Source organism: Alosa alosa, chromosome 6 (genome assembly GCF_017589495.1).
Source record: "Alosa alosa isolate M-15738 ecotype Scorff River chromosome 6, AALO_Geno_1.1, whole genome shotgun sequence".
NCBI lineage: Eukaryota > Metazoa > Chordata > Actinopteri > Clupeiformes > Clupeidae > Alosa > Alosa alosa.
In genome coordinates, this window is record NC_063194.1 from 20,875,868 (window position 1) to 20,989,983 (window position 114,116).

At 42.6% G+C, this 114,116-nt stretch overlaps 14 protein-coding genes across 24 annotated transcripts in view; 9 read left to right on the forward strand and 5 right to left on the reverse strand.

Moving 5' to 3' along the window:
- The window catches only part of LOC125295519 (prostatic spermine-binding protein), a 5,035-nt gene extending 2,912 nt beyond the window's left edge, over nt 1-2,123 (forward strand). Inside the window, 5 exon segments of the mRNA XM_048244809.1 lie at nt 491-573; nt 735-803; nt 1,377-1,428; nt 1,620-1,656; nt 1,758-2,123. Coding sequence (XP_048100766.1) covers nt 491-573; nt 735-803; nt 1,377-1,428; nt 1,620-1,656; nt 1,758-1,791 — 275 coding nt within the window. The 3' untranslated portion in view covers nt 1,792-2,123.
- A 4,710-nt stretch (nt 2,124-6,833) lies between these two features.
- Nucleotides 6,834-13,159, forward strand: LOC125296138 (nitric oxide synthase interacting protein). The gene is given in 10 exon segments (XM_048245843.1): nt 6,834-7,216; nt 7,610-7,715; nt 9,417-9,498; nt 9,941-10,076; nt 11,463-11,635; nt 12,177-12,258; nt 12,261-12,292; nt 12,405-12,475; nt 12,677-12,785; nt 12,911-13,159. Coding segments are annotated over 10 exon segments (933 nt in total). The 5' UTR covers nt 6,834-7,146; the 3' UTR covers nt 12,983-13,159.
- A 17-nt stretch (nt 13,160-13,176) lies between these two features.
- On the reverse strand, nt 13,177-18,009 carry rcn3 (reticulocalbin 3, EF-hand calcium binding domain). Of its 2 annotated transcripts, none has more exons than XM_048245840.1 (8): nt 17,892-18,009; nt 17,268-17,490; nt 16,648-16,841; nt 16,212-16,384; nt 15,953-16,013; nt 15,517-15,608; nt 15,293-15,400; nt 13,177-13,384 (listed from the first exon to the last, which is right to left on the reverse strand). In XM_048245840.1, the coding sequence occupies exons 2-8, from the start codon at nt 17,483-17,485 to the stop codon at nt 13,277-13,279; spliced, it is 954 nt and encodes a 317-aa protein (XP_048101797.1). In that variant the 5' UTR covers nt 17,486-17,490; nt 17,892-18,009; the 3' UTR covers nt 13,177-13,276. The 2 variants fall into 2 exon arrangements, with proteins under 2 accessions (XP_048101797.1, XP_048101799.1); XM_048245842.1 differs by lacking the exon at nt 13,177-13,384 and adding an exon at nt 13,903-15,028.
- Nucleotides 18,010-24,099: 6,090 nt separating this feature from the next.
- On the forward strand, nt 24,100-31,351 carry pax10 (paired box 10). Its single transcript, XM_048245844.1, is given in 8 exon segments — nt 24,100-24,317; nt 25,865-26,063; nt 27,097-27,263; nt 27,570-27,650; nt 28,073-28,229; nt 28,411-28,481; nt 29,855-29,996; nt 30,115-31,351. Coding segments are annotated over 7 exon segments (801 nt in total). The 5' UTR covers nt 24,100-24,317; nt 25,865-25,957; the 3' UTR covers nt 30,192-31,351.
- Nucleotides 31,352-33,297: 1,946 nt separating this feature from the next.
- Nucleotides 33,298-43,241, forward strand: bcl2l12 (BCL2 like 12). Its single transcript, XM_048245482.1, is given in 10 exon segments — nt 33,298-34,208; nt 38,956-39,130; nt 39,432-39,675; nt 40,932-41,117; nt 41,281-41,308; nt 41,362-41,484; nt 41,633-41,712; nt 42,499-42,620; nt 42,623-42,764; nt 42,989-43,241. Coding segments are annotated over 9 exon segments (1,134 nt in total). The 5' UTR covers nt 33,298-34,208; nt 38,956-38,957; the 3' UTR covers nt 43,025-43,241.
- A 2-nt stretch (nt 43,242-43,243) lies between these two features.
- Nucleotides 43,244-48,072, reverse strand: tspan4b (tetraspanin 4b). The gene is made up of 8 exons (XM_048245295.1): nt 47,592-48,072; nt 46,344-46,413; nt 45,924-46,115; nt 45,259-45,333; nt 45,008-45,103; nt 44,806-44,925; nt 44,364-44,447; nt 43,244-44,017 (listed from the first exon to the last, which is right to left on the reverse strand). Exons 2-8 carry the CDS (start codon nt 46,410-46,412, stop codon nt 43,949-43,951), a joined length of 705 nt encoding a protein of 234 aa, XP_048101252.1. The 5' UTR covers nt 46,413; nt 47,592-48,072; the 3' UTR covers nt 43,244-43,948.
- Nucleotides 48,073-49,911: 1,839 nt separating this feature from the next.
- On the reverse strand, nt 49,912-53,174 carry si:ch73-248e21.7 (mucin-2). 2 transcript variants are annotated; one of them, XM_048245293.1, is made up of 3 exons: nt 52,995-53,174; nt 52,724-52,774; nt 49,912-51,914 (listed from the first exon to the last, which is right to left on the reverse strand). In XM_048245293.1, the coding sequence occupies exon 3, from the start codon at nt 51,457-51,459 to the stop codon at nt 50,113-50,115; it is 1,347 nt and encodes a 448-aa protein (XP_048101250.1). In that variant the 5' UTR covers nt 51,460-51,914; nt 52,724-52,774; nt 52,995-53,174; the 3' UTR covers nt 49,912-50,112. The 2 variants fall into 2 exon arrangements, with proteins under 2 accessions (XP_048101250.1, XP_048101249.1); XM_048245292.1 differs by having other exon boundaries at nt 52,724-53,174.
- A 550-nt stretch (nt 53,175-53,724) lies between these two features.
- Nucleotides 53,725-56,141, reverse strand: si:ch73-248e21.5 (mucin-5AC). Of its 2 annotated transcripts, XR_007193690.1 has the most exons (3): nt 56,043-56,141; nt 54,032-55,808; nt 53,725-53,756 (listed from the first exon to the last, which is right to left on the reverse strand). XR_007193690.1 is itself a non-coding variant. In XM_048245290.1 (2 exons), the coding sequence occupies exons 1-2, from the start codon at nt 56,043-56,045 to the stop codon at nt 54,114-54,116; spliced, it is 1,698 nt and encodes a 565-aa protein (XP_048101247.1). In that variant the 5' UTR covers nt 56,046-56,141; the 3' UTR covers nt 53,926-54,113. The 2 variants fall into 2 exon arrangements, 1 of the variants encoding a protein (XP_048101247.1); XM_048245290.1 differs by lacking the exon at nt 53,725-53,756 and having other exon boundaries at nt 53,926-55,808.
- Nucleotides 56,142-56,577: 436 nt separating this feature from the next.
- On the forward strand, nt 56,578-60,293 carry unc119.2 (unc-119 lipid binding chaperone B homolog 2). Its single transcript, XM_048245294.1, has 5 exons — nt 56,578-57,073; nt 58,369-58,482; nt 59,191-59,284; nt 59,597-59,769; nt 59,930-60,293. The coding sequence occupies exons 1-5, from the start codon at nt 56,818-56,820 to the stop codon at nt 60,064-60,066; spliced, it is 774 nt and encodes a 257-aa protein (XP_048101251.1). The 5' UTR covers nt 56,578-56,817; the 3' UTR covers nt 60,067-60,293.
- Nucleotides 60,294-61,990: 1,697 nt separating this feature from the next.
- Nucleotides 61,991-67,424, forward strand: mmp25a (matrix metallopeptidase 25a). The gene is made up of 10 exons (XM_048245656.1): nt 61,991-62,413; nt 63,596-63,728; nt 64,279-64,429; nt 64,813-65,117; nt 65,238-65,417; nt 65,564-65,639; nt 65,823-65,905; nt 66,090-66,239; nt 66,414-66,695; nt 66,926-67,424. Exons 1-10 carry the CDS (start codon nt 62,276-62,278, stop codon nt 67,174-67,176), a joined length of 1,749 nt encoding a protein of 582 aa, XP_048101613.1. The 5' UTR covers nt 61,991-62,275; the 3' UTR covers nt 67,177-67,424.
- Nucleotides 67,425-69,900: 2,476 nt separating this feature from the next.
- On the forward strand, nt 69,901-81,387 carry srrm2 (serine/arginine repetitive matrix 2). Of its 3 annotated transcripts, XM_048245655.1 has the most exons (15): nt 69,901-70,106; nt 71,681-71,929; nt 72,200-72,295; nt 72,436-72,621; nt 73,122-73,217; nt 73,334-73,399; nt 73,643-73,669; nt 73,762-73,881; nt 74,043-74,181; nt 76,459-77,924; nt 77,973-78,572; nt 78,699-79,364; nt 79,458-79,529; nt 80,752-80,862; nt 80,961-81,387. In XM_048245655.1, exons 2-15 carry the CDS (start codon nt 71,688-71,690, stop codon nt 81,013-81,015), a joined length of 3,942 nt encoding a protein of 1,313 aa, XP_048101612.1. In that variant the 5' UTR covers nt 69,901-70,106; nt 71,681-71,687; the 3' UTR covers nt 81,016-81,387. The 3 variants fall into 3 exon arrangements, with proteins under 3 accessions (XP_048101612.1, XP_048101609.1, XP_048101611.1); XM_048245652.1 differs by having other exon boundaries at nt 76,459-78,572; XM_048245654.1 differs by lacking the exon at nt 69,901-70,106 and adding an exon at nt 71,463-71,542 and having other exon boundaries at nt 76,459-78,572.
- Nucleotides 81,388-82,242: 855 nt separating this feature from the next.
- On the forward strand, nt 82,243-88,026 carry thoc6 (THO complex 6). Its single transcript, XM_048245374.1, has 13 exons — nt 82,243-82,413; nt 82,774-82,865; nt 82,993-83,057; nt 83,183-83,286; nt 84,875-84,912; nt 85,489-85,537; nt 86,129-86,200; nt 86,406-86,508; nt 86,615-86,664; nt 86,877-86,939; nt 87,306-87,416; nt 87,585-87,713; nt 87,822-88,026. Exons 1-13 carry the CDS (start codon nt 82,399-82,401, stop codon nt 87,900-87,902), a joined length of 972 nt encoding a protein of 323 aa, XP_048101331.1. The 5' UTR covers nt 82,243-82,398; the 3' UTR covers nt 87,903-88,026.
- A 444-nt stretch (nt 88,027-88,470) lies between these two features.
- On the forward strand, nt 88,471-94,976 carry si:dkey-16l2.16 (ras-related protein Rab-35). Of its 5 annotated transcripts, none has more exons than XM_048245378.1 (8): nt 88,471-88,830; nt 89,892-90,408; nt 90,595-90,762; nt 91,598-91,648; nt 92,789-92,912; nt 93,242-93,366; nt 93,976-94,100; nt 94,466-94,976. In XM_048245378.1, exons 3-8 carry the CDS (start codon nt 90,708-90,710, stop codon nt 94,613-94,615), a joined length of 630 nt encoding a protein of 209 aa, XP_048101335.1. In that variant the 5' UTR covers nt 88,471-88,830; nt 89,892-90,408; nt 90,595-90,707; the 3' UTR covers nt 94,616-94,976. The 5 variants fall into 5 exon arrangements, with proteins under 5 accessions (XP_048101335.1, XP_048101336.1, XP_048101332.1 ...); XM_048245379.1 differs by having other exon boundaries at nt 89,892-90,058; XM_048245375.1 differs by having other exon boundaries at nt 88,471-88,826; nt 89,892-90,762.
- A 964-nt stretch (nt 94,977-95,940) lies between these two features.
- rnf25 (ring finger protein 25) lies at nt 95,941-102,743 on the reverse strand. 2 transcript variants are annotated; one of them, XM_048245373.1, is made up of 10 exons: nt 102,529-102,743; nt 101,494-101,565; nt 100,792-100,888; nt 100,427-100,494; nt 100,230-100,299; nt 100,009-100,080; nt 99,702-99,848; nt 97,443-97,532; nt 96,925-97,062; nt 95,941-96,832 (listed from the first exon to the last, which is right to left on the reverse strand). In XM_048245373.1, exons 1-10 carry the CDS (start codon nt 102,543-102,545, stop codon nt 95,957-95,959), a joined length of 1,647 nt encoding a protein of 548 aa, XP_048101330.1. In that variant the 5' UTR covers nt 102,546-102,743; the 3' UTR covers nt 95,941-95,956. The 2 variants fall into 2 exon arrangements, with proteins under 2 accessions (XP_048101330.1, XP_048101329.1); XM_048245372.1 differs by lacking the exon at nt 102,529-102,743 and adding an exon at nt 101,817-101,980.
- Between the last annotated feature and the right edge of the window lie 11,373 nt (nt 102,744-114,116).

The window sequence follows — 114,116 nt, forward strand, 5'->3', positions numbered from 1 at the left end:
GTGCGTGTGTATTTGTGAATGACATGCTGCATGCATGACTGAATGTGTATACACATACTATAAATATGAATGCTAGTTTTCTGTTTGTGAATAAGATTTGTGAGAGAGAGTTGTGTTCATTGTGTGAACACATATGGGTGTGTTGTTTTATCTGTAAGTGGATGACCTAAATCAATCGATACTAATATGGAAATTCTCATCTCATCTTCTCCCATATTTGTAACACATTTAGGGGCTGCATCATTTGTGCAATAGTTTGTGTTTGGGATACAGTTAAACTGTAAGCCATACTTTATCATGTGAACACACAAACACAAAAATACCCCCCCTCCCCCACAGACATGCACACAAAAAACGCACACATACATGCATGCATACACACATACAAACACATACATACACAAACACACACAGTCATAAACAAATAAACATCATGTGTAATATTTGCACATGCATGTTATACTGTGAATGTTAACATCATCTTTTTCAGATGATGACGACGATGATGATGATGATGATGATGATGAAGAATATATCGAAGGCTCTATCTGCTCAGTGTGTGAACATTGCGAGGTAATGTTATGTCCACGTTAGAAATTAGAATCCTCAAAACTCTCACCTTCTCCATAGTCCCCACACCCACACTCACTCCATTTCCTTTTTCTTTATTCATCCCCCTCTTATTCCCCCTCAGTGAGCGCTCTCATGTTCATGTTTGCTTTCTGTTCCCTTAGCACTGTGATGAGTGTGATAAGTGTCCTTGCAAGGAAGGAGACGATGCGGATTACTGCGAACACTGTGATGTGAGTCCACTGCAGCACAAATACACCATAAAAACAAAACAGCAGCACTGCTCATAAATAAACAATGCAGGCAAATAAAGGTAATTGGCAAACACCAAATCAAAACACATTCGGTAGTGAGTGACCGTGATACTGTGATCAGACACACATGCAACCAATAAGGAGTAGAAAAAAACTGGGGTAGAACAACCATGTGATGCCAAGTGTGTGTCCCTAGCTGCCCTAACAATTCTCAGCTCTTGGACATCTGAGAAACAGTTGAAGGACCACCAGAGCTCAGCTGTGGCCTGCTGACAGATGCCATAACTAGCTGTACTCTAATGTGCCCAGTGCAGACAGATGTACTGATCACAGTTAGTTGAGTGAGACCTGCCATCACATGGAAGATGATGTGGAGAAGTGATTCATTTAGCCCAAGCACTTTGTAATAGGCCCATTCTGGTAATAGGACTAAGGTCCATACCAAACATTAAGAAGCTTGGTCACACTTAGAAAACTTTGTGAGGATGAATATCATGTTGGATGTGAGGATGAGTATCAAATGTTTAGTCTGTCTTTCCTCTTCCTCTACAGGACTGCAGCCTGTGTGCCATTTGCCCTGTGTGTGAGGCAGTCTGTCAGCCAGGTATAATGAAATGATGAAACTATGGGCCTGTATGCTGAAAGAAATATATTTCATATACCATGTCAGTTCATTTTAAACCTACAAGTTTAGGATTTGACTGACTAGTAAGTGCCTTGTGAGCTGCTCTAGTGTATGGGGAGTCTGCCATAAAATATTCTGCTGTTACAGTGTTTTACAATTAATCTCTATAGGTGGCTTCCTTGACACAATGACTGGATCAATCTACAAGTAAGACATGTTTGCAAATTATTTCATCTTTCTGTTATGACATAACCTATGAAGAAGAAGGAAAAGGACTGATTATGATTCCACCTGTTTCCATCTTTTAGGACTGTGGCTGATGTGTTTGACGGTGAAAACTAAGCCCCTGTCGCCACCATGTGGCCAAATGAAGACACTGCAACCAGGGGATTGTTAGTATTTCAGTCATAGATTTTAAATATAATATTTTGATGATTAATAACTTATTTTCTGTCTTTTTTCTTCACTTTTTTGATGCAAAGGCATTGGACAAGACAGTTGGGTCAACACATCGACTGTAAAATGTCATTGAGCAATACCTTAAATTGAATTTATGTTTTATTAAATGACACATGTAAGATGTTATTAACATGAAGAAGAAATAATCTAGGTCTTGTCTGTGTTGCTTGGACACATCGTGGGTCTATATTAAATACAATTTTGGGTATATTTTATATCTGTGTAAGTGTCTTTTCTCACAAGTTCACTTGGGAAAAAATAACATCCTTCTGTTGGTTGCACAGCTGCACCTCATCAGGAAAACATTATAAGCCTAAGAAATGCTAGCTTGCATAATAAACGAAGGATATTCAATACAACTGTTCAATTAATTATATCCCATACAAAGTATTAATACATGGAATTTTAAAGTCTGAGCATAAATTCCACTAGGCAGCAATCGAAAAGGAGTGTAATGAATATGCCATATGCATAAACCCCATTTGATCCCATTTGTTAAGGGGATGGGGAGGCCATAATAATAAATCAGCTTATTTCATATTTGTTTGATAGTTGTGTGTGTTGCAAATGAGAGGTAGCCTATCATATGTTCAAGTCAAGGCCTAAGTTTAGGGCATGTTAGTTGCAGCCTGAGGAGTCTGGGAAAGATCCTAAAAAATGCAGGGAACTAGGCTGTATAGGCTGTCGACAAAAAAGCAAAAGGGCAAGAAGATGGGAAACAGGGCAACAGTTTAAGATGTGCTTTTTTTGCCGTTTACCTGTTAGCCCAAAAAAAGGCTGGAGGTGGAAAAAGTATGAAAATATTGTACTCAAGTAAAAGTACTAGTACCTTGATGAAATATTACTCAAGTACAAGTTAAAATACCGATCTGAAAATTTACTCAAGTAAAAGTAAAAAGTAGTTCATTTAAAATGTACTTTAAGTAAAAGTTACTTGGTTACTTTTTTTTTTTTAAAGGGTACCAGAACAACCAGTTTTACCAAAGACTTTCTAATGAGGAGATACAGCACTCAAAAAATCCTCCATAGTAATGCATGGGGTTAGTTTGTAACGCCAATATGGCAGTTGTCTACACATCATATGTCTACACATATCACAACCCTTCCGCGGCAAAACGTCGACATGTGAATACATTGAGCCAATCATGTGGTGTGTTGTAAAGTACATTGAGCCAATCATGTGGTGTGCTGTGAAGACATCGTGCCAATCATCTGTTGTGATCTCGCTGCTGGAGCAAGATTGGTGTCGTGTGAAGCCTTACGCACACGCATTTCTGCTGAAATAGATGCGCGATAAGTGCCCAAAAAGTGTTGCAAAATGGCGCACCGAGTGGAGGTACTTGCCTGAAAAGGACGTTGAGAAATGGAGATCTATGTGAAAAATCACGGGAGTTCTCCTTTAAGTTTGAGCAGTAGTTGATTTTCAAAGTTAGTTGCACTCATCCTTGGGTAAGCTTTGCAGCGAACAGTAATCCAGCACAACTGAAAAGCCCCTCACAGGCAGCTGAGGCAGGCAGGCCAATATTGAGTTGCAGAGAGTTTTTTTTATATTTGGAAACGAGCAGAAGGTTCAGCAGATTAAAGGGCGTCGTACTGGGGGGGAGAGTGGGAAGTATGGGGCCCCAATGGAGAAGAGGGTCCGTAAAAAGTGGAATACAGGGGCCACAACATTTTCACCAGGCATTAGTAATAACTCAGGTAATCCACACATTAAAAATCCAAACAACTCCATAAGTAGAGTCATGTAATGAAGTGGAATAACACAGGGGAAAAGTATTAAACACGCTTAAGAAAAAGCTTTAAGGCAAGGAAAGGGAAGGAACGAGCTGGAATCTGTATAGTTATCCTTTCTATCTGTGCAAATTAATATAAGCTTGGTTAGTAGCCTATATTGATGGGCTATAAAAAGTTTTTCATTACCAAGGTGTCACACAAGAAACATTTCATGATGGACAAAAAGCAAAAGCTCTCCCAAGACTTTTGCAACCTTATTGTTGCAAAACATATCAATGAAACTGGTTACAGATGCATTTCAAAACATCAGAATCTTCCAGTAAGCAGCATGGGAGCCATCTGCAAGTGGAAGAAACATCACTGCATCATCAACCCGCCATGCACAGGATCTCCTTGTAATATTTCTGACCAGGGAGTCAGAAGGCTAGGGTCAATTCCAAGAGCCAAGGACCACTTTCGGAGAAAGCTCCAGAAAGACTTGAAAGCAGCCAATTCAATTAAATAGTTCTGGAAGTAACTAAAGATCAGGATTCACAAGAGGGACCCTGGAATCTGTTTAGAACAATGGGCCAAAATAAGACCTGATACTGCTACCAATAAGTTTTGTCATACAGGAAATGTCTTGAAGCTGTCTTTACAAACAAAGGCTTTTCCACAAAGTATTGAATACATTTCAGTAGGCACGCCTAATACTTTTTTCCTGTGTCATTCCACTTTAATACACAAAACTCTTATGTTTGGATTTTTTATATGTGTGTTAATATAATGTGTGGTGAAAATTTTTATTTCCACCATATATTTATTTTACCTGAATATTTTAACTTCCAAATTAAATGTCAAAATGAATGTCAGACGAAATGTAAAGTTTGACTGACTGGATTTCGTATACAAAACATAGTGAAAACCAGTGTTGGGAGTAATGCGTTACAAAGTAACGCGTTACTGTAATTCCACTACTTTTAGTGATAATGAGCATGTAACGAAGTATTTTTGTAAATCAAGTAACGCAATTACAGTTACTGAAATTTCAAAGAGTTCGTTATTTGCGTTACTCTGTTGATCTTGAATGAACGACTGCAGACAAGATGACAGATGCACATTTGCTGCTTCTGATCTAACGTCTCCCGACATTAGCTGTGTTTCCAGCGATTGTGTACATGTTTAGATTGCAGATGCATTCTTTACATTTAATAGGAGCCTCCTCACATTCCTCCTTATTTCGTATTTATGCTAAAACACACACGGGTGCATTATGGCTACAATTTAAATGGGGATCTTAAAAGCCTTTTCCCTTTCGTTTCCATCTCCTAAGCTCCACTACAGTAAAAGCGCATTGTTGTTTATTTTATCTCTGCTCTTTTTCGCCTATTGCGCAAAAGCTTCGTTAGGCCTATATCAATTTCTCATTAACATAGCCACGCCATTAACACCAATAGGCCTACATACAGTAGCCTATATATAGACTTGGCACGCAAGCAACACGTTTAACTCCGAGGAAATTGCAGATTTCCTTACCAGATAAAGAAACCTCCAAATAGCCTACCGTACATACTACAGCGACTTGAGTTATTTGCACAGTATGTTTACATCGGAATTGACGTCCGTGGTGTTATGGATTCATTTGTCTGCGACAGAACATGCAACTTCTCTCTGGAACACCTTATCAGCCGAAGAGTAACCTTCTGCATAGTGCGCGACAACCCCAAACCCTCGGATGCACGTTAGAACTTATTTCGGTAGGTCAGCACTTGTGAAGCGCAGGCTTTTCCCAAACTGGTGGTGTTTAAAATGCTATATAATACAACTGTGTTCAAAGCAGGATGAGGATAACCTAAGGTTGTATGTGTGTGTGAGCAGACAATGACTGCTTTGAAAATAAGCCATTTAACATTGTTTCACATTACATCCCATTGAACTCATTCCATGTAGCCTACAGAAGGATTGCAATAATAATGATAAGAATAACTTACTATATTGCAGAATTCAGTGTCAGTGCACCACCATGCATACCATGCAGTAGTAGAAGGCAAGCAGTAGGCAGTGTGCTGTACATATCTATCAAACCACCTAGATGGTGAGGGTGGCACAAAACAAGGTCAGGGAAGCCTTCATGCATTGTAGAATGTTTTGTGGTCGGAAAAAGTTTGAGAACTCATGCACAAGGCTATTGATTTGAAGGCCCGTTGAAACTACAATAAATAGGTCTAAAAATTAGGTTTATTGTGTGACAGTAGGCCTACTGTTCATATTGACATTTTAAGCAGACTTAAAAGTAACTCAAAAGTTACTTTCTCTAGTAACTAATTACTTTTGATATACAGTAATTGGTAAGGTAATTCAATTACTTTTGAAACTAGTAACTGTAACTAATTACTAATTTTCAGTAACTTTCCCAACACTGGTGAAAACTGTGTAAGGTCACTCTCACTCTCCCTTGCTAAAGAGCTAAATGGTTTAGTCCGCCTGCACGATTCATAAGGTAGTCTATCTTTTGTTTATTTAGTTGAGCATCGCTAGTAGTGGACCGCTAATTGTTTTGTTGTTGGTGCAATGTCTTTTCCAAGAAAGCCAAGTCAGGTTACTAAACACAAAGGCCAAAACAGGAAAAAGAGAGACATCAAAAGGAGGGGAAACAACTGCTAATAAACTTCTTTCCAAAGAAAGGTGAGCACAAACGTCAAAACACGAAATCCCATGGTGTTTGCTTAAATATCTCCGCAATCATTAGTGCTAAAACGAACTGAGACAACCGATTGGAATAGCGGAAAATACACTTTCATAGGTTAGGCTAATCTGATGCATTTCGTGATCCAGTCTCCATCACTTTCAGAAAGACTGCATGTCTTGATTCATGTCATGTCATTTTCTCTCCCTTTCCGTTAGTCTTGTTTTTTACTCAAGTAACGGATGGGATTTTTGATGTAGCGAAGTACAATACTTCACTCAAAATGTAATCAAGTAAAATTTAAAATACAGATTTTATAAACTACTTAAAAAATACAAAATACACAGAAAAAATACTCAATACAGTAACGTGAGTATAAATGTATTTCGTAACTTTCGTTACTCTGGCCAATGGTTACTGCAACTGTATATTTCATATCACTGTATCACTGAGCACTGATCAATTTGAGGCACTAATGTCATCCGGAACCATATACAAGAGACTTGTGCATAGGGGAGGCGATATTAGGAGTGCACCGTTTATATCTAAGCAGAGTTGCCTCTGTCTGTAGCACAGCGCTAACCAACATGTTATGTTATATTCTTATATGTTAACCATGCTATAGAAGGTTTAATCGGTGTTATAACACTTTTTTTGCCTAAGTAAGAATCTGAGAGGAAATTTCAGGCGAATTTTGTATGATTTTGCTACTTTAACTAGCTAGCGTATCTGTTAACTAGCATAGCAAGAAACTGTTTGCTAACAATAATTCCCTTCATCAGATAGATAGGCTTTAAAGTTTCTGTTTATTTCAAAGTTGTTTCCTAAATTGTGCTGCAATGACACGCCACGGGAAGAACTGCACAGCTGGTGCCGTTTACACCTACCACGAAAAGAAGAAAGACACAGGTAAGAGAGTATAAAATGTCATGTCGTCAACGTCAAAGTCAGTTTGCTAGCAGGTCGAGTTAACTCACGGGTTTTAATTGCCCAGCCACATTATTTCCAATAATAATTCATTTTTGACTGTCTCAGTGATTCATCAAATGCAGGCTGTAATTGCGTGTTAGTAAGCGTATGATGTCAACGTTACCTCCGTTAGACACATTTACACAAGTTTACTGTAAGTTAGGTAGTAGGTAGGCCTACACCTGGTCTCCGCGTAGATTAACATTCATAGTCAGGTTAACCAACTGAAAAGCAAAGGGGAAAGAATTGATAGGGCGTTTTGTAACTAGTATCCAGTCTCCATTTAGTCCGCGTGTTGACGTGTTTTGTTTATTTTTGCTATTTAATCTCCAGCTGCATCAGGTTATGGGACTCAAAGCGTTCGTCTGGGAAAAGACGCCATCAAAGATTTCGATTGTTGCTGCCTCTCGCTGCAGCCATGCAGAGACCCCGTTGTTACGTAAGTCTGTTCAAACGTATCCAACCCTTATGACTTCACAAGCAGACTGTACAAATTAACCCAGAGCTCTCTCCAACCTCCTGTCATAAATATTTTTTACAGTCTATGGCCATAACCACTGCCACAACCCAAACGTTCTGAATGACATCACAACCACCTGTTCAGCATTCTCTCAGAATCTTGTCATTGTTCCTATGCTATGCTCAGTAGCTACCATAGACTGTTCTGTAGCTACAACACATGATTTATTACTTCACAATCTCCAGGGACTCCTCATAAAGAGTCAGGGACTCCTCATAAAGAACAGTTCTACATAACTTATCAATATCAAATTGTTTTGTCATAGTATGTGATCTCTATGTCGGAAGACGAGGTTTGGAAAGGTTTGAAACGGCTTAACATTAGGAAGGCAGCTTAACTGACAGAATACCAGCCCTGACGACATCTCTAGTTGCGTGTTGAGATCCTGTGCTGATCAGCTGTCTAGAGTGTTTACATCTATCTCCAATGACACTTTAACTCAGTCAGTGGTCCCGACTTGTTTTAAACAATCAGTTATAGTCCCGGTGCCAAAAAATAACAAGCCCTCATGCCTGAACGACCAACGACCTATAGCCCTCACATCAATAGTGATGGTGTTTGAGAGACTTATTAAAAACATCATCTGCTCCTCCATCCCCAACACTATTGACCCACTGCAATTTGCTTACTGATCTAATAGATCTACTGAGGATGCCATCTCATGTCCTTCATACCACCCTTAGGCATATTGACAGTGGAAAAGGAAAGTGGTTTTACATATCTGGGAGTGCACAGCTCTGAGGACCTGACCTGGGCTACTCGCATCCAAACTCAGGTTAAAAAAGCCAGAAAAACGAATGTACCATCTAAGACCATTGTGGAAATTCAGGTTCCCCCAAGCGTTTTACACGAGACCGCAAAGCCTTGCAGAGAGCGGTGCGCTAAAATCATAAAGGACTCCACCCATCCCAGTAACTGTCTGTTCAGTTTCTTGAAGTCAGGCAAGCGTTTCTGCAGTTTGATGGCCAAAACTGAGAGAAAAGCTATTTCCCTCAGGCCATTAGACTCCTCAACATGGACATGCCCACTCTTATGAATACCATGGACTCTATTTTAATAACATTATTTATTTATTTATTTATTATTATTATTATTATTATTATTATTCATGTCACTTTATTATTTTATTGAATTATTTATTAACTTCTGTTTTTAATCCTATCTGTTTTACTTAGATTCTTTCTACTTAACACAGTCATAAAGCTAACCAGGCTTACATTTCACTGCTTGTTGATATAACTATGTAGCCTGGGTGTTCCCATGCTGCCTTGCGCACGATTTGATTCACGCTGCTAAGGCAGCCTGGAGACCATAGAGCAAATTTTCGCCTGAGATAGGGAACCAATCACAGAACAGGGGGAAAGCAAGACGATGATGAGCTATGCACAGACACATTTGATAGACATCCGCGGGCACCCAATAAACGGATCTGGGCATTTTTTTCAAATACGAGAAAATGAACGTTTGGTTCCCAGACCACGTCTCATTGAGAAGTGGTGGCGCTAGCCAGGCTAATAACTATGTATGTGATGATTAAATCTCTGAACTCTGAACTGAACTCTTATAATGAAAGCTTACCTTTGTGTTTGTAACCAAATACATATTGTTGTCACCGTCTAGTCCTGATGGATATTTGTATGAAAAAGAAGCCATCCTGGAGTACATCCTGCACAGAAAGACAGAGATTGCCAAAAAAATGAAGGTTTGAACTGCATTGCTCCCATAAGTAGTTAGTTTACAATTTTTCTCAATCACTTTGGTGCATTTTTCAAAACTACTAGTTCAACCTCCACATCATTTTGTAACGTGTGGCAATCATAAAACAATTTCTTATTACTTCGGACAAACAGCAAATTCTTTAGCACATTCATGCTTGCACATTTGCTTCTGTGTGTTTGCTTCTGTGCTTTTGTGTGTGTGTGTTTGCAGCTAATCCACTGTATGGTGCGGTTTGCACAAATTATCTTGAGAAATGCACTTGTTGTGCAAACATTTATGTTAAAGGCACCAAAGCGACTGAGGAAAACTGTAAAAACAGGTTGCAAAACATCATTAACATTATATCAATATGCTTGGATGAGATATGAAATGGTCCCTTTTCATACCCTGGTGCTAAGCTATCCTTCTGGTTGTCTCTCGTGCAGGCATATGAGAAGCAGAAGAAGGCTCAGCGGAGTGAGAACCACCTGGAAGCCACATCTGAGCAGCGCGAGCGAGTGAAGAACTTCAAGAAGAACGAGGGCAGCATTGTGTCCAAGCCCATCAACCCCTTCACCTCAGGTGTGCACTGAAGGCAGCCTGAAGAGCAGCTTTACTGTCTGGCCATTAGGGAGCTTAGTTAGCATGAGTGCCCTGTGAGAGGAGTTGAGGCACAACGATACATGATTCTTCCCAAGAAATCTTTTCCTGAGAATGTCTTTGTTTATTTAATCTTCACCCTTATTTTTAACATTCTAACACATAAAAGTGTGACATTATTTGGTATGATCTTCTAATATTAGCAGAGAAGACTTGACACTGAAGAAGAAATTCTGATGATCCTAAATGGAATTTATAGCTATGGATCTTGTGTTGATGTTTGGTCTGGTCATTGAAACAAAATGGTAATGTGACTCAGCACTGGTTGAGAGCAGCTAGAGCTGGCCCTGTACTGGTTGAGAGCAGCTAGAGCTGGCCCTGTACTGGCTGAGAGCAGCCAGAGCTGGCCCTGTACTGGTTGAGAGCAGCTAGAGCTGGCCCTGTACTGGTTGAGAGCAGCTAGAGCTGGCCCTGTACTGGTTGAGAGCAGCTAGAGCTGGCCCTGTACTGGTTGAGAGCAGCTAGAGCTGGCCCTGTACTGGTTGAGAGCAGCTAGAGCTGGCCCTGTACTGGTTGAGAGCAGCTAGAGCTGGCCCTGTACTGGTTGAGAGCAGCTAGAGCTGGCCCTGTACTGGTTGAGAGCAGCTAGAGCTGGCCCTGTACTGGTTGAGAGCAGCTAGAGCTGGCCCTGTACTGGTTGAGAGCAGCTAGAGCTGGCCCTGTACTGGTTGAGAGCAGCTAGAGCTGGCCCTGTACTGGTTGAGAGCAGCTAGAGCTGGCCCTGTACTGGTTGAGAGCAGCTAGAGCTGGCCCTGTACTGGTTGAGAGCAGCTAGAGCTGGCCCTGTACTGGTTGAGAGCAGCTAGAGCTGGCCCTGTACTGGTTGAGAGCAGCTAGAGCTGGCCCTGTACTGGCTGAGAGCAGCCAGAGCTGGCCCTGTACTGGCTGAGAGCAGCCAGAGCTGGCCCTGTACTGGTTGAGAGCAGCTAGAGCTGGCCCTGTACTGGTTGAGAGCAGCTAGAGCTGGCCCTGTACTGGTTGAGAGCAGCTAGAGCTGGCCCTGTACTGGTTGAGAGCAGCTAGAGCTGGCCCTGTACTGGCTGAGAGCAGCCAGAGCTGGCCCTGTACTGGTTGAGAGCAGCTAGAGCTGGCCCTGTACTGGTTGAGAGCAGCTAGAGCTGGCCCTGTACTGGCTGAGAGCAGCCAGAGCTGGCCCTGTACTGGTTGAGAGCAGCTAGAGCTGGCCCTGTACTGGTTGAGAGCAGCTAGAGCTGGCCCTGTACTGGTTGAGAGCAGCTAGAGCTGGCCCTGTACTGGTTGAGCTGTGTGCTTACAGTGGCTCTCTGTCCATCCCCATGTCCTCTCCAGGTAAAGATGGAGCCGCTCAGAATGGGTCAAAAGCCATGGGCAGTACCGCTGGATCAGATTCAGCAGTTGCGGGCTCTAGCTCTGGCTCCAGCATTAGTTCCACCTCAGCGTTGCCAAGTTTCTGGATCCCCAGTCTCACTCCAGAAGCTAAGCCTACAGCAGTGAAGAAACCAGTGAGTAGATGATTCACAAGTGATGATGAATTGATGATTGATCATGCTTCTGTTTTTACAGCTTCCCTGTGAGGCAAATCATTCTTGAAAACAGCTAGAACTGGCCACGTTGTGGCAAATTCCTTTCCCTTTCTGGGCATAGCAGTTTTGTTGTTGTTGATGTTTTGTTTTGCATCTTGTTCCAAATTGCACCTGCTGTGTGAACTGTATGAATGTCTAGTCTTGTAGATGTAGGCTAATTTAAAAATCCACTTGGGGTTAATACAGTCATAGTTTAGTAAAAGCTTAGAGATCCCTGCCACCTAGTGAAAAGGTTATCTGAGGACAGTGCTTTGACCTTGGGATAGATTCTGTTGTGTACACATCCTCTTGGCAGGTTTTCTTCTCCACAGTTGAAAAGTGCCATGTCCTCTTTGTGTGCACTGTATGGTGCTCTGTGGACTTAAAACAAATTTTCACGGTCACTGTGCCCCCGAAGATGATGAGAGAGCCCCAATGTAGATATTTAGTGACTGGTCATCTCTCTTTTCTTTTTCTTTAGGATAAGACAGTGCTGTGTCCGATGTCCGGGCGCCCTCTGAAGATGAATGAGCTGGTCACTGTGCGCTTCACTCCTCTGGACCCCTCCTGGACAGGGTGAAGTTACTCACACGCCAGGTGAGTGTCCTCTGCCCTTACACATTTCCCTCTAATAGATCCACCACAGCACCCCTATCCTTGTTTGTTGTCACAGACTGTTCCAAACGTGTGTTTGTCTTGTTATCCATAGGATCGCTATGTGTGTGCTGTTACCAAAGACACGCTGGGTAATTCGCTCCCATGTGCTGTACTCCGCCCCTCGTGAGTGATGCTGCCTTTTGAGTTTGTTAGCACATTTGTTTGAATCCATTTTCAGACCTTTGTTGCAGCCTACTATTTGATATACTTGTTTCTTTTTACTTTTTTCATGATTTTCCTTTTTTTTTTTCCAATGGCTACCACAATACATTAAACTTGTATGTGCTCTCTCTTACATACGCCCGCCCCTTCTCTCTCACTCAGAGGAGCTGTGGTTACATTGGAGTGCGTGGAGAAGCTGATTCGAAAAGACATGATTGATCCAGTAAATGGAGAAAAACTAAAGGAAAAAGACATCATTGTTCTTCAGAGGGTAAGAGAATGTTGTATGTGTGCACTGCACATACAACGCACATTTTAGCACTGCACATTTTAGCTTGACAAAAACAGAGTACTCTACAACTGATTGTTGTGTTTCTTCTTCCGTTCCTCTCTCAGGGAGGAACGGGCTTTGCAGGATCAGGAGTGGACCTCAGGGCTAAAGAGGCCCGTCCTGTCATGCAGGCGTGAGAGGCGGAGGTAGAGTGGTGTCCGTGTAAACATTCTTTTGTGTACCGTTTTCCTGTTTGAATTATGAAATTTGAAACTGTACATGAATTTGTTGTTAAGTTTGTGTTTGTTTATTTCATTTTTTTTTCAATACAAATATCAAACACACATAAATTTAAACACATTCACGATGTAGATTTTTTTTTTTTTTTTTTTTAAATAAATGGAAAGTTCAGTCCTACTTTAAATAAGAATGTGTGTCCCCTCTTATCTTTTTTAATAATGGCTATATGTGTGTAACACTGTGTCAACATCTCAGAGCTCGTCATGTTCTCCCAATATGAGCAGGCCATAGTCAGTGATAGTACTGATCTTCAGTTCATCCACCCTCTCCATGATCTCATCATGGGAGAGCTGGCCATCCTTTAGAGACAAGAAAGGAATGAGAGGTGGAGGAGGAGTGGGGGTTGAGACACAAATTGTGTAGAAAGACAGACATCAAAGCTGTAGGATGGCAAAAAAGGCAAGCATTATATGGTTTCCTACTCTCAGAACTCTTCCACCTCCATTCAGGCCAAGGGCTCATAGTATCTTGCAACAAATGTGCAATTAACTTGGCAAGAGTACATTTTACATTTAACCGCACCTCAATGCTGCATGTCTAACAATTAATGTTTTGGTAAGAGCACAGATAAAGTTATAATATGTACATTTGGATTCAGAAAAATGGGAGACTACATCCTTTCAGATACAAAAAAAAAATAGTAAAAGAAAATAGAGCCATTTTTATTTTGAGCTTCTATGGCTATTTTGCTAGCAAGTTAATTTGTGACAAATCTTTGGAGGAAAATAAAAAGATTCAAAACAGATTCTGATTAGAAAAGTAAATACTTTCAGTAAAATAATTAAAAGGAATAAAATCAAGAGGAATTATGAAGCAATTTTGATTTAAACCAACATGGCTTTATTGAGAATTCACAGAGAGAAAAATGTTCCACTAGAAAACAGTGATAGTCACTTTCTTCTCCTACTAATGTCTCCAACTGCCTCCTTGTTTTTCATTCTCCTCCACAATGCATTCTAACTGCCTTTGGGCGGATTCTGCTTTGCAGATGTGCGTGAGTGTGTAGCATGGAAAGCAGAACACGGAGTGTGTGTGCACCTGTGTGAGAGGGTTCAGCTGTTCAACAAGCTGACCTGTGAGTGAATTAATGGAGTGTATCTCTTTGTGTTCTGTGTACGTGTGTAAAAAATGATCTGTTATCTAAACACATTTTGTGACTTATCCCCCAATGGAATATTCCTTTTTCAACACCTTGGACCTCCCTTCCCATAAAAAAAACCCCCATACCTCTCCTACCCCCTCACACATGGTTGACCCAGAAACATAAACCAGTCCTTCAAACACTAATATGTAAATAGTGTATCTGTACAACACAATCATCTGCACACGAATGGAGTGTGTGGAATCATAGGCTGCCTAGGCTCTCCGTGGACACATTCCTGACAGAAATCTCAAAATCATGCTAAAGGCACAGTTTAGTTAACGAGTATCTGTAGCCTATGGTTATCCACAATCTAACAGTGTATGGTCTTTCAGGATTAAGGGACTGAAACTGAAATTGCAGTTAGTGAGCAGTAAACTCTGGATTGGATATGGATATTCAACCTGTTGAATCTGGATATGGCTTAAATAAAAAGATGTTTAAGGCCACCACACTTCACATTTGAGCAATCCTCAACTTAAAAGTTCAGTGCTCAATGGCCCTTCAATTAAGGCCACAATAGGTCATAAAACACCCCTCCCCTCCCCACCCATGTAGACGTAACAGATCCCATAAGTAATAGTAACAGTCAACTCCATGAATATTGTACCTTTCCTAATCCCTACAACTTTTTAAACAACCTAACCCCCACCCGCTATCCCAATTCACTCTGTCCCGAAACTGGGTGATGGGATCAGAGCTCGTCGTGTTTCCTGGTGAGGTCTTCACCATAATTGGTTGCTTGGCTCCCCACAAACATGTTCCAATTGGCTAAAATTTCTTTCTTGGAGATTTTCTCATCCTGCGCAGGGTGTCATGAAGAAACAGGTGCCGCCCATCCATTTGAAAGTGATTCAGAATGAATTGGATGGAAAAGGGGAAAGAATTAAGTAGAGGAAATGAAGAAAGAGTGTTGATGGGACAGAGGGAGAAGAGGGACATTTTCAATTAATAAAAATTGGCAAAATTGGCAAATTATTCATAGCAGAGTCCCTTACCATTTAACAAAAAAAAAAAAAAATTGCATGTCCGTGTTCAGTGAAATAAGTAATTTTCTGTTCCGTACCTTATTTGTGTCCGTCTCGTGGATTAGATGTCTTGCTTCATTATCTGCATGGTCTACTTCTCCAGGCAGGATCCAGTTAGCCACCTCACCAGCATCCAGCAAGCCATCCTTCAGTTGGACAAGGACACAATGTGGGCTTTACATTCAATTTCCGTGTCAGGGAAGGATCTAACATACAGTTTCAATAAGCTTCTACAACTAAGGTGTAGATGTCCACACCATACCTTATTTGTGTCCCTGAACTCTAAGAAGTGTTTCTTCTCCGTCTGGACCCAGTCGGGTTCACTCTCCCCATCCCCCGGGGTGTACATATCACCTAAAGGATATGATGGACACGCACACAAGCACCTAGACTAAATTCCCATGGTGGAAAGATCTAGTATTTCAGATAATGAAGTTATCATTTCAAGCTATGGGGTTGGTGGGTATAAACGCATTTACAATTCATCTGTGCTGATTATGCTTCTGTCAGAAAGGGTCCAAGTAGACACAGTATGAAGACAAAATCACTAAGAAATAGAATACAGCAGATATAAAACAGCATACGGTTGTTTTGAACCTGATGGGAGACAAAAATATTGTGACATGACTAACTCTGATGTTCTTATCAACAGCTGTGTCATTTTGATCTGTGCTACCAGACATGAATGGCAACCATACCAATGTACTCGTGCAGGTTGATCTTGCCATCACCATTCGTGTCAATGTCTTCAAGAGTTTCCTGCAATGAATCAGGTAAAGACGATTAGAGATATCCTATGCCTTCCACAGTAACAATAATGTGCAAGACAACACCTCTGATCATCTCCTTTCAGTAACGTCCCCTCTAAACCCTTCATTTCCCACTGTCTCCTCCAAAAATGTGGAGGGCTATCTAGTCACTTCATGGGGAATAAGGAAGCAGAGTTTGGTGTCTCACCTGGACGATGATGTCCTTCATGTGGTCGTAGTCCTCAGGGTGGAGGAAGGCAGTGAATTCCTCTCTAGTGGCAATGAGGTCCCCATCGCGGTCAGCGGCTTTGAATCGCCTCTCATCGCGCTTCAGCATGGTCTTGTAGCTGGCTTTGTCATCAACATCATCAAACTCATCATCTGTGGTTCAAAAGAGTGAACAATTAAGTCTGTACTTCACATTAAACACCAGGAGATCTTTATGTACTGAGGAAACTGCATCTGCACTGTGCTGTGATACACTTTGGAAATTATGTGCTTTGTGAATATATGAACATTTGGAAATGTGAAGATTTATTTTAATCTGTCTGGAGATAACTGGTCCCCCTTACCACCCTGTTTGGGTGTGCTTTAATCGTTTCTGGGATTATTAGATTAACTCAGAACAACAAATTAACCCTTACTGAGATAATATCCATAGGTGGTGTTCTTGTACTCCTCCCATGCAATCTTCCCATCCTTATTCTGGTCATACTCTTTCCAATGTTTGTCCACATTCTCCTGGATGTACCTCCTCTGTCTGTGTTTGATCCAGTAGTGCAGCTCTGAATGGCTGACCAGCCCATCCTTGTCTGTGTCAATGCGGTCCACAATTTTTCTGTAGAAGAATTACAAGTGCAGACCACGGTGGTGACCAGACTGACCAGCTGAACAGCACAACAACAACAACAAAACAAAAGCTTCAAATAGTGTTAACATTAAATGGTTGGAATTTCCTAAATTCTGACAGTTTGGTGGAGCAATGTGTGTCTTCCTACCACACCACTGTGGATAAGACTTGGTGCTCAGCTCATACATCTAAGAAAGTACAGCTAATGCCATTCCATAGGCTGGAGCTCCACCCATCTCTTCTTTAAGTGACACCCCTGGCTGCTGCAACAGTCAGACACATTACCACCCACCACTCCCAGGCCCAGAGGATTTCATTACTCTGCATTGCATGTCTATTTCCCCTCCACCATAGAATATAGACTACAGATAATTCGGAGCATAATCATGGATGTGGAGTACAGAGTTGTCTTACCCCAACCGGGTTTTGCTTTCCTCTGGGGTCAGCTGGTCAAAGGTTTTGGATTCCTCTTTGCCCAGGAAGGCCTCGTGATCATACTGGTATCCATGGGAATCGTCGTGGGCATGGTCACTAAGGTCACGTTGATGATGCACTCGTTTTTCCTGCGCAGGTACGGTCAGTGTGACCCCGACCAACACAGTCAGGGTTGCCAGCAATAGCAGTGACTGCATCTTCCCTGAGGAATGGAGAGAATGTTAATAGAGACCGGTATAAATGGTTCAACAAATGGATTCAATTCACCAAAAACAGCCAACTTTAAAATGTGAAGCCTGTTCTAGATTGTTTGCAGACGTGTGGAGCATATTCCATTAAATAACGAAACAATTCATTAATTCTTCCACCACCAAATACCGTTAGACCTGTTTGTCATGGTAGGCTACTTTAACTATTGTCGCCGAAGTAGTATAATGGCACGGCTTGTAGCCAGACTATCTAACTTATTTCAAATCGTGTGTGTTTTGCATCATTTTTTGTCTTGGCCAAGTTACAAATCAAGTAACGGTGCAACAGATTAGCAAAAACCTTTACACAACACACATAACTATGACGATAGGTGAGATAATGAAGGAATCTTACCAATTTATCAGTGGAACAGGCAACTGTTGCGTTTCCTCAGATTTGTGGAAGTATACGCGTTGGCACTTTACTGTCTCTTAAAAGCAGACATCGATGGGGCGGTGTTATGGTTAAAACCACGACTGCTACCTGAAGAATTGGCATAGGGATTAGCCAATAGACTGATCAAATTGGGAGGGACAAAGAAAGTGTCTTATTTTGACTGGCTAAAGAGCGCCACGTTGACACGCGAACGAGCGTGTCCTACGCGGGCGCGCGTACGAAGTTGTTGAGGATGAGGAAAATTGGACACTTTTACAGCAACGATGAAGATGTTGATGGTGCAATGACAGCTGACCTAACGCATCAAAACCATCAGCTGTAAGTGCTTGTTGTGAATAATAAAATATGGAAGTTACTGTTTTAACACAAATCTTGCCCATAACATGACCCTTCTCTTGAGTAGGCTGATGGAACTGTTGATCTGATGTAACCTAAATAATAACCGTTAAAATAAAAAAAATTGAAAAGCTCAAGTGTTAAGTGATGTTAAATTTTACTGCTCAATAGTGATGTTTTTCCACACAATCGACACACGAGGGCACAGTGGACCATTTCGAAGGATGCCGATGTAGGCTAAATGCACGCTTCGTATGGCAAGTCCTTTTAACATTTAATCGAACCACAATCCTTTAGGCCTAATCAGACATCCACATTATACCATATTATAGTAGACTTACTCTTATGGATAATAGTATAAAGCCAATAGAAATAGAATGTCAAAATATGTCTACTACTTTGATTGTACAAGTCAAAAGTAATTTAAATATTTCCAAGGCTTGTAGTATCACATAACCATAATTAAATTCTTTCTAGTCAAAATAAACATGTCAGATATACACAAGTTCATTCTTCCTATCCACAAGTGTCATCTCAGACATCAAATTCATCATTGTTCATATGACAAATGACACTACTTTTACCATTCAGGTGTCATGGGCTTTCAGTTTCAGACAGTCATTCTTCCAATCCACAATCTTCAATTCCTATTGGATTCTCATTTCAGATGCAATCCAATGGTCACTAGTCATTGTTACTAGTGACCATTTTGTGTGTGTGTGTGTGTATGTGTGTGTGTATGTGTGGTAGCACATAAAAAATAAATAAATAAATGTTCCAGATATCCAAAATGTGATTCGGAAAAACCAAAATGACATTGTGACTAGTGAAAATGGCATTAAAGATATCATTGGTAATAAATAAAAAAAAAATCAGGTATACTCAATTAGAATATGGCTAAACAATGCAATTGCATCAGGTGACGAGCAGATAGAATGTTTTAACATAAAGGGTGCTGTGCGTGCCACTGACACTGTGCAACATCTCAACATCTCTTTTTTTATGTAAATGTGAAAAATGTGAAATTTGGTAGTTCCAATTCTCAAAATGCCCACCAAAAGCCAGTCAAATTTTAGCAGTCAATATAAGTCTGTATGGCCAGTCATTATTTATATTATTTAAAATGGCATATATAATTAACACCATTTCAAGTAAATCAACCATAAGATATCACTACAACAAGCTACAAAGCATTTTTCTCTGACATGATTTGGTCTATCTTCAAAATTCACTTCGCCATTAAATCTTACAATACATTTCTACTGTTCAAACAGTGTTCTTTCACCTGTTGAAATGTTTAAATCTTACAACCTTTTTTAGATTTGACTGTCTTGAACATAGATTGGACCCCAAAAGTTGCTGCTCATGGCTATTTATTTCAGACTAGATTTATTTCTCTCGTATTTCGTATTTTTCCCCTCATTTGCTAAAGCTTTTATAAAAAAGCTAGGACTACATTACTTCAAGCTGTTCAGTAATCATACGTACACTGTTATTTTGTAACTCTACATTGTTAATGGGAATATTTTAGTCTCACTTGTCACTGTTTCACCATAGCCCACCTAGAGTAACTGACTAGGTCAGAGAGGGCAAGTCAGTGAAAAAAGAATATCTTCTGAAAACCATGCAGCATAGTCAGTTGTAACCCAGTTTCTCTCTCTCTCTCTCTCTCCATCTCTACACACACACACACACACACACACACACACACACACACACACACAGCTGTGCACATGCATAATGTTTACCTGCCGATTCCCCTTACCTCCTTTGTCCCTCCCCATCCCTTGCCCCCCCCGTGAGTCTGTCTTTCCCTCCCTCTCTCCCTCCCTCATTTTTCTAGTCCTCTCCCTCCATTTCTTTCTCTCTCCTCTTCCTTTGCCTGAGGCTCTGTGTCTAGTTCCATGGAGCAATTGAAGGTGACAGGGCCAGAGAGGGGGGGGAGGAGGGAGGATGTGCCATAGTGTAGCCCGAGGGCACAGAGAGAGAGAGAGAGAGAGAGAGAGATGGATGGAGGGAGGGAGAGAGAGGAAAGAAGGGAAAGACAAAACAAAGCAGAAAGTGCTTTAGCTTTAGATAGAGAGATGACTGCAAGAGGCAAAGATGGATGATAAATCATTTATAACCAGTGTATAAGCATTCATCTGCCTCCTCTTGCTCAAGTAGTGACAGAGTTAACATTAGGAAGATTTCTACTGAATGTTGTGCGTTAGCTATAGCTATATGCACACACATAGACATATGCATGTATAAGGACAAGCTTTTCCCCCTCCCCTTCGTACACATATATTCACTTGTTCTTTGTTTTAAAGGGTTGATGTTAATTTGTCCTGGCATTGTTGCTATGGTGACCTCTCTTCCCCCTCCCCCCTAGCAGTAAGAGAGAGGGAGAGAGGGTGACAGGGATGAACTAACAAGACACTGAAAAAAATGTGCCCTAAAGCTGCACAAATTTAAGTTACACACACATACACACATACACACACAAACACAAACACACGCACACATACACACACATACTCACACATGCATGCACACATACGCGTGTGCGCGCACGCACACACACACACACACACACACACACACACACACACACAGACATACACACAGACATAGACACACACACACACACACACACACACACACACACATACACAGTCAAAGGAGACACATAAATAGAACAGCAAACGGAGAAATACATGACTACATGCAAACATTAAAACATACAAACTTACATTGAAAAAACCTAGAAGACCCAAAGTCATGTTTTTTTTCTCTCCCTGAAGCCAATATACATGAATACATGCACATTTCAATGTGTTTTTACATCCTATGCATTCTCTACCGGATTTATGAGTTCAGTCACAGAGATGCTGGGGTGGAAAGGCAGCGGTGTGTGTGTGTGTGTGTGTGTGTGTGTGTGTGTGTGTGTGTGTGTGTTGGGGGTGTATTGCAAGAGGGGAGGGATGGGGGTGTCCTATCAACCGGAAATAAAGTAAGCTGGCATCAGTGCCCCCCTCCCGCACGCCATCCTTCTCCACCCCCTTCCTTCTTGTGCCCTCCTTGTCAGTCTCTGCTCTCATCTCGGCCGTGTTTGTGGCCTGCTCTGGTGACGCTAGCTCGCTGCAACTTTCTGCTCCGTCCCCCTCAGTGTTCCACGTTATGTCTCCTCTTCTCCTTGCATGGCTCTCAGCCTTCTGTGTGCATGGTCTCACAGACGCTGCGCCAATATTATGTGTGCTCAATCCAGTGTTGGTACACTTTTGGGCAGTTACAATCACAGACTTGTGCAACTCATATGTTTGGCCAGGTTATTGAAGGCACAAACTAAACTACAAAACTTAACTACAATAAGAGGGTTGTATTTGCCACCATTCACGGCAAAGCATTTAAAAATTGAAGGTATCCTAATGTGTTCGGTAGAGAAGGCAGTCTCTGAGCTAACTTTGAGAAGGGTGTAGTAATGAATCCAGTATGAAGTGGATTAGTCCAGTGCTTGGTAGAAATTGCTCATCAAGCCACCATGGATTGCACAAAGTTATAATCCATCAAGCCACCAGGGATTGCACAAAGTTATAATCCATCAAGCCACCAGGGATTGCACAAAGTTATAATCCAATGGACCCTTTAAACTTTCTTTCAATTTCTTTTTATTTGTGACGAGATCAAACATTGGCTTTCTACCTTTTTCTGTTTTCCCTTTTTTTTGCTTCACAATCTTCTCAACTCCGTGATTTATAATCATAATGGCAAAAGTTTTACCAAACAGGACTAAATTGAAATGTTACAGTCTATGTCATCACTAGGGATGTAACGATTACCGGTATAATGGTAAACCGCTATAAAAATGTTGACGATAATAATTACCGTTTTCATTTCAAACATCATGATTATCACTGTTGATCACCGCGGTGTGGAAACCGTGTGTTTAATCCTTCCCAGCTTCATCCGAGCCTGCTTTTGACATACAGTAGGCCTGGTACAATGGAACAAAACTGGTACCCTACTGATTCTGTTGTCTAATTGATGGTTTTAACTATGATTTGGATTAGGCTACACCTGATTTTAAAAGGTGGAACTTTTTCACCGCAAAATGTGCACTGTATCATGTAGCCACTCTGCTTCTTTTTATGTTCACGTCCACATTAAATCCATTCCACTCACGTTATCAGGAGAATACAGTACCCTAAAGTTTTATTTTGAATGCTTACTTTGGTCTCACTCATTGCATCCAAATAACAGAAACAGCAAACTCCAAGTTATGGTAGGGTAAGTTAAGCTATAAGTACATATCCAATTAAACATGAAGAAAAAAGTGAACGGGACACTTTTTGAAACTATTTCAGCTTGTGTAGGCCTATTAGTGCTTTCTGAACATATTGAACACACTTTTAGAAATACCGTGATAATACCGAAAACCGTGATAATTTTGGTCACTATAACCGTGAGGTTACATTTTCATACCGTTACATCCCTAGTCATCACCCAGGTCTTACATTACCAGTCTGCACAAACAAAGCAAAGAGGTCATATACCCATTTAAATCTAGTTCTCCAAGAAGGGCTGTGCAATTAATCTAATGAATCAATACATCCTCAATTATAACTTCCACCAATTATGAAAACAACATCTATAGAAATAAAACTCTTTTGATGCATTCCAATTTGCAACAATTCTCTTGTTTTGTCTTGAGTTATAACTCCAGCACACTCCTTTATTTCATAGTGGTAACTATTGTATACATTATGTTTTATTGCATGTACTTTATTTTACAGTGGTAACTATTGTATACATTATGTTTTATTGCATGTACTTTATTTTACAGTGGTAACTATTGTATGCATTATGTTTTATTGCATGTACTTTCAATTTGTTTTTCAAGTGAATTAGGTTTAAACATTTTCTTTAATTCACTGATTTTTGCCATAATCGAGCAGCCCTATCTCCAAGGTGTCCCTATTTGGCCCCCCTTTGCTTGACTACAACCCCCCACCCCCACACACACACACACACACACACACACACACACACACACACACACACACACACACAAACACACACAGCATCCTTTAGCTCTTGCGTGCTCAAAACCTCCCGCGTTACATGGCTAATCCAATAGAATATGCAAATGTACTGTTGTGATCATGACAAAGTGCGGTGGAGGGAAAACTCAGACAACATGCCCTGACAGGCGTGTGTCATGCGTGTGAACACGCCACGCACACCGAGGTCCACATGAGAGTTGACCCCCACCCCCCACCCCACCCCTAGCCCCCTCCTCCGCATCTGAACCCTTAGTGTTTCTGTCCTCTTAACATCTCATTTGGGTTCGCTCTCTTAACACTAGTGAGTAATACCTACTAAGACCTAATTTCTTCTGGGAGTTTTCATGTATTGTTTTGAAAGATGTTCTGAGATCACCTTGGCCTGGTGCACCTGTAACAGCAAAGGTCACTGCCGTGGCTGCCATGATGTTATATATGTTAGCACAGCACTGACAGGAAAGGGAAAAAAGTGAAATGTATACCTTAATGGGAACTATTTAGTACCTATAGGTGGTCTGGAACCACATTCTTAGTGGTTTTATTTGCTTTGCTCTCTCTCTCTCTCTCTCTCTCTCACTTTATCACCCCTTTTCCTGGCATTACGTTAGGACCTGACACTGACATTGACTCTGTATGTCATTTCTCTCTCTCACTTTCTCTCTCTCTCTGTCTCTCTCTCACCTCTCTGTCCCTCTCTCTCTCTCTCTCTCTCTGTCTCTGTCTCTCTCTCTCTCTATTTCACCCCCCTTCCACTCTATCTCTCCATTGCTCCGAGGACCAGAGTGCCTGCAGATGCATTTCTCTGTAGCCCACTGCCCCTCCCTGCTCTCCTCTCTTTCGCCCTGTCTAACCCTCTCTGTCTCTCCCTCCACTCTGTGTGTCTCTCTCACCCCCCTCAGCACACGCGCTCCACTATCAACAAAGCAAGAGACCGAGGAGGAAGCAGAGGAAGGGGGTGAGAGGAGAGCAAAGAAGTTTGAGGTGCTACCGTCCTACCGATAAGGTGAGTAGCCAATAAAGGAACTAAGGAGAAGCAAATATGTGGAAATAGCAAAGTCCGGCCAAGTTTAAGTTCAGCTTGACACAGACAGAAAGGCAAAATAAAAAATCAGATTGAAAGAGCGGGACATTCGTTGAAAATAGAAGAACATGACCTTATCTGTCTTCTTCCATCTTGTGTGATGGAGTGAGAGAGGATGGTGGAGATGCCACCATGCTGTAGTCTGGGAGAAGGTAGACACGTTATGTAGAGATTGCGTAAATAGAATGCATTTGTCCATCTGGCTACCATGTTGCTCAGTGACGTTCAGTAGCATTCTCCACTCCGGTAGCGCTACTCTTGATTTTTTGTCTTGAATACATAGTCTGTAAAATATTGCAGAATGTTGCTCAAATCAAGATTTGCCAGTAAATTTGGTCTGAATTTGGTCTCAGTTGTATAATGGGATGTGTTTTGAATGGAAGAAAGAATCAGGTGTACATTCATTCTTCTATCTATGAGACTCCCAATTTAAAAACTGAAATGTCACAATGATGAAGGTTGTATAACTTGAAGTACAACACCATGATGAAGAAGTACAACACCGCCATACCACCTCTTGGCAAAGTCTTTCGTACTCATTTTTGTCACTCTAGGGTGATGAGTCTATTTAGACTAGTATTGTGGTGTGGGTTCTATGATGTATGTTTGTATTTGGTCTGTTCATGTTTCAAGTTTTTCTTAACATTCTGTATGGTCTTTTCCAAATCTTTAATCCAATACAATATTGATTCATACCTGTCTTTACTAGTTTATGCAGGTGGCTTTATCGTAGCCACATTTTCAGTAGTGGTAATGTCGGCCTCATGGTCTGTTAACATGAGAGGGATCCCTGCTTGGAGTTATTACTTTTAGCAGCTCCAATAACAAGTTGAGCAAAATCACAAAAGTCTGATTTTGAAGTCAGCCTTACTGAAAATTTTAATTTGTTGTGTATTTGCTTAATCGTCTATCTGAAGTCCATTCATGATGACTTCATTGTATTTATGTTTTAAAAACCGTGGCTGTCCCACTGTGTGTTGGATTCAACCCTGGAGTGTGTCAGTGTAATGATTATACTACCCTACCTTGTGTTTACATTGGTGCATTAGTGTTTTCTTGTCAATGTTCTTGTAGTGCGAACATTTTTTTGTTCCCTCCAGTGCATATATTAGCGCAGATATATTGTGCAGCGTGCACTGCCGTTAATGCTGGCTGACAGTGTGATTCTCTCCACTCATGCATGTGTGCTGAGCAGTGTCAGGGTAGATGTTCTGTAGCTCTTAATTACTCAGTGTGTGTAATGAACTCTCTTTGTGTCACTGTGGGAGATTAATGCATGACTGTGAGTGTGTGTTTGTGTGCGTTTGTTTGTGTGTGTATGTGAATGTGTGCATGTGTTTCAATGCATGTACACAAAACAAGCTCCATTCTCGGAGACCTTTGGGTCTTTAATCTAATTAATTATCTCTCTCTCTATCTCTCCATCTCTCTCTCTCGTTTTCTCTCCTTCTTTCTCTCTCTCTCTTAAGTCAGTGCACACTGCCTGTGACGTGACCTGAGCAAGAGGACAGCAGAGGTCAAAGGGTAAAGGGCTCTATCTTTTGGCTCAGCTCAGGTGTTCTATGTACGACAATCTGACCATGCTCAATCTCCAGAGTGGCTCCAACTGGACAGGGCCCACTAACTGGTACCATCAGCCCAATGCAATAACATCACAACACGGCACAGGTAAGGCAGGAGGCATTTATGGACATACTCACACATGCACACTCTCATACAAATATTTGCATGTGTCGTGGTATGTGAATGCAGTGTGTGTGTGTGTGCTTTGCGTGTGTGTGCTTTGTGTGTGTGTGTATGTGTGAATGTCGGTACATGGAGGCAGTTTGTTGCTCTATGTCAGTATGTGTTGCTCACGCCTTGTGTCTGTGTTGCTTGTGAAGTCAGCTTGGGGTGAGCTGGAGACTCTTCCACATGACTGAGTTTAAACCGAGGGTGCCAATAGCTACAACATCTCCCTCTCCTGTTCTCTCTCTCTCACACTAGCACATGGATACATACACACACACACGCACACACACAAACAGTTTAAAAGCTATACGACGCCAGTAAAGTGGTTATGCTATACATCTAATCATAAATAAGGACCAAGATACATTTTTAGTTATTTGCTTATCTCTACTCATCCTTGTAATAGTAACCTTAAGAACACAATATAACAACAGCTCTCCCTGTTTTCATCGTCTGCTAGCTCAGTATCATGTCCTGTATAAAGCCAGTTTATGTTTGAATCACGTACCTGTGTTACATGTTTAATTGGCTGATCCGTGTATGAACTTACTCATCTCTCTGGCCTGCTGGCCCCAAGCAGACAGGTACAATGTGGATTTGCTCAAGTTTCTCTCTGTTAAAAAGGAGTTCTTCTTTGCCCCTGTCGTCTTAATGCCTGCCTTACAGGGTTTAAGTTCAAGGGCCTTGAGGCATATTCATATAGTGTGGCACTAAATGAATAAAATTGAATTGAATTGAGTTGAATATGCACTAAATGTCCCACATATACCAGTATTTAGATAGTCACCAAGAGTAAACAGAGTGACACTAAGAGTAAACATTCTATACATGAGCAAGTGGCTCTAAGAAACATATCAGTGCAGCCAAGGCAGTTTACCGGTATTGACCAGATTAGGCTTTGTTTCTTCATTTTTTCTCCTTTTTTATGTACTTCTCTCTTTTTTTCTTCTACCTCTGTCTGATCTGTCAGATGGCTGCGTTGATGACCTGAACCTGCAGATGGGTGGCGCAGGTGAGGGAGGGGTGCAAGGAGAGAGGGAGGAGTCGGATGAGTCCCAGCTCCACCTGCAGCTGAAGAGGAAGCTGCAGAGGAACCGCACCAGCTTCACCCAAGAGCAGATCGACGGCTAGAGAAAGGTCTGAGCACCACAGCTCAAACAGCACCACCTTAGATCTCACCAATTCATAACTCAATGTGGAGGTTAAAAGGTTAAGGAATGCGGTCAATCTGTCAGAGTTAGGACACAATTTAGTGCACAAAGTACAAAATGCCGCACCAAAGCATTCTTTATTCTACAATGCCTTGCAACAATCCGAAGAAAAAAAACATTTATGTATCATGTTAACATCACAGTGCTAGTGCGTAAGCGTGTTCATTTGTGAGTGTTTGAGTGCATATGTGTGCAAGTAGATGAAACTGTACTCCCTCCATGTGTTGCAGAGTTTGAGAGGACGCATTACCCAGATGTCTTTGCACGGGAGAGATTAGCAGCAAAAATAGACCTCCCAGAGGCCCGTATTCAGGTAACTCTACTGCCCCCTTCTGGCTGATATGGGTACCAACAGCACAGGATGTTCTAAGTAATTACAATCGATCACTGTGTATAAGGGTAATATGTGAGCATAAATTAGATAAATTGATATTGCATAATTATGTAAACTATGTTAGTTCGATAAAGAGTTAAATGTATAGTGCTCAAAATATATAGTCTTGAGAAGTACAGGCCTATAGAGTGTGACATATTCAAAGCTGCCAGGGAAAATTAAGAATGAGAGAAATTGTCTTTCAGTCACCACCTTATTCAGCATGTTTCTCCTTTGTAGGGACCAATATTTTTGACCTGTTTTAGACCTGAAGTTTAATTTAGGGGTTGTCAATGTCAGTGTTATGTGACTATGTGACCCTAAAATAACTTGCCCAATGAAAGTTGTGTTTGTGTTGGCAGGTCTGGTTCTCCAACCGCAGGGCAAAATGGAGAAGGGAGGAGAAGCTTCGTAACCAAAAGCGATCGGGGGCCGGGACTTCCTGTTCTCAGGCGCATACACCTCTGAGCACTTCCTTTAATTCTTCTGTCTATCACTCTCACCATGGTAACAACTCAGGTGTGCAGCATTCTTCTGTCATTATGCTTGCCAATGTAAAGTTGCATGACACAGCATCTCATGATATGTGCATGGGAAATGTATGTTGGAAAGTGTACGTTACGTACTTACTTATTCTTCCTCTTTCCTCCACTGCCCACCACCCCACTTCCCCATGTTTCTGTTCTCCTCTCACCTTCAGGCTCAGTTCACAGTCGGAGTGAATCCACCCTCTCAGGATACGGATCCCTCTCTGTGTTCTCCAGTGTGCAGGTAAGTCTTACTTCAAGTTCACGTGGAACATCCCCTCACTCTGTTGAACCTTTTTCACACCTCAGGACCATTATGGCCAGCCTCATGCACTTATACAAAGATACATTAAATCTATGCTCAGACAAAAAATGGATGAGCAGCTATTGAGCTGTAAGATAAAGGAGGTGACATAAGTTGTTAAGTGGAATCCACATTTTTAGGTTATATTGCCCCCTGCTGGCCACCATTGGACATGCTCCAGGCAATATGTTTGTTGAGGGTGTTGCCTAATTCATTTCAAGTGGATCACCAGCCTTTATTCTTATGGAAAAAGGTTTAGAAATACTCTGTTGTTACACCATACGATGTTGAAATATGGCATGTATGGTCTAGTTTCTCTCTGTGTCACATGGTCATTATTGCATTATTGGATTACCCTGCCACGCAAATAGTAGCTCAGAACAACACACACACTACTTGTAACAAATACACCAATGCATTCTTAACCTTTACCGTATCTGGAACAGGACAACCTGAATGAGATTCTCTAAAACACTCATTCCATCATAAACTCTAATTTCAATTTTTTCTTCATTCTCTCTCTCCTTTCCACTCTACTCCTTTCCTCACCTTTCCTGTCCTCTCCCTCCCTTTCCTGTTGTCTTGTCCTATCTGCCCCTCCTCTCCCTCCCTTCCTCCTGTTCCTCTCCCTTTCCCTCCTCTTCCTCCTCCCTCCTCCTCTCCTCTCCTCTCCTCTCCTCTCCCCTCCTCTCCTCTCCTCTCCTCTCCCCTCCTCTTCTCTCCTCTCCGCTCCTCCCTCTCTCCTCTCTTCTCCCCTCCTCTCCTCTCCCCTCCTCTCCTCTCCCTCCTCCCCTCTTCTCTCCTCTCTCCTTCCTCTCACCTCTCCCTCTCCTCTCCCTCCCCTCTCTCCTCTCCTCTTCTCTCCTCTCCCTCCTCCTCTCCCTCTCCCCTCTTCCTCTCCCTCCTCTCCTCTCCCTCCTCTTCTCCTCTCCCTCCTCTCCTCTCCTCTCCTCTCCTCCTCTCCCCTCCTCTCCTCTCTCCCCTCTCTCTCCTCTCCTCCCCTCCTCTCCACTCCGCTCCTCTTCTCTCCGCTCCTCTTCTCTCCTCTCCTCTCCTCTCCCCTCCTCTCCTCTCCTCCTCTCCCCTCCTCTCCCCTCCTCTCCTCTTCTCTCTCCCTCCTCTTCTCTCCTCTCCTCTCCTTTCCTCTCCTCTCCTCTCCTCCCTCCTCTCCCCTCCTCTCCTCCTCTCCTCTCCCCTCCTCTCCTTTCCTCTCCTCTCCTCTCCTTTCCCTCCCTCCCCTGTGGTCTTGTCCTATCTGCCCTCCTCCTCCTTCTCTCCTCTCACCTCGCCGATTCTCCTCCTTCCCCACTTAGTCGTTAACCCCTCAGCAGTCTTACTCCTGCATGCTCCCACCTTCCCCCTCCGGCCCTCCTCCCTCTCTTCCGCGCAAGTTTGACCCGTCCCCCTACCCCTCCCCTCACATGCCCCATACCCCCTCAGCCAGCAGCGGCACAGGTGAGTCATACAGGGCTTAAGGGCTATGCCTATAATATGGGTTATTGGGCCTAGAATCAGCACAATTACAAACGTCTGTGACGTCTGTTTTCCCCTGTCCACTCTTTTCCCCCATCAGGTTTTCTGACCTCAGGTCCTGTAACAGTTCCAGGTGGTGAGCAGGACCTGGGACAGTACTGGACCAGACTGCAGTGAGATAGGGTGTGACCTACGCATAATACCCCAAAACATCAAACTTAGGTGCAGTTCAACCTACATACACAACACGCGCATGCACACAATTACACACACACACACACACACACACACACACACACGCACGCACTCACACACACACACACACAACCAGTTTCATACAAATCAATATTCCCCTTACCAACACAATTTGTATAACCGCCTGACATAAGCAGAAAAGAAGTACAGTATATGACCAACTCCAGATTTAGCTAGATATCTCTAAACCCAACACTGTGAAGCCATGCCCTTACACTGAGAGCACAGACACACAGAGGTGGCCTAACCTAGACCACTGACCTGATACGGAGGAGAGGCCAGTAGCAGCAGCCCCCCATCTCCCCTCTACTGATCTGAGGAGGACTGACTAGTCAGCAGAGATCAGCAAGACTGTGGTTTGTGGAATGGACTACCTGCAAATACTCACTGCAAGCGATGACAATCAACATGCAACAACAGTCAGGACAGATGGAGTGGAGCAGAGACAATCCAGAAGCAGACGTGCTGCTTGTGACCACACGCATGAACACCTATCTGGCAATCACGGACAAACAGGGACATACCAATGACAATCAGTTTTTGTAAATGAAAAGACCCAATTGAACACAAATGCTGTACAGCCTATGACAGTCCTAGTTAGGATTGAAGTGAATATGAGTGCATATAAAAGGTGGGCATGGAATCATGCAGATCAGAGATGGACACGGGTGAGAGATGTCTGATATTATTATCAAGTGTAAAAGTTAGTCGTTCTATTTTTATTTTGATGTCATTTAAGTCTAGCTTTCCATGCATTCTTATAACTTTTCTCTTACACACATACCTACGCCCCCCCCCTCTCTCTCTATGTTGTCCATCAAAGAAAGAGTGAATTTTCATCTTTCATCTTTACATAAATGTGTATGCGGGTATGTACATCCACAAGAGAGAAACATGTGAGTGTAAATTTGTTTGTGCGTGTCATAATACACTAACACACAGTCAAAACAGCATATTCATCTCAGAGAGAGAGAAAGTGAAAGCAGAAAATGTTGCTGTGTGTATGATTAGTTTTGTGAGCATTTTTGTGTCTACCCTTACATGAAAAGTCTTCATAAATAAATTTTGAAATGTGAAATAAATCTGTAGATTTGAGTGTTAATCATTAATCATAAAATCAGAATTTCTCTCTCATTAATACAGTTATTTAATAGTTAACTCTTCCATATCCTTTCACATTTTTCTTTTAGACTCTTAAACTCAGAATCTTTCTCCCTTCTCTATTTCTTTTTTTTCCCTCAGAGGGTAATGTAGCTTAGCCCTATGTTTATTTCTCCCTGTCACTGAACAGTAGCATTTCCTGCCTATGTGACTGTGAATTTCCTGTTTTTGCTACACACATTACCACACCCTCCAAAAATAATGCTCCGACTGACAAAGCTCTCAAATTCTCTCGGGGGGCTGAAACATTCATACACCCACAGATAGTTATGCTATGTGCAGTTATAATATGACGGATGAGGGTAGAAAAGTTAAACAGAATATATTCACATCTTATCTTCATAAATTCTTATATGTTCTTCAATGTGTTTGCTGCACAGCCCAATCTATAGATTATGCCTCACTTAATAGCATTGAACTTTACCAAACAAAAAACTGATTTCCAAACTCCTTTGAAGCACTTCTAGTACATGAATCTAAATGTTTTGGAAGCACGCCAATTTAGTTGTGTACAGCTTTCATGACTAAAATCAAATTCTTTACGGAATGTTATTAACCTCAAGACCATGTCTATGGGCTCATCAACATTGTTCTGCTCTCCCTGTGTATTCCCATGGCGATTAGCTTGATGAGTTCTGACTGGAGGCAGAGGGTAATGAGCTGTGCAGACAGGAAGTTGGGCTGTGCATGCAAAGAGTTCCATCACGTACCTCCTATCCCCAACAGACCCCCGGAATCATGCCCATCAGGGCCCGAGGGTCTTTATGTGGTCTTCTGAGGTGGGCACCACACCCTGACGTGTTTATTCCAACCCCTCCCTGTATCTCTTTATCAGTCTGATTGCTGTGAAACCTTACCCTATACGGTGGTGCCCAAGGGGCCAGAGTATCTCATGTGGGTTCAACCCAGAGGTCGTTGTCATGTCACACTCACTGTGAGTGCACAGCTTTGAACACTGGGATGATATGCATAAATGGAAAAAAGTTTGAATAACAGTAGGACATGCCTGAAGCATGGTTATTGGCCGCCATTGATGTAGCTGCTGCTATTTAAACAAGACATTACAAATATGTACACAAGAGTCATTTGTGAATGTATCTGTTCAAGTGGTTGACCTCTGTGCCATCTCCCATCCCCCCCATCAGACCTCATTCTCTCTCTCTCTCTCACTCACTCACTCACTCACTCACACACACACACACACACACACACACACACACACACACACACACACACACACACACACACACACACACACACACTCACTCTCAAGCTCTCACACTCTGTTTTCTCTCGTTTCCTGTCACAGAGGAAGTGCCTCACCCTGCATATTTGCTCCCTATTGGCTCGCAGTCAGGGGAAGTGATTTGGGAGAGATAGGGCGACCGAGGGAGGCATAGATAGAGGGAGCGAGGGACACAGAGAGGGAGACAGAGTTGGGACAGGGCAGAGGGCACACAGGATGCAGAGAATGCATGGCAAAGGAGAGAAAGAGAGAGATAACAGATGAAGAGGACTGAAGTGCATTGAAGAGGAAATGGTTCTTTAGACACTGAGGTAAGACTTGAGGCTGCGACCAGCACACCGTTGAAAGAGAGCGGCAGACATATAGGCATAGGCATATAATAAACTGGGGAAAGTTGCAGTCATTTTCAGATGATCTAATACTACTTTTTAATTATGTTATTATAATTATAGCTATGTTAGGCTACTTCACTACAGGTAGCCTTAACTGTGTTGTACTGAATTCTCTCTCTCCCTCTCTCTCTGTCTCGCCTATTATCGCCTTATTAACTACTTAATAAGTTATCTTTCTCTCTCCATCTCTCCCAATCCTTGTACCAGTGTGTGAGTCTGCTGTAACGCTGGACAGGGTTTGGGGGGGGTGGAGTGGGAGAGTTGCTGCTGTGAATGGAAGTCAAGACATCGGTTCACATTTCACAATCAGTTGATGTGTTTTAGTTATGTTCAAACTGTTCTCATAATGGCCAATAGACTATTTGACCGTCTTTGGTAGGCCTATGTCATTTACTATATAGGCCCACTATATACCATTTCAATAAAGATTTGTGAGTAGGCCTACAGTAATCAATATTTTGTGCATTTTGTTGCTTTTATTTTGTTGAATGTGGGCTTAATAAACTGCACCTGTTCTAATTCATCAAGGTGTCATATTCTGTTCACATAGGTTCTGCAAATGCATTGAATGGGGGAGGGGAAATACTGCAAATATATGTAGGCTAGCCTACGTCTTAATTTGACTTTTTAAATATTTTAAATTTCAACAGATTTGAAAGTGACATAGCCTATTTACCCTGCCCACCTTAGGAAGGCACCCATAATTGGACATGCGCAGATTTGCTGTCATTCCAACAGGTCTCAGCGTCGGGAGAGGCATGTCCATTCCAGCCAGTGGCCACCGAAACTCAATTGAGACGCCGTCGGCTGTCAGGCAGAGAAAGAGAGCAAACCTTTAGGTTGGACAAGATGACTTTGGAACTCAGACATAGCCCAGGTCAATAAAAGAGGTCGTGTTTGAAATCAGCTTTAGCCTATATTAGGTCATGTTAGAGAGAAAAAGTTTACACTAGTCGACTTTTGTTTTCAGCCGATATACGCTAACCAGATAGCTAACGTTAACAGTAACGTTAGCTTTCCATCTAACCGTTTTAGTTTTAAACTAATTTATGTTTTATTTATAAAATATGTATGTGAAGTAGCCATACAGTCTCTCTAAGCTTGTGGAACCCCATGAAACACTACGAGGTAGACCCAAAGGTAAGTAACGTTAAAGTTAACGGATGGCTTTCTGTAAAATTTAATCTGACAGCCAAGGTTTTGTCACTGAAGGTAGGCTATATTCGGCGTTTCTGTCGATTCGAAACCATGAAAATATAGCCTAACGTTATACGAAAATAGACATAACGTTATGCCATACTTGAAGTTACAATGTAGCTTATTGTATTTGATATTCATGAAGCTAAGACATTTCGTGTGCTATGTGGCTTAACTTACCTGTCAGACTGACTGAATGGGTCTCACCTAGGCTACAGCAGGAAATCCGAAAAAGTGACCCGTCAAAGTTAGTTTCGTGGGTGTGTGAGTTGTTATCAGCTTTGATTGAAAGAGTCTGGTGTATAGGACTTAATTTTTAAACAGTCTGATGCTGTAGCCTATGTCAGCAGAGAAACGCAAAATTGCTCAGGAGGACATATGCAGAAGCAACTTAACCTAGGCTACCTTTACATGTTCTAATCATCACTAGACTAAACTTTCTTATATTCATAATTTGCTAAATTAATTTCATGTTGATTAATAATAATGATTTCATTGTATAATTTATGCTAATAAGGTTACTATGAATGAAATGCATCTCTCTCTAACAAGACAGCCAAATGTCCTCCCAGTGATATGTTTACATGCCCATAAAATGTGGATTTGGGTTCCAATTTAAATTAATCATTCATTTGCCCTGCATGGGCTTGTTCCTGCTGTCGTTTAAAAAAAACTCCCGTAGATGAAGGGGAACTGTCATACTGAAACTGTGTATGTGTGATTGTGCTTTTGACTTCTTGCCATCACAACATCAAGAAGCCTGTGCTGATTCTTTTTTAATGTGGTTTACAACCATTTTGAACTGCAGTCCTGTAGAACAGTATTGGCATAGGCCTATTATTAGTTTTCTGTGAAAAGATGGGGAAATCGAGAAAGAGGCAGTTAAACAAAGACGTTTGAAATCCATTTATCGAAACGTAAATAGCCTACTGCTCTGAGTGGTAGTGGGTAGCAGTTTTGGTAGTACCTTTCTGTTGTGGTTTGAACAGGTATGATGTCAGGACAAATGTGAAGCTTAGGCTGAATAAGCCAATAGGTATGTGTGGGCATAGTAAGTGGGTAAGATCCTCGTACCGCATGACTTGCGGTGAATATTGGTGAGGTCATTGTCTCTTCTGTATCAGTGTCATATTGCAGGTTCAGTAACGTCACGTGTGTGTGTCTGCTTCAAAAAAACAGAGTGTATTTTTATTTGAAGGATAAAATAAAAGCAACATGATGAACGATGCTGCCTCTGTGACGCACAGCTTACAGAATGCAGACAAACAGGAATGTCTACGCTGTGTGCGTGCTTTTCTTTGCCTGTAGTTAACCCTTAAAGGTGTACCATCACACCTGTGTGACGGGAATGTTGGAAAATGAACATTCTAAAGAATGTCTGGGTTCATTGAATTCAACATAGAATTTCAGAACCTTCAATTGTTGCGGAACGGAATCTTGCATTAGAATGTTCAAAACACCACACCTTATAGATAGGGCTATGCCCCACACCTTTAAGGGTTAAGGTAGGCCTAGAGCCTGTACTTCTGATTCCATACAGTTGTTGTCAAATTGTTCCTCACTGTCCCTAGTTGTGTCTGTTCAGTTTTGCCCTACAAAACTCCTGTGTGCATATTGGCTTCAGGACCACGACAGGGAGGAGTGTAATTTGATTGGCTGTTAAGCTCAAACTCTCCTTGTCAGAGGCTAGTAGGCCTTGGAGTGTTGGTTGGTTTATTCAAGTCTTTTGGTAGCACACCATTAGTTAGTTTCTTTATCACATCTCATTATTCTTATATTTTATCACAATGCATTATACTTATACTATACATGCTATACATATCCATTATACTAGAAGAGAGTACAAATCTTGGGTTTCAATTCTGCAACACTGCAGAGAAAGAGAGAGAGAAAGAGAGAGAGATTCTTTGTACTTCCCTAATGTCTTTACAATGTGCACATCATGGTGCGCCACCATGCTGCCTCATAGACATATTTTGCATAGCCTATGGTCTACTGTTTTTAGAGATAACAGTTAGATTTAACACAAGTTAACAAAGCTGATCATAGTATTTGGTGGTTGTGTCATAACAGCAACCATGGAGTCCTGATCAAGACCATAATATCCATCATATTCAATAGGCTAGATTATATACACCAGGACTTAAAATTAATTTTTCAAAATGGGATTTCAATGAGAGAACAACACTTCACATAGTCTTTTAACACATCTTTCACGTAATGAATGCACACTCTACAAAGTGAAAGTAGGCTTAATATGCGCTCTGTGTCTGTAGCTGTCTGTGCATGTCCGCAATTTAGAGAGAGAGAGAGAGAGAAAGCAAATAAAACCACTAAGGATGTGGTTCCAGACCACCTATAGGTATTAAATAGTTCCCAATAAGGCATACATTTCACTCACTCAGAGACCGAAAGAGAGAGAGAGAGCAACACCTGCAAAGTGGTTCTGTGTGTGTATGCATGGGGTTACGTTTGATTCTAGTCAGAAGGAGGTCCGTCCAGTCAATACTCCCGTATCCGCTCCATTATTAGATCAACGTTATCAGACAGCGCTGTAAAATGTGTGCAGGAGTTTCTTGCATTATGATGGCTAGAGTTGCGGGACTTAAATAATTTATGCGCAATATCCCCAATCCCACGCTGAAATGTAGGCCCTGTTCACAATTAACTTTGAGGTCAGAGGATCAGGCTATTTTATTGATTAATTTGGGCTAATGTATGCCAATCTGTTGCAATCAAATACAGCATAAAGCATTGGAACACACAGTATAAATGGGCAGAAGAAACCATAGGCCATGTGGCCAAATTGTACACAAACTTTGCGCACATTAAAGGCTGTGACATTTAATGCTCCCGCGTCTGTGTTCTGCGCATGCGGCACGTGACAAGAATTGTGATTAATTGTGAATTAATCAATTCAAATGCAATTTGTTTAGCCTATTGTAAACTGTTCATTTTCCAGTCTATGCAAGTCAATTAATTCAATTATACTGCATATTTTGCATTACTTGTTGTCCTGATTCTTCCTGTGGATCTTAGTGGGCACCGAGGATGCAATATTTTCATTGCTAGTTTTTAACAATTACTATTTCAGTTGTTTCATATGCATTACAAAATTAAACATAGTTTCAAAAACACACTTTTAGTTTTCATTCAAGTCTGCCAATTTCCTTAAAATGCAAATGATTATGTGAAATCTGAGGATTTGTCAGTATTCAGAAAATGGAAGTTACATTAAAAGTTAGGCAAATTAAGTAACAGATACTAATACTAGTCCATGCTCTGAAGCATTTTGTTTACCAATGAGTCCAACTGTCACATCCATAGTGCTGGAACTGCTCTGCTACCTAAACAGCCACAAATCAAAACACTTAGTGGGTGATTGTAGCCTGTGATGGGAATATCAAAGACATTGGTTAGTTCTAAAAATATGATCGGCAAATATATACAAATATAGGAAACTTTAAAGCCCACTTTGACTATCTTTGTAATTGCTGGTAAACAACAAACCAACTGCCCTCATGCATATGTGGGGTGGGGTAACTATGAAACATTTGATGCCCCATTTGAGGCCCTATTTCTTACAGAAAAGGCCAAAGAGGCCACTATTAAAACAATGACATACAAATAAATTTGAATGCATGAAAGCACACTGACTGGCCTGATACTGACCTCACCACAAGCCATTGTTGCACACACCCAGACTTTATTTGATGAATTGTAGCTAACTGCCCTGTAGCTTTGATTACAAATTCAAGTAGATTTCAGTGGGTTGAAAACCAGTTCTACACACCACAAATGCCTTAGATAACATCTTTCACCTGCAGCAATGTATCATGTTACACATGAATGGAGAATAATCAAGAGGTGAATAGAGGTTCAATCCTCAACATCCGCATCTGAATTGACCTGGTTCATGTTGTGTGCTCTGCAGAACTAGTTATCTGAGCAAATGGCATGCATTCAGGGAGTATTCAGAAAGTAGTTTGTGGTCTAAATATCTGCGTTGCAGTTCATTTTCACAGGAAGTAATACTGTCTTTTAGGGGAAAGAAAACATGAGGTTAAAGTGCACTTCCTGTGCCCCAACGGCTCATCAACGGGTTCTACCTGACTGTGGTTTCCCAGTGAAGCAGTCATTGGGTTTAGGAGACATTTGGCTAGAGGGCATTGTGCACTTTAATGTCAGACAAGACTTTCATGTACATCACATAATGCGCATCAATCATCAAACATCAATCTCATTTCAATCAGTCTTACAATTGTAAAACATTAAGATTTGTTAGAATATGTTTTATTGCTGAGGTTGACTTTAGCCCCTGGTCGAACCGCATAAAGATAGGCCTACACACTGCTCATCTGTTGAAGATGGATTATGATGTGAACATGCCACAACTCTGACATAAACACTACCCCTGAGGGCAAAGATTAGCTTCAGTGTCAAGGCCTGTTCAGTTTTGACATGTGACAGAAAGGAGTCATCATTGTAAGCATCACAGAAGGGCCCTAAAGTGTGAACATCGACCACCTTAGTGTATAGGCCTTCATTGGCCTTATATTATATTACTGTATATATTAGTCTGTTAGACTGTATTAGTCTGTTTCCCTTTCACCAATACACTCACAATGCATTCTCTTCCTCTTTGTTTTTTCCTATTATTTCTCTTTTACCCCTTCATGTGTCACTACAGTGATGTCTGAGGGGGCAGCCAGACCCTCGTCCCCATCCCCTTCAGTCTCACTGCTGGAAGTCAAAGCTGACACTCAACTGGTACTCAAGTCCTTCCTGCGTAATGCGCTGTCTGTTCCCGCGGCTGAGCGGCCTGGCAGGGTGGGCGGGACCTACCGCGACTCCAATAAGTACTCGTAAGTCAGCCTTGTGTGGACATTTAGTGACTATCTAGCAAACTGGAAAAGAACAAACTTGTCCATCCGCTGTAGTGATTTTTTTTTCCTGTTAACTATTCAAAATTCACTTTAGAGGCATCTCTAAAGAATGAAATTGACCACCGAAATGTACAGTGAAGAAAAGAAATGGAGAACTATATATATATTAATATATTGTGGTTGTGCCCTGATAATAATTACCTAATTTAAGATTAGGGGAGGGTTTGGGTTATGATTCAAGAATAGAAAAAGAGATCAAAAGACATTTCCCTTCTTCCAGTGCCAGCAGCAAGTCGCAGAAGAAGGCAGATAATGGCTGGGACTCGTGGGATGAGGCCATCAGCTCTGCTGAGGAGAAGAAGCACAGCATCAAAACCCTCATCAAGAGACGACTGCGTCCCCGCACACTCCAACGGCCTGAGGCACCGCGCAAAAGCGAGACGTTGGAGAAGGACAGAAAACCTGTCCAGTCAAAGAATGACCAGCCTGCCACTCACTCAGAGACCCTGCATAAGAAGCCTGAGGTAGTCCTCATCCAAGGCCTTTCTTACATTTACGTTTTGAAAGATAGATAGATAGATAGATAGATAGATAGATAGATAGATAGATACTTTATTGATCCTCAAGGGGAAATTCAAGGGTCTCAGTAGCATACAGACATAACACACAACATGCACTTACAACAGAAATGGTAAACATTAGTATAGTATAAACATATAACTAAACTCCACTGTACAATAAAGACAGTAGAAGATAAGATAAGAAACTAACAAAACTAAATGCTAAATACACTATATAAGTTAAATTAAGAAAGTCCAATGTGCTTGAGGGTGATCAAGCATAAGACGCTTGTAGTGACAGGGCCAGGACTGGTGAGGTGCTAAAGGGAGTGAGTGTCATGGTGAAGGTGCAAACAGTAGTCCAACCATAGTCCTTAGTTGTGTGTGCCTGGCAAGGTGCTCAAGAGAGTGGGTGTCATGGTGAAGGTGCAAAAAGTAGTCCAACATTAGTGCAACAGTAAGGTCTAGAGACCAGCATAAATAATATAGACAAATAGGAGAGTAAAGTGTAATGTAGACAAGGTAAAATAAAAAAACTATTTCAGTGCAAGAACAGGTTGAGGTAACAGTGTAGCAGTAAAACAGTAGTGAAAACATTAGGCTGTGTACAATAGTAAAACAGTAGTAAAACAGTAGTAAGCAGTAGTGGGCAGTCAGTACTCAAAAAACATGGACATGGAGAGGGTGGAGAGGCAGACAGACTAAGCAGAGAAGTCTATCTCTCCTCTTCCCTTTAGTGAGGCATTGAACAGTTCAATGGCCCTAGGAACAAATTGCTTCCTCAGCCTTTCAGTTGTGCATGGCAGTGAGCGAAGTCTCCAGCTGATCAAGCTCTTTTGGTTTTTGATAGTGCTGTAGAGCGGATGACATTCATTGTCCAAGATGTTGATCAGTTTGTTTAGGGTCCTCTTGTCAGATATATATTGAAGTGATGCACTCCAGTTCAGCTCCCACTACAGAGCCAGCCTTCCTTACCAGCCTGTCAAGTCGCCCAGCATCCTTCTTCTTTTTGTCAACTTATCAGTTATGCATATTCAATGATCAATTTCAAGGCTGTGGGCACACATGGGCTTATTCTAACTTTAAATTGAGCCTTTCTGATAACTTGTTTTGATTGGTATACAGATACATTATTTATTGAATTCCTAAAGCCTTTGTGGCTGCTGTGTGCAGTAAAGAGGAATGTCATGATCTTTAAATTCAGCTATCGTTGCTTTCAGCAGGAAGATGTGGGCTCCTCGCCTTCCTCTCCCGAGGATGAAGAAGAGAAGAAGCAGGGCGAGGACGGGAATAAGAAAAAGACGAAGAGCAAACGCAAAATGCAGTTCTCTTCAATCTTCTCTATAAAAGCTTTAAATCCAAGCCCAAGAGTGACGATCCGAAAGGCCCAGCACACTGGTGGTCTCGCCTGACCCCCCGACCTCGCAGGAACCACTCTCACCCTGTGAGTCATCGGCGAACACACCGACCGTCTCACACGGCCACTCCATTAGGACTTTATGAAATATGTAAATTTGGGTATCATGAAAACACTGTAGTCTGTCTTCACTGTATTTACTCATTCACCAGATTCTTTTGAGCATGTCTGTGCCCAAAGGCATTTCAGCCGTAACGCTTCCATTTGACCTCTGCTGGCCTTCTGTGCCCCAGCCCACCCTCCCGAGTTCTATGAGGACGTGGCCGATACTCTGGAGCGGATCGCCAGGCAAAGCGTGAAGAAGAAGTCCAAACCTGTGCCGCTCTCCCTCAGTCCCCCGCCCAGCCAACCTGCAGGTACTGGAGTTTCAGTATGGCATGCTTCACTTAGTCATTTAACCAAGCAGGAACACACACACACACACACACACACACACACACACACACACACACACACACACACGGGACAAATGTCTTGAAGTGAGTTTTTTTTTTTCCTTTTAAGTTTCAGCCAATGCCAAGAACGATGTGGTTCAACAGCTGGTCCAGATGCTCTGTACAGAAGGTGACATCATGAATGACAAGGTAGACCTACTAGACTATTTACACACACACACGCACACACACTCTCACACACACACAGCATTGTGATTCACATGACATGTAGGTCATGATCAGTTCTGCTTTGAGTTCTGCTGTGGTGGTGAAGGAGAAAGAGTTACTGTTAAATGCTGATAGCTGAAGCTGATGCTCTCTCTCTCTTTCTTTCTTTCTTTCTTTCTTTCTTTCTCTTTCTTTCTCTCTCTCTCTATCCTATTCTGTCTCTATTGAAATGCGCAAGAGTCTAAAGCCACCAGCAGCATCTGGGTAATTACAGGCCTCAGATCAGGACTGTGGGGGCTGTCATTAGTTGGGGGTCAGATTTCATGCTGCATGGTAAAACAAATAACTGCAGGACATTCTGCATTGTTCAGCCCAAGTTCATCTTCATCATGTTACAGCCTTGTGTGTGTGTGGGAGCGTGTGTCTGTGTACCGTGTTAGAAAATGTTGTAGTCATAGTGACTGCATGCCTTGCTTTGCTGTGTGTGTGTGTGTGTGTGTGTGTGTGTGTGTGTGTGTGTGTGTGTGTGTGTGTGTGTGGCAGAGGAGGTTGTTATCCTCAGGCTACTTACTTGCTTTGTCTTTGTGTTGCGTGGAGTTGTAGTGAGGCCTGCTTGGCTAGCATGTGTGCTGTCAGATGTAGTTGTCCCAGTTGGCGGCATGTTGGCCGTGTGTGTGTGTGTGTGTGTGTGTGTGTTTGGGTGAGGTGTGTGTATGTGTGTTTTGGGTACTGGGATAGGTTATACTTACAATGTCTGTCTGGTTCCAGATCAACGCTAACCCGTTTTTACGCACATCACTGGACCGCCTTTCGTACCCCTCTTTCGCTAAGCTGCTGGACGCTTACGCTAGTCAAACACTGCCCCCGGCCACACCCCACCGGTCCCCGCCAGCCCCACACTACGCAAAGTGGCCCTCACCATGGAGGCATCGCGCCGCGTTCTCACGGCAACAGGTGCGCGTCAGCACCTGAAGGAGCATGCTGAGCGTTACATGGAGAACTTTGCTCCGTGGATCAAGAACCAAGGAGGCTGGGTAATCTCATCTTAGCTGTGTGTGTGTGTGTGTGTGTGTGTGTGTGTTCATCAACCTTACACTCAGTAAGTCTTTTAATCAAGGTGTTGTATTGTCAAAGATTTTCAGTACTCTGTAATGATCTGAATCTTTAAGATATGTAGTCAGGTAAATGGAAAGATAATGTGTGAGTGCGGAGTGATCACTCCACTTTCGTCCTTGTAACAGTCCCCTCTCCTCTGCAGGAAAACATTGTGGAGGAGATCCATGAGTATGACTGACAGCTGGGATCCTGAAGTGCTTTTTACAATGGACTTATCATGAACTGTGGATATTGGAGTCAGCCATGGATGTGACAAAAAACAAACAAAAAAAATTGTTGTAATGATCGTGACTGTTATTTTTGTAAAACAGGTTTTCAGCCGAAAAGGCCAAATTGTTTCTATACCGTGCTTTTTATACTAATTTTTAAATGTTTTTAAAGAAATCATGAAAACACAAATTGTTGCTGTCTTTATTCTACTATGGTAAATGCATACAGATATTTACAATGAGAAACAGGTTGCTGTACATGCCCAGGATGTGCCTATGCGAGAAGGGACATATGGTTGGTTATAAACAACTTAAAGCGTCTAAATTGCCATTTAAAGAACAACCAAAATATTTACCATAAATCACACTACAATATAAAATCAATATTACGGTACGCATTTTTCTTTTTTTGAAATGAAATGTTTACATTAATGCCCAATTACAAAGATGCCATCCCTTAGATCACAACAGAAGTCCTTGCCTCTATGAAAAGGCAGAATCTTAAATGTGAGATAAATTAGTCAGTTCTAACATACAGGGTCTGACCCAGGAGAGATGGCAGATATCAGAACTGGATTACAGTATTCGAAAAAGATAATACTGTCATAATTACATCAGAATTGCTGTATATCCACATTTATGCCACTCTGCTTTAAATTCACCACACAACTTTGGAGACACACATAGCAGTCCATTGCAGATTTGTTTTTTTTTTTTATCAATTGTGAAGTTTTTTCAAAAGTTCCTGAAATATTGTGTGGGTAAAAGACAGGAGGAGTATGTACATTCATGTTAGGTTGATGTTGCACAACCGAGGTGTAACACCAAATATGGGGAGTGTGTGAGTGGAATCATCTCCGTCCAGATTGCACCTCTGCGCAGTAGACCTCTGGTCAGTCCAGGTACTTCTCTGCCCGCCTGATTTGGCAGTACATCATCATGGAGAAGACCAAAGCCAAGAGCTGAAACCACACATGGACACCATTTGTAGCAGGATGGGGATGGGGATATGAAAGTAGACAATTAAGGAAGTGTTCTGGACTCTGGACATTTGTTGTAGTAATCAGTATTCACTTTTGAACAGAAGCTCCCTGTACAGAATTTTTAATTTTTTGTTTTATGGAAGGGATGCTGAGCCAAGTGTCAAGTGAAGGCCAACCAGGGAAGTTGGTTGCCAGATGTATGGGCTATTTACAAATCTGTTGAGGCTATGTTTTATGAACAAAGAACTAGAAATTGTACATGCAGAACAGTTGATGTGTTATTGGACTCAAACTATGACACAGAAATTGTTAAGAGATTCGATACCTGAACAATAACGATGCAGATTCCAAATACCAGCACTGAGGTGATGTTATCGAGGAGCCACGTTCTGGCCTTCTGATAGCAAGGCTGTTTTAGAGAAAGACAGAAATCCTTACCACAGAACTTGTGCATGATCTTATGGAAGAGGAGTAGGGAAACTTTTAGAGTTTTAGAGACTTTTTTTTCTTTCTCTCTCCTGGTTAGTGGGTGTGGAGTGAGGTGGGGGTTAAAGTCAGAATTTGTTAGAAAGCCAGATACCTTCTCAGCTAAAAGTCAGGATTTCTGAAGTTATACATTTCCTTCTCAGAAATTCTGACTTTCCACTCACACGAGAGAGACAAAAACATTTTTAGGCCCTTATACAAATTACCAGTTAAACACTGAAACTTTAAAAACAATCAAACAAAACAGTTCCTCATCCTCCAAGTCTGTGACTGATCCTGACCTCTTGCCATTCCTTGCCATCCTCACACGAATCACCGCTTAGACAGCAGGACGCTGGCAAAATGAGCTCGCCCATCACATTGTACCAGTCCTCCTTTTTGGTCACACCGCAGCACTTGAACTAGGAGGCAAACACACCATATGCCTGTGAGGACTAATTCCACCATCTTATCATGTCAAATATCATGAGGATGGAATATCACCATTTTCTGCACAGTGTCCCATGAAAGCTTTAGGCGTTCGTCGGTCTGGTAGTTTTCCATTCCCTCTAACAAATCAGCCTGTGCTTTTTTATCCAGCTAAAGGTGGAGTCGGGAGTGAAGAAACAAACCAAGAGTAGGTGAAATGAGAGATAATAAACAAGGTAAGTGAGTCACTGAAACGTCTGATCGTCACTGAAACATTTCATGACTAATACAAACATGTCAGGTCTGGAAGATGGAGGGCCACTGACCTCCTCCTGGTAGACGTGGACAGTCACAGCTAGAACCACTTCAGTGAGGACCAGGATCAGGAGGATGACGAAAAACTGGAGGACATACAGTATGATCAAGTGTTTTTGTGTGTTTTTCTCTCGTCTGTTAACATTGCCATGCCATTAAACATAGTGCTCACCAGGGGGAGTCCATAGACTGTGAACAAGCACCCAGAGAGCTGGCACACAAATTACACTTCAGACAGAATTTTTTCACTCTCTCTCTCTGATATCTGTTGAACTGCTATCCTGAATATCAGTTTGAAGTCACTGCTTTTAATACAGTATATCACTCAATAAGGCTTAGAAGGATCAGATTGTCACCACACAATATATATTGTCATGATAGGCATATGCTACAGGCATTGAAAAGGCGACACATTGTAATTGAAGAAAAGCCAGTTTGCCCTCAGATATGTTATCTATGCTGATATATTAGGTATGCTGAGGTGCATAGTGCATTTCCGTTTTAGAAGAACAGGTCAGTCAAATAGCAGAGGAGCAAAATATGTTTAGTGTACTCAGGGTCATTTCTTCGGTGTGGCAATAGCAGATGGGAACAGCCATCCAGCTGTTCGGTCTGGCCCCGGTCTGACCCCGTATTTGCTGTTGTGATGTCACCCAGCTATGCCCAGATGCCTTACCGTCATCAGCAAGCACCGCTGCTCCTTCAGGGCGCCTAGGCAACCCAGGAAGCCTGTCACCATGGTGATACCCCCGGCGACCAGCAGCAGATTGGCAGCAGAGAGGGAGGGAAAGGATAGAGGGAGAGCGGAGATCTCTGCCTGTTTGAAGGACAACCAGACCCCCACACCGAACAGGCCACATCCTCCCAGCTGCACGAGAGACAGGCAAGTTCACACAAATGAAAAGTGAAATACCCAAGGCTGTTCTCGCAGGTGCAGATAACCCTACAAAACTGAATGAAGCGTAATAAGAGTATATCAGTAGTGCAAATGAACAAAAACATGATGTGATGCATGAACTGATCAGAGGTGGCCAGAGAAAAGCAAACACAACAGAGACACAAGGGACAGCCTAGGCCAGGCTGATGTGAAACTGACCCAGAAGATTAAGTTGAAGATGAACATGAGGTACTTGACGCAGCACAGGCATCTCCGTGTCACGGTCATCCTGAAAGGGTGAGGGAAGAGAAGAAGAACATGAGGGTTATTCCAGCAGATATCATATTTGGCACAAGGCCTGTGGGTCATCAAGAAGTTATTTAGGAATTTTGTAATTAACGTGTTTATTCAAAGTTTGTCGAGTACACACAGTCCAGGGGAATCTAATGTCCTGTCCTACTGACAGGAAATGGCGTTTCCAGACAGGAAGTGACAACCCTTAACCCACTGCTGTGCTAATTGTGTCGTTGCAGGGCCTTTCACAGTCAGAGACAATAGACCACCCCCAAGCTCTTACTCACTTAAAAATGTGGCCTACACTTGGCAAGACAGGGCCTGGGGATACTACTATTGACATGACTCAGAGACTCCTGTTTTTGCCAGGATATGTCTGTCAGGAACCATCTCCCCAGCTGAACACAATAGTGTGGATTTGACCTAACATGGAGCTCTTTCAGTCACAGTCTGAACTGTAGTTGTTTTTAAGTTGTAGCAAAAGATTTAAGGACAAAATAACTTTGAGAGTCTCAGGCCATACAATCTCAGATTATGACTATGGCACCACACAAAATTACAGTGCTTTTGTTGATCGCCACATCAGAGTTCTTCACTTGAAACAAAAACATATGGAATCTTTACTGTATGGCAATATGGGCAATATGACTCTATTCTACCCATCGTTTCAAATGGGACTTATGAATACTTTCCACCATGTTGATTTGTGACATTTTTGAGAGAGAGAGAGAGAGAGAGACTGATGAACATCCATGCACACACACACACACACACACACACACACAAGCATACATACTGTAGCCACATATACACTCCTCCCAATCCTTTCATGCAGTTTCATTAAAAACACCTCTTCATCTAATCCAATAGCCAATAAAGTAAATGAGAAGGACGAAGACATAGCTCTCTTGTTATTCTTATTGCCAGTCTTACTTTAGTTTAAAGTGTTTTAGATAAGGATTCTATTTGCTCAATGACTCAAGAGTACCATCATAATTCGATTATGGTCAGGCCAAAAAACAGATGAAAAGTACTCCAAAGTAATACTTAAACACACTGCAGGCCATGATGGAAATGTCCAGTAGATATCAATCATATGTTTAGCTTTACTAAAAAGTAGCCCCTGACAGCTAGTCTAGGCCTAGTGCCTTATGAGCGTGCCCTTTACTGTACCTGTGGTCGGTGGTAAGATTCCTGTGAGGTGACGAAAGGGTAACTGTTCCAGCTGACAGACGAGGTCCTCCTCTGGGCACGAGTGCTTCTCTTGTGATTTGGCCAGATGCCTTTGCTGAGACTGAGGATTTTTGTCGTCAGCTAATGCAAACCCTTTGTAGTCAGATTCCTTGTTTTAAATTCCATAGACGTCCGTGTGGCTCCCCGTTGTTGTTAAGAACTCCTTCACACAAGAAAGCAGCACAGATGAAAACCAGTGCACCTCTTTTTTTTGCTCCGATCGTAGGACTTGGAATATTTGTCTCCCTCTTTCTGTCTTGGAAGTTTCTCTTTTCCCTTTCTTTGTTACAGCCTTAGATGTGCATGTTTGTCTTCCTCTGCTGTTTTGTCTTTCCTTTGTTCTTCTTTCCACTTTTCTATTAGCGCAAAGTTTTGCCTCTTCTTTCCCTTGTTGTCAATGGTTTCCAGATGTAGAGGTTTGCCCTCCCCTCTCTCTCATACTCCCTCCCTCCCTCTCTCTCATACTCCCTCCCTCCCCTCTCTCTCATACTCCCTCCCTCCCTGTCTCTCTCTCCCTCTCTCTCTCTCCCTCTCTCTCTCACTCTCTCAGTCCTCTGTCTCTTGAGAATTCATTCTTTTCCACTGGCCTTCTTCACTTCCCCCTCCCCCTCTGTCCACCAACTCTGGTAACCCCCCCCCTCCTCCGCCTCTGTAGTGAACTGCTGGAAGGACCCAAAAATGATGGGCATCTCTTCTGCTGCGTTCACAAATTTTTTTGTCAATTTTCTCTCTCTCGCTCTTTCTCTCACACACACACACACACACACACACACACACACACACACACACACACACACACACCCTTTCCTTCCTTCCTTCCCTCCACTTAACTCTTCCCTGACCTGGTTGTGTGTGCACATACAGTATATGTGTGTATGTGTATGGCCAGTACAGGTTGAAAAACAGACTTACATAACAGATTGATAGTCAAGGAAAAAGACAGAAATCCTATATCTCCAATGGCTATGACGGCACTGATTGTGTGGAGACTTGGCTGATGGCACTATTTGTGTGGGGACTTGGCCATGACACCACTGATTATGGCTAAACTGTCGCCAGCACCCTAATATTGTGTTATTTGACAGAAAAGGCCATACCGGGTCTGCATGTGTGTATGTACTCGTGCATACATGTACCTCATCTTCTATGTGTGGACTGCATGGCATATTCTGTGATGGGCCAAAGCTGTAGGTGAGATACGTGTGTGTGTGTGTGTGTGTGTGTGTGTGTGTGTGTGTGTGTGTGTGTGTACGTGTTTGGATGTGGGGGGTTGGGTTGGTCAGAGATGACTATTTTCCTAATACTACTAACAGACTGTGGCAGAATTTGCCTCCCCTGGACTGACCAAAACAACTGGCAGTGTTGTCCACTCATCGCCACACCCACAGCATCAGTGAAGCTAAATCAGAGCCCTGCATATGTCTCTGAGCTAAATAGGACAGAGGCTCCCTCTAGTGGCCAAACTTGAAACAACTAGTCAAACCTATACTCTATTAGATTGTTTTGGCTTCAAGCGTTCAAACTTAAAATGTGTGCATATCACATGAAAAATCCTCAGAAAAATAAAGTTAATATTTATTTTATTCAGACATTTTTAAATGCAACACAAAAGAAACCTCTTAGTATCTACACATACCATTACACCACAACCTCCTCACACACACACACACTCACACACCATTACACACACACCATACCCCCACCCCATATACACACACCATTTCAGAAATGCAAAGGCACAGACAGTGGCTTGGCGGCTCAGATAAGGATATTATTCTAAACGCAGTAACGTTAGTTTTTATAGAGGTTTTGGAATCACAGTGTGGAATGTGTTGTTGTTCTGCTGAATGTTTTACATGAGATATTCAGTACCAGTGAATTCAAAGGCTTGATTCCCAGTTCACACAAAGTCCTAGCCTAGAAATCTAGATGCACCCTAGGGACCCGGGCTAGTCTACCAACTCTCCGTTGGCTTGCGAGCTGGAAAAATTAAACTTCGATAGGGCCAATCACATTGTGTATAGAGACGTTAGGCGGGCTTAACATAATGATTGACGGCTTGAACTCCCTGCTACTTGAAAACAAAGAAGATGGATGTTGCTGTTGGTGAACAGCGTGGCACGAGTTAAGCTTTTTTTAAGTTGCCAAAAGTTTAAACTAGCCAACTAGCTGCGCTGGTGGGAAAACGTATGTGACTCATGAGTTGTAGCGCTATCCTATTGCGTGCAGAGGGAATTTGAAAGACAACCAATTATCCCGCCTCTCGGACTGAGCACTGCCAACGGTAAATCCCCAAACCCTACATTTTAATGTGGGTCTGGCTCATCAGGCTAACAAAGTCCTGTAGTATATCCAGAGTCCAAAGTATATTTCTTAATCCATTTCCCCAATAAATGGACAGCAGTTAATTTACTGCACATGGGGTTGTAAGTCAGGGGAGCGGTCATGAGTAAGAGAGGTTTCACACCGCTGTGGTTTGGCAGAAAGCCACAGCTCCATCCAGCACCCCACCCGTTTCTGCCCTTACTTCCCCTTTCTTCTGTGCCACTGCCCCCTCCGCATCAGTCTTCTCTGCGCTCTGTCCGTCATGAGAGGAGTCCTGCTGATTGGCTGGGATCCCCTCCACCTCCACCTCCTCGGCGTCCTCGTCGATGTAGAGCAGCGGCGACTGCTCCTCCCATTTCTTGGCCTCCTTAGTGCCCTTGGCTCCCACGGCCTTCTCCTCATCCTCGCTGGGCGCGAACGTGCTGAGCATCGGGTCAGTCCCGTCCGCCGGGCCGCCGTTGTTGTTGTCCTCCACGTCCCCGTTGCCGTCGCACTCGTCCCTCTCCACGCCGCCCATCAACACTGGCCCGGCCCACACGTCCTCCTCGCCCTTCTTCTTGCCCTTCCTCCGGGACCTCTGGCCTCGACCGCTGACACCGGTGTCGCCGAACCCTTGCTTCTGTCTCCTGCGCCTGACCACCAGGGCGATGCAGGCGATGCTGGCCAGTGCGGCCACCAGAGCGGCCACGATGACCGTCAGCCACAGGGACTTGTTGGACTGGCTCCCTGGGTCAACTGCAGAGGAGGAGTCTCCGAGAACAATGGGCACTCCTGGGATACCAGAACTATTTGAGGTACCAGAGCGATCTGTGGCTCCTGTGGTGGTGAAGCTTGTTTCAAGGTACGGTTTTGAGGAGATGGGGATGACTGGGAAGTGTGGATGGAGTGTCATTGGTGGGGGTGATGTTGTGCTGGTGGTCTCAGCAGTGGTCTTGGGAGTGACAGCAGAGGTAGACTCAGGGGGTGCTGAAGCTGAAGTGGAAGTGGACTGAACCATTGTGGGTGTGGTTGGAGGTGGTGTGGAGATGGGGTCGGACCTAGTGGTTTGAGTGGTTTCGGGAATAATTTGGCTGGTTACTGAAGGGGTAGTAGGGCCCGGTCTGGTGGTTTGGATTGCAATAGGAATGATCTGTGTGGTTTCCTCAGGGATCCATGTGGTCTCAGGTGTGGTTTGAAGTAGAGTAACGGTGGTTGGCTCTTCTGTGGTGGTTGTTGTCACTGGTTCATAAATGACTGTGGTGAGGAGTTCAGGAGTTGCCGGATGGTCTAAAATGGCGTACTCTGATGTACTCTCAGGACCAGGCTCTGTGTCTGTGGGCATTAAAGTGCTGGCGGCCTCTGTTGTGGGTTCAGTGTTGAACACAGTAGTGGCATCGTCATCTGCTACTATTGCTGCATCAGCATCTGTTGTCTGTGCATGGAGTTGCCAAGGACAGGAGGACAGGAGAAGTAAAGTAACAAAAAGTAACGCAGGCTTTTCCATGCTGAAGAGCAATCAGGCCACCGGCTAGATGTATTTACACCCCTTTTATTTCTGTAGACCCGGGCTGTTGTGTGGTGTGGTGGTCTGGTCTGTCCTAGGGCTCAGGCAGAGGGGTGAAGATTGACGCTTGTGAACGAGTATCTGTGCCCTGCCCTGGCCGAAGGTGGCAGAAGAGAGCAGGTGGCACCGTTTTCTTCCTCTGCCGCCCACCGCAGGCTTCTGTTTGTCCTCGGCGCTGCTCTCATGTGCCCTCTGCCTCGCTGGCACTGGTGCTGTGGTGCTTCTGCAGACTTGGCCTTGCAGGTGGATGTCGGCCGGAAAACGCACAGCCACACTTTCTTCTTTTCTCAGCTCTGTTGATCTTTACTTTCTTCCTCTTTCCACCTCAAGTGAGGTTTTTGTGCTGGTGGCTCGGCCTTGGTTCCAGGGCAGACGGGAATTTAAGCTGCAGAGATCTTGAGCATGAAGAGAGAAAAACAGAGAAAATATTCACAATTAGTGAAAAAATAAATGTGGAAAAAATTGAATTATGCCAACGTTTCTTCCAGGATTAATCCCCTAACCTTACTAGATTGAGAAAGGAATGCCTTCATCACTTTGATAAAAAAAAAAAAAAAAAAAAACTGTCTGAACTGCCCTGCTTGTGTAATGTGATTGCTGTGGCAATGGAAGTTGGATCACCATTTGCACAACACAAACTCAACACAACTTTATTGCAATGTTATATACAATCCAGTCAATGAGAAACTCTTACCTCCAAATATGCATTAGGTTTTCATACCTTAAGTCTAGTGTTGCCTAATATACATTCTGTTATTTACCATGTGCTTTAGGTATGAGCATATCTCAGTTGTAAACGAACATGTCTCTAAGGTAGTATCCAGTTGGACTCTAAATAGCACATGTATAGTACTGGACACTATACTACATTACTACATTTACAAAGCCTTTTAGAAATGTGTTATAGAAATGTATAAACTCATACACAATACACAAACAATACTGGATATCAAGTACTCATACCTAAACAAAGAGCTCTTTGTTATAATTCATGGGAGAAGTCATTAGTAACTAATGGGTTTATGGCTACAAATGAAGAGCGTGACTATCTTCCTCTTCCACCTTTGGAAGATATCTACTATATGTCTGTTGGTAGCTGACTATATCATTCATTCTTCTGGATATTTTGAAATCCTTTGTGAATGTGTGTGTCAGGTTTGGAGCCGTTAGCTTAGCTTTCTTTGTAAGTAAGAGCAAGGCTTACCTGACACATGGGCATCACCGGTGGAAGTTACTTGTAATGTGGGTGCTCATTCTTGAAAGATGGAAAAAAAAACACTTTATGTAATTGCCCTTGTTGACCTGCTCTTTCTTTGGAAGGAGTCAGTGTCTTCTAGTCACTCTGCGCCATCCTCTCTGGATTTCTCTTTCTTTCTCTCTCTATCTCTGCTCATCCGAGAGAGACAGTTTGCTGGCCGTGGCTCCTGTTGAAGTGAGATAGTAGGAACTGGAGAAAGGCCAAAGGTTCACTATACCTCAGCGCTCTGTCGTAATGTTCCTCTCCCTCAAACGAGAAGTCGAAAGCCATCAGAGGAAGCCGCACGCTGGGTGTGTTGAGACATGTGGGCATTGCTTTGTGGTGTTTGCATGCATGTGTTCTTGCTTTTGAGCATGTGTATATGTGGACTGTTTGTGTGTGTGTGTGTGTGTGTGTGTTTGTGTGTGTGTGTGTGCGTGCGTATGTGTGTGTGTGTGTGTGCGTGCGTGTGTGTGTGTGTGTATGCGTGCGTGTGTTGTGTGTGTACATGCGTGCACGTGCACGCGCGCATGTGTGTGTGTGTGTGTGTGTGTGTGTGTGTGTGTGTGTGTGTGTGTGTGGGAAAGATATCATTGGGTGGAGGGATGCTAGAGTTCATGAGAAACGTTAAAGGCAGGAAGCTGACTGTGTGGTAGCAGTTTCACACATATGGTACATCAGATTACCATCAGATTTTACTTGAAAATGCGTCAGTGAAATTTGGTGAAATCTTAGTTTAGCATGAGCATATTGAGTTAAGAATTTCTGTAAATATAATGCACAGTAGCCTACATGTAGTCAACCAATACAGGACCCAAATTTGGTCCTGTATTATTCATTATTTGTATTTTGTATTTTTGTTTGTATGTAATTTGTGTGTGTGTGTGTGTGTGTGTGTGTGTGTGTGTTTGTGTGCGTGTGCGTGTGTGTGTGTGTGTGTGTGTGTGTGTGTGCGGTAGGGTGTAGACTCGACTCTCTGTGTGGTTAGGCTCCCTGTCCCCTAAAAAAGATCAACAGTCGGTATCATTTCCTCTTTCTATCCAAAGCGTCCTCCCTTTGCTACCAGCTCTGACCATCTATTGCACATGAACAATCATGCAATTATAAACCCCCTACTACATCCTCATTCACAGATACTGTACATGTTACCTGACACAAACACTTTGACATACCTCTCTCTCACACAAGTGGAATAAAACATTTACTCTGCAAGACAAAACTTACAGCAAATGAATAACTAATAAATACATTAATCTACAAATATGTTTGCCTTACAGATGGAACAGTGAGGGAATTGTAAGGCTCAGCCTTAATGGTCCAGTCTCTCTCGCCCTGATCAATCAGATCTTCATTTTGCTCACTGTGCCTCCTCTTCCTCCAGTATTGTCTGGTGATTCTTCCCTGTCGGCCTCTCCCTCCCATACCAGAACTCCGTGATGTCGGACATAGTCACTTTAGGCTGAGGCCACAGGCTTCCGTTCATCCGCCCCCCCTTTCTCTCGCTCCATTTGTCCCTTCTTCTCTCCTTCTCTGGCCCTCTGTGTCTGTCGCTGCTGTTTGTCATGGTGCCGTTAGCGTACCAGAACTCCACCCTCTCCTCCACGGTGGCCCGCGGGTTTGCCCACAGGCTCCCGTTGTCCCCCGTGGCCGCTCCTCTTTGCGCGCCGCCTGCCCGTGTCCGTGCGTCCGTCTCCCAGCGCCCGCTCTTCCTCACGGCGGACAGACGGACCCACAGGAAGATGTTGAGGCCCAGGAAGAAGGATGCGGCCAGGGCAAGGCCCCAGATTGTGAGGAAGCAGGCCAGCCTGGTGCAGCAGGGAGAGGGCCTTCCTTCAGTGCATCCTGAGATGTTTGTTTTGGTTTCGGTTTGCAAATCCTCTGGCCTCAGGCCCCCTGTGGTCATCTTCATGGTGGTGGTGGTCAAGGTGCGCAGCTGAATGGAGATGTCCGGTGCTGAAGTGCTGTTGACGGGCAAGCTGATGTTGGATGTGTCAGTCTCGATGTCCGTGGGAGTGTGCAGTGCAGCAGAAGGACCTGCCGTCACGGCTACTGTTCTGAGGGTGGTGAATATCGTGCTGTTGGGAGTGGTGGTACGTGGGACTCTATCGGTGGTTAGTTTGAGATGGACTCTTAAGGTCATGTTTGCATTTGCATCATACCTCCTTGTGTTCTGTGTTGTCATACTGTCTGTGCGTACCTCACTCTCCATGCTGTCTGGCCCGGCCTGCGTTGAGTTCTTCGAATGAGACAAAGAGAAGTGGGTGTGTCCCAAGCCCTGAGTTAGAGCTGCTTCACTGGCCGTAGTGTAGTTTACACTCCTATCGATTATCGTTGTCTGCTCGAATGGAGCCGAATCCGTCTGTCCCTCTGTGATGCCCCACTCTGGCCCAGGGGAGGCTGGTTGTGAGCTGCCTGCAGCCTCCAGATGGCCCTGGGTCACCTCTATCCCCAGTGGAGAGGGGCTTGGTGTGGGCTGGGGGCCTGCGTGCCACTGTGCTGTGGTTGGGCCTGATCCTGTGCTCTGAGTGGCGTTGTGCTCCTCAGGGGAGGTGAAAGAGGCTGTCACCTGCTGTTGGATTGGTGGTCTGGGGGTTGTAATGGCAGCCAAAACAAAAGGCTTGGTCTGTGGTGTGTTGAGCTCACTGTTTGTGGTCAGTCCATGAGTTGTTTTTGAAATGTTTGTATTTTCAACCAATGGCTCTGCTGCTGTTCCCTCAATGAGAACCACTTTGTCTGCTGGAAGGGTCTTGTTGGTTTCTGCTGTTATTGTCTTTGTTGTTATTGTTGTTGTTGTTGTTGTTGTTGTTGTTGTATTTGTTGTTGTTGTATTTGTTTGTGCTGTTGTTGCGTCACTGACCATTGATGTAGCGGAAGATTCTGTCACTGTACTGATCCGACTGTACCGATCGTTTGTTTTGTTTACTCCTGGGGTTGCCATGGTGTTATTCACATTGAGTAAGGAAGATAGTGTTGATTCAGCAAGGACGTGAAAGACACAAAAACCTACAGAAAGCAGCGTCCAAACCATCTTGCGTCTCTGAGCGTATAGTACCTGTTGAGGTATGGATATAAGATCAAATGAGAAAGAAACGTAAGCTCACAAGAAGCAGACTCAGTTTTTGTTTTGGTTTCTGAGTTGCTCAACACATAGCCTTCTTCAAATACTTAGTTTTCTTAAATAAGAAAGTTCTCTTTAACCTCACAATTCTCTTAATGAATAAACCTCTATATATGTTCACTGTGAATTAGATGGTCTTGAATAAAAAACTACTGTAATGTAACTTACCATGCCTGATCTCCGCTCATCTCACATTGTCTTCCACTTCCTACCAAACTTCTGCTTGTGCTGTTGGGGCAGCAGCTAGCAGCTACTCCTCTTGACTTCTGGGAAACCTCAGGGGACCAATCATAACTGACAAAAAGAGATGATGAAAAAAAAGTTCCATTCCATTGCCATGGTGACAGTGGGATCACAGGGTTGGAGGCTAAAACAGGATGTGGTTCTCATGCCACGCCTCCAATGTCATTGCATCTAATGTGTTGCAAAAATGTCACACTAAAGCATCCGGCTGACTCAATTCACAGCACTAGATTTACAAATGTGTTACGGGAACAGAGATCCCGTTTCAGTTTTTTGCAGGACACCATGTACGGTGTGTTGCAACATGGAAGATATACGATATGCACCTTATAAAATGCTTGCACAATGTTTACAATGGTATGTTTATGACTATTCATAAACAAAATTGAAAAGTGAATGAATTCAATTAAGTTAATTCAAAGTCTGGTCATTCATAAATATGTCAGTCTTCTGTTGTCTGTCTCCCTCTCTCTCACTCACGCCGCGAGTAATCTCTTTTTTGTGTTTTGTCCCTGACGGGTTGCCATAGGCTGGGTCTGTATTTAATTGAGGATTGTCTGGGATTAGAGGCCTCAGATTGAGTTAATCTGTTTTAGTCACTGACACCGAGGGTGTGAAGTCTGCGCCAGTAGTAAGGCAGAGTTGAGACAAAGGGAGAGAGTAAAGCGACAATTACCAACAGAATCACTGAGGCACAGAAATGGAGAACCCAGACGACAAAGAGCTAGAGAGTGATGAGGAAGAATATCAGTATCCCGTGCTGGAAACAGAGGAAGAGGGACGAGGGGCAGGGCAGTGGACGGAGGCCGTGGGGGAAGGGGAGGGTGAGTTGTTGGACTGGAACGACTTCATCACAGGGGAGATGGATGAGGTCCAGGGGGACCTGTGGCCTGACTGGAAGCCCACTGGCCCAGTGACACCGGAGCAGGTCCTGAGACTAGCAGGATACACACGGGGTGAGTCCACGGTTGCCATAACAACTGGGATGACAAGAGGGCCATAAACTGCCGTCGGTTCTACATAGGTTCAATCTGTGATGAAATCAAGAATTTCATGAATTTACTCTTTCTTTGGATTCTCACTGCTATGCTGTTAGGCCTTTTTATTCATAGAATTGTCATGTTTCACCAATATGAGTTAAGTAAACGTGTGACCGCGCACATCCCTTTTCACCGTTTTGGATGGGTGCTGGATTCGAGGAAATAGTTCAAAAGTAAAAGAGAGTGATCCGCACACCATATAGCTCCCATGGAATGTTTTTTTATTTTGCGTGCAACGTTTCGAGCCCCTGGCTCTTCCTCAGGCAACCCAATGCCAATATGAGTTAACATGAATGTGCATTGTGCACACAAAAACAGGTGTTAGGAGAGTAGTTTCTGTAGTTGTACATTCAGTACAAGCAATTTGATATGCAAACATTGAATAGGTTTACAAAATACCACAGAGTTCATAGTTCATTGTTCAACCTAGGCTAAATAGCAGGACTGCAGAATATTAAGAGGAAGAGAGAGAGTTATACATTCACCCCAGTACAGTATGTCCCATTGATCATTCCCCATGTGTCTTATGTATAACATTCTTCAAACAACAATATTGTTTTACAATAATATCGCAGTTATAAATGCTATGTTCTTAGGCTTGCTGATTCTGCAATGTCTCAGCTAGGGGCCTGTAAGGATCTCTGTACATGATCACATAACACACATCACATCATTTTCATATCATGGACTGAAATGAACCACACAATGTCATATAAAAGTGCATTCACCCAGCTCAGGGCATATTCATGTGACATAAATATAAAGGCTGGTTTTGATTAGGATATGAGATTGTTTTCTTACATATTACACAACATAATCAGTGCTGAACAACAAACATTTATAGGGGGAAAAGGATCAATTATCACATGTTTTAACAATGGCTTAACAACAGAGTTTTCTGCTTCTTGCAGACACAATTCAGTAGTAGACCAAGATGGTGATTGATGATTCAGCAGACAAGCTACTCAAAGTCTCAAATCGTGCCCTCTAGTGATTGAGACTTGAACTGCATGCAGACATGTACTACATACCAAATGCAGGTTTAGGACGTCATGAATGACCATTGTCTGTCATGTGGTTGTGGTATGTAGTGTGCTTCCAGGCTGCAGTGCCCTCATGTGATCAGCCATGATGCCATGAATGCAGCTGTGAACCAGTGAAGTGCATGTGCTCAAGTGTTGTTTTCATTTTGTGTTCATCTTCATGAACAGCTTACTTGTGCTCTCCTGAGGATAATATTTACAACATCAGCTTCTCGCGCTTCAAAATCCGGGACATGGACAGTGGTGCCATCATTCTGGATATCAAAAAACACTGTCCAACAGGTATTTGTGTACATAAACCTTTGACACAAACACATGCACAGTTCAGGTATGTGTTTGTGGTTTTTGTGTTGTCACATGGTGTGCTTTCCGTTGTGAAATCACCCAAATATTTAGAAAAACAGCCCAGTGTCTGTATATGTTTTCTACTACTTTCCACTACTTACAAATAGCCTTGCTAATACTGCCACTTAACACTTGACTGGAACTGACTGTATAAAAACAGCACTCACTGATGCACCTTTTCTTATTGTGCTTCACCTTCTAAATTGTTTAAAAGTTTTCTAGAATTGTTGAGATAATTGTTTTAAAAAGCTTAAACTGTTTACCATGTTGTAAGTCGCTTTGGCTAAAAAGGCATCAGCCAAATGTAATGTAATGTATTCAAGTATTTTAAGATTCTCCTTTCGTCCAAATGGGGAAAATCTAAAAACACTGCAAAAGTCAAAAAAACTTTATAAGTCTACATAATGTCTATAAAACTATAAAAGTCCGTACAATAGAAATTATATATACTTGTAAAGAGATGCCTGTACACATATTGCTAAAAAAAAGCTATGTATTGAAATTCCAAAACAGATGATGATGATGATGATAATGATGAGATGAAGATTGGAGATGGATTGAAATGGCAGACTGTAGTCATTGTAATCATTAGCAGTTGTAGTGTTGTTAATGTAGTTCTAACGAGCACTCTGCCCTCCCTGTAAGAGATCACTGGCGGGCAGCAGGAGCAGGAGCCGGGGAGATTTATTCGATATCACTTTTCACCTGCTTTCCTCGCCATCAGGGAGATCGGAGCCACGTAAGTCGATATGGTATATTAATAACGTAGGCTAATCTGTGTGTGTGTGTGTGTGTGTCTCCCTATTGTCTCTCTCATCTCACAAATACACATACATTTTTACACAAGTACTAACGTAGTCCATCAGCCCTTCAATCAACATCTACCTATCAGTCCATCTGTCAATTTTTCTGAAAATCAAATTATTTCTAAGATTCTCTTCTTGAGAGAGCCTAAACCACATTTAGCTCGACTTTATCTTCTGAAACATCTCTCTCCCTCTCTCTCTCTCTCTCTCTCTCTCTCTCCCTCCCTCTCGCTCTTCTTATGCAGGTTGGAGTTTATAGTGGGAACCAAAGCAGTGAACAAATTCCGGCTCATTGAGAGGCATTACTTCCGAGACCGGCTCCTTAAAAGCTTCGACTTTGAGATTGGCTTCTGCATCCCAGACAGCAGAAACACTTGCGAGCACATCTACACTGTGCCTCAGCTGGAGCCAGAGATAGGTATGTCTGGAGCCACAAAAATGGCTAATCAAAGTGTCAGTTTGAATACTTTGTTCAGCTATTGCTATTAGTTGAAATGGCTATGGCAAGATGGCAAGAAGACTCAGATGTGTGTGTGTGTGTGTGTGTGTGTGTGTGTGTGTGTTTTCTCTGTTCCTAGTTGAAGAGATGATAGCGAGCCCGTATGAGACACGATCGGACAGCTTCTACTTTGCAAATAACAAACTGATCATGCACCACAAAGCTGAATACTCCTTCTGCCCGAAGCGAGATGCGTTCGTAAGAGAGTCCTCCTGATGATGCTTCATGGGGTTCAAGAGAAAGGGGACTCAGGGAGACACTCACTGAGAGAGAATTGAGAATGCTGAACAAACTCCTTTATGTTGTAGATTCTCCAACATCCCTAAGCAGTTGAGCTTTCCTGGTATGTATGAAATGAGCATGTGTAGAATTTCATTCATGGAGTATCTCAATAAGACCACCTGTATAACTAAAGGAATAATAATAAAGTTTGATTGATGAAGTGTTCAGTTGCTTTTATTATAAAAGGTGTTGTGGCTTTGTTTATAATCATAGTCTTTTTTGTTTTTGCATTTGTTTTGTTAGAGGGTTAAACGTTTGAAGTTGGTCCACATTGTGTTTCCCCGGGAGCGAATTTTTATTTTATATTTTATTTATTTATTTTTGTTTAGTGTGTAAATTCTAAACTCGCATGCCTGTTTTAAGATGGGGAGTGTTTTGAACATCATCTAAAAAGTGTTTTACTAAAAAAACATTTGTACACTACACTTGTGTATTTAACATGACCGCTTAATGCCTCATTATCATGACAGGATGCACAACTTTCATTTATACATTGTCCGTATGTGCACCCAAACCCCTTTCATGTAAACATTGTCATTATCAAGCAGTCAGATGAAACATACCAGATCTAACAAACACCTATGGCGTACTGTACTGTACAATATGGTGAGGGGATTGTATAGTTTCCAATAGTGTTAAGATCAGAAGGAAACAGTGGGCCTAACTCCAGAGAGAGAGAGGTGGTCAATATGCTGTAACCTCGTCTACAGGGTGAGCATCTGTGTTTTGATTTACTCATAGAGGAAACTCTTTGTGGCCCACTGTGCAGTGTTTAAAAAGAGCATCAGCCAAAAAGTAGGGTAATATGGCTTCTTTTTTAATCCTCTCTGCTTCCTTCTCCCATCCTCTCATACAAAAAATGCATAAACATCCTCCCTTGGATCAAACATGCACATTCATTCACTTCAGGGGGTCGCATCCTGGGAATAACACAGATACATATGCACTCATAAACACCGGCATTCAGCCACCACCCCATCTCTTCATGGACCGACTCAATTAAATATGGAGAAGGAAGAAGGTCTCCCTCTCCTCCTCCCCTCTCTCTCTCCTCTCTTCCTCTTTCCCATCCCCCAGTTTTCTGCTAGACACACATGCCACTCTTCTCTTCACTCTCGTCGTATAACTCCCTTCATCTCTTTTTGGCGTATTATTAGTCAAGTGAAGATAGCTATCTCTTCCCCCCTCAGCCCACCCCCACCCCCATCCTCTCTGGCCATAATGGTGGAGTTGTAAGCAGACACTCTGTTATGTTTATGACTCATGGAGTCCTCCAGCTCCCTGTGGTAGAGTGCGGGTTATGCCAGCTATATAGTGTCTTTTCATTATTCACACAACAGTGTGTCCATTCAACAGTTGTTTGGGGGCCTGTCTGTGTGGCTGTGTCTTTCTGTGTGTCTAAGTGTTTATATGTGTCTGAGTGTCAATATGTGTATGTAGGCTACTTTATAGTACAGTATGTCTGCCTACACTCTGATGTGAGTGTCTGTGTGTGTGTGTGTGTGTGTGTGTGTGTGTGTGTGTGTGTGTGTGTGTGTGTGTGTGTGTGTGTGTGTGTGTGTGTGTGTGAGTGAGGGAGTGTTTCATGTGGTCCTTCACTTGCAGGATATGCATTTGTAATGGGTTAACAGTGTTTATCAAGCAGTCAGCATCAGCAAGCACTGCTCATAAACAGTCTAGTAATAACAGAATCCATCCAAAACATTTTTTTCAGCTGCAACTTGTCTCACATGTGTGTTTTTGAGTGTGTGTGTGTGTGTGTGTGTGTGTGTTTGAGTGAGAGAGAGAGAGATAGAGCTAAAGAGAGGGAGGGAGATGGAGAGATCACTTTGCTGACAAGAATCCATACAGTCTGAGTTGAAAGCCGGCGCAGTCCCGTTACAGGAGGTCCTATATAGATATTGATCCGGGCGCTGCCTAGTCTCCCGAGACAAAAAGCAAATGGAAAACATCAATCTGTAGCGTCTGCTGAGAATGTGTTGCTGAGAACTGTCGCCTATCTTTGTGCAAAACCGGAAAGCTACAAATATAAGTTATGCTGTGACTGGGAAATGTTCCTTTATGGTGCCGACATATTATTGGAAATGTGTGCGTTGTGTAACGCAACTATTTGTCTTCCGAAGGAGTTTACTTGGCACATTTGATGTGCCACCCTACAATTACTTGGACTACCTCGTCCCATAAAATGAACCTTTACGCGCTGCTTGTGGTCGGATTAATACTTCCCAGCATATCCTCAGCGCTCCCTGTTCTGACTGTGGACCACTATTCCCGTGGAGTGGTGAGTAGGCTACTGCGGGGGTTACCCCATGAAAACAGCACATATGCTACACGAACGCGCACCATACTTTGGGAAATTAATTATGTTGGCCTGTAATATGCTGGTATTTTATTTATTTTACTGTAAAACTAGTCGAATCCCTCAAACATGTCTTGTTCCGCCAATAGACATTTTTGATTAAGCTATTCGCAAAGAGGTAATTTTAAGGCCTGTTTTCACCCTAATGTAACCTACATTTTCTTGGAAACTAAACGATGTTTTGACAATCTGCAGAGGATATATTCACAGAATACACAATTCTATAGGCTATTCAACGAAAAAGAATGTGTCTAATAGCTGTAAGTGTCCTTAAACCGCTATTTAGGCAATATTTACAACTATTTTAACAGCAAAAGTTGGAGCATATAGGGCGGTATGAATATGTAATGAATTCGGATGCTTTTCTTATTTCATGCTTAGGGGTGTGTGTGTGATTTCATTATAACCAGCTAGCCCACTAGAAAACAAGAATGTACTGCAGTCAGACACTATAGGTTGGAAAAACAGGTCCTGTAATTTAGCAAAGTGCAAAGTGAAAAAGTTCTTCGTGGTACTGCATTTGCATATACACTTAGAGATTCGTCATTAATTAGACTTTAGACTTAGCCCAGCATTTACATTAGGGCCCATTGTTATCCGCGCGCGTTTTAGTAACGTAGACTTATATATGTGTTTTCACAGTTGTTTTACAAGTAATTTTACACGATTTCCTTGTAACTTTGTTAAGGAATGTCTGAAAGTTCAACAATGTCATCAAAGCATTTCCCCCCCAAGTCTCCCACAAAAGAGTAACATAAACATCAACAATCAGTTTTCTTTAATATATTGAACATGACACATGCATATCAGTGTTACCAGATCATGGTTACTGTATGCATTCATCCCTGACAGTGAACTGCAGCAAAGTATGATGTAAAGGAGATAATTTCATTGATTGGTCTGGCTCTTGCTTTGGATAGGAAGCAACAGCACCAATAAAATCAAATAGGTCGAGGCTAAATGCCCTAACTGAGACTGAGACTGTCTGAAGTAGCAACCATTCCATATTCCTGCTGTATGTGCAAGTTATCTGGTCTACACCATGCCACATGTGTCACACCGGCGGCCTCCTGTCATTCTGTCACCTTTGTTTTCTGTTTTAAGGACTGGTTGAGCCGCTATGGCTACTTGCCTCCTGCAGATGTACGGACGGGGAGACTTCACACCAAGGAGACCATTGAAAGAGCTCTGCGAGAGATGCAGCGCTTTGCTGGGCTGGAGGAAACAGGAACTCTTGGTAACTCAGATGACCTGCCAGCCTGAGAGAGAGACAAACTTTGATTTGCATTGAAGACCCTTATCATGAACTGAATATCATTTTAAATTCTCTTTTTATTGTGTTGTACGCAAAGGAGAGACAAAGCCAATGTGAGGCATCATATAATTCACAGGCAATTCAGTGATTGTGTCTCTCCTCAGCAGTGACCAGCATGGTCCTGTCACCGATTTCACAGACTGGTGCAAGTCATCTTTCTTGAACATCAATGTGCCAAAAACTAAAGACATGACAATTCTAGGGAAAATCCCATGGTCATCTCTCCTAGAGTGACCAGTGACCAGGCTGTTGAGCTTGTGCAGCATTATAAATACAAGGGTCACTTGATCTCAGAATAATACAAATATAATTTATCCTTGAAACTATTTGGTTCAAAGCAGGAAGACTACAGAGTCTACTTCCATTCTTTATTTTCTGTTTTTGGTCCCATGTGATTGTATTCCATCTTTGTGTGTTCTTATTTAACTAGTTTTGATGATGATGATGATGATGATCTGTTCACATCTCTAAGACAGGGCCACATCAGCTCTCATGGACAAACCTCGCTGTTCTTTACCAGACATCATTGGCACTGAAGACCTGCTACGAAGGAGGAAAAGAAAGAGGAAGAAGAGATATAGTCTGACAGGTCTTAGATGGTATAAAACAGACATCACATGGAGGTTTGTGAAAATATGCAGAGTACATAAACAACATATCCTCAAGATACTGGATGTAACTGTCATCTCTGTAAGGAGCTGTCTAAAAATGATTTAGGAATAGTCCTACACACTCATATGGAAACATGATGTGTAGTGATGATCATGTATTAGTAAAGCATTTTCTGCCTTTGCTGAGTTTATTGTATCTATCAAAACGGTGAGCATTTCCACCACAAAATTAATAATGTTGCTTGCCATGCATTTGCTTGATACTGTATATGGAACAGTGAGAAAAGCCATGAGGACACTCCAATTCCACACAAGCAACCATTTGTAACTGTGATGTTCAGATACAGGGCATTGTTTTCACTAGCATAGCCACTCTTCCTGTTCTCTGGTTGCAGCGTGTTGAGCTTCCCGTCGCCCTCTCGCTCACCCTGGCTGCGCCCAGAGCTGGTGGAGATGCTCCTGACCTATGCCCTGCGCGCCTGGGGTGAGCACACCCCCCTGCGCTTCCACCTGGTGCACCCTAAACCAGGAGAACTACGGCAGAACGTGGACATAGAGGTGTCCTTCCCACGTGGCTACCATGACGACGGATATCCCTTCGATGGCCGAGGGGGGACGCTGGCCCATGCATTCTTTCCTGGGACAGGGGACATGGCGGGGAACACCCACTTTGATGATGGGGAACACTGGAGCTATGGAGGTCTCGATGAGCCTCATAGATTTACATGTGCCCATTTTGGATAATATTATTGACAGTTGTGGAGTATGTTATGTATTGACACTGCATATATATTTAATCTCCCTCTCCTTCCTCTGTCAGACGTGAATGGAACCACAGACCTGTTTGCAGTGGCCGTCCATGAGTTTGGCCACGCTTTGGGTCTCTCCCACTCCTCCTCTGTCCCATCCATCATGAGGCCCTACTATCAGGGCTCAGTAGGAGACTTCCGTAGCTACACACTGCCCAGTGATGACAAGCTGGGGATACAGACACTCTATGGTACACACCACACACGCACATCTGCTCTCTTGTATTTAAACAAACGCAGTGCACACACACACGTGTACAGTTATTGAGAATGGCATTCGTATTGTCATAAGTTTTGAAAGGAATAGCATATAAGAGAAGTTTAACTGTCTTTGAAGGGAAAGGTGTTCGGACACAGCCACCTGTGATGCCAGAGATGCCATCCATTCCCATACCTGCGAGACCAACTGATCAGTAAGAATAACACTTGCCATCTTATGACAGACAAAGGAAGATATTGTGATATAACAATATTGCCACTTATGATGATTATAATTAAACTGAAATGTGAAAAACAATAGTGGACATGGTTAAGGGGATGACAGTGGTGGGAATGTTGTTGAGAGATAATAATGTTTTTGATGATCATTTTTCCAGTCCAATGCCTGCCCTTCCTGATCGTTGTGAAGGAGGTTATGATGCCATAGCCAATATCAGAGGAGAGGTCTTCTTTTTCAGGGGTAAACCCAAGTTTATTTAACAGCATCAATCAATGCAAACATACATAAAAACATGTGTACACCCACACACATATACATAAGCTACACACAGTTACTAAAACGAATACATCACAACATTCCTCCATGTTTTCTCTTCTTTTCTCTCCATTCCTCCCTATATCTATCTCTCTCTTTTCACTCTCAGGTAAATACTTCTGGCGGGTCCAGCACTCAGGCTCCCTGTTGTCCTTCATCCCTGCTTTGATTAAGAACTTCTGGATTGGTCTTCCTCCCACCTTGGAGAGAATAGATGCCGTCTATGAGAGGGCCAATGGAAACATTGTTTTTTTCAGCGGTGAGGAAAAAATATAAGGATGTTCCTCTATCGTACAGTTTGTACTTCGTGACTGAGTACAAACATGTCTGTTTAAACTTCCCCAACACGTGTTGTATAGCACATGTAGGTGCTTATGGGCATGTGGGGGTGTATGTAAACTACAGCTGATCTTGTGCTCCATGACTCTCTCAGGCGATCAGTACTGGGTGTTTAAGGACAGGACAGCGCTCCCTGACTACCCCCGTCCACTGGCGGACTGGGGCATGCGGACACTGGCAGGACACGTGCCGACCAAACTGGAGGCGTCATTTGTGTGGGCTCATAATGGGAAAACGTACCTATTCAGCGGTGGAGAGTTCTGGAGGTTTGACGAGAGAGGTGCAGGCATGAGACAGGAGGTGGGCTATCCGAAATCAGCCACGCTTTGGAATGGGGTGCCTGCACATCCAGATGACATCATAAGCTGGGGAGACGGTAAGACTGCATCCATGGGCAGTGAGGTTACAGAGGCTGGGGGGTCAGAGAAAATGTCCACCACAAAAAGTGACAAATTCCGGAGCTGGTGTAGAAATTGTGCTTTATATTCTTCCATTTTTTGGAGGTATTCCCACACCTACTACACCTATGCGATCCTTCTTTATATAACCTGTTGCACCTCTGCCTTTTGTGTGTCCCACACCTTATGATGTTTTTCACTCTGTTAGGAGACACGTATTTCTTCAAGGGCTCTTCCTACTGGGTGCTTGGACGAGGAGGACTGAATGAAGGACCCATCAAGGCAAAATCCACTACAGTTGACTGGATGAAATGTGACCCTCCAGGTGTAGAGCCCACGCCCACAACCAAGGTGCCTACATCCTGCTGCTGCTCTAGAGGCCTGGCTCTCACCTCCACGGCCCTGCCCTGGATCACCACACTGGCCCTGGCTGTAATCTGCCAAATTTTACTATTTTGATTTTCAGTGTTTAAAGATGTATTTTGTATGATTTTATACTGAGTTGTACATCTAAATGTTTAGTTTTTTGGAGACATTGTTTTAAAAGTGCTGCAGCTTGGGAATGCATTGCCATTTTATTGTTGTAAATATGGAATTACCCTGACTACTCTGATGTTTTAACAAAGACAGTATCTTAACACAACACTAATTCCAATGGCACTTCTGTGTCCTATGCAAATAAAGTGCTTCTTTTTTCTGAATGGAAATGGAAATTGTTTGGTATGTGTGTATGTTTAATACTGACCACATGTATAGCCAACATTGCTTATCCAAGTCACAAATGTCTGCCTTGCTGCATTATAGGGAAACTGGGGCTATTTACACTCGTATGTCTATCACCCAACAAAGATAGATTGGAATTTTGTACATGTCCCTCCATGAGATAGGCTACTGGATTCTTTCAACAGATTCTAAATGTGGGCAGCCGTGCCCTACTGGTTAGCGCTTCGGACTTATAACCGGAGGGTTGCCAGTACGAACCCCGACCAGTAGGCACAGCTGAAGTGCCCTTGAGCAAGGCATCTAACCCCTCACTACTCCCCGAGCGCCGCTGTTGTTGCAGGCAGCTCACTGCGCTGGGATTAGTGTGTGCTTCACCTCACTGTGTGTTCACTGTGTGCTGAGTGTGTTTCACTAATTCACGGATTGGGATTGCTCACGGGATCAAAAGAGTATATATACTTACTTATACTTATACTGAACAAGACAAACAGGCCATATCCTCCTGGGACCCAGAAAAAAGTTTTGATATTAAGATTTAGCCTAAGTGTTATGGTTGAAGGACACATATAGGGAAAAAAAGTCAAAAATGTTCTTTCTTTCTTTCTTTTATCATATGTCCCTTGCGGTGGACATCGGGTCATCATTCTTCAGAAAATTAGCCTGGAAAATTACCAAGCATGCATTTGAAAATATCACTGCACGCAATTGGATATCACTACGACCAATGTTTACTGACTGATTTCGGACTTCGATATTGCAACGCTGTCATCATTTGTTTAGCTCGCCTCTTGCACGCCTATATTAGATACACCAAAGTGATTGGTGCAGCTCGGCTCCATGGGCATAGGTAATGAGCATCATTACTCATCGCCAGAGTCACTCGCTGAGCTTATTCAAATTGTGCTCTCGTGAGAACTCTGGATTTCCAGGGTATCAGAAAATATCAATTTAACATAATGTTATTGCATTGAGTTACAATGGGATCTTATGGTATTTGCGACATTAAATGAAAATAGATGTGTCAAAGAAGGAGTGGTGCCCCTGGAATGATTTTAAGGCTGCCTCCAGAGATGAGCACTGTAAAGGAGTGCTGTTACTACGGTTGAGCATGCACTCTGATGGCCATACCAATGAGCCTATAGGGTCAATGCAATGCAGTCAGGGTGCAGGTATGGTACCCTGTAGGCCAGGGTTTTAGCCCTGGAAGGGTGACTGCACTCTCTTATTCACTACATATGAGGTGAGGAAGTGGGATGGCTGGCTGAGAGGCCATCAGAGGCTTGCCCAGAGTAGGAGCTGTATTATGTGACAGACCTTAGTGATGAGTGTGTGGGGCACCCTAAAGGATGCCAGAGGTATAGTGGAGAGATGCTTGGATGGATAATTCAATTCAGTGGCAGCCCGCGGAAACATTTCTGGCGGCCCATGATAACATCTGTAAAACTGTTAAAACTGTACAACTGTACTGTGTGCTTTGAAAAGAATGAATCTCCGTTTAGTGTGTTTAGTGGCCGTCAGGTTTTCCTGTGGTGTTTTGCTAGCTGTAATTGGCCCTGAATAAGGCCTATGCTAATAAGAGGCAAGGCACACTGAGACTGTTTGTTCTAAATAAGTTTGTACTTGAAATGGACTGCAACCAGAACTGTTATATCTCAAATTTGTCTGTTGAGGGTAGAGAACCCCAGGGATTGTGTGTGCATTGCAATTTATTAAAGATTTTCACAGGTTTTGCCAGGTTTAGCCTCAGTTATCAATTAAAATGTGTTTAAAGCAATAAATATAAACTGTAAAGATGCAACCTGGTAATTAAAATGATACAAATGGGATTTTTTCCCCAGTTTTTTTTTCCTTCTTTTTCTCCCCCCGCCCCTTTGGCAGTCCTCAGTTCAATGTTGGGTTCCTGAATTGGCCCTCACCAATCAAAACTTTGAGAACCCCTGTCCTAGAGAGTGTAGTAGGACTCAAACTGGTATGCATTGTAATTCAAATATACTCAAGGGCTTGTTCAGTACATACTTTATGGGAGAAGATTAAAGCAAGGGCAAGCAGTTACATTCATCCATATTTTACACTCAAAACTTTTAACATTTTTGAGTTGAATACCATCGTGGGATGACTCACAACAAAGTCCTAACATCCTTAAATATGTCGCTGCACACAAACATCCAAAAACACTTTGAAATTAGACTAGGCCTACCTGTTACAAAGTTTCAGTGCCAATCTTTGGTGATCTTTGGTGCCAATGTTCCAATGTCAGTTTGGTTTAAAGCTAGAGGATAGACGAGCAGACAAGCGTGCAAGGTGTACTAAGCTGAAAAACAATACAATTAAATATCTTTAAACAATCTGGGAATATAAAGACTTAGTAGCAGACAAATAAACAGGGTCCAGTTCCAAAAGTTATGCGCTACGTGAGTGCCGCTATAACATTACGAACACCCCCAGCATTTGTAGTCCAATCGCAGTGCCTTGTGGGTCATGTCATGCTTTGCTTTCCCATGACGTCTAAGTTAGCCGTGCTCCGGTACAGTAGCTAGCAACGTGTATGAGAATTACATTTTTTTTCTTGTTATTAGTTGTAGCCCTTCTTTATTATCGGGCAAGGCATCGTGTAGTCACTGAGTGAAGAGCCACCCTTCATTCTCTCTCTTTTGAAAACAAAAGAGGTAAGTTCGCTAAGGTGCGCGTTTGTATTTTAGCTGTTAGGGCTTACTAGCATTATCGCTAGCTAACGTTATCTAGTTGGCCACCATGCTAGTGGATGGTTTACGTTATTTCAACGTTAGCTACCTAGTAAGTAGCTTTGTGAGCTAGCCAGACAACAGGCATTCCTAATTTTCCATCTATGTTGTAGTTTGAATAAAACACCTAATTAAATTATCTATGGGTGTTTGGTGTTATTTTAAACACCTGAGATGTTATGACAATGACTAGCATGATACATGAGGTGCCCGCTGTAGCTACGTTAACGTTAGTAGATAGAACTAGCCAAAATCGGCCATGTTATTTCAGTTTCCTGAAATAGCTTTTGTTTCGCACGTAATTGTTGTTTGTACAGCTTAGTTTAGTATTAATTTATCGTTCAGTTGATTGTTGCAGTGAGCCTGTTAAGTCGGAAAGTTAATTAGTTGCTACTTGTGAGTTACCAACTAGCTAATGTTAGCTAACTTGTCTTCTTATTAAGTTGCGACAGTCTTCTTTGCTAGCGAACAACACCATAAATCTCACAAGTAGAGGAGATGGATAGCTAACTGAACCTGCTAGCTTTGCGTCCCATATGACGGAGTTCTCCGAGATTACGAGGCCCATTTTCACTGTAAACCATTACCGTGCCGTACGTTGACGAAATATGCATGAAGATTAGCGAGTTAACCAGTTATTGCCAGCCCTCGTTTTACCGTGTCGAACTAATTTTTAGTGAGTTAGCAGATCGACAGTTTTGCGTTGTCTACAGTTGTCAGACTTTGGTCATATGCTATTGTTAAAGCATTAATTTATCGTTACCGGGAAACTTCATATTCATGTTAGATGATGTGCGTCACCGAAAATTATAGTCAGCCAGTAGCAGTGAAACATTGTCGATCTGCTTGTGCCATTGGATTTGTTTTACCACCAGCCAATTGTTCATAATCTTACTCAATCACTACTTAGTAGTTTTCGTGAATAATTGCAGTGACTGCTTGAGTAGACGGTAGTAATCGAGGCCTGTGGTGCTTATCTTGCTGCTTTAAATTCAGTGTGTTAATTTACGGTCCTGTAGTAGTAGCTTAATATAATCTTAGTTATGAAATTAGAGATCAAATGGCAGGGTAGTTTTGTTTTTCATGTCAATGTAATTTGGGAGCGAGGTGACTTAAAATTTACGCCTTGAGTCTGCTGAGATTGTTACTGTGACATTCAAAAGTGTTTCAGCTCAGGATAGATTAGGGGAATTATTTTTTTATTATTAAAAAAACAAACAAAACTTGTATTTGTTTGAACCTTGACTGAGCTGCTTTCGAGGGAGAACTGTCATATTGGCAAAACATCAAAAATATGTGTGTGTGTATCTATCTGTCTATCTCAGGAGTCTCTGAAGGCCTGTTTTAGGTGTTATCAAAATGTTAGATGCCTAATGGTGTTTTCACTTAGTTTGTCCCTTACTTGATGTTGACCTACCTTTTCCTTGCTTCTTCTTTCTCTGCCTTGTTACTGGTTGCACCCCTAAACCTCTCCTTCATTTTCCCTCCTGATCTCATAGAGCAGAGATGTATAACGGGATTGGCCTTACCACGCCGCGTGGTAGTGGCACCAATGGTTACGTGCAGCGGAACCTGTCGAGTGTGCGTGCCAAGCGCCCGCGCGAGGACCGTGGTACGGATGAGAAGGACCGCGAGCGCTTGGAAAGCCAACTGAATCGCCAGCCCAATGCTGAGATTCTCGAGCACCAGCGGAAGAGGCAGCTGGAGGTCAAATGTGCCGAGCTGCAGGACATGATGGAGGAGCAAGGGTAAGGTGTAGTTCCAGTTGTGCCAGATGAAATTATGATGGGGCACTTGTTGCATTGATCCGCAGTTTCCCTCATCACAATTGTATTGGGGTCTTACCTGGTCCAGTCTGATGCTTCTGTAGGCCCTCTTTGAACGTCCAGGTTGTTTAATTATAGATGGTTGCATGTTCAAATAGTGATTGAACATCATATACAGATTGTGTGTCTTACAGCACTCATCCATGTGGGACGTAGCGTAGCTTCGACACTGACCTGTATTACTTCTCTCAGGTACTCCGCTGAAGAGATCGACGAGAAAGTGAACAGTTTCCGTCTGATGTTGCAGGAGCAACTGGAGCCTGCTCCCACTCCCGCAGAACGTCCAAAGTAAGTCCACGGCTATCTTCAGACAACACATTCCAAAGGTTATCAAAGATATCACACAGACAGTCAGGCAGCTGTCTCCAGTCTTTACTGTCTAGTCTCTGTCCCTACATTGACTTTTGCATCTTCTCTCCGGTCTTTAGTGTGACTGAGACACATGCGTTGGCCGCAGCCAACCAGCAGAAGAATGACCGGCTGAGGCAGGCCTTCGGCATCGGCTCCGACTACGTGGACGGCTCCTCCTTCCACCCCGACCGCAAGGAGCGTGAAAAGGAGAAGAGGGAGCAGGAGAGACTGGAGAGGGAACGTCAGCAGCAGCAGAAGTACCAGTGAGTTGAAGGAGCTGGTTGAGACTGGGATGGAAGGCAATGAGTTGAAGGAGCTGGTTGAGACTGGGATGGAAGGCAATGAGTTGAAGGAGCTGGTTGAGACTGGGATGGAAGGCAATAACTGAAAGAGCATATGAAGAGTTCAGATGCAAAACCCTCTAAAGCCGTCTGACCACTTTTCTTTTAAATGAGCATTTCAATTCAGGCTCCTATAGGTTTTTGCCTATAAATCGATATTTCAGACCAGGAAGAGTGGTATTTAGTGGGTTTAGAAGTTAAATTATTTGATTAGCGTATACTATGTGTGGAGAGCATCCCCTCACCATCTTTATCTCATTTTTGACATAGGTGGCATTTAGAGGCTTTTGCATCTGAACCCTTCATATAGAAAATCCTTTTATGGTGTAGGCAGCTCACTCAACCTTTTACATTCTGATTATTGCTTTGAATGGCTTAGAATTGTGATTTGAATTTGAATCCCTTTATCCTGTGTGTTCTAGACTTATAGAACCAGAGGAGTCAGAGGAGTCTGACTCTTCCCCTGAACGCAAACAAAGTCATAAGAAGAAGAAGAAGAGAAACAAGCGTAGAGAAAGGTGAGTGTGGACGGAGGAGAATAAATGGGTGGCAGGCAACTTGTGATTGTTTTGGCGGTTTAGGACTGGATATGAGTTTCTTGTGGTCATATCTTTTATACTGTTATCTGTTTTAGCTCAGAGAGTCCCTCCCCTTCTCCCAAACGTGATAAGAAGAAGGCTCAGAAGAAGAAGAAGAAAAGGTATCTTTTTGCAATTGTACTGTTTTTGTGTTGTTGGGGGCAAAGCCTGTCTGAAAGAGAAACTGTTAATTCACAAACAGAAACTGACAGGCCAACAGTGACCCACTTTAAATTACACCAGCTTCTGTGTTTCTGTTACAACTTCATATTGAGGAGTTCACATTTAGTAACCATACCATTGTTAGGTTGGCACTGATGAAATACATTATTGTTCACTTATCCAACCTTTTCATTATTTCTTAGGGCCGAATCTGAAGAAGACAGTGATGGGTAAGCTACTTGAGCAGAACTCCTACTTGTGTGGTAATATTTCTTGTGTCTTGCGGAGTTAGTCATGTTCCATTGTCATTATTTCTCATCAGTTCCTCCTCCGAGAAGGAAACATCAAAGAAAAAGAGAAAGAGGAAGAAGAGTGAAAATGAGACTCCTCCTCTTCCCAAGACCCGCAAACACCGCAGCGCATCATCCAGCCCTGCTCACAGGTAGTGCTCTCTTGTCTAGTACATTGACCTTTTGATACACCTTTTCCATGTGAACATTAACATGAAACCTGATCTGTCACTGCTGTACTAGTAGTTTGCAATGCATAGTTCCTTTCTTCCTGTTGACTGATGCCATGTCTGTTTGTGATTTTGGTAACCAGCCCATCTCCTGCTCCACTGAGGGAGCGACAGCAGAACCAGCCGGGTCGAAGAGGCGAGGAGGGGCGCAAGGAGCGGTCTCCTGAAAGAATGGGGAGAGGTCGCAGCGAGAGGACTCCCCCAAGAAGAGCAGGACGTGAGGTAGGGTCATTGATGCTCTGTCTGTGTTTGTGTTGTCCTCTATGGCAGCCATTAATCCTTGATTGATGTTGTGTAACAATACTCATATCAAGATATATAGTGCTTTGTGAGCCCTGCGCCCAAATTTCTACTATTAGTTTAGTTCAGTAGGATGTTGTTCATTTCATCAGACGAGAGGAAATATGTTAGTCAACAACATTTTTTTTTCATGACTAAGACGAGACGATGACGAAACTGCACTAATGTCCTGAAACATTGACTAAGACTATCTTAAGATGCATTATTGTTGACAAAAAAAGACGAGACTAAAATGTTTTGCATGAAATAAAAACTAAGATCTCTCTTCAAGACAGAATATCTAGCTGTTACGTTTTCAAAATATCCCCAACGAGTTTATGCGCAGCAGGTTTTCTGTAGGCTAGTCTACCTGCTGTTGCTGCAACCCTGTTTTTGGCCAGAAAGGAACATGTCTTCCCTCTGAAAGTTGACACAAAATCAAACAATATTTGATCATTTAACTTCAACTGAACAGCGACAGGTTTTGGTAGGCAGTAGACTCAGCAGACGTTAAAACGGTAGCCTACAGTTATATAGCCAGCGTCAGTCACTCAGCATGTAACATAATAGCGTTAAAGTCATGAATCCTGTAACATATTATAACATTTAACAGCAATGGCTTATTTGAAGACGATCTGCATGGATATATAACCACCCAGAAAAACTTAGAATGTGAGTGATAAAGTTCATTAATTATATGAAACTTTTTAATAGTTATCCATTGCAGCATTGGCTATATTAGACTGTTGTGCTAGCTCAGCCTTTAAATATGCTGTTATTTTGGTCATGTGGACTTGATTAAATGGGTAAAGATAATTCATAAACTGCTTATTTCTTACATGACTGAAGCAGTAGCCTATAGGTTCAACAGTGGTGTTTGAGGTTGCTGTGTTAAGTTGTTGTCAGTTTATTTTGACATACGGGAGTTAGCCTAACTGACCTGTAGGCTATAGCACATAAGCCTATTCTGTTCATTTATTAGCATATTTTGTGATTATATAATCAAATGACACTCATGATAACTTGAAATAGAACAGAATATAGGTGATTACGAATGACAAATTTCACAAATTAGAACAAACTGTTCCGGTAAAAATATTCTTGCCATGTTTAAAATGCTGCACTTTTCCCCTTCATAGCCTATCTCTGGCAATTCATTTTTGGATGACTGTAGATAGTTGTATTTTAGCCTATGTCTTTGTAGACAGTAGGCCTAGCCTAGGCTACACCATTAGGCCATTTTTAGAATAAAAGACTTCACAGCTGCTAACGATCATCCTCCACAACCATGAGGATAGATAGGCTAAACGGTCGTTCGTCGCCAAATCCAACTGTTAGGGCCTACACAAGTGGTTGGCGTCCCGGTCAATATTTGATATTAAAGTTTCAATTTTGAAGCTATTTGTAACTATGTGTAGCCTATGCAACCCGACTGTTGTAGGCTTGCCTACCACCCTGCAGTGCCTTGCCTACCATTCTTGCCTACCACTCTAGTTGTAAACAAACGGTGACGTAACATTAGAACGGAGGTGCAAAACCTTAATATTATATTTTACCACGTGTGCTTGCGGACCACTTGGGATAGCTTACAGACCACCAGTGGTCCCCGGACCACACTTTGAGAAACACTGGTCTGCAAAGATCATGACAGTGGTCTAGTCAAATCTTTTACTTTCTATGGTCAAATCCCAGCCGAGGGAACTGTAGCTTGACTTGCCTGTGCATGTAAACATGCTGACTGACAAAAAAATCAGAATGAGTAATTATAACAGACGAGTAGCCCTGTGGGGACACACTATTGTTGGAAAATTGAGATGTGTGAAACACTATTTGACTGAAATGGTAATCAGAAATAATTTGTTAGAAAAAAAAAGACTAAAATTCTTTGACTAAAACTGACTAAGACTAAGATACCTTTAGTTTTCTTTTGACTAAAACTAGACTAAAATTACGAGACTTTTAGTCGACTAAAAATTGACTAACAAAAATGATATTTGAATGACAGTGACAGAAAAATAACAGACTAAAAAGGACATTTCGTCACAAGACTAAGACTAAATTAAAAATAGGTGACAAAATTAACACTAGAATATACTGCATATTCTTAGGAGAAATCGGGAAATACTCCTAAGAATATGCAGTATATTCTTTATCACTCTCCATGTCCTTTTTTTCACTCTTTAATGACGTTTATGTTTTCTCTTTGCTTCCTTCCCCCAGAATCCACCCAGACATGTCAGTTCCTCTGATGGAGAGAGGACGGAGAAAGACAGAGGAGGGGACAAGGACCGAGGCAGGGAGAAAAAGACGAGGCACGACGACTCCTCCCCTTCTCGGGATCGAGCTCGTCGGTCCAGGAGTGGGGAGAGGTCGAGAGGACGGGAGAAGGAGCAGGAGAAGCAGGACAGAAACAGACACGACTCCTCCTCCCCATCTCCGTCCCCAAAGCGACAGAAGGGCAAGAGTCGTGAAGAGGAGCGTAGGAGACAAGAGGAGGAGGAAAAAAGGAAAGACAAGCCCCAGAGGCGGCGCGACGACTCTTCCGCTTCCCCGGACCGGGAGCCTCCCAGGAGAGGACGGAGCAAAGAGAGGGAGCGAGGGAGCGGAAGAGAGAGGGACGTCACACCTAAGGCCCCGTCTGACCGAGAGAGGGACAGGGAGCGGGGCAGGCCGAGAGAACCACCGAGGGGGAGGGAGAAGGAGAGCCCTCCGCCGCCTAGAGCACGAGAGGGCGACCGCGAGCGGGAGAGACAGAGGGACCGCCGCAGCGGCTCTGCGACCCCTCCTAGGCGCTCGCCCATTGCCAACGGCAGACAGAGAGAGAGGGATCGGGAGGAGGAGAGGAAGAACGAGAGGGGCAGGGAGAGGGAGGCTCCCAAAGACCGGGAGCGAGAGAGCGACCGGGAGAAGGAGAGGGGAAGGGAGAAAGAGAAGGAAGACACTCACTTCGGCAGGCAGCGTCCACAGGATCGCACTCCAGAGAGGGACAGCGTGGCAGAGGCCAGGAAGGAGAGAGTTGTAGAGGACAAGAGCAGAAAAGAAAAAGACGTGGAGGAGAAGAAACGAGAAAAAGTAAAAGGGAAGAGTCCTGCGAAGGAAGAGAAGGCAAAGGCCAAGCAGAAGCCGGCGAAGAAGAGCAAAGCCAAAGAGAGCAGCAGTAGTAGCAGCAGCAGCAGTAGTAGCAGCAGCAGCAGCAGCAGCAGTGATAGTAGCAGCAGCAGCAGCGACGATGATAGTGACAGCTCGTCTTCTTCCTCATCCTCCTCCTCTTCGTCATCGGCCTCCTCTGACGACGGTGAAAAGAAGAAGAAGCAAAAGGCAGCCGAGAAGAAAGGGAAGGAAGCCCCAGCTCCGCCTCAGCCACCCGCTCAAAAGGAGAACGGGACCAGAGAGAGAGTGGACAGAGGGAGGGAGAAGGAACAGCCCCACGTGCCCGCTTGGAAAGGCAGCCCAACTCCTCCTGCACGTGCGCGTGACCAGAGAGAGGAAAACGTGGACAGGAGAGGCCGCGAGCGCTACAGCCCCACACCGGCAGCCAGGGGCAGGTCTCCACCCTCTCCACCCCGCATGGCCGCGGACAGGGCAGGAGCCAGGCGGCCAGGCCGGGAGGGAGCCCTAGAGCGATACACTCCCACCGAAATGGACAACCACAATAGGGACCGGGAGAGGGGGAGAGACCGGGAGAGGGACCGGGGGAAGGAGAGGTCCTCGCCTGCAGAGATGGAGAGGCAGAGGGACAGGGGGAAGGAGAGGTCCTCGCCTGCAGAGATGGAGAGGCAGAGGGACAGGGGGAAGGATAGATACTCGCCCGCAAACGTGGACAACCGCAGCCCTCCACCTGCCCCCCAGAGAGGTCGAGACCGGCCTGATCGCTACTCTCCCACCGAGCCCACTAGAGACCAGAAGGGAGGGCGAGGGGAGGGCGCCGACGCCTACCGGCCCTCCGCTGGGGAGAGTCAAGGGGAGGGGGACAGAGACAGGAGGAGGAGAGGGGTGTCGCCGGACTCCCCCAGAGCAAGGGGCCGGGAGGACGCACGCACCCCGCCTCGGCAGTACCAGGATGGCCCACGTGGCCACTCCCCCAGGAGGGTTTCTCCCGCCCGCTCACCACGCAGAGAACGCAGCAGAGACCGGGAGAGGGACAGAGAGCGGGAGCGAGACAGGGAGAGGCAGAGACAGAGGGAACGTGACCGGGAGAGGGAACGAGAAAGGGAGAGAGACAGGGATAGAGATAGGGACAGAGAGCGAGATGCTGACCGTAGCAGAGACAGGCCACCGGTCAGGAGGAGCAGTAGGTCTCGAAGCCCAAGGAGGAACAGCAGCCCCCCCATCAGGTATGTTTGGTGTATGTGTTGTGTACCCCACCAAATAAGCCACTAGGGTCCAAATGCACCATTTTTCTTGGACCTCAGTGATCACTGCTACTGGGCAATGTTTTTAAACTGATTTCCTTTTTTCAGGTCTCGACGTTCTCCATCTCCCCGATACCGACGTAGGAGCAGTCGGTCACTATCAAGAGAACGGGAGCAAGAACGAAATCGAGAGAGACAGCGAGAACAAGAGCAGGAGAGAGAAAAGAGAGGACGTCCCCCTGCCAAAGCCCCTTCCCCACCTAATCATTCGGGATCATCTTCGTCTTCGTCGTCCTCCTCATCCTCCTCCGACTCTGACTCATCTGCCTCCGAGAATGAGGCAGGGAAGGCCGGAACAAAAGAACAAAGCTGGAAACCCGGCTCCGAAAGGGAGACAGGGATGAGGCAGGAGGAGAGGACAGAACAGGACAGGGAGACTGCTGAGAGGAGAAGGTCCCGGTCTCTGGAGAGACGAGCTCCTTCCAGCCAATCAGATCGCAGGGCACCAGGCAAAGACCCGCCCTCTCCATTCCGGACCCCGGCAGAGAGCAGGGATTCGTCGAGAAGAGGTTGCAGGGGCCAACCTACAGCTCTGGCCCCCCATCAACCAGAGCAGCCAAACACGGCAAAGAATCCAGTAAATGGGCAGCCAGGGATAGAGGAGAAGTTGAAAAAAAGCTGGCAGGGTAGCTCAAGCTCGTCATCATCTTCATCATCTTCGTCCTCCTCATCGTCGTCAGATAGCTCAGACTCAGAGCCTGAGCAAGACAAAGGGTAAGGAGCTTTGGCATAAGTTCACAAACGGTCTTTAACACACTGATAATGCGCGTCTCAATATTTGTTTTTTTTTTCTTTTTTCACTTTCAGTGGCGATGCTGCTCCACCTCGTAGGAAGTCATCCTCATCTTCACCAGGCGGTGAGAAGGAGGGTAAAAGGAGGTAACTAGTTTGTTGTTTTTATAGAATAACATGGAGAATAATTGCCAGCCATCCCCAGTAGATACAGTTGCCCCCAGAATTATTGGCACCTCTGCTAAAGTTGACTAAAAAGAGGAATATTAGCTGGTTTGATTTGCATTGAGCTCAGTGAGCATCAAACCAGCTAATAGGCTAACTGAAATGTAAGGTTTTGATTAACAACAAAATCTAAAATATATTTTTATAACTAAAAAACATCGCCATAAGTTATGGGCCAAATTGTTATTTTATATATTGCTATCAGTATAGGCCCAGATTTTATCAATTTAAATAAACTAGTACAAATAATTGACTTTACTGATCCTAATGGTGTTTTTAAGGGAGGCAGAAGACATACAGTTGCCTAAAAAGAGGAATATAAAATCATCTTTTGGAAATTGATCTTAATGCCTTAAGTAAAAAAAAATGAGGAAATATCCAACCTTTAAGGACACCAATTTTCTTTGTGAATGAATAATGTATCACAAAAAAATAAATGTTCTTCCTTAAAATACAGAGGTCATAAGTATTGGCACCCCTATGTTAAATTCCCATAGAGGCAGGCAGATTTTTATTTTTAAAGGCCAGTTATTTCATGGATCCAGGATGCTATGCATCCTGATAAAGTTCCCTTGGCCTTTGGAATTGAAATAGCCCCACATCACACACCCTTCACCATACCTAGAGATTGGCCTCATAACCATAACCTCATAACTAAAGTAAAACTAAAATATTAATGAAATAAAATAACCATGTTCAGGTCTTTCAGGCACAACATTTACCTTGTGCAGAATTGATGCAACATAACAGATTAACATCAGCAGCTGCCATCGGTAAATGTCACATAAATTTGCTGATAACTTATATCAGTCAACAAGGCCAATGTTGGCAGATAGTTATTTTTGTAGAAACTCTATTATTAATGTAATCTATTATGTCTTAAAATCATCAGTGCAGTCTGCCTACCTTCTTATCCCCCTTCCTCATTCTAATAATGTACATATTGTTAATATCTAGTTACTCACACTTTAATATGGTTTGTGTACTTTGGTGAGCAATTTTTTCAGAGTAATTCACAACTTTGGAGAGCGGTTACAAATGCCACCATTTTAGGACAAGACATTTCCTTCAATTAGGTGAAGTAAGAGACTCACAAAGTATCTTGGGAAGCAATGCTCATATAATCCTGTGTTTTCCCCATTAGCCCTCATCGGCCTGAAAGGGTACCAGCTGATTCACTACGAGACTCCCGTTCGCTCAGCTATTCTCCTCCAATGAGAATGCGCCGTGGTGCCCCCTCCCCGCCCCACCGAAGGTCAGAAACTTGTTTCCCCATGTCTGTGTGTTTTTGCCTTTATGTTCTAGTACCACAGACACACCCATGCTGATCTCTTTGCTTTTTCTCTTCTTCAGGAGTGGAAGCAGGCGGTCTAGGAGCAGGTCACCCAGCAGTAAGCGGAGGAGATGAGTCCTCTCCTACACGTCGTCTCTTCATTTCGTACCTCTGGAAACTGTTGATGTACTGAGCTGGACTGTGCCACCCAGCCGTTTTAGGGTTGATCGTGGGTGGCAAATAAAGACATTAGGGACTTTCCCCAGTGATATGATGGTTAAATTCACTTTTTTATTATGGTGACACATGTGAAGGGTGTGGGACAACACACACACACTTTCTTTTTTTTCCCCTCTGACCCTTCATTGTTATGAATGTAGATATGACTTCAGTAATTTGGCTTTCAGTGAATGGACAATGTGCTGTACCCATGACTGTGACAAACCTTTCTGTTCTCTTTGTGAAAAAATACCGAGAATTGAGTAATAAAGACTCTTGTGTCTCTTACATGTTTACTTGTTTCCTATTCTTAGTGGTAGATTGTTGACTTTATATTTTGATGTCGGGTGTATTTTCAATAAGTAAAGCTTAATTGCACAGATAAACAATCTGGATATCCCCAAATTCTGTGTTGTGGGTTTAAAGTGTTGTCAAAAAATCATAATGGTTTGGAAGGCATGATTGAAAGATAATTTGGAAACATTTTGTTTCTATTTTGCGGTTTTAATTGCATTTGTTTTAAGTAGAGTGTTAGGGCTTTTTCTACCTTCAGAATTGTTTTTTATTCTTCTACTTTGTGTTTAACAAAGTTGAAGATTTGTCATCCATTAAATCTCAAATTTTCCTGCCATTTTTTCATTTTCCATATATTGGGTAAAAACACAATCTTACTGCATTTACTCTAAGTACTGACTATATACAACCCCTGTCCAAAAATATGGAATCACCACTCTTGGAAGATGTTCATTCAGCTGTTTTATTTTTTAGAAAAAAGACAAACCACAGATGTGCCTCAAAAATATTTTTTTTGGAATTATTTTGGAGCGATTCCATACATTTTTCCTCAGGATTGAGTGATTCCATATTTTCCTCTACATGATCTAAAACATGAATTGCCTTAAATTACTACAATCTTTGCAGATTTGTTGGAGCTATGTTTCACAAAGCCAGAATGTTCATCTGTTATAGAAAAAAAATTGAGGCACATCTCTCTTTAAAAAAAAAAATAAATAAATAAAACAGCTGAATGAACATCCTCCCAGAGTGGTGATTCCATACATTTTGACAGGGGTTGTTTAAGGGTTTCAAGCCACTGATCAAGAATGTTTAGAGGGATCAGTTGTTCCAAGTAGTACCGAAGACGTCAATTCCCACAATTCAAAGTAGCCACTTCCGCCTGCGTAGAATTTGGGCGACAGCGTTTGAATAGAGTTGTTGGATTGCCCTGATTGCGCTAGAGGATTTTTTAAATAGACAAAAGTGTCCATAAAACAAAAACAAGCAACAGTAATTGCAGCCATGGGGCCCATAGAGGTACATTTTCATCTTAAAATAGTGAAAGACTGCCATTTATTTGTTGAGACGACTTATTCTCCACGGGGATCCTTGTCGTGTGGTGAACAGCGTTAATCATGAAGTGCCCTATGGAAGTACCTAACGTTAACTAATGTTAAGCGCTTGCTGTATTGTTTGAAAATGTCGATTGCTAGCCTCAATGCAAGTGTTACTTTGAAACGATGAATGGTCACAGTGTGCTAGGTTTGTTGTGTGCATAATAGAGTTTACGTCCATGTTGTTTCTATAAACTAAAGCCACAGGGATGCTGTTATAATGGCTGACTAGGTTGAACTTTTTCTTCTAGTAAACACCAATGAACATGCTTTCTATACACAGCTTCTCCACATGTCGGTCTTCTCCCAGAGTTTCTCTCCCTGCGGACGTTTCTTGGCAGTAGGGAACAACTACGGAGAGATTGCTTTGTTTAGGTACTGCGATGACGCTTAAAGTTTGGTTTAATTTCTTTCGTCTGCTAGTAGCAGCCAAAGTCAGGCAGATTGTCAGATGTAGACCTAATGAAAGCTTCTAATGGTTCCTTTGATTTGTTTTATGCAGTCTATCAGCTGCTCTCAGTCCAGAGGCCACAGACCTCAGTCAGAAACCAGTCCTCACTTTCACAGGTGAGTCTCAAACCACCCACCACCATGTCAATATGCTACTGCATAAGCTATTTTGTAGTTGTCTTGTGACTTACCTAATCCATCACTATGACCCATTTTCTTCATCCTATGGTCCTTTGTGCCAGCTCATGAGGGTCCAGTGTTTTCCCTGCTTTCCACGGATAGCCAGCTTTTGAGTGCAGGGAATGGCGAGATCAGTGGCTGGAACTGGTGTGAACTCATCAAAAGGGTAGGTCTGGACTTGTACTATGGAGAGTATTCTTCAAAATCACCTTGTAAGAGAATACACTGCACAAAGTGTCTGTCCATGTGAAGTGGCTCTTTAATAAAAGTGAGTGTTTTCAGTGTCTAAATGGACAATTTTGTACTTGATCTGTGTTGAGTATGTGTCTTCACATTATTTCACACAATCTTATTTCAAGGGAACATACTAGATAAGGACACTTTTGGTGTCATGATTTTTGCACAAATGGGTGTAAAGTATATTACTAGCCTCAGTTCGCACTTTACTTGGATAGTCCACCTACAAAGACTTTAGAGATGGTTACTGAACATCACCATAACATACTCTAAATGTAAAATGTAAATAAAAACAGAATGTAATAATCTGCAAATCTTTTAAACTCATATTTAGTTGCAAAAAGGACACATGTCCTATATCAAATGTTATAAAATGACAAATTTGACTATTTCATGAAAAATATATGTTCATTTTGAATTCGATACCAGCAACATGTTTTTCAAAAAAAGTTGGGACTGGGTGTAACAAAATGCTGGAAAATTTGTGAAAAGTAATGATAAAGTAAAGAAAAGGAGGAATGTTTTACAACTAATTACGGTAACTAGCAACACGATTGGGTATGAAAAAGAGCATCCCAGAGAGGCAGGGTCTCTTAGAAGTAAAGATGTAGGGATATTCATTACTCTGTGAAAACCTATGTGCACAAATGAAACAATGTAAATTAATTCTTAACATGAAATTGTGAAGTATTTGGGGAGTTCTAATGGACATAATATTATTAAAACATTCAGAGAATCCAGAGTAATCTTTGCAAACAAGGGAACAAGCTGAAAAACGAATTGGATGGCCGTGGTCTTTTGGACCTCAGATGGCACTACATCAAAACCAGACCTGTTTCCAGACCTGTCATTGAATGGGCTCAGGAAAACCTCTGATAACCATTGTCTATGTGCACAGTTTGATACTCAATTTGAAAACTGCAGCCAAAATTGTTACAGTCAAAACAGCCTTCCTTGCAATGACTACATTGTGATCACTACAGCCTATAGGGACTGATATGGCTTTTGAGTAAGGAGTTCTGTTTATGTAGATGTGGTCAAGGCAAGAGGACGTTATGATACCTTTGTTGTTAAAACTTACTCTAGTCGGCTGATTTACCATCTGTTGTATATCACATATTGGCTGTATTCATGGGCTTCTGCTTTAAGGGACAGTTGGGTAATAGCCAGTCTACATTCAGGATGATGAAGAGGTGAAGCAGCACAGTGGTAAACATTCCCTGTCCCAACTTTTATGAAACATGAAGCATCAAATGCAAAATGAAATGGTCCGATTTTTCATTTTCAACATTTGTTATGTTGTCTATGTCCTTTTTGCTGCTAAATATGGATTTACGAGACTTTTATATTATCACATTCTGTTTTCTTTTGTATTTTACACATCCCAACTTTTTCTGATTAGGAGTTGTAATCTGACATCAGATTATTGTAGTTCCTTTCAGTATGACACTGATTTTGTAATGGTGAAACCGGATGAATAATAGTGGAAAGTTGCCTTAACCCCCCTCTCTCTCTAGAACACAAAAGCTGTATGGACAAGAAGGCCTAACTACAAGTAAGATTATACTCAATGTAGTTGTACCGAAAGTTGTGTATACTATATACAGGGCTATCAAGTCTCATACATTAAATGTCAGATGCATGCAATGGACAGATCTCAAACAACCTCACACCACACATGCCTTTTCTCAGGCTAACATCTTCACTTGACCCACATATCAGGGCCGAATTGTTTTAACTGACAAGCATTGGATAAACAATGGATTTTACTAGGCGGCGCAGACAAAAATAGAATGGAATCGTAATCAACGCGTTAGCAGCGGCAAAGTTTGACACTGGTGTGCGGGGTTGTATTGAAAATAATGAAATGTAATGTAATTGAATGTCAAGTGGAAGGCCCGCACACACATCAGCATCAATGTGTAGAGAGCTTTAGTCCCACTAACCAAATGAAAGTAGATTTTTCCCTCAAAGGGCAAAACTTGACAGCCCTGTATAAGCTAGATTACCTTTTCTATATTAATAGCCTACATAATACTATAAAATAAGAAATTCATGTTCATGATATGGTATACTGAAAAATAATACATGTTTCATGTGCTGTAATGTTATTTTGTTTTCTTCTTTCCAGAACCAGTCTAGAGATTCCTGAAATCAATGCTATGGTGCTCAGTCCAAAAGTGAGTAGAGGGGACTGCCCTAGCTTAGTGGGTAGCCATGTGTTGAACTACATACTCTTACATTTATCAAGCAGTAGTCAAGGGAGAACATAAAGTGGCTGTCAATATGCCATGTTCAACTTAAAACACTGCTGGGGATTGGTGTAAAGTACTACTCTGGAAACCAGAGTGATGCTCATTACTTATGTTCCTTGTATCGTGGGGCACCAATCACATCGGTGTATCTGATATAGGCGGGCCATAGGCGAGCTAAACAGATGATGACAACGTTGCACCGTCGGAAAATCCCGAATCAGTCAGTAAACATTGGTTATAGTGTTATTCAATTTAGTGAAGTCCGGAATCAGTCAGTAAACATTGGTCGTAGTGTTGTCCAATTGCGTGCAGTGAGATTTTCAAATGCATGCTTGGTGTCGCCCCTCGAGTTGGGCCATTACATTGGTCATGGCCAGACCCTTAATCTTTCTAGATTTCCAGGGTCTGGATTTCCAGGCTAGTAAAATGCCAGGTTTGAAAGAAAACAATGCCTTCTGTCTCCCTCCTCTTCGTCACTTTTTCACTCTCATCCCCCTCTTTCTTCTCGCTTTCCAGGACAACAGCTTGATTGTTGGAGGAGGAGACAATAACATTCACATCATGGACCTGGAGAGTGGCATCTTCAAGGTCTGAATGCAAGTTTCTCTTCTAATATTCATTGGGATTTTTTAAAATGGTGTTGATTACTAATATCTTAGCGCACCACTCAACCTCCCTTGCTTATACACACACTCTTGCCCCCACTCCACTCTGATTGTGATTCTTAGTGTGTTGATATGTCAGCTGACCGTGTATCACAGCTGACTTTATTGTGCCCCACACCCCCATCCAGTTGGTGTTGCAGGGCCACAGTGACTACATCCACTGCCTGACAGTGAGGGAGAGGGAGGGAGAAATCCTGTCTGGAGGGGAGGATGGTGCAGTGCGGATATGGGGTACTTTACAAGCCTGGCCTGCTGATTTTTTTTAAAATATACTCTGTTATGCCAGCTCACTAGTCTAGTGCACACTGTTAACTAACTAAACACCATCTCCTATCAGATTCCAGGACAGCACAGTCAGTACACTGTATCGAAGTTCACAAATATCAGGTACGATTACTTTGTTGGATCATTGGATGATAATGATGTGGATGAAGAGTCTCACAGTAACCATGATGAATTACTTAGAGGCTTAAGATGAACCATGGATGATGATTGCTTTTTCATGTTGTGTGATTGTAACAATCACCCGAGAACAGAGACCAACTTTGTGTGTGTGTATCTGTGTGTGTATGTGTCCCCTGGCCTGTGTGCTATGACAGGAATGTGCCCGCCCCCAGCTTGGCAGATGGATCAGCTGCCTGACCACAGACTCCGACTGGATGGTGAGACGAGAGGGGGTGGGGTGGTTGTCTACTGTGTACATGACAGGCTGGCTCTGTTCATGTGATGGGGGAGTTGGGGGTCAGAGTATCAGAAGGGTTTGTGTGGACATGCTTCCAAGCATGGACAAGATTACATCTCAACACGTATGTTCTTGTTTAAAATCTTTTTTATCAGTCCCCTGTGGATTTTTGACATTCCTGTGCATGGAAAAGGACTCCCATGAGTACTGTTTTGTGACTATAAATTGATCAAATCCTGATAAAGCAGTGATAAAATTGAGATTAAAATCAAGAGTGAGTAGGTTTGCTGCTTGCTTGGTACGTTTCCCCTCTTTCATCTTCTCTCTCTCTCCTTCTTCACTTCAGCTCTGCGGAGGCGGGCCGTCTCTCTCTCTCTGGCACCTGCGCTCCATGTCTCCCACGTCAGTCTTCCCCATTGCCGGTTGCCAACGTCAGGCCATGTTTTACCAGGACCTAGTGAGTAGTTATCTTCATACTATTTCACACCAGTGGAAAATATGCCTTACCATTATCTTAACCTCAAACTATTTACCATGCACCTGACTAAGAAACATTGATGGTCCTTTAGGTTTTGTGCATGTTTTTGTGGATATAGTTCACCCTTGTGCTCCCTCATTGTCTCAGATTTTATCAGTCGGTGAGGGCCCTTATCTGTACCATTGTTTATTGGGAGGCCAAATCAAAGCTCAGATTCCCTGCACCTCTCCATCTCTGAACACCCTGGCTCTGAATGTTCACCCCTCTGAGCCCCGGGTGAGTTCGTTTGTTATGTCTGTCGCTGTCAATTTCAGACTGCTGTCACGTTCCATTGTTAAGTACTCACGTTATGGCTCATGACTGAAAACTCATATCTCATTACAGGTTATGACGCTAGGGGGCAGCAGTGACCATATTGATGTTTTCACCAACTTGTCCTACAGAGCTTTCTCCTTGTCTTTCTAAGATCATGTGCGTCTTTATACCTCAGTCTTTTCTCTCAAACATGACGCGCAGCTTTTGGAAATTTATTTTAATTGTGAATTCACCGTGACCTATTTTTATATGTAATAAAGTACTTTTGTTTTCAGAGTCTTGTGTGTCATATTGTAGACCTGCACAAATCTTGATGTATGGCCAAAGAAATAAAGACTGAGTATTTTTTATTTATTTAGATTGGTAATATTGATATGGTAATTACAACATATTCCCTTCTTCCTGCGAATAGAGAACATATGATTTTGATTTCTTATGGGACCTTTTGTACAGCTTTCAAGAAGACTGCTATTTAACATGCATTGGTAGCTTAAGTATTCCTGCTTAAAGGGCTGAAACTGGATCAAGGCAACTTTCTAAACGGAAATGGTTGACCGGGAGCCTAAAGTTTGCGATAATACTGGAATTCTTAGAGCACACGAGGGCGTATTTCCGGCCGTTAACGATAATCCTGATGGATTGTTGGTAAAAACGTGTTCATACCGATATTGTGGAGATCACTGCTCTAGGTCATAGTTTATGGTTATGGATACGCTTTTGGACATCCAAAGCGTAAAGTTTAGTCTAAATAGACTAGGCTACGACACCGCATGAAAAAAAAAGTCAATGCAGTTTGGGAGTCCTATAAACTCTGCAACAGGCGGGGGTTAAGAAAGCCAGGGGAGGGGTTGAGAAGAACCCATGCCATGAAGATGGTGACTCAACACTCAGGTGCGGCGGCCAGAGGCGGTGCCCGGTGAGCCAGTGGTCATTCCAAGGCTGCGCACTTTCTTAAGACTTGATCCCAGGAGCCTAGTCCTTGGAAGTGGACACAATCGACGCTACGTGGTCGATAGGAAAACAAAATCAGCGATTGTGCAAAGCCTGGTATCTTGGAACCACGACGCCCTCAAAGTAGGTAGGCTATAGTTTGCCATCTTAACATTTCGGTAACAATGTTTATTGTGATTCCGCATTCTTTCTTCATTGATTAATCGGCGCGTGCTGTCAGACTGGCTTACTGACTGACATACTTACTGATTTACGGGTCTGGCTACAAAGGTAAGAGGATCGGTTCAGCTCCAAGGCAAGAATGATTAGGCCTTAGCTAGTAGCAGGTTACGGTAACGCCGCTAGCGCTTGATTGAATACTTGTTTACTTCAGTTGAAAATCAAAACACCGCGTAGCTCACAGAAATTCTCTGGCCTAGGTTGGTCAGCATTTTACTGATGCAATCAATGACTTACGGTAGGCTAATATCACAAATGATTTTGTTGCATAGATGGGCTGTGTTTAGACCACCGTAACGAGACGAAGATAGACTAGGCCCACTGATTGTCGTTAACAAGTTAGTAAGTTTTCTTTTAACAAAACTGATTACGTTTTTGGCAATGCATTGTCTGTAGGCTAGAAGTCATGGGCTACTGTCGGTTTCACTTCCATTTTTTTTTTTTAAAGAAATCGGGCGTAGTTCATCATCCCAGCCTCTCTTTTTGAGACTTCCCCTTGCAAGTTGGATAACACGTAGCTTTCACTTTTTCATTGTGTCTTGTATTTTGGATGTTTTCTGCTGATTGACAAAGTAACGAGACGTGTCTGTTATGAGAGGTAGGCCTACGTCCAGCTCTATATTTTGTATCGTGATGTGAATTTCTCTGTATGTTCAACCATTGGTGGTTGCTTACCTATCCCGCTTGTGAGTTCAGTCGTTAAATACATTAGGTGTGGTCCGTCTGCTTCAGCTATATTTAATGATTGAAGGAAGGGAGATGGGGCACGCAGCGCGCCCAGCGACGGAAAAGTTAAAATTAGAAGCGCAGCTGTTGTTCCAGGGAACAGTGCACGGGCACCGAGACCGACAGAAGGCATACAGCGAAAAAATGTACCATTTAAGAAATTGTGAATAACTCAAGCGGATCATTCCTTAACCTGCGTTGACTTCTTGCTGTTAACTTCCCATACGTGCATCTCCTCTGCAGGTCTGTTTTGGACAAGGACGCCAGCATGACTCTTCACCTCACATGAAGGACGTAGGGAGGGCTTTAACCTGTAGAGGAGCTGGGCACCACCATGGGCACTACGAAGAGGATGTTGCTGTTGTGACTGAATGCCTCTCCCAATGTCAGATATGTCAAGATGAAATTTGGTGAGATAGAGAAACAGGCAGTAGCCAGCATTGTTTACATAATTGTTTTCCAAGGAGTCTTCACAGGAACATTCTGAGCATTCCCCTGCCTCACATAGGTGAATAAACATGAGATTCCACTGATGCCGACTGGCTGTTGACCTCGGTTCAACCAATTTGACTCTACTGGCCTAGTCCCCTCTGTTCATGCCATCAGCAATAGGAGGACCCTGATGTGAACTGCATGTCAACATTGCACACAGGATCAGTAACACAAAGTCTAGAAAGACTTTCTACACCAGATTGAGGGGAGAAAGTCAACCTGGAGCAAGCTGGAACATGCCTGCATGATATTGGATTCTTGCATTAATGTAGGAATGAACTGCAGCTCAAGACTTCAGTATTACCTGCAGATCTGTAAAAGATGATATCTGAATTAACTTAGGACAAACTTCACAATTGTCGGTCATTTCTCACTGGATGGATGTTTGAACTGGTATCGTACGGGAACCTATGTTCTGGGTCTAGCAGGGATGATGAACTACCCTTTTTTACAGATGAATTCTGATGGACCCACCTGCCCATCATATTGATGTTCTAGAGGACACTGACAGAATAACGTGAAATCAGGCCAGAATTTGCATTTAACCAGGAAGGACAGCACTGCACAATGGCTGGGAAGGACTATCATCATCTCTTCAAACTGCTCATCATTGGAGACTCAAGTTAGTAGTGTTTTTTATCTGTTTTATTTCTCTTCTGCTTGTCTTTCATGTCTGTGTACAAATTGGTACTGTTTATACTGTAAGCCTGGCACAAATTCTGGAATACTATACATGTTGTGGTTAGATCTACATACTATCGAAATGTTGGTGTCTTCTAACGTAAGACATCCAAAGCCATTTTCCTTAATTCCATTAGTTTGCCTCTCTGATCTGTTGTTAACCTCTGTAGTTGGTCATGAGGAGTGTATATGGTGTCACTGCCACCATATAGATGTCCCTTGCTTTGTCCTCCCTCTGTCAAGTGTAGCAATATTGGTATTGGAGATTGGTTAAGCCTTAGCTTGTTTTGCATAACAAATCCCACCGGAAACTCAAGTCATGCAAAGGGGAAGTCGAAAGGGCTGCTCTGAGGCCAGCGATTCCATTTACTCCACTGTTGCACTTCTATTTCCTGGCCAAAAACTGGTGGGGCCATTTTCCTTCTACAGCTCAAATGTGATAGGAATTGCCTCACACTTTCTCTTTCCAGTAAATGTAGCTTGTACAGAGAATAGAGGACTGAAAACAATGTAGTCCTTATTGACATGTACTTTTTTTCCATGGCCACTTTCAACTACTGTATGATGTATTCCTAGACCATGTCAGACATCATGCATCACTTCACACTTTGTTTGTAGAGTTCCACTCAGACTTGCTATTCTCCCTGCTTGCACCTTCCTGTTGACGGGTTTGGTTAGATCACTCTCCACTTTCATTTTGCTGCATGGATGTAGATATCAGCTTCAATGCAGGTTGAACGTCTCTCTTACATCATGGACATTTCTCTTGGTCACAGATGTGGGGAAGAGCAGTCTGCTTTTGCGGTTTGCGGACAACTCCTTCTCGGGTAAGCAACCTCTGTCCTATGTGTGTCTGAGCAATAGTGTAGAGTTTGTTGGTAATGGGAGTGTACTGTGACTGATTATTGTACAGGGTGTGGTTACAGCATTTCTTGGATAGAAAAACCCTGCTCGCCATGTAAAAGCAAACATGATTTCATGACGTAAATGGTTATTGTCTGTGTGCACTTTGAATCTAGTAGACACTTTCCCCCAAACTAATACACATTATTAAGTGTAGTCTGGGAAACAGCAGCCCATATGTTCTTTGCACCTAGAGTGAATGTTGGGTAGAGACTTAATCAGCCCTGAAGATATCCTCCTTTTACAGGAAAGAAATGGTACAGTATTGTCATCAAGATGTTGGAACAAATAGGAGAGGATTTAATTTGACTTTGACTTTGTTCGTCCTGTGTTAGATGATAGTGTTGCCAGAGGGATTGAATGACACAAGATCTAGTAGAATTGTTTTGAATGGTCCTGTCTGAATCACTAGATGGACCACCACATTTGTGTTTAATTAGTGGATCACTGTTAACAGGTTGTACCCCATTTACTATAAATATAATTTACTCATATCACTGCCTTAGGCAGTATTTAAGGTGTCTTATCAGTATGCAGGAAGACATGTACCTTATTCTCCAATCCAATGTTGTAAAACCATTCAGTAACATGTGAGGTAGTTTACTGTAGGTTATGTTGCCCATGAATGCTGTAGCAGCCTGCTGTGTTGTTGCTGGGGAAGGTGGAGTTCTGTCCTCTGAGACTACTGCTGTGGTCACATGAATGACCCATCCCACCACTCTCCATGTGTCACTGAAGCAGGAAGCTTCTTCAAAACTCAGCCCAGAAGCTTTGGATCATGGAGCATGGATTACAACTGTGCAAATATCAGCCTAATTAATGTCCATCGGGCCTTGCTGGCCTTCTGTTACTCAAAAGCCTTGACTATCAGCTATTTAATATTCAGTTTCATTGCTATGCTGTTATGAAGGATGAGGCCCAGACCTGTAAACTGTTGGACACGTTTAAATGTTGTAGAATGTAGATCATTTCAGGTTGTATGTAGATGCTGTGACTTTTCCCAGTTCAAGCATACATAGCAACATCATTTAGATCATGGCATGTCCTGACATTGCTTTCTGCAGGCAGCTACATCACTACGATTGGAGTGGACTTTAAGATCCGCACCGTAGAAATTGACGGGGAACGTGTCAAGTTACAGATCTGGGATACAGCTGGACAAGAACGATTTCGGACCATCACCTCCACGTAATCAAACAAATAACAATCCCTAAAGTAGTAAACCATTAACCATCAGGTGTAGACATACTGATGAAAGTGAAGTCAACACACAAATGCAGATATACATTTACAACATATCCATACCTATGTGTTGGTAGTAAAGTATAGACTTTAGGTTATCGTTACAGCACATATGAAGTATTGGTAAGCCAGCAGTAAGCTGATGTCAGCAGGAGCTCATTTTTATAGACCTCTACCAGGATGTGTATACATGGGTATGTTGACATTACTAATGCCTTCATCCTGTTTTTTTTGTGTTGACTATCCCTCTGTCTGTCTCTCTCTTGTTCTCCCAGGTATTACAGGAACACCCATGGCGTTATTATTGTGTATGACGTCACAAATCCAGAGTCGTTTGTAAATGTCAAGAGGTGGCTGAACGAGATCTCCCAAAACTGTGATAATGTTTGCAAGATCATGGGTAGGTTTCTGTTTATGTGCTGCATAACATTCATATCGGCGACTATCCACACCCTCCCCCATCTTCAACCGACAAAGCTTTCTGCATGCCATATGAGCTGCTCTGTGGCTAGGTGCCAGGCAGGGTGTCATGTTATACTAGTAGTTGATAGCTCTTTGTCCAGAATAGGTCCCCATGGTATACACTGTAAGAGCATGTATTTATTCAGATTTTAAAGATTGTTATATCTACTGTATGCGTTCAAAGTACAACTTTCCATGCTGTATTGCCATGGCACACCAGTTCCTCATTCCAAACATCTCTATGGTAGTGATGAGACCTTGGGTTTCTGTGACATTCTAGACATTCATTTTCATGTTTAAAAGGACTGCATGACTGCAGAAGATGCATAAAACATGTCCTACAGGTAAAACAGCCATAGTTTTAGCGCAGTTGTGTCCGTATTTTAGAATGAAATTAACCAACAGAGCCCAGAGTGTTTTGCTTTTGCAAATGCGGTGGAAAACTGTCAACAGTTTTGTATATCATACTTGCCGAGTCATTTACATGACTCATGTGAAATCTATAACTCATGTAAAATGTATAACTACTCTTGATCTCCCTTGCCAGTTGGGAACAAGAATGATGACCCCTCCAAGAAGCAAGTGGAAAGCAGTGATGCTCTACGCTTTGGCGAGTCTGTGGGGGTCAGGGTGTTTGAAACAAGTGCCAAGGAGAACATTAACGTCGAGGAGGTGAGCGTCATGGAGTGACACATGTTTGCATGGCTTTTGACGAATGCATTCAGCCAGTCCATATTGGTCAGCCGTGAGCATGTGGAAACTGCTCAGTTCTAAATATGAAAGCAAAACCACACAGTGTCCGCATAATCAGTGCAGTTTGTGCTTAGAAAATGATACTTCACTTCTCAGTTATACCACAAGGCCAGTTCAAGGCCTTTTGAAATGATTACAGCAGTGTGTTGTTAGAAGACTACACTAGTGGCTTCATGACTTTTGATTGCTTTGTTGCTATATTTGTGTGGGCCTGTGCCTGTGTCTGGTGCTGTGCGTTCCTGATGTGTCTATGTCTGTGCGCTCCTGGTGTTCTTCCTGCACAGATGTTCATGGCGTTCACTCACATGGTCCTGCGGGCCAAGAAGCAGAGCCAGAGCCGGGCGGAGCGCGAACGTGAGCGAGAGAAGGACACGGTCAACATCAACTCCCACCGGGACCGAGAGAGACGGAAGAGAGGGAAGAAGTGCTGCTGAGAAAGGGAGACACAGCATCGTGTGGCCCAGTATGAAAGACAAACCTATAACATTGCACTGACCGAGCTATCGGAGGGGGGAAAACTACTGCTAAGTGCCGAAATGTCACACTTGTGTTCTGCTTTTTATGTCTGTCTGTCTTGTCTTTTTTTAACTGAAAGGGAACCATGTCCCGTTATGTCTCATTGTCATTTAATTGTCTAACCAGCGAGGGCTGTTAACAGGTTTTAAGTGTTCTGCTGTGATGACCTAGTGAATTGTCAGTTTTATTTTTTAATAAATAAAAACTGTCATTTTGACCGCTACAGACGGTTAAAATGAGATGTCAAGTAACGCATTAGCAATAAATGAATCCTTCTAACATGGTCTCCAATTATATCCTTCATTTACTGTCGTCCAATTACATCTTTCTTTTTTCTATTACGGGTTATTTTCATCTAGTAAAGTAACATCATGTAGGAATTCTGCTTTTTGTCAATTTTTAACATACTGGTACCCAATTTGGTAACGCTATGGGAGTACCCAATTTGTCTAAAACCCAACTAAAAGGGTGATAGATTCCATTCTCCTTAGGGTAAATCAATGTGGCAACAAAATGAGTTTGAAGCCAGTGAATTAAGGTAAAGGAAATACATTGTATTGTATTGATATAAAATACTGATTTTGAACCACACAGACCCATGTGTCTATAAGGATTGTATTCTCATTATCCGAGTCCTGAGTTCCATATGGCAAGACCTGGGTGCCTACCCAAGTCAATGTGTTCCTATTTGTCAGGCTTCATTTGCAGTTAACAAAATACAAAGGTCATGTTTCAATTCTGATCATTAGTACCTAGTGTCTGTATTGCTGTCTCCTCACTGACTACCACTGAGAGGAAAGGATGTACAGGTGAAGCTCAAAAAATTAGAATATCGTGGAAAAGTCCATTGCCTTGACAAGACAGAGATTGAAGGCTCAGGAAACCATTGCTGGTGTTTTGACTTAATTCACTGATTAGAGCTCTTCTCAGGTTGACATTTCTGTATTATACATTCTTTATGGTAATTTTGAGTTGAAAAACATAATCAAGATTAAAACAAAAAAAAGGCTTGAAATATTTAATTATATGTGTAATGGATCTAAATTATAAGACCGTTTCACTTTTTGAAATAAATTATAGGAAAAAAAAAAAAATTCCATGATATTCAAATTTTTGTAGATGCACCTGTTAGTTATCTAAGCAAAGAACTGGATAATGTAGCATCTTGGGAAATATTCTCTTGGCTCATATTGTAAAAAGGCACCTTGTAAAGCAGAAATGACAGCAATCCACACAAACAACATAATTCATGTGTACGTTTATTGGATGCAAGTCTGATAAAAGGTAAGCAGGGAGGAACATCTTTCTGTGTGTGTGTTCCTCCCCTTGACCTTTGTCAGAGCACAGTTGTCTCCGGTCCGGTCTCCATTCTCCTCTTGGTGCGAGTCACGTGGGGCACCGCGGTGAGGCCCACCACCACCAGCACCACCACCACTACTACCGTGGCTCTGGTGGCTGCCACTGCCCCTGCCTCTGCCCCTGTAGCCCCTGTGATGGTGCGGGCCTCTCGTAGGGTCTCTCGGTTCTCCTTCTCGGAAGTTCCTGTCCTGCCACTGGCCGAGCGGTTGCCCCTGGTGATGTGGGCGTTGCCTCCTGCCATGCTGCCAGTAGCTGCGCCCGCGTGGCCTTTCTGTCGGCGCCGTCTGCCTGTGGGCCTTGACGTCCTCTGTAGTGGACTCCGTGGGTTGTAGTACTGGGTCACTGGTGAGACATACTTTTGAATTGCCTGCCTCTGTAGATTCCGGACCTTTAATGGCTACAAGCTTGCCCTCATTGGTGGTTTTCACTTCCTGTTCCTCTGGGTCACCACAGCTACCTGTATCCACATACGTTCCATTCAAAACCATCGTGTCACCCCTCACATGGTTATGCTTCTCAGAAGCAAGGGAGAGCTTAGTGAAATCCGGCATGGCCTCCGGTATCCCAGCATGCACCTGGCCACCTCTTCCCCTCCTGCCTCCTTTGTTGTGACCCCGTCCTCTCCTGCCGTAGTGGCATCTCCGGCTCCCGTGGCCTGGGTACTGGGGGATGCTGGGCTGGGGGATGCTGGGCTGAGAGATGGGTGCTGGGGTCTCTAGTGGGGTGGGAGGAAGATCAGAGGTGCCACTGGTGGGATCGCAGGTCTCAGAGGGGCCCTGTGGTAGATGAGCAAAATATTTAATATTAGCTGCTATGTGGTCAATAGAGGAAAGAAATGCCAGGCAGAATACAATGGTGCGAGTCTCACCTCATTAATATGTATCAGGAACCTGTTGGACTCCACCTCAGGGTCAATGATCCCGCCCCTCTGACGCTGACGTTCCCAAATCCTCTTCAGTTCTACCCATTTTTGCCGAAAGTCTGCTCCAACAACTGCTCCAGCCGTCTGCATTGTAAACAAGTGATAAAGACACACCAGGTCTCACTTAACTTCCCAGAGCTTAGACTTAGTGAATTGACCAGAGCAGATGAAACTGAAGCAGACAAAGATCTCCGTCACACGGCTGTCAGGATATGACTAATTTGGATAACTAGTCTCACGCTAAGATTACCATAAGATCCATCACGCTTCCTGAGGTCATTAATGTAGGCTTAAGCAGATACGCTTCATTTAATTAAATTAGTAACAGTGTTGTAATTTCCAAGCCACAGGAAGATTTCTAGACAGCTCCTTGTGGTTCCAGACAGGCCCATCTGCTTACAGTGCCACCATGTGGCCGACAGTCTGCTGCATCAGGACAGCTCATGAGTCATGTGAACTTTTACCTCAGGGGACACGGGTGCAGGAGAAGACAAAAGGGCATCTACGTCACAGGCAAGTGGCTCCCGGCACACAGGACAAACCACTGCCAGCTCCTACAAGAGCAATGAAAGAGGAAGACAGAGAGAGTATTATTTGCATACATATACGTATAAGAGAGACAGACATTATGTGAAGTGATGAAGTGTTAAGGAATGTTTTGGTGCAGCAAAAGGTTGTTGGCAATAGGGGCATACAGCAAAACTGATCTCTGTATAAACCATCTGTATTTGGTTGACCCCAAACACCATCTTTGTGTAAATGCTTTACTTTGACTAACAAGTAATTTCAGGTATGTGTGACCTGGGTCAGAACCGATGACTCACTCTCTTGTGACACTGTGTGCGAGTGCACTCATTTTTAAAGGTGACAGAGAATCAAAAAACTTTTACCTAGTCTTTGGTGAATAACGGTAGGATACCCGCATTCAAGAACATACGAAAAGAGCTAGATATTTTGAACATCTCCGTTTCATAGAAACTCCTCTTTTAGAAATGTTCGCCAGAAATTGGGCCAATCTGAACAACGGATACATATTACGTAAAATGTCTCTCACTGCCCCCCCCACTCTCATTCTATTTCCTCCTTTGCACACACCCGCCCTCCCAACCCCATATACGGCAAGCAGATTGCAGCAGTGTTCACAAAGTTCTGAGGTGTGCCCTTTCAGGCCGTGCAAGCGGTTTGCAAACCTTTCATTCCCACTACATTAAGATAGGGCATACTGAAACTTTGTACAGATGTATTTGTACATCTGTATGGAATTGTATAAAGTGCACTGGTTGTATTTCAGCAGCATACTACATTTTCTCTATCTATGGGCATGTGAACACAGTTTCCACATAAGCACCTGGTGAGTGAGGAGTGGACAGTGGTCAATCTAATTTCAACACCTAGCCTACACTAAGAAGGTTGGTCTAAAGTGATTGCATTGGCGGTCTTACAGTAGCAATATATAGTAAGCTTTTATTGGGTGAGAGAGTTCAATGATGGTGTATGTAGTGCCCTTCTTGTTTGTGTGTCACTCCCAGCTCGTCAAATGTGGAGGCATGGTTAGAACCCTTGGCCTCAAACTTCGACGCACGGATTACCCCCTTGGCCAAGCTTTAGCTGAATCAGTTGTTGCCAAGTTGTTGCCATGCTCACGTTAAGATGATGGCACGTCGGCATCTCTGCCTTTAGTTTGTGAATATGTTTCGCCTGGTGTGAAAACATGAAAGTAGCCTACCTAGCGGTCTCGAGACATTGGTAATGGAAACCATTTGTAACGTTTTGCCCAACATTGTCCAACTTTTGTCCTAAGACTCTACAAACACGTTTTGTTTTTTTAACACAAAACATATAGGCTAAGCATCAGCCTTAAAGCGAGCCGCCTCTGTCTATTTAGATGCTCATATTATTACAAATAGGCCTAGTTGTATTTTCGTTCTGCTCGAACAGTAGGCTACCGTCAGCCAAAGACCCAAACAGCCTCTAGGCATATTCATTAGCCTAGAGCAGTGGTTCTTAAACTTTTTGTCTGGCGACCCCCCAAAAAACATGGGCCAAGTCTCACGACCCCCTTCTCTCTAACCGGTGGAATTTGGTTTCGAAATGTTGTGAGATGGCCATTGGAAGCAGAGCCAGAAAATGTCTTCTCTCATAGGTAGGCTATGTCAACATCAAAGCATTATGTCTATGGCAGCCTTTGACTAAAAACCTTTACCAAAATGTCTTTAATCCAGACAAATCAAATCATTTCGCGACCCCTCCAATATTTTTGGCGACCCCCAGTTTGAGAACCACTGGCTTAGAGTATAAGGCTGAATCTGTGAATGGGCCATAGCTGTAAGAAGTTGGTTTGTCCGTGTTCCGAAGCCAGCAAAGTTACATTCTTTTCAGTGGCAGCAAAAGCACCCAATCAGCGTCAAGTGCTTGCATTTTGTAATCGAGTTGCCAGTTAAGCCCAAAAGGACGCCAAACAGGTACAAAACCACCCATTGAAAATCCCCCACCCTAACATAGCTTTCTGTCAGAGGTTTTTAGGAAGCTTCTAAGGCATTACAGACCCACCCAAAACGTTGTTGTCTATATGTCACATCACAGAACAAGGATAAATACCCCGTTCAAAATATTCTGTCACTGTTAGCTTCCAAAACTAGATTTGTAAAGAAAATAAAGTTGGATATCCCCTCCGCAAGACCATGGCAACAATTTCAGACCTTTCTAGACTCGTCACCTCTCACCTCCCCATCCATCCTCCCCCGACTCTTGTCCTCCTCGATCTCCCTCTCCCTCTCTCTCAGCTCCATCTCCGAGTGGCTGACGTAGCGGCCCAGGCAGTGCGAGTGGAAGTAGTGATAGCAGGAGGTCTTAGTAAACGCCTCTCCATCCTGTCGCCCAAACACACGTGATGCTGATTAGATGCAGAGCGAGGGCATACACATGTATTATCAGGAGCAGGGCTGAGTGTAAGTAAGTAAGTAAGTCATTTTAATTTATATAGCATGTGTGGGGTAGTGGAGAGAGAAGAATAAATCATAATCACCGGACCTTAAATCCATAAAGACAGATGACACAGTTCCCATGGGGAATATTACTCTCCGTCAGGATCTCTTTGGCCTTCTGTGGGGTGAGAGAAGAAGACAGTGGGTCTTTAAGTCCTAGTGGGAGAATCTAAGGACAGACTAAATGTAGGGCTGATGAAGGCCCTGGGACACCAGTGGGAAAGTATGGGGAAAGGCAATTGGACAGACATTTGGGAGAGGACTGACCTCGATGACCTGGTACAGCACTGGTGCTCCTGGGCAGGATTCTGCCTCCATCTGCAGACATCTCTGAACACTGAGATGACCACAGAGGAAGACACATAGGCCAGAAGTCACTTTGCTGCTTTGTCAAGGACACACTCATTTTTACTTTTTGGATATCACAGATTTTTAGTCAGGTGTTTTTGAAGAATGAAATTCACCTGAGCAGTTTGTCATCTGACAGTCCTCGAGGGTTGTGTATGCTTATGACTGGAGGAATGTAAGGGTACTGCAAAAGAGAGATGAACAGTTATCAGCAAAAGATTCTGATATAAACCAAACGGATAAAACACCTCACAACTGATAAGTAGGCCAAACAAAGACAGATGTCAAGAGAAATAGAGAGAGTAAATTAAATGGGGAAATAAAACATATTTGATAACCTTCACAACCTTTTGATGCTAGTACATAAGAATGCAAAGACTAGAATGAAAAAGAATTACTAGTTGTGAATTTGTGCACAGACAGACCAAGACATAGAGGGACTGAGGAATGCACACAGTGGTAAACTAAGCGAGCAGGATACCTGAGGAGCGAGAGTGAGGGTAAGTGTGAGGCGAACAAACTGAGAGAGAACATCCTCTGCAGTTGAAGGGTAGAGGACCAAACTCACCTCCCACCCTCTAACAAAGACAGAAAGATGCAGCACATTAGAGACACACAAACACAAACAGTACTAGGGGTGTAACGTGAGAGAAAGTGGAATAGAAAATTAAACCACATATTGGAATACTGGACATAATGCTCTCCCTTGATGCGCATCATTGTAAATAAACTCTGTTCCTGATTTTTACTATTGGTCTGACTGAGTCTCTATTTCATCTGTGGTATCAAAATGACCATCTAACGGTACACAAAAACCACGGTTCGGTGTGTACCTTGCTTTTAAAAAGTCACGGTTCAACTCATTTTCGGTACAATAAGCCTGGAGGTGCATCTAGCCTAACATTCACTGACAATATTGCTCATTTGCAACAGGAATAGTATTTTGAAAATGTGTCAAATGCTTTTTGATTAAGAATATGTGTACCTTGACCTTACACCCCTAAACAGTACATACATGTGGTCTAGACACTAGAAGACTATTTGATTTGATTATTTTCTGAATTCATTTAGACAAAAGGCAAATAAATGATTAGCCTAATCATGCAAGTGAGTATAGCAATGGTCATAATTCAAACAAAACACCACACCAATGTATATTGTGCAATTCTTTTTTTAATCTCACCCCTTCTTTCGCTGGGTAACTTTCAGCTCATCAAGATAGATTGACTGCAAAACTTCAATCTCAGAATGAACACTGAAACAGAAAGAAATAGATTCGGTTCAGGCGATTAACCTGGCTGTCAATAGCTCAGGCGGCGCTAATAACATGCCTTTCATACAGAATGGCAACAGAGTAACAAAAGCGATGGCTTCAGCGAATTTTAACAAAGTAACTGCATGGCTGCAGAGCTGGCACAGTTACACTGTTACATTGCATGTCTCCGCAGTGACTCAATCTATTCAGCCACCAATTACAGACGGACTAGCTAAGACATGTTTGTTTACCAAGACATTTGATTTGTTGATTGACAGTCCAGTGTCCAACTTATCAATCCATCCTGCATCAGTCAACGCTCAAGTATGTTGCTTCATAAAATAGACTACAGATAATGCTTCTTCGCACTTTTATAACGTTAAAGGCTGTCCGATGGGATGTATCAATCATGTCATGATCACTTATATGACCAACGTTACTCCGACCTGAACAAATGCCTACGTTACGTCCATTTCCTAAACACAGTTCGGTAGCAAAGCATGCTACATGCAAAAGGATAGGTTTAGGTCTACTGACGTTAAGCTAATGTGAGCCCAGTTGGCTTCATTTTAATAATACATATGATTTAACATTATTGACCCGACTTTGGCCTCATACTATTCGGATAACTAATTTTCTCGAGAACATCGGCCTTTCATACTCGTGACACTTCTTTGTAACGGTGTTAACACAATCACAAGCTAGCACTATATGTTAAATAACATTACATAATGACACCAGTCAACAACAGTCATAGCTAACCATGCCTCAAGTTATAGCTAGCTATTCAGTGAACTTTGCTAACTGGCTAGCTATCTGACGGCAGTTCACAGGTCAACCAGAGCTAAAACGATTGTCACAAATGGTTAGCACATGTGATCAGTCATCACACATGGACACTCATGTTGTTGCTACTATGATAGATGCACGAACGTGATATTACCGTCCTGAAAAACTACTCACTCGTTTTCAGCAGCCATCTTTCTTGAATGGTAGGCTTGCTAGCTACCTTACTAGCTCGTTGCAAGCCAACCCAGCACGCAGCTGTCACAAGCTACTACTACAACTGTTAAAACAGCACACTCTTGTGTTACAACAAGAGAAGACAGTGTAGGAAACGCACGGATATGGAACCAACATTCACGAGAGGTGGCCTGGGACAGCTTTTGCCATGACATCATTATCAGAAGACACTATCTCTATGAATTCTAAACGTGAATGGCTACTAATTCATGGGTTTCATCAGGTCCCTTTCCACAGGTGTATAAAATCAAGCATCTTGATTATCAATGCAGACTGCATGGTGCTTGATTAATACACATGTGGAAAGGGACCTGATGAAACCCATGAATAGATAAGCTACAGACGTAGGCCTACTGTATCTATGTAATGCTAGCCTACATCTTATGCTTTTTGTAGGTTATTTGTAAGTCCCAAATGTATGCCAAAATCGTGGCATATGGAAACATTAGGCCACTTTTTTAGCCTACCCCATAGCTGTACGCCTACCTAGACGATTACTAGGTGTAGCCTACACGTTTAGAAACTAGATGTAACGCACAGCGGTATAAAATATGACCGCACATTCCTGCATATTCTCTCCGCAAAAATAAATCACGTTTGTCAATTTGTCTGCATCTCCTACTCTATCCCCTACTTTTGTGTATGTAAATTAGTGTGTGCATAGTGTGCGTATGTGTGTGTGTGTGTGTGTGTGTGCGCGTGCGTGCGTGCGTTCATGTGTGTGTTTATGTGTGTATGCATGTGTGTGTATGCATGTGTGTGTGTGTGTGTGCGTTCATTTTTAACTATACCTAAAAAATGTGTTGACATGGACCCTGGAGACCAACATACAAGAATAATTTGGTCATCCTAGGCCCTATGGTTCTCAAAATATTCACAGAAAACTGTGTCTGGCCATCTATGAATTCCAGGAATTTCATGAAACTTGCATGCATTCAGAGGTTGTCACAATGATTCTACTCTTCAAATTTCATGCCGTTTTGAACACGTCAGCCTAAGACACCTGCGATTACAATGCCTCGTTTTTGCTTTTTCGTTTTTAACTAGGTGACCTCAGATGAGTGGATATGTGGTGATATGGGATGAGTTGGCATGGCCTCTTGAGACCAACACACAAAAAAAGTTGATCATCCTAGGCCCTACTGTTCTCGATATATTCACAGAAAACTGTGTCCGGCCTACCCTCATTTCCGGGGGCCCGGTGCGGCGAGTGGGCAACGGATCAAATCGCAAAGAAACAATTCTGACTAAACCTATCCCATGTCCCATCTATCCCATGATATAGGCTATACATAGGTTTCTCTCAAACAGGAGGTAAGGAATCCATTATGAAGAAGCTTTTATCTCTTCATGCCTGTTCAGTTGTTTTAACAGCCATAACCAAACATCTAGGCTATTATTTATTAACGGGCTCAGCTGCCAGGCTTCTAAGTTTCAAGATTTCAAAATTACAATATATTTCAAGGTTTTATAAAATAGCCTAGTTATAGCCTTGGGGACAAATTGAGAAGTAACTAATTCTATTTTAAGGAAACCATAAAGATATCAATCAAAAATAAATACCGGAGTGTCCCCAGTTTGTCACAGAACAGAAAAGGATGGCATTACCTACTCAACTTCTACTATTAAATCTGAATTTTAAGTGTACTAAATCAGGGTTCAAAATCATGAAAAAAAAGTAAAATGATATAATCTGCTCTAAAATGCTGTGCATGGGCAGGATCACTGACTATGCTGATGCTGTGCTGTGCATGTGGGGCAAGGGTGCTGCCCCTCTCACAGTTCAAATACACGTTTAGAATTCATAGAAGGATCACTGACTATGCTGATGCTCTGCTGTGCATGTGGGGCAAAGGTGCTGCCCCCCTCACCAGTCCTACCGAGTAGTTCAAATACACGTTTAGAATTCATAGAGATAGTGAGTGTATTCTGATAATCCATGGCTGATGCCACGGTGGCGACCGTGGTCATGGGACAACTCATTGTGCTTAATAAAGGAAACCCTATTCGAAATTTGTTATAAGCTGACATTATATAAAAATGTTAAAGTTACATTACATTACATTACATTACATTTGGCTGACGCTTTTTAACCAAAGCGACTAACAACATGGTAAACAGTAAGTTTTAGAACAATTCTCACAATTTTCGGACAGTTTAAAAGAACATTAGAGTTGTCATTAGTTGTTATTATCATTATCATCATTAAGAAAGTTGTGTATTTGTGTGTAAGTCTAGTGACCAGACACGGAAGTGGTCTTAATGCTACGGTGCCATTCGAAATACATTGGGGTCATTGCTGATAGGGCGAAAACATTCAGTTCCTCAATCCAGGGTTCTTTTGAGATCAGTGTTCTTTAGACCTTTTCAGTTGTAGGACTAGCGAAAAGCACTCTGTGTATGGCAGCCAACATGAGTGTGCTGAAACTTTCTGTCACTTGCCTACCCACACCAGAGCTAAACATTTTAAAATGACAAGCATGTGATAAACAATGGATTATTGAGAGGCGGCAGATTTCTGGCGGCAGCACAGACGTTGTTGTGTAGAGTTGTATTGAAAACAATGGAATCTGATGTAATTGATAGTCAAAAGTGGACTGCCCTACACTTATTTTGGTGCCTAGATGCAGAGGCCTTAACTCACTCAGAAGTTGAATACTCCTACCACATATTTGTTCCACCTATTCACTAAACCAGCTGATCCTAATTACCAGAGGTGGAAAAAGTACGAAAATATTGTACTCAAGTACCAACACCTTGAAGAAATATTACTCAAGTACAAGTTAAAATACCGATCTGAAAATGTACTCAAGTAAAAGTAAAAAGTAGTTCATTTAAAATGTGCTTTAAGTAAAAGTTACTTAGTTACTTTTTTTTTTTTTGGGGGTTACCAGAACAACCAGTTTTACCAGAGACTTTCTAATGAGGAGATACAGCACTCAAAAAATCCTCCATAGTAATGCATGGGGTTAGTCAGTTGTCTACAAATATCACAACCCTTCCGCGGCAAAACGTTGACATGTGAATACATTGAGCCAATCATGTGGTGTGTTGTAAAATACATTGAGCCAATCATGTGGTGTGCTGTGAAGACATCGTGCCAATCATCTGTTGTGATCTCGCTGCTGGAGCAAGATTGGTGTCGTCAAGCCTTACGCACACGCATTTCTGCCGAAATAGATGCACGATAAGTGCCCAAAAAGTGTTGCAATATGGCCGCCGAGTGGAGGTACTTGCCTGAAAAGGACTTTGGTCCTAGCTCGAGTTGCTGCAGCCAGCAGCTAAGGCAGCCATGTTCATGCTCCCAGTGTGTAGCGCTGTAGCTGCAGCAACTCGAGCTAGGTAAAACCGATTGTATCAGTTTTGCTCATACCGACAGTACTCGGTGACGTTGAGAAATGGAGATCTATGTGAAAAATCACCGGAGTTCTCCTTTAAGAGCAGTAGTTGATTAAAGTTAGTTGCACTCATCCTTGCGTCGCTTTGCAGTGAACAGTAATCCAGCACAACTGAAAAACCCCTCACAGGCAGCTGAGGCAGGCAGGCCAATGTTGAGTTGCAGAGATTTTTTTTTATATTTGGAAACGAGCAGAAGGTTCAGCAGATTAAAGGGCGTCAAACTGGGGGGGAGAGTGGGAAGTATAGGGCCCCAATGGAGGAGAGGGCCCTTGAAAAGTGGAATACGGGGGGTACAACATTTTGACCATTGGTCAATTCCAAGGACCAAGTCAATTCCAAGAGCCAAGGACCACTCGGAGAAAGCTCCAGAAAGACTTGAAGGCAGCCAATTCAATTAAACAGTTCTGGAAGTAACTAAAGATCAGGATTCACAAGAGGGACCCCTGGAATCTGTTTAGAACAATGGGCCAAAATCACACCTGATACTGTGACTAATACGTTTTGTCATACAGGAAATGTCTTGAAGCTGTCTTTACAAACAAAGGCTTTTCCACAAAGTATTGAAGAAATTTCAGTAGGTCAGTAGGCACGTTCAATACTTTTTCCTGTGTCATTCCACTTTAATGCACATAACTTTATGTTTGGATTTTTTTATATGAAAATAATTTTAAAATTTCGAATAGACTCACTCCAATTAAAAAAAAAAAAATATATATATCCACCAATATTTATTTTACCTGAATATTTTAACTTCATGAATGTCAAAAATGTCAGACGAAATTTAAAGTTTGACTGACTGGATTTTGTATACAAAACATAGTGAAAACTGTCTAAGGTCACTCTCACTCTCCCTTAATATCAGTTAAGTCATGGGCATGCAGTCTCTCGCTCTCTCTCTCTCTCTCTCTCTCTTTCTCTCACTGTGTATATATGTGTCCATGTGGGTGTGTGTGTGTGTTACACATATGGTTGTCTGAGTTCATGCGTTGCTAAAGAGCTAAATGGTTTAGTCCGCCTGCATGATTCATAAGGTAGTCTATCTTTTGTTTATTTAGTTGAGCATGCTAGTAGTGGACCGCTAATTGTTGTGCTACTGGTGCAATGTCTTTCTCCAAGAAAGCCAAGTCAGGTTACTAAAAAGAGAGACATCAAAATGAGGGGAAACAACTGCTAATAAACTTCTTTCCAAAGAAAGGTGAGCACGAACGTCAAAACACGAAATCCCATGGTGTTTGCTTGAATATCTCCGCTATCATTAGTGCTAAAACGAACTGAGACAACCCATTGAAATAGCGGAAAATACACTTTCATAGGTTAGGCTACACATGTAATATGATGCATCTGGTGATCCAGCTCCATCACTTTCAGAAAGACTGCATGGCGCCAGCTTGATTCATGTCCTGTTGTAGGCTACATGCTGATCATTATCACTAGGCTAGTGGTTTAGGGCGCGATTTCTTTTCTCTCCCTTTCTGTTTTCTTTAGTCTTAACTTTAGTAACGGATGGGATTTTTTATGTAGCGAAGTACAATACTTCACTCAAAATGTAATCAAGTAAAATGTAAAATACCGATTTTATAAACTACTTAAAAAATACAAAATATACAGAAAAACTACTCAATACAGTAAAGTGAGTAAATGTATTTCGTTACTTTCCACCTCTGCTAATTACCACACACAGGAAGAAGGAATACATGACAGAACTTTTACTTGTTGGGGTTTCAGAGGAAAGAAAATGTTAAAATAACAGCTCCTCTCTTTCTCAATTGTTTCTCCTAGACAATAATGAGATCACTGTGATATAAAAATGAGATTATTGCTTTTGTCTCCTGCTTCTCAGGTTTGTCTCTAGAGCAAAAGAGTTAAGTTATCTCAGTGTAGACTCCCTTTAATATACAAATGAGATCTCATCAATATTTTAAATAATGCTCAGTGTTGTCTAATTTATACATCTCATATTTTACTCAGGCTGATCCACCAGAGCTCTCTCTGTAAACTCATGCAATTCTCATTTCAGATCTTTTTGGTAAATCTCAGATTAGGCTTCATCAGTTCTGTAAAAGAGATCTCTTCACAAGCTTGAACCGTTCTCATCTAGTCATCTCAGTTTAGTCCTTTTTTGATTTACAAAAGAGATCTCAGCAAAGGCTTATACAATACTCAGACTTGCTCAATTTATATATCTCATATTTTACTCAGGCTTATCCATCAGAGAGCTCTCTAAGTGAACTAATGTAATGCTCATCCAGACCTATTTGTTTTATAAATTAGTCTGATCTGTAAGAGCTCTAGCTGTTGTACAACAATTCTCAAATATATATCACATATTTTTTTAAGTTCACATTTGCAAGATGCTCTGACAGACCTCTGAAGTTCGCCTACAAAAAAGCTACCATCTATGCCCATATAAGGAGATCACCTGTTAAATTCTCCCGCAGGGAGACGACGAAATCGGAGACGCAGACGTTTTCCTGAACGCACTTTTGTCTTCAACCTTCAAGTAGATATTATAATCAATGGTACGTGAAGCTTTTTTTTTTACAATTTGATTTTTGCTACCCAGAGCTAACTTGCGACTTGTTAGCAAGTTAGAGAAATCAAGTTAGACTCCAGAGGTCTATGATGGTCGGATGAGATAAACTCGCGTGCGGAAGACTCCAGAAAATGCAGTCTAGATTTGGCGCCCAGTGAAACCAAGTGAAACGGTGTGTGGGTATGAAGGATTGTGCAGAACTTGCCACCACGAAAACTCAGAGAAGGTACATTAACATTTTGGTAATTTGCTAACGTTCTTGCATATTTTTAGACTCAACATATCATTGAACAACCTGACGAAGCAGCACATAAAGTTAGCTAGCTAGTTAATGTTAGCTACTTGTAAGTTACATCACTGGCTGTGCCGCTTGTATATAAAGCTAACGTTAGACAATTTAACGTTGCTAGTGCTAGCTTACTTTGCCTTATACAGCTTTAGTCTGTATGTTTTGAATGGTGTTAAGCCATGCTGTAGCCAAAATGCACTGAATTTTAAAATGTCTTTGGGATGTCAGTCAAGATGACGAAGCTAACGTTATTGCCACTGGTTTAAACTGGTTCCAGCTCAATTCCACTGAAAAGAGGCCGGCAGCTTCTTAAAAAAATGGAAGACTACCATCAGATCAAATGCTAGACCATCTGAACAAACAGCGTACCAAAATGGTAAGTATATTTTGCCCCACAATATGTTCTCACTTTTGTTTAACCTGCTATAAATTACAGCATATTGTAACAGGAGTGAAAGGGCATTCTTGTAACCCAGGTAAACTAGGAAGTAGCGTTGCTGCGGTCGAGGGATCGAGAAATAGGCAAGTCAGCATCTGCAGTCATGAATAACTTGCCAGTCAACATTTATTTTGCAATTAATAGAATCTGTAGCATGCAAATCAAACCAGCTATTAGCTAACTGAAATAAAACATATCTAGGTATGGTGAAGGAAGGGTAACATTTACTTGAAATATGCATGATGGGCTATCTATCTATCTTTTAAATTACAACACAACTACCTTTATTTTTTTTTATATATATTTATCATTTTGATGCATAGTATCCTCTTGAGTCCATTCAATAATGTCTATGTCCTTTTAAAAATGTCTGCATGGGAAAAGTAAAATTTCAATTCTTTGCCTGCCCAGTCTATGGGATTTTTGACGTGGGGTTCCTATCTATCTATCTTTTTAATTACCCCTTTATCAGGATGTATTTTAAATAACTGGAAAAATAAAACATTTATGGGATAATTTATTTTATACCTGGTTCATTCACAAAGAATATTGGTGTGTTTAAAGGTTGGATTTTTTCCTCATTTTTTATTGAGGCATTAAGATCAATTTCCAACAGATGATTTATTGTATTCCTCTGGTTGTCTTAACTTATGCACAGTTGATGGTTTTATAAAGACACCCATACACCAATAAATAGTTCATGTAGACCAGGGGTCTCCAACCTTTTTGGGAATGAGGGCTACCTGAAGACCCGAAATCATATGGAGGGCTACTCATTTAAAACAAACATACCCTCACCCCTTTTTTTTTTGGGTAGTCCTCCTAAATAATAGGCCTATGTGATTTTTTTACTTTTAAATTATCAATATTGTGCAGGCCTATACGTCTTTATATTAAGCAACTGTATTTTCAAATTTAATATCAATAACCTATGCAACACTACCAACATTTTTGTTCAGTTTGTTCATTTCAAAGTTTGCATGGGGAATCTAATCTATTTTTTTTTAAAAAAAAAAAAAATCTTTTTGTGCAATTAATAATTTGGGTTACAATTTGTACCCAATTTATACCCACCCACCATTATGAATTCAGGGTTTGTTTAAGTTTTGATTTCAGTGGACAATTCGGTTTTAACAATTCAATAGTAATCGCCCACACCACCCTAACATATGAAAACTCCTTTTAAAGTTATTGCACACCTGAAATGATCCATGATCTGACAAAAAAGGGTAATGCACAGTCCTGCTGCGAACATGGAATGGCCACAGAACTTTTGCAAAAGATATGCTTCCATTGGCTACACCAGACAAGCAAGTTTTTCCCCCTTTACTGTCTATGCGTGCGAGCAGCGTGTATGCGCTCCGCTTCCGTTGTTGCTTAAAGATTAAATGGGAAACGGATTTGGAGCCAACGGCTAAAATTTAACGCAGCTACAATTTGTAAGGTATCACCAATATCAATTTAATGTTACAGATGTATGGCTACATACATTCTTAAAATGGTTCTGGTCTAGACTTAAATATCTATTGAAAACTTCACAATGGAGCGTGTTTTTAGAGCGTGATCTGCAGGCGACCTGTTGGCTATTTTTAGAAAGTGCGCTGGGGGCGCCTCATAGCCGTCCCGCGGGCTACCTGGTGCCCGCGGGCACCGTGTTGGAGACCACTGATGTAGACAGTCACACAATGGTAAGTGGAACATTGGCCACACCTTGTAACAACTTCATTTTTTACCATTCTTTGCGTAGGGATGTGTACACAAGGATGTGTAACCTTGTGTAACTTTGTGTAACTTGGGAATTACAACAGAAAGGAACACGTTTCAGCTAATCAAAATCAATGACTGGAACTGTCAGTTTCAGAGCTATTATTACCACACTGATAGATTGATTTTGCTATTGATTTGCAGCCTACGTTATGCACTGTGGAACGCTCTGCGGATGGACAGCTGTGGAATTCGCAAAGGTCAAGAAGGCTTTTGTTATGAGGGCTGGAGGTTCCAAAACATCCATGAAGCTGGGGTAATTTTCTCTTATTTTAAATTATTTCCAATTGTGGTGAGCATTATTGGTGGGCTTTTTATAAAGGGTAGGCCTCTATTGCACTAAAATTATTCAACCTTTATACAGTTAACATCAAACTGTGTAGCTTCTGAAAAGCTACAAAATCACATTGTCATAGAAATGATAGAGGCGAAATTTCCACTAGGTTTTATGAAGATATTTTACAGATGGGCTGAACATACATCAAAAGTAAAAAAAATGACATGGCCAAAATGATTAACTCACCAACAATATTTGTTGTATGGTGTATACCAGGGATCACCAAATGGCGGACCCATGATCGAGTCGGACCGTGGCGTGATCCTATCGGACCCAGACCATAATAGCCTAATTTAGATTTTCACATAAGATTTCAAAGCTGCGCTAAATGTGTCGTTGGTTAGGATAACAGCATTTACTTCAGGAGCTTCAGGAACCATCATTTTTTGCTGCTACTCAGCCAGTGAAATCTGTGAATTCTGATAAAGTCGAGTCAGTGAGTAAAGTAGCCTACTATGGGGAAGAGACTGATAGCCTGAAACGGCGAGGAGAGGAGGGGGACGAAACAATCAGATGGATATCTAAGTTAACGATAAGTAAGTTATTTTCAAATCATCGATTGCTCAAAGAGGAGGAAGCTAGACAGCGAGAACAGAGCTTTATATAACGATACGGGGGGCAATACCACGCCAAAACTGTCACGTCTGTAATGCCAACTAGGCTAAATATGGATGTGACAGAATTGCCCTGGACCTCTTCTATTCTGAGACAGGCGATTTTTTAAAAGCGCCAATTTGAAGCACCTCTACTAGACAAAGCATATTGAGCAAGCATAGGGTAGGCTAGGCCCATTCAACAGTGAACTGAGACCACAGAATATTTTCACGATTTAAGAAGGCAATATGATTGATCCACCACAATCTAGTTAAGCCGACATGCATTCACTGCCCAACAACGTGATGTTCCTGGGTTTCCAGGATTTGGGTCAACATAAAAAAAAAACTAAAAAAATAAATTAAACTTGCTGATTAATGGGTTCAAGGAACCAGCCTTGTCTCAGCTCAAATTATATTTTAAGTTCACGTTAAGATCTTTAAAATAGCCAAGGCTACTCAGTTTTTCTCCCCAATCACTCTTATCTTACCTTATTTCTCCTCATTTTGAATGTTGCCTTTTAGGCTACTTATTTTATTTCACATTAAACATTAGGCCTAGGCCTACAATCTTCTTGAATTTCATCTTCCTGAATCTCAATATTATGATCTCAACAAGTCTGGGCAAATTATTAATAAAATTTTCTCGTGGGGTAACTTGTTGCAGGGCAACCTTAACCGGTTCCGTGTCTTCCGATTAGATGATTAATCATCAGTTTCTGGAGAACTTTAAAGTTCTCCAGAAACTTGAGGTTGGTATGAAGGAGTGTATTGTGGATGTGTGCAAACATTGTGCATGTTGCACATGGTGCAACTTCTTACAGGGCAACCACATAACTTGAGGTTGGTATGAAGGAGTGTAATTGGATTGTGGAGTGTATTGTTGATGTGTGCAAACATTGTGCACGTTGCACATATCGAAGTTGTGTGTCATTGGGCTATGCTAACTTTAAAGTTCTCAAGAAACTTGAGGTTGGTATGAAGGAGTGTATTGTGGATGTGTGCAAACATTGTGCACGTTGCACATGGTGCAACTTCTTACAGGACAACCACATAAACGGTTCCATGTGTTTGAATTGGATGACTAAAGTTCTCAAGAAACTTATCTCCCTGAATCTCAATATTCTGATCACAACAACTCTGGGCAAATTACAAGTCAGCACCAGTGCTGCATTCATTGTTTTGCACTTTTATAATCACATCACCAAAAGTAGGTTATTGGTTTTACCAAAATAATTTGGCACTATTTTTAAACTACAAACCTATAAAGTATTTTGATACAAAATATGATGCCATTTTTTTCCAACTAAATAAAATAAAAATGACAACATACTATTTTGTATTTTACATACATGTATCAGACATACTGCCCATCCCTGGCTGTTGGCTGCAGCAACTCAAGCTAGGTAGTACTGATTGTTTTGTGTTAGTTTTGATCCAATTTGACAGCTTTGCTATGTTGCCCACCCAAAATTTCCACCAGCCCACCCAAATATAGTAGCCTAGCCTAGGTTAGAACCAGCCCTGCCCTGCATGGAGACATATTTTACGATAATAATGGAGAAAATGTTGGCAAAACTTTAGGTTTTTGTTAACGGAATCTCCCGACCCTCGTTCATCTATTTGCGCAACAGCCCACATTCTGCCTTCAATCCAGCGAGACAAGTGAAATAAATGTTTTTTTTTTTTAAAGCCGTCATCGTCATAGGCACGATATTTAGGCTACCTCTGTTGATACCTACACAAAGTTGCGTATTAAGGAGTATTTCCTGATCGGGGAAACCTTTCGTTCCGCAGTTCAATTGTGCCGCAGGCCAATAAAGGCAAGTGTGTTTGCCACTTACATTTCTGACGTCTGACACTTCACACTGCTGCAAGTGCATCAAGAAAGGTCCCGCCTTACACCATGGTTAATGGGCAATCGTAGACTAGGATTTGGGGTGGCACCTGGGGTGGCCAATCGAATCTCAAGGGTGGCCTGTGCCACCCGGAACCACCCCTCTGGCTCTGCCCCTGTATATATATTATACATACATACATATACATAGCCTAAACATTATGATGCTCCGGACCTTTGCTTGAGGAAATTTTCCGTAATTGACCCTGCGCTGAAGATTAATTGAATACCCCTGGTGTATACTGTATTTTCTGTATTTTTTTTTTTATTCTTGACA

Bases quoted from the DNA above. Each gene is read 5' to 3' on its own strand.
- si:ch73-248e21.7 (XM_048245293.1), bottom strand. From the start codon at position 51,459: ATGGAAAAGCCTGCGTTACTTTTTGTTACTTTACTTCTCCTGTCCTCC.
- rnf25 (XM_048245372.1), bottom strand. From the start codon at position 101,875: ATGCAGGATGGATTGATAAGTTGGACACTGGACTGTCAATCAACAAAT. The intron at 101,566-101,816 runs GTAAACAAACAT...TTTCTGTTTCAG, and splicing joins TCAACAAATCAAATGTCTTG to TGTTCATTCTGAGATTGAAG. The intron at 99,849-100,008 runs GTCCGGTGATTA...TTTGGGCGACAG, and splicing joins TCTGTCTTTATGGATTTAAG to GATGGAGAGGCGTTTACTAA.
- unc119.2 (XM_048245294.1), top strand. From the start codon at position 56,818: ATGGAGAACCCAGACGACAAAGAGCTAGAGAGTGATGAGGAAGAATAT. The intron at 58,483-59,190 runs GTATTTGTGTAC...CCTCCCTGTAAG, and splicing joins CAAAAAACACTGTCCAACAG to AGATCACTGGCGGGCAGCAG. The intron at 59,285-59,596 runs GTAAGTCGATAT...CTTCTTATGCAG, and splicing joins ATCAGGGAGATCGGAGCCAC to GTTGGAGTTTATAGTGGGAA.
- thoc6 (XM_048245374.1), top strand. The intron at 84,913-85,488 runs GTAAGATTATAC...TCTTCTTTCCAG, and splicing joins ACAAGAAGGCCTAACTACAA to AACCAGTCTAGAGATTCCTG. The intron at 86,201-86,405 runs GTCTGAATGCAA...ACCCCCATCCAG, and splicing joins TGGAGAGTGGCATCTTCAAG to TTGGTGTTGCAGGGCCACAG.
- mmp25a (XM_048245656.1), top strand. From the start codon at position 62,276: ATGTGCCACCCTACAATTACTTGGACTACCTCGTCCCATAAAATGAAC. The intron at 62,414-63,595 runs GTGAGTAGGCTA...TTCTGTTTTAAG, and splicing joins ACCACTATTCCCGTGGAGTG to GACTGGTTGAGCCGCTATGG. The intron at 63,729-64,278 runs GTAACTCAGATG...CACATCTCTAAG, and splicing joins GGAGGAAACAGGAACTCTTG to ACAGGGCCACATCAGCTCTC.
- si:dkey-16l2.16 (XM_048245378.1), top strand. From the start codon at position 90,708: ATGGCTGGGAAGGACTATCATCATCTCTTCAAACTGCTCATCATTGGA. The intron at 91,649-92,788 runs GTAAGCAACCTC...TGCTTTCTGCAG, and splicing joins TGCGGACAACTCCTTCTCGG to GCAGCTACATCACTACGATT. The intron at 93,367-93,975 runs GTAGGTTTCTGT...CTCCCTTGCCAG, and splicing joins TAATGTTTGCAAGATCATGG to TTGGGAACAAGAATGATGAC.
- srrm2 (XM_048245652.1), top strand. From the start codon at position 71,688: ATGTATAACGGGATTGGCCTTACCACGCCGCGTGGTAGTGGCACCAAT. The intron at 73,218-73,333 runs GTGAGTGTGGAC...TATCTGTTTTAG, and splicing joins AGAAACAAGCGTAGAGAAAG to CTCAGAGAGTCCCTCCCCTT. The intron at 73,882-74,042 runs GTAGTGCTCTCT...TTTGGTAACCAG, and splicing joins TCATCCAGCCCTGCTCACAG to CCCATCTCCTGCTCCACTGA.
- rcn3 (XM_048245840.1), bottom strand. From the start codon at position 17,485: ATGCAGTCACTGCTATTGCTGGCAACCCTGACTGTGTTGGTCGGGGTC. The intron at 15,401-15,516 runs GTATGGTGTGGA...GTCCAACTGAAG, and splicing joins AGTTCAGGGACACAAATAAG to GATGGCTTGCTGGATGCTGG. The intron at 13,385-15,292 runs GTACGGAACAGA...TTGTCTCTAAAG, and splicing joins ACGAGACGGACACAAATAAG to GATGGCCAGCTCTCCCATGA.
- tspan4b (XM_048245295.1), bottom strand. From the start codon at position 46,412: ATGACCGTGACACGGAGATGCCTGTGCTGCGTCAAGTACCTCATGTTC. The intron at 46,116-46,343 runs GTCAGTTTCACA...TCTCTCGTGCAG, and splicing joins TCTTCAACTTAATCTTCTGG to CTGGGAGGATGTGGCCTGTT. The intron at 44,018-44,363 runs GTATCGAATCTC...GTGTGGTTTCAG, and splicing joins TCTGCATCGTTATTGTTCAG to CTCTTGGCTTTGGTCTTCTC.